We start from the raw sequence: 128317 nt of genomic DNA on the forward strand, positions 1-128317 counted from the left end.
CCTTCCTTCCTTCCTTCCTTCCTTCCTTCCTTCCTTCCTTCCTTCCTTCCTTCCTTCCTTCCTTCCTTCCTTCCTTCCTTCCTTCCTTCCTTCCTTCCTTCCCTCCCTCCCTCCCTCCCTCCCTCCCTCCCTCCCTTCTCACCCCCCACCCCTCCCCAACTTCCACACCTGTATTCTAACTTAGCAAAAGCTTTTACATTAAAGACCAGAAACCAAAATGACATCACACAGAATCTGCAGCTACAATTTTTCTTCCGCTGAAAAGTTGCTTGACCAAATGGGGAGAAAGTGGAAATGCATTAGAAATATGTCCAAGTGGCACATCAAGATTATCCTCCATGAGGATATTAGGACTTCCTCTTTACACTGATGCTGATGTTATTTATGCATCTATATCCCTGCCAAATTTTTGCTAAAGGCATTGCACGACTAAAAAAAAAAAAAAAAAAAAAAAAAAAAGAAAAGAAAGAAAATAAAAAAATAAAAGGAAAAAGAAAGAGAAACCTAGAAGATAAGCCTCTGGGCTGAGAGTTCTCGACTCAGCATGCCTTGCTCTACATAGGATAAAGTGGAATATTAGACATCAGATGAGCTTGTTTTTCCCTATAAGGATGGTTTTTCTCTATGACAAGTCCTCAAATCCCTTACATATTATGAAAACAGAAAAGGTTATTATCTTAATACAAGATACTTAGTGCAAGACAGTGCTTTCTCTCCCCTAATTTAAAACAAGGGACCATAGTACTTTTGAAGCTAGCAAAAAGCTTGTTTTCTTCTTGCAGATTATGCTCCTATTTTGCTTGGCCTTTTTTCCTTTCTTTTAGCCATATTTTTATGTGTATGGCGGGGGGGTTAGGGTGCTTTGTTGTTGTTCTGGGGAGCTGCCGTGCAGGTTTGCGGGCCGGTGTCGGGGGCCGGAGCTCGGCCTCATGCCCAGGCCGCGGAGCGGAGGCCGGGGGGGCTCAGCCCCGGTGCCGGCGGCCCGGCACGGCCGCGCATCTCGGGACAAAGCGGGGCGATGCCGGGGCCGCGGCCGCCCGGGCAGCCCCCGGCACCCTGGGCCCTCTCAAGGGGCTGCTGCGGCCGGTGGGGAAGAGACGGAGGCGCGGGGCCAGCTGCAGATGGAGGCGGGTCGAGGGATAGGTCAAGGTTAGAAAGAGCCTGCTATTGATCTGGCTTTGAACGCGAGACAGGGAGAGCAGAGAGACTAAAGGGGGAGCTGTGAGACAAGACATTAACAGCTTTCAGTGCTAATGATCACAAGTGCCAGACAGGGGAGGAAAGAGAAGACTGAGAAATCACTTTGGAATTTTTTTTTCCCTCTATTGGGATGTATTTTCGGAGGAGGAGGAGGCAGGCTGGGGGTCAACCCCCGAAGCCTTGCCCGCAGCCGGAGAGACGGGAGGGGAGCTGCGGCGGCCCCGCTGCCCCGGGCAGCCGGGGAGTCCGCCTGGTCAATCATTGCCGGCCCTTATCTCCTGCTCTCGGTGCCCACTGGAAGACACTGGTTAATCAACAGATGATGCCCAGTAACTTCCCGATAAGCCGCTCTCCCAAGGGGTGCAGCTTCCTGCAGCTCGCCGAAGAGCGGCGGCGGCCGCCGGCGGCCGGACTTTGCACCCCGCAAGGGCCCGGGGCCGCAGCCCCGCGGCGTGGCCTGGGGACGGGCAGCAGCGCAGCCACACAAAGCCTCTCGGCCCCGCCAGCCGCGAGCAGGGCGGCACCAAAGCGGGGAGAACCGTGCGGGCAGCTCCATCCCCGCTGATCCCCCGGGCCCCTTCCCGCGGGGGCGGAGGTCAGCGAGGGGAGCATCTTCTCCCCTCCCGCTCCCCGCGATGGTGCCGCATCCTTTACCCCGACTCGGACACGGCTGCCCCGCAGGGCAGGAGTGGGGGCTCCCCATCGGGGCCCCGGGGTCGTGGACCTGTCCCTCCCCGCCCAGCGGCGGGGCCCCTGCCATCACCACGGTCCTTTTCCTTTGCAGGACCCCGCAGAACCCTCCAGACACACAGAGGGAACAATCGCAGCAGTTTAAGCGCCGTTAATGGTCTTGGACGTGTTTGTGGAGCGCCGGCAGAGGCGGAGGGCCGGGCGCGGAGGGCAGTGCCAGGCTGGCCCGGTGCCCGCCGGCCGGGGCTGGGGTCCCCGCCGCCCTCGGCACCCGCCGGGCCGGGCTGCGGGGTCTGGCAGCGCCGGAACGCGAGCTGTGAGCGGGCGGGCGGGCGTGGGGAGGGAGAGGCAGATTTGCTGGAGGAGGCGAGAGCGATGCTGTTTAGCCAAATTCTCCTCAAAGCTGATTAAGGGCACCGAGATGAATTCTGGTCCCCTCAAGAGTCTCATGCGATTTAATACGAAAACCACACATTTAACGTGGAAAGTAAATGACACGAGTGCGGCGCGGGTCTCCAAGTGGGCTCCGGGTACAGGCAGGTGGTTCCTTGGTTTTCTGCTCCATCTGCCTCCGAGCCCCCAGGCCTCCCCTCTCCCCGATCCTCTCGCCCTGGCCAGACCTGGTGCTGAAAAGCTGTTTGCACCGAACTGTTTACTTATCGGGGGAGGAGGGAGAGAGAGAGAGAAACAATCTCAGGAGATGGGCCGGGAGAGCGGAGGTAGAGGGGAAAAAGTTGGTTTCCAAGAATCTTCCAAGTTAGAAACGCACGCAGTTGTGGGCATTTACCTGCGTGTGAAATAGAAGGACAAGTGCACTGGGATGCAGCTCCTGGGAGCTCGGCGTCTCTCCGTTCGTAGCTGAGACTTAATTTCTCCAAGGAAAAATAGTCTCTGCCAGGATTTTAAGGGAAGGGGGGTTGGGGGGTGGGAGAAGGTCGGAGCGTGTGTGCGTGTGCGGATCGGGTGTGCGCGCGTGTCCCGCTACCATCGCACTTCGGGTAGGGAGAGAGGAGGGGGAAAAAAAATCCCTTTCCCCAGCCCACACAGATATTTGTGTTGTTGTAAAACTGTTTGAAAGAAATGCAAGGGGGAACGCGCTCGCCGCCGAGGAGCTGCGGCGGCGCCTGGAGGGAAGGAAGAGCAGCCCGCGACCCCTGGGGAGCCTCCGTTCCTGGGCACGGCCGGAGGGAGCAGGACCCATTGCCGAGCCCGGGCGGCGGAGAGCGGCGGCCGCGATGGGCAGCGGCGAGGCGGCGGCGCGGGCGGGCAGCGCGCTCGGGCGGACAGCGCCGCCGCCCCCCGCGCCCCCCGGGACCCCGGCACCCTCCCCAAACCGAGCCGGCCCCGCCGCGGCCGGCGCCGGGCTCGGGGAAGTTTGGCCGCGCGTGAGGATGCGGATTTATTCCTTCGCCCCTCTCTCTGCCTGGCCGGCGGCGCTCGGCGCGCTGAAAGCGGCGCTGCACAAAGCCCCGAGCGGCGGCGAGCCCTGCGTGTGCCGTAGTTGGTGTGTGTGCGGTGTGTGTGCGTGTGCGTGTGCGGTGTGTGCGGTGTGTGCGAGTGGCGTTTCTTGTTCTCTTGCAGGGTACAATGTTAAAAAGCCACCGCTAGTCGCCCCCAGTGCTCCTACTCTCTGGGTCTTTTTGTCTCTAGTGCAGATTAAACGTCACGTCCGCACTTGAACTTGAATTTTATCCCATTGTACAGAGGCAGCCCCAGCCATAGAGAGACAGAGCGCTCCCAGAGAACCAGGACTCCGCCATCTTCACATTGCAATATATAATAGTAATAGCCAGCACCAGCCCAGCTGCACTGGGGGCTTCCTTCCTTCCAGTCCCAGTGCCAGGCGAGGGGGGAAGAGTGCAAAGTGGTGCAGGAGCACTGGCAATCCAAAAGCACCAGGGCAAAGCAGTGCCACTTGAACTGGGAAAGAGGAGACACAGTTTCGGCTACCCCTTTTCAAAAAATTCTCTTTATATATCTACCCAGCAAGGGTCAATCTTTGAGAAACATTTTTTGGCGATTTTTTTTTTTTGAGTGGGGGCTATCCCAATTCTAGTACTTTTCTTCTTTTTTTTTAACTGCAGATTTTTTTTCATTTTGATTTTTTTCTTTTTTTTTCTTTTTGCCTTTTTTTTTTTTTTACCCTCTTGGTGGAAAAGCGCACTTGCCAATTTGCCAAGCACTCTGGAAAGAGGGAAAGAGAAAAGTGTCACTGGCGGTGCATATCCTCCTAAGTTCAAGAAGAGATCTGGAAGTCCAAGTGGCAGAAGCAGTGGAGAAAAGACAGTGTGTGAAAGAGAAAGAGAGCGAGAAAGAGCTTTTCCTGATGATGATGATGATGATGATTTTTAATTGAGAGGGAATCCCAACCAGTGCACCACAGCAGCAACAAAAAGGAGGCGTTTTTTTCCGTTTTTGATTTTTTTGAAAGAAGAACTCGATAAAGAAGAAGAAGAATAAAGAGGGGAAAAAAAAGAGGAGGAGGATCGGCCCCCCAACACATCCCCCCAAACCAGTGCAGCTCTCCAGGCGATGCCAGTGTAAATGCCAGGGCAATGTCCCGTCGCAAGCAGGGAAACCCGCAGCACTTGTCACAAAGAGAGATTATCACACGTAAGTTTGAACTTGGAACCAGACCGAGCCGAAATCGAGAAGCAAAATTAGGGAAGGGGAGGAAGCGGTTGGGGAGGGGGGGTGTGTGTGGGGGGGAAACTCCAGGAGGAACCAAAGCTGGTAAATGACTTCAGAGAGAGGGAGAGGAGAAGGGAATTAAAGAGGGGAGGGGGGTGTGCGGCTGGGGGGGATGGGCTGGGGGTGGAGGGGGGGAGAAGCCCGAAGTTTGCCGTGCGTTTTTGCAGCGGTGCGGAGGTGAGGCGGCCAGGCAGGCGGGAGGGCAGGCGGCGTGGAGCGGGGAAGGCGCTGCCGGCGGGCAGAGCGCGGCGCGGGGCTCTCCCGGGAGCGGCGGCGGGCGCGGGGGGCGGCGGAGCGGGGCGCGCCGCTCCGGGCCGGGCCGGGCCGGGCCACCCCGCCGGGGCTCCGCCGCTCGCCCGCGGCCCCGCTCCTCGCTCCTCGCTCCGGGGGCAGCACGGAGCGGTGGGAAAAGTTGGCCGGGAGCCTCGCCTCGGCGTGACAGCCGCGGAGGGTGGGGGGAGGAGGATCAAGGTGGGCAGCAAGGGAGGGAGACGCGGAAGGGCCGGGGGGACTTAGCGGGAAGCACATGGAGGCGGTGGGCCGGCGGCGGCGGGGCCGAGCCCCCCGGCTCCGGAGCGCGGGGCAGGTAGCCGGCCAGCTGCGCCCTGCCCGCCCCTGGTGCATCGCCGGCGGGGGAAAAGAGCTCTCCGAAGCGCGGGGCAAGGCAGAACCAGCTCGGCCGGGGCTAGAGGCAGGACGGGGGCTGCCGAGGGGCCGGGTGCGGGCGGGAGTGTCTGTCGGTGGCGGGGGGCGCCTGGAAAGCCGAGGCGGGGACCGGGGATGGAGTGCACGAAATGCGGGTCGGGCAGCGGCACCGGCTCGCCTGCGGGGCAGGAGTGGAGGCTGCACTTTGCTGAAGCTCCCATTGTAAGTGAAAATACACACATATACTCCCACCCGCCACCCCCACCCCCCCCAAAAAAAAAAAAAATAGGGAAGGAAAAATAGAGGGGGGGAGGGAAAGAGGCATCCCCCCTCCCCCCAGCACCAGGATCCCCCTCCTCCCTGTTCCCACCCCTAAAGCTCCGGGAGAGGGGCGAGTGCCTGCAGGCAGAGTAGGGGGCAGGTCCCCGAGCGGGAGCCCCACTCCGCCGCTCCCGTCCCCGGGGGCCTGTGAGCGAGGCGGGGGAAATGCGGGGGCGCCTCCGGGGCGTGCGGCCCCCCGCGCTCCGCGCTGCTCCCACGCCTCCGGGGCACGGGGAACGGGCAGGTCAGGGGGGTCCCCGTTTCCCTCCTATAGCATAGGACAAGTTTGGGGGGTGGTAAAAAAACACCCGGCACGCCGTGGCCCCGCAGCCGGCAAGCCCGGCCGGACCCCTGTCCCCCCCCCCGCCCCGCAAGACGAGTCCGCAAGTTGTTGTGCTGCGGGGGGCGGCGGCTCGCACGGAGCCAGCCCGGGGCTGAGCCTGAGCCGCGGCGGATCCGAATATTTATGTTGAGATTTTAAAAAATTTAAATAAATAAATAAAATATTTCCCCGGCTTCTCTCCCCTCCCCTGAAAGCCAAGAATAGGAGCCATCTGCCAGGAGCATTTGGTGCTTGCGAGCTCCTCTCTTTCTTTGTTACCGGTGATAAATTTCTGTTTGTAAGATTTCCTTGGGAATCGAGATATATATGTATATATAATTTTTCCACCTCCATTGGGATTTTCTTTTCATAGCGGAGGGCTGTTGGGGGACGAGTTGAGTTATGAAATATAAATTTCTTTCTCTGTTTCTATTTTTTTCATATATATTATACATATATATGTATATATATACACACACATGTGTATATTATATATACATGCATATATAATATGTGTTTTTTAATGTGCGTCTTTATTTTTTAAAAAGTACCCCTCACCCCACCTCCAGCCCATCAGCTGGTGGAACCTTGATGAAGATGCATCTGGTATTCAGCTTTTTCTGGGGTGGGGGGTTGTTTTTAATTCATTGTTATTTTGGAACCAGACTTGCATCACCATAAAAGGTGGATTCCCCTCTTCCTCAACTCCCTCCCCTTCGTTAATTACATTTTTGATTTTAACCATCCGGTTTGGAAAATGTCTTATCCTTTTTGTTGGTGGCTTATTATCCTCCCCCCCCCCCCCCCCGACCCTTTCTGTTTTTAAATTTTCTTTTTAAAAGAAAAAGTATCAACAGCCACCTAAATCGCCCAGTGTAATTTCTCCCACTTGTTTTCTGTCTCACTTGCGAGGAGATGTGGGGTGTTGAAAGGGGGTGTGCGGAAAATCTGTTTTGTTGCGCACGTCTGAATTTGTTTCAATGGGTGAAACATTTCTTTTCTCGCTGATGTTGCTGCTGGGGAGGGGGGGAAGGGGGGTGGAGAAGAGAGTCAGGTAGGTTTGTTATTCCAATTTGATCTCCTTTTCCGATCGCTTTACTTGAAGGTAAATAATGAGGCAGGAGAGTATTCAAAGGTGCCGAGGAGCTGCGTGTACAATGGGTTTAGCGGGAAGGCTGGGGGAGGAATGGAGAGCAGAGCAGTAAGAGCTTCCCTCCCTCCCCTCTTGTATTTATCTATCTCTCCATCCTGAGGAAGCTGGCGGAGAAATCAGGCTGCATACTGAACAGTGGCAGAAAAAAAATGAAGGTATCCAGGGGAAGGAGGTGGTGGGAGGCGGGGGGCGGGGGGGAGCTGCGTCGGGCTGGGGTTGGGGCTGGGGAGCAGGAGCGCAGGCATTTCAGCGCACAGGTCCAAGCCTCAGCTGCAGGCTTGCAGGAGAGGGGGTCGCAGTCTCTGCACTCCTCGGGAAGTGTCATTCGTGGGGGGAAAAGCAGCCAGGAAGTGTCCTCTCTAAAGGGGAGTTTGGAAAGTAGTGGGCAAACGGAATAGGAAACCAAAGCACTCCCAATAAAATAGAGTCAATCCCGAACCAAGCCCCCAAAGCCAGGATGAATTGATACTGTTTTCAGAAATCTTGCTTTTATGTTGTGTTTAGCTTGGGCTTTTTTTGCCCTGTTTCCCTTTTTGGCATCTGTAAGGGGAGTTACATTTCAGGATGGATTGGAGGTCTCTGCCAGGCAAGGAAAGAGATGGGGAGAGAGATGGGGATAGAGACAGAGAGGGAGAGAAGGGTTTTCTGACACTGTTCAGCTGGAGTTTATTTGGTTTCATCCACTTGGTGTTTGCAGAAACGTTTAGATCCTGAGTGTAAGACAAACAAACTCAAAAAGGAGAGAAAGTGCAATGTAGCTGTGCTCCGGAGTTGCAGCATCTCATTAGCACAGTGGTCTTTAAGACTGCAAAACGAGTGGCCTGCCTGTGTTTGCCAGGCTCACCCAGGCAGCCTTGTAACCGTGCAGGACAAAAGAAAGAGGTGAAACACATGGAGAGAAAAAAAGCAACTCTGGACCTTTCTTCACCGCTGGTGGACAGAGCAAACTTGGTAGCCAAGCTGATTTAAATGGGTGGACAATGCAAAAGAGCTGATTATGTATAGGAGAGGAGGCTGAAGTGTTGAGTTGCTCAGTGCAAAGAAATGTTATTTTGGTTTGGTTCAAATTGCTGATTTTCCAGCTTAAGATCTTCCATTTTTAACCTAAGAAATCTGTTTTCAAACTAGCCCTGCATTTTGCATTTGAAGGAAATGTGAAAGGCAAGAGCATGTGAAAAGCTCGCTGGTAGCAGTTTTGCAGAAGGCGGCAAAGCCAGAACATTTCTGTAGAGCAGCAGCAAAGATTCAGAGGGAAAGGCACAGGAAAATCATACAATTCCAGGCAGAGAACCAGGTTTCTCAAGACAGGTCTTCAGTACCTGGTCAACAGGTTTCCTAGGAAGAGCAATAATTTCCTGTATCACTTTGTTTTGTACGTAGTCATTAAAAATCATAACAAAAACCCTATGATTTTTTGCATGTCAAAGTTTTGCAAATTGCTCCAAGGAGCTTCTCTTAAAATGCATTTAGATTTAGTGCAATTAACATACTTTCCCTGCAGAACAAAACCCACACCAATGTAATCAACTCTAATACAAAGAGAATGTAAGCTGTGACTGAAGAATTAGAGAGGAAATTACTATTATTTTAAGGATGGATGACTTTTTCATAATACCTGCATGGCTGTGCACAGAAAAGCACAGCCTTTTAAAAGACATTACATGTGTTTACTTTAAATAGGAGAGGGGGAAATAAAGGTTGCATGCTGTCGACTTCAGGTTGTTTTTCATTTGAATATATTTGTATTGGACTTACAAGATAAGTTAAAAAAATACTGGCACATTTTCATAGTTTCTCTTTTTTAAAAATGTTTTTAAAAACTGCTGCAGAGTAACTAGGTTGTGGCTGTGGGTTGTTCTGTCCTTTTTGGTTGGTGTGTCCGGTGGCTTAAATAGATGTACAGTGGGTGAGAAACCATTTTGCAGTTTTTTTCTGGTCGGCAGATGCAGAGCATATTTTGTCAGGCTTATTTAAATACCGAGAAATAAAACTCTTCAAGATTTCACAAACTGGCTGCCTTTAATAGAAATGGTGGGAACCCTTGTTTTGCACAAAATGTGTGTTTCTCTGCAGAACAAAGGGTTGTCTTGTGGCATATTTGGCAATAATTGTGACTTAGAAAAGTGTGCGCTCGAAGAAGTAGTACAAATTTTTGATATCATTTATAGACTCTGGTTGACTTCAGCTGCTCTTCCCAGGGCTGAGCTCGCTGCGAGCAAACCTCTGCTTCCAAAATGCCTCGCGCACGATATTAGCTTGTCTCCCACATTTCCTACCTGCATCTCTTTGCTCATTGTGTTGTTTGTTGATGGAAAATACTTTCCAAAATAAACTTCGCCGGCTGCCGGAGCCTGCCGTGTGCCCCGGCCGCCAGTGGCGGGGCTTGGCGACTAGGGGGAGCTCCCAGCCCGTGCGATGGCCGCGCCGGCCCCGCCGCGGGACGCGCGGGATGCGCCGCCGGAGCCCGCACCGCCGCGCCCGGCGCGCTCCGTGCTGCCAAACGCGCTCGGCGTAAAGTTGTAGTATTGATTTTCATGCGAAGATCTACGTAGAGCCAGCCGGGAGAGGCTGACAGCGAGACAAATCTATTTTTAACTAAATCGCGGCTGATTAATGGACTCGGGCGGACAGGAGTTTTTAATTAAAATTAGTTTTTAACGGTGGTTTTTATTGTCAACAGACAATGTTTAAATTCTCAATTTGTTGTTGTCAGATAGTGATAGGGGTAATGATACCTGCACATGAGTGAGCTTCCTGCCTGGTGGGGAGTGGGGGAGACCACGGAGATCCGTATGTTTGTTCCAGTGGATGTGAATGCACAGAGTGAAGAAGCTGGAGTTGTAGGACAAGATGTGTGCAGCAACAAAGCAGACACATATCTACAGAAGTTGGCTTCTATTACATATCAGAAAGCCGCATGTAATTCTGCAGAGAGGATTTGATATGAGACAGTTTAACATACTTTGATCCTCAGGTCCTTAGAACAAACTATCTGTAGTTCCTGCAAATAAAAATAAGCGTTCTTTTTTCCTAGAGAAATAAACACGAAATCATAGCTGTCACATAGAAGTTGCTGTTGGGCAGCTCACAGGCTTCTCCGACGGGCTTGTGCTGCTCTCTGCTGCAATTGGCTTGCGTGTCGTGGATGGGCTTTAGCAGGACATTTTCCTGACCAAATGTATAATTTAGTGGCGTGCACACGGAAAGCTTTGGATATGTGTCTCACTCATCCTGAGAACTCCATCGAGTTACAGCACTATTAACATAAAGAAGCATCTTCTTACTTTTGGGGTGCAGTATGTGCACGGGGGTTATCCTGTGACAGGAAAGTGCGCTTTATTCTAACCTTCAAGAGAAGTAAATTAGGTCAGACAAAGGATCAGGGCTGTCATCAGCTGTACAAAAACCCTTCACTCTTGGGTAGAGAGGACCAGTAATTTATCTGATGATTTCTCTACTTCATTTAATGTTTGAATTGAGCTAGTTGGAAGCATATAGACAGCAGCCAGCTCATTTGACAGACTGGTAAGCTGAAGAGCACAGTGTCTGGGCCGTTGCTGATGCTAGTGTTGCACAGCTATGGGGAAAACCTTCCCTTCTTCCCTCCCAAAACCTCAGGCTTCACTTACTGTGGCTTTCCTTCCATTGCATGATTGTTAACTTTTATCAAGAGAAACAGCTATCCCTCTGTCCTCCTCCCCTTCCTTTCCCCTCCAAATGAACACACATCCATGCTCCCCGTCCTCTCACTCCCTCCTCTGCCTCCCACCCTTCCCACTCCCTCAGGTCAAAGCCTGGTGGAAAAGCCTCCCTGCAGGGACCTGTTACCCAAAAATGTCTCTCAGCCTCCTCACCAGAGCATTTCCTACTCTTTGGTTGCAGTTTGGTTTCTCTAGGGTTGCAGTGCAGTTGTTGGTTGAATTCAGCCTCCCTTCGGTACTGTCCAGAGAAAGCATGTAGAAAAATAAAGAGTGGCTGGGGTTTACCCACATGCTTTAAAGTTGGCAATTTCACTAAAGCACTTGGTGAAGCATCAGCATCGTCTGTAGACAGCTTTATATGTATGTATCTTTTTAATAAGGGAGGGAAAAGGCATCAATAACTGCATGCATTGATAAATGCGTGATTCATTCAGCTGCTTGTACTATAGCACCTTCCTCCTCGGTGTTTATTTACTTTTTTAAAATGTATCTGGGCAGGCTGCACACCATTTCTCGGCACTCAGCTGCAGCCTCAGAGGCTCCTGAACATCAGTTACATTTTCTCGCTCTCTGCCCTCCTTCTCAAAAAGCTGTTGCTTGCTCAGTACTGTAGACCCTTGCTGGAGCTTTAAGTAGCAGCTTATTTCTTTGCTTTTCTTTTTTTTTCTTTCTTTTTTTTTTTTTTCTTAGGATATATAAAAAATGCCTAAAGGAGGCTATTCGAAAACAAATTAAAGTAGAGGGACACACTTCATGCATTGCAGGCACGCGCTAGTAGAAGGGGGTTAGAAGAATATAATCATTTTACTGGCAAAAGTGACACCAGATCGGGGATTTGATTAATGGTGCAGCATTCACAGGGACTTAGTTCTGTATTTTTGACATATGCAAGTCTTTTGTGTAGTTGCCTCAGTGCAAGAAATTCCGTTTTGTTTTTTTCCTGGAGCAGCTGATAATTTGTATGTGTGCTGGATATGCCCAAGGTACTTTCCAAAGACTAAGCACTAGACAGCACAGTACAAAAAAGGAATCCAAAGTTAAGGGAGAGGAAAAAAACATACTGGTTTACTTAACTTTTTTATGACCCCTTTTACTAAGCCACTGGAAGAAGCCATAAATTCGCTGAATGTTATAATGAGTATGCTTCAATGAAAGTAAAAAAAAAAAGGCTTAAGAAAATCATATATGAGCAACAGTGTGCCATAAACAATTGAAAAATGCAGTCTCTTTTGAGTCTAATATTTAAGAAAATAACAGATCTGTTGTGTGTTTAATACATGCTCAGAACTAATTGCTTAATTTTGATCATGCCTTTTAAATCCTTGGGTAAGAATCTCCGCTTCCAGTATTCTTTTCTATGTCATTTGAAAGCCTGTACCCAAATACCGCTCCTTCTCCTTTTGTGGCACCGAGCACTCCTTTCTCTCCTTGGTTGTCGTTTAGTTTTAAATAAAACAAATGTATTCACTGGGGAACAAAGAGTGCTTTTATATCACATCATCACATCCCATTTTATCTGCAGAGATTTACAGCTTCTGCAGTCTATAGAAGAGCCTATACATTTTCTGCTTTCAAAAGCAGTAAATATTTTTTTATGAATGCATAGTTTACTTAAGAGACACACTACTCTCTTCCGTAACACTGTACATAGTTTCTGAAGAAATAACATCTGACAAGTGTTGGAGATTTGTGCAGATTCTTAGATATTCTTGTGTTTTGTCCTGTTTGGGTCCGGCATGGTTATTATGTCATTTTCCTTTTTCTTTTCCCTAAATCCTGATGTGCTGAGTGGCTCTTTGTGGCAATGCTTGGGGTTGTTCTGTCTCAGGTGTGTAGGGTTCAACTGCTGTGAGGCTTAAACTGCTTTTTGAGGGTCTTCTGCAAAAGGCGCCTGAGGTACCAGTGCTGCAGCACAGTCCCTCACCTCGCAGCCCTGGGCGTGTGCTGGAGTGACCGGGTCATTTCGCGCACCCTCTCGGCGCTCTGCCGCGTCCCGCTGCCCGCGCGGTCCCGGCGGGGGCGGCCGCTCCGCGCTGCCCCCGGGCCCGGCACCTGCCGCTCTCCGCCGCCCGCACCTGGCGGCCGGGCACGGCTCGGCGGCGGCTCTGCGGCCGCACCGGGGCCCCGCTCGCACGGCACGGAGGGGCACAGCCTCGCCCGCCGCCGCTCCCGCTGCCTTTGTGCACTTTGCACATGCCGGAGAGTCGCTGGGAAAGCGAGGGGATCACAGCGTGACCCGCTGTGTTTTCGGGGATTCTCCATCAAGTTGTCTCTTTTGGCAAACTCAGCCTCGGACTGACATTTGGGAAAAAAATTAAATACCACAAACAATTGCTTTGCTGTCTTCAGAAAAATTAAAAATTGGTGTCAGATAAGCGGTGCCTGGTACCGCTGAGTGTGATGCTGGTGCAGTATGTAGGCGTAATCTCAACTCTGCACCTTGTGGCTGCGGGGAGCTGCTGGGATGCTCTGGAAGCAGGTTATTGATAAACTTCGACGGCAAAGAGCCGCGTTGCCCGCTTTGAGCAGCGTTAGTCTTTGTGCAGCAAGGATCCTGACACCGATCTCGGTGATAACCCAGCCAGAGAGCGTGTGATTCGAGCTACTTTCCGCTAAGCATGTTGATGTTACAGTAAATGTGACATGTGGGTGTTGATTGAAGGGACATAATTTTCAGGCCTGCTTTGGGCCAACACCCTCAAGAGCAAATCAGTCCTTTGTGCTTGCTCCCCAACTAGGCTGAGCTCTCTGTGCTGTGCCTTCAAGACAGCAGTGACTGTCAGGAGAACAGTGCACTTGACGTGCTGCAGCACATTTCTAGGCTGTATCCTGTACCTGGCTACCAGGAACTGCGTCCCCATGGTGGACTCTGGGCTCCCCCAGCTTGTCCCAGAGAAGGGTGGCCAGGCTATCCTGTGCCTTGTCCCCCAGGTGGGCACAAGGTGGGCAGTGGCTGTGGCAGGGTGCTGGGGCAGGCAGGGCACCCAGCAGCACCTCTGCAGCGAAGGCACTGGCAGCGCTCGCCTTCACCACCCCGTTATTGATTTGTGCAGAAAACAGCCATGGGGAGGAAGTTTCACATTCAACAATTTGGCCCAACACCAAAACATTCCCTCTGCCCCCTTGCCTCATTTTGATACTGTAGAGCAAGAAAAATAAGGAAGAGAATAGGTTGGCAAGTTCCAGATCCTTTCTTACCCTGGTTCTGCAGAGCAATAAAAAGACAAGAAAATAAATGATTGCTGTCTGGACCCAGCCTCACCCAAACTCTGTGAACAAGCATCCAGGGTTCTGTCCTTTAAAGCCTTGGAAATGACTTTTAGCAAAACAGCCGTTTCCACTATTAGTGGGTAAAATTTTGAGACAATTGACAGGCAGAAAGTAGTTAGCATTTGTGTTCACTTTAATACTGGGCATGAGCATTGTTTGCATGGGGCACATATGCTCTAATGATGTCACCACACTGGAGTAGGAGTGCTGGTGGCTTTGTGAGAGTGCCTTTATGGAATTAAGGAGTTTGTCCACTGCATTTTGGTAGACAGCCAGAGACCTTGGAGATGCTGCTTAGAGTCCAGTCAGCAAGTGTAATGCTTTTTTTGAGTAAAGCAAATGATTTCGATTGTCTGGTTGCTTTAATTTCATCGAGCCATCATATAACAACTGTGTCACTCATGTCCCTAAAGACTGTCCATCGCCAACTCACTGTGCTCCCTAGGCAGACAATGCCAAGGCAATCCTCTGTGCAGGAATCTCTGGATGTAGAGAAAATACTGGGCACACCTTAACACGCCTGAAAAACCAGGGCACGAGTCCTTGCTGGAAATAGCTCATTTGGGTTTTTTTTACTTTTCCCATGTAAGCGACATGAGATGTTTTCCCTCCTCCTATTTTGCGTGGCCTAATTTCTTCTTCTTAAAAATATAAATTAATTTAAAATAAATACTTGTGAAGAAACACCCTCCTACCTCCAAACCCATCTACCAACAACAGCAATAAAACCACAGAGTTAAATTCAAATAATGTGAAGCGACTCATTTTAAACCCACAGACACAAGCAGAGTCAGAACTTTAGATTGAGACTGGCCTAAATTGCCCCACTGGTATTAAAGGGCTCCTTAAACAGCCTAAGATCTTGGCTGTTGTATTAACCAGGCATGACCCAATGCGTTATGGGCTGGACTTGCAGGCTTTTTTCTCTTTCCCTTTGTGGGTTTTAAATCTCTCCTGTAATGTTACTTGAATGTAGGTTTTTAATGGCTTAATTGAGTTGTCAATAGGAAGCCTTTTCTTTCTTGTGTTTTTTTTTTATTCTGAGTAAAAAAAATAAATGCAAATTGACATGGATAAAATGCATTTGAAGATCTATTCAGTATTTTGTTTTTCATTCTTTTATGTCTGTTTTCCATGTTGTGAATAAGGGGATGTAATATAGCTTTTGCATTGTTGGGTGAATAGCTGGTCTCATGATTGATGATTTATTAAGCTCAAATCAGAAATAGAGTTGAGTAAAAAAAAAATCTTTTGATAGTTTGAAACCCAATTACTACTGATCACGAGGGCTCGGCGTACCAAGAAAACGAAAAGCTGATTTTTGGTGATGTGACGACTGCCAAAATATGAAGGAATACCAGATGTTATTTTAAAAAAGTGCCATTGCAGAGTCCTTGGAAAGAGAAAGTGAGCGAGTGTAAGCGAATAGGCATATGTGGATTTAACTAATATTCAAATGAAGCGTAGAACTGAAAAGAAAGAATTTGTAACAGTTTAGCTGTTCAAATCTCCTTCATGTTTGCACCGACGCCTGGTCAGGACCCTTATCAATTGCAGCAATTTTGCTACATTTTCTGAAGAGCACAATCTAAATCACAGGAAAAAAAAAATCCTCACATCAAAAAGATAATAAAGTTGAGATCCGTGCTTTTCTTTATATTTGTTACATATATATAAATGCCAAAATTCAGCCTTTGTAATTTAAGACACAGACTTTAATCAAAAGGCTTAACAGGAATGTTAGTGAAACTAGTAACAAGCATTTTTCCTCCGTGCCATCTTTTATTTTTATGACCCTTGGTTCAATTCTTGTTTTTGTGTTGTCTTTTCCAGCTCTTTGTCCCATCTCCCACTTGTGTATCTTCATGCCTGTGTGTGCCTTTCTGTACAGTTTTTTAAAATATTTTGACACACTCTTCCCCCTTAATAGGAATTCTGGCTACAAATTGCGTGCACGTTTCTAAAAGACCCTTTTCACAGTCCTTTTCTTTTGGCTCTAAAATGATGTATATGTAATTGGTAATTAAAGGTGCAAGCTCTCTTCAATATAAACAATATTGCTCAATGTTAGATCATTAAAGGGAACTGCAGCACTAAATAATTACCTTTTGCATCGTGACACACTGTTCGCAGGTATCCGCTCCCTTCCCAGCAGTGCCTTTTCAGCACAGGGTTACAGTCACATTTTCACTAAGGCAAGGAGACATCTTTTCATGATATAAATTGGTGAATTAATTGCTTAGTATTGTCTTCAAACTCCTTTTAAACCTAGATTAAGAGGAAAACGGTAATTAATGATTTTCAGAATGAGTGAGTTGGGAAGCATGAGCCTTCTCGTGCCCACCGCTGGCTCCAGCAGGATGGTCCATGCCTGGGCACTGCTCCGGGGTCCCTGTCCTTTTCTGCCGTCGCTGTCGCTGCTGCTGCCGCTCTCTGCTCTGCTGCTAGAGAGCTCTGGTGCAACTTGCAATACAGCTGGTAGATATGCTGATCAGTTATTTTTTCTGGAAGGCAAAAATGGGAGTGATTATTTTTCTAAACTACCTTTTTTCGAGGCTTAACCATTTTTGTTGCCAGGCAATGCATTTCACCTTCTACCTCTTGCCCCTTTCCTATGTGTTTCTTTTTTTTTTAAAATTTTTTTTAAATTTTTTTTTCCCCCAATTGCTGTAGAGTGGGACAAAAATCCTTTTGTTTTCAGAGTGGAGAAGAGTCCAGGTCTGAATTACAATATCTGTCTATCACAGTTTTACTTTGAGATATTTGTGTTACTTACTTTTCCCAGGAAATCCATGAGGAAACTAATAGAGAACATTTTTCCTCCTATTCTATTAATCCTGATTAGATTAGAGGTCTCAGTCACTGATTTACATACTGTTAGTTCCTCTGTTTTGTTCACCCCAAATCCTATAGTCCTTGCAGAGGAAAACCAGCCTTAGGCAAAAGTCAGTGGAAATTTTGCCTGAGTAAAGTCCAAGGTTTGTATGATTTGGCAGTTACATGGCAGAACAAGAGAAAACAAACAAAAAACCATGTTTTGCCCCAGAAATGGATTGTGATCCACAATTATTTTATAGTGTAAAAATTATCTTCTAAGTACTGATTTAAAACATACTGAGTTTTATTAATTGTGACATGAGAAGTTACATATTTCCTAGAAACTGATTCAAGTCACCCAGAAATTCTTTCCCAGTCTTTGGGGGTAAAGGTAGGAAATTCAACACGTCTGTGGACAAGATTTAAACAAAAAAACTTTTATTAGCCTATGTAGCAATGGCAGGGTTTTTGGCATTGGAAAAATAGAGTGGAATATTTCAGGCTCAGCCAATATTCCAGTATGTTAAATAAGTGCCTCATTCCCTTTCCCACTGTGCACACTTTTGAAACCTTAACTGCTCATGAGACCATACCCTGGTTGTTTTAGTCTTGCAAGTAGTTTTTTGTAATTTCTGCTAATGGGTGGTCATTTAATCTTGCCGGTAACTCTGTAATGGGACAAGGTGGTACTAATTTTGTATGGCACGGGGAGCCCGCTCCTGCTAGTTTGGTGCATAAAAGCTTTCCCCCTCTCCCTGAAAAAAGAAGGAAAGACTTGGGTGCATAAGCTTTGCTGGATGGGGCCTTGGCCAGATGGCTGGGAGACGCGAAGGGAATGAGAAGGTGGGATAAAAAGAGAGGAACTATTTCAGAATGTGACTCGGGGCTCGAACGCTTGCAAAATGGCTCTTTGCTGATATCCTTGCAGCGCTGGCAGCAGTGGGAAGGAGCTGTCAAGAAAGCTATGCCAGGTCAGCCTTTCCATTTTGTTTCAGGCAGGCTTGGTTGCAAAATATATTGAAATCATTCTGGGAGAGCGGAAAAGCTGAAAAATAAAAGAAAGATCTAATCAGGCTTGGCTCCTTTGAGGGGGGTGAGGGGAGGCTGGGCCTCTGGTGATGCATCCTTCAGAGTCTGTGAACACTCAAAGCAATCTCTTTCTCTTTTCCCCTCGTCCCTTTCCTCCCTCTTTCTCCTTGTCCATGCAAAGCAGAGGCTGACCATGTGGAACCGGCACTGGCCGACGAGGACGAGAGCCTGGCAATAGCAGACCCAGGCGGCATCAGCATCGCCGCAGGCGGGACAGACCCCGACTTGTTAACCTGCGGACAGTGTCAGATGAACTTCCCGCTGGGAGACATCTTGGTTTTTATAGAGCACAAGAGAAAACAGTGCAATGGCACTGGTGGTGTCTGCTATGAAAAGAGCATGGATAAGAGCAGCCCTCCCCCCTCCTCACGCGCCGAGCTCAGGAAAGTGTCAGAGCCAGTGGAAATCGGGATCCAAGTCACACCCGATGAAGAAGACCGTCTTCTCACGCCTACAAAAGGAATTTGCCCCAAGCAGGAGAACATTGCAGGTACAGCACGTTTTACACTCAATCAACTTGCCTAGGTAATCTTTTAACTAGAGTCCTCTAGAAAGTGCCATGAAACAGGCTTCAGCAACATGTCTTTATAGGAGCCATCCATCTGGAGGATCCTCACGGCTCTGCAAGGCTGTCCATCCCCTGTTTAATTCTTTGTAGCTGTCTGTGCAGGGCCAACTGCTGGAGAAAGGGGCCTTTCAGGCAGCTGGGAGAGCTAAGGGGCAGTCTGTACATCTGGGAAAAAGCAGAAAGTTTGGGTCAGAAAACACTTCAGGAGCATCCTTAAGCAAATAGCAGTGGCAGAGTATGGATAGGGGACTTTGGTGAGGTTCCCAGTTCAGTCTTGTTCCAGATACCCTTTGTCTCATGCAGATTCACTGGGAAGGGTTGCATCCTGACACTAGGAAAAGTCCTCTTCCCACTGACTGGTAGTGGGAAGAAGATTTTTTTGAGTGCTAAAGCAGGGTTTCATGAAGTCCTTCATTTTCCATTCCCTAGAGTAGATGTCAGCTTCCTGGCCTGCACTGCAGCCTGTGTTGCCTGTTCTGGGTCTCCTTAGATGGCTTAGGTTGGGTGGGTAACAGCCCCACTCTCATGCACACCCCAAAGAGTTCTTCTGAATAAGGATACAAGAGCATAGGCCGGCCTGGGTGAGCAAATTGCAGGCATTTCTTTTTCTAAAACTCTCACATGTGGTGAAGTTAACGCTCATTCAGTGGACCTCCCCCGCTCAGACGTGGGCAGGCAGGTGATGATTATCCACCTAGGTGAGGTGGTATGCAGTGGTTCCTGCAGAGTGCCTGGCATGGGGTTGCTTCCATCAAGCAGGGTGTTTTTCCCCTCTGCAGTGGTGAAAGGATGACTCTCCTCCCTGCTAGTGAGTGGGGGTTTTATGTTACACAGCAGGATCTCCCCTCAAACGGGCCTTTTTTGTTCAAACCAACTGCATCCCATACAGAAGACCAGTGACAATCTGCCTTTGCTGCCAGTATCCTGATTTATCTAGGAATTGTCCTATGGGATTAGATCTGACAGTCCAGGATCCTGCCTGTGGTAGAGATGCTCCCATGAGGGGATCCCCAGCAGACAGGTGAGAGGCTCCTGTCTTTACAACTGAAGCTTAAGAGATTTCTGGCTTTAGTGTTGGAGATGTCTGAGCAAGCCCCCTGCACCTCTGACAGGCTTGGGCATCACATCAGTGAGGGTGTGGGCTTTAGAATACTGTGGGTTTCAGACCTTCTGTCTTTTAGGACAGGGCATACAATGCCCATTGACTACACTGTCTTCTTCTAGAACTATTTTTTTGGGGTGCAGCCACCACCTGACATGGGGCAGCTGTTAGCTCTGGGAGCACTAGCTGTGGAAGGCCAGTGCTGTAGCGTTGGAAGCAAACCTACCGTAAGACCTGACCCCGTCTTTTCCTCATCCCTTTTCAGCTTTCCTCATCCTTTTGCAGTCATGAATACATTTCTTGGTAGAGATGATTACATTGTGGTGTAGCAGATTTGAGGGCTAGGTTTCCTTTCCATTTGGTAGGAGCAGAAGGGAAGTATTCAGGACCTTCCCTAGTCTGCTGAAGGCTTCCTGAGTGCTGCTGAGCACTCCCAAAAGCTGTTGATCTCTGTGCAAGCTGATGGCACTCAGCCCCTTGCAGAGGGTGTGCAGTGCTTGGTAAGGCTGGTTTAGGAAAGCCCTGCTGTAGCTGCAGTCCAGAGCTCATCTCTTACTAATCTCTGCCCAAGTTCAGTCCATAGTACCTCAATGGTTCTCCCAGAACAGAGGGGGCTGTCCCATCCCAGCTTCTAGGGGTCAGCAAAAACATAACCAAAGCTTTTGCCATGCAGAAAATCTGCTGGGGTAGGAGGTCGTGAAAGAGATGTTCACATGTGGAAAAGACATAAAAAAAATTAAAAGCTAATCTGGAGCACCTAATCTCTTTCAGACTAAACTGAATATCAAATGAAAAATATGTAGGAAAGATTTTGAATTGAGAAAAATAAAAGGGTTTATCATTTGATTGGCATTTTCTCAGCAGTGCATGGAGATAGGGACATCCACTAAACAGTGCTGTAATAATACTTTCTCAATTAGGAGCCCAGCTCTGAGATAAAAAGGTGCAGTGTCCTTCCATATTTTTTTTTAATAGCAGCGGATAGTTTTCAATAGTAGGATAAAAGCCTCACATTACAGCCATGGAGGGTAGCCATGAAAAACCCACAGAAGTCATTCACTGGAAAGGCTTTAGTGGGATATACCAAACCCCTTATTTATATTTCAATAGAAAGGCTTTCTGCATTAGCCAAGAAAATCAGAATCTGCATTTAACATTAAAGGTATTTCCCAGTGAGCGGCTGTAGAGCATTGTTGTTAGATTTGTTAAAAAAAGAGACTAAATACGATTTCATAAAAGGGAAACTTAATCTCTAAGGCAGCTTTCTCCTACCCTGCCACCCCCTCCCTTTATTTTTTTATTTTTTTTGTAATAATGCAACAGCCTACAGTATTTTTACTTTATATGTGACGAAAGATATTCTTAGCCTTTCTGTACTGCGACAGGAAGAATGAATTTCTTTATTCCACCAAGAAATATGTAAAATAATCCCTTAGAAGTATGGGGAGATATGTTTGTTCAAAGCATTTAAAATGTTATTTTAATCAAAGGCACAAAACACTCTACATGCTGTGTCAGCTAAAGGAGACCATTACATTTTAACAGCAAATCATGTTCTTTTTCCCCCTCCTAGCCAGCCCCCCCCTTTGAAACTAACTTTTTTTTTATTAAATAAAAAGGCAAAAAAGATTAAAGAATAAAAAAAAAAACTTCAGTGGCTCAAATGTATAAAGTAATTTAATATGGTGGAAGCATTAATTATTTTAGCTTAATTGAATTCTGAGGACTGCAGTAGTTGCATTTTTGTAGACAAGCTCTGTTTATTATTTCTTTGTGTAGATTAACAGTAAAGGAAACATAGATAACTTTCAGTTATTTATTGTAAAATAAATGTGTCAATTCATGTGTAAAGCAAGCTGTTCAAAGATAATTGAGTCTTTATATTTGAAGAGGGAAACCAGAAATCACCCACTCGCCACTCTGGCTCCCTGAAATATGCTGCCACCACTGCTGTCCTCGAAGAGGTTTCAGCTCCTCTCCTTGATCCTGTGTTATTTTTGCAGACCTTCTTATTTGGTCAGAATGATTTCTAAAGCCTTCTGTGGTGTGACAAAGCCACCAGACCTTACAGCTTCCCATGGCTGAATGCTCTGAGGGTATGTCAAGTGCTGAGCTTGGCTCTGCCCCATGTACCTCTCGTAGCTCTGGGTGTGAAGATATTGGGATGCAGAAACCATGCTGAGTATTCATCCTGGCACAGGGTGCTCCTGAGGCCTTTCTTCCTCTCTTTTTTTTTACTTTCTGGGTAGTTCTTCTTGCCCCAGCCACTGAATGCCTCTTGACCACACAACAGACCTTGTGCTGCTTTGAGGGACACGTTGAGGCAGAGCTTAGGAGCCCACGAGAATTTTTATGTATGCAACACAAATCTCTGACAGACATTTCTATATTCCAGTGGAAACAAAGGCAACTTTGTCTCTGCAATCAGCTTTTAAAGATCTTCTGATAATGAAATCTGTCATCTTTCCCTGACTGGTAACTTGCAAATCCAAGTTTTGGAGGTGTTTTCATTTAGTTACCACTGTCCGTAAGATGTGTGGTAGCATGTCAGCTGGCACTGGGAGGACGTGACTTGCTTAGGAGCAGTCTGCCCTGTAAAGGTTTTTTTTTCTGTTTTGCAAATTGGCTGACCTGTTTGAAAATCAGTTCTGCCTCTTGTACAGAGGGTGTGATAGTATCGAAGAGATGTACCAGATTGTTGCACAGCAAAACATAACCAGGCCAATGAGTTGGCAAGCAGTTATCGGTCACTGCTTCTTTTATTTCACTGCTGGCAGGTATTTTGGAAAAAAAATAGACCACTGTTGTATTTTATACCTCTTTTTATCTTTCATATTTATCAGATCTTGGGCATAACCAGGTGACCTGTCCTGGCTGAAGAATGACCTGGGAAGGTGCTCCCACTGTCGTTTCACAGATGGTATCTCATCTCTTCCCCATGGCCCTGTGGTCTGTTTGTTAGAAGGATTCTCTGAAACTACCCAAGTCAAAAAAAATGTACCAGTCAGCTTGATTTTAATGCCGAGTGGTTTCATAGAACCCCACCAAAGAGGAGGGACCCACTGTGGAGCAGGCACCACTTGGACCAGAACTTCTCCAGAATCACTGGCAGGCCTGCACCTTCAGGCCAGCAGACCTTCACAAACACATAACTGCAGCAGCAGAAGAGGTTCACTAAGATGATGAGCTAATTTTTGCAAAAATAGTGCTAGGAAAGAGGAGGGGGTTGATTGGAATTCCTCATTCATCCTGTCCCAGCAACCAGTGCTGGGCTCCATACATTGTACTAGATGTACATCATGAAAAAAGGCTCCCTGTCAGAGGCAGGATTTAACTGCAACCCCTGCTCCATGAATGTTCATTTCAGGCTTTTGAATGGTAAAACTGCCAGTGAGAGAAACTAAATAACTCGCATGTGCTGGAAGCCAGAGATAAACACCACTGCAGGTTGCCATGAAATGGGCTATTTGATATATTTAGAATTGTTATTTTTCTCCAAATTAAGATTAGTTAAATCCATGTGTGTTGTGTGAGTGACTGTTAACTCAATGGCATGGATTATCCTTTTTTCAAATCTTGACAGCTAATTATTATTGCTGCCTACCCTGAGACATTCTCTTACAATGTACCATTATGGACCCGTGCACCCATATTTAACTGCAGGACTCAGACAGCCATCGTGATGCTTTCACACGTGTGGGGAGGGAAAGGAGAGCTGAAACAACCCAAGGACTGACATGGTGACATCAGGCAGGTTGGGAAGAGCTGTCCTGAAGCTGAGCTGGCACAGGGCTTGGTGGCTATCCCCTTCCCAAGGCTGTCATGTCACCAGGTCTGCTACCAGAACCTCTCTGGTGTAATGGGTCTTGCAGGAGTGGCTTTTAAAAGCGAGGCAAGGAGAAAACAGTATGCGAAGAAAAAGAGGCTTCTAGAAGTGCGTGGTGGCAGTGCTTGAGAAACTCAGCTGCAATCCTTTTCATGAGGCTTTTCCAGGCTTGTTTCTTCCCTTGAATCTGCTAGGGTACTCCTGAGTGCAGAGGAGTTACCTGGTCACCTCCTCCTACTCCTTTGCTGCTTCAGCAGGTATTTAGCAACACGTTTTGCTAATTGGTGTTGCTGAACAGAAAGGGGAGGACACATGACACAAGAAAGGTGTCAACTGACAGTGCCCTGAGAGTGGGTTAATGAGCAAGCTTCCAGCCCCTGGGACCTTGTTGAGGTCCTTGCTGGGGGTGTGGAGAGAAAAACAAGCAGGGTGATCTCACCCAGGGCCCTGCTTGCACCTGCTTGGGTGGGGGTGGAGGGCATGCTTGGGGAGCTTGGCTCTCCTCTGGGGACAAGGCACCCTCAGCCCACAGGAGCAGCCTGCAGTGGCAGCTGCCCTCCCCTGGTTTGCTGAGGCTTCACGCTTAAACAAGGGCTGCTGAACTGCTGATGGCTTAAAGTTTTAAGGCTGCTGGAGGAGGTCAGCACGGGGCTCTCCAAGGAACATGACTGTGCCCCTGTGGGAGATGCTAGGAGAGGGCAGTGTGGAGGGTGCCTGTCAGCAGCACCCCCAGGGCTGCAGCAGCGGCTCCAGTGTCTCTCACCAAGGCAGCAGCACAGACCCTGCTAACCCCAGCAAGAGTTAAAGGTGAGAAACCTGCCAGTTACAAAACCCTTCCTTCCCCTTGCCTGAACCGCACCACACCCTGGGGCCCCACTCCAACACCCTCTGCTCAGACCCAGCCCGAGGCCACCAACCACCCTCTCCCTGCTGCCACCTCAGCTTGTCCCAGTTTTGTCCTGCCCAGGGTCTGGCCCTGCCAGGCACCAAGGGTTTCCTGGCATCTGCCAGTAAAGAGTGAAATTAATCACACTGAGTTTTAAAAGCAGATTAAAAAGAAATACTGAGCATATTATGCCCTTGATTCTCCCTGACGATCTTAGCTTTTTGTTTTGTTCTTCTCACCATCTCGTTTTTCAAAGTTATCTTCTGTGCCCTGTATGTGGTTAGCAGGATTCCCTCAAGGAGTGGTGGGGGTCCAGTTTACCCTGCTGTGCCCCTGTTTCACCTGGGATAATTCCCCTAAAACCAGCAGGACCCTGCTGGATTGACTGGGTGGCACGAGTGAGGACCTGCCCCTGAGTGCATGGTGTGCCGTACTAAGAAACAGGAGCTTGCTGCTGTTATTTTTTCCCCTCTCTAATCTCTCCTAGTCATAGTCATCTTCAGTTTTATGAGTGACAATGCTGGGTAAAACCTTTTCGACAGAAGTGCCATTTTGCAGGCTGATGAGAGGGGATTTAAGAAGGTCATTCAGTACACGCAGCTGGTCTTCTTGCTCTGGGGTGAATGCGTGTGAGGAGTCACTCTTTAGGAGCAAAACTTGCTTGTTTGTACCACGTTGGCACTGCTGTTAGCCTCTTTTAATTCAGTGGAAGAACTCTGGACTTACTCAGAGTTAGAACCCACTAAAAATGTCACCCAACAAAGTTGCTTTTTTGCCTTTATTTAAATCCTTTTGTGAAATTACTTGGGTCTTGTGTCCAGAAACCGTATGCATATCTGGTTATTATTAACCATGGAAAGATTGGTAGATTTTCATAGGCGACACTAATGGTGAATGGTGAAAAGGCACTGTTCAGCCAGCCAATACTCATTTTTCTTGACAACATTGTGAGCAACTTTTAAGAGCAAAGTAAAAGTAGTGCCCAACCAGCTTGTGGACTGTTTTGGCATTTGTGTGGATGCAACAAATAGCAATATGCTTGTGCTTGTTGGAGTGTTGACTACAAGAAAAAATTTATATGTGTTTGCAGGGGAATTTTGGATTGTGATGTAGCTAAAGGAAAGCCGGGTGTGCGGAAGTACTATAAAAGAGAAAAGCTGTCTCCAACTATGTTCTTCTCCAATGGTGGATAAATACTTAAAGGCACAGAAGTAGTTCCTTGCTTGAGTAGGAAAGAAGTATTGCTATAGCATGGGGTTGCCTCCCTTCATGTGTTTTCCATGGATTGTTTTTCTTTCTCAGTCAGTGTTTGAACTGTGCTGCCTATACACACAGTGACCAAATCAGCTGTGACATAAAGGTTGAACCTTTCTAGGTTTTTTCTGAGATTGGAACATTTTTCTATCATAACTGGAGAAAAAAAACCCAACCCTGTGAAGTAATCATACTTTTTGTACAAGAAAGGCTTGGATTTCTATGTCATGTCACATAACTTCAAAGGGCATAGATTTGGGGCTGACTTTCAGCACTGGCTTCAGTGGCCGAGTGGGAAGATGGGAGCCTGCAGGGTAAGAAATAGAGGAGAGAGGCCAGGTATAGAAATAAAACCATGTTTCTCAGCAGAAAATCCTAAAAGCCAGGAGAAACTGGGTAACTCTTGTCTTGGGAGACGCGTGTGCTCTCTCCAATGAGAACATCCTTTTCTGCATGGTTTCTTTTCCCCATTCCCTCCCACCCTCTAAATGGTAATTGGTGGGCTGTGCAGTAGAAATGTTATAAAAAAAAAAAAAGAAGAAAAACTGGGTGGGTGGGGTATCTAGGGATTTGGTGTCTAAGCTCAGGAGTTAAGCCGGAAATCCCAGAGATGTAATGAAAACAAAACGGACTTTTCACTCGCGCTGTGGCATTCTGGCAGTGAGAACGCTTTCGTGAGCCAATGTTTTCATTGTAGGTTTTCTCGAGAGAAGTAGTGGAAATGAATCGTTAACCCCTTAACAGGAATGAATGTGGTTGCTGCAGTGAGGAGAGGAGAGCTGTCTTGGCTCCTAGTTGCTGTGTTGCAGAGCTCGGGGGTGTGTGTATGTTTGTGTGTAGTGGGGAAGGTGGGGTAGATACTGCTTGTAAGGAGTTTAATAATGTTAATGGCAGATGTGAAGTGGTTACTTAGTGGTTGTTGTTTTTTTCTCTTTGCATGTATGCCGTTGCAGAAAGATTCAAGTGTGATCAGCACAAACCACTGTTAAGCCCAACAGCTCTTAAACTCTCTCCTTCTTCTGGCATTTGGTAGCATATTTCTTGAGCAAGAAAAGGGGGACACTGCTCACTGGTCCCTCGGCAGAGTCATAAAAACTGCAGATGCGAAAGACCTACCAAGTAGCAGATCCCAGTTTTCTTGGAAAGTGGAAGTACAGGATGTGTGTCTGTGGCAGGCACGCTACGTATATAGCTTTAAATGTCCAGCAGTCTTGGATGGTGTGCAGCCTCACAGGAGTCAGCCTCTTCTTTAAATTAAGGGAGTTTGGAGAGGAAGAGAGCTGGGAGTGATTAATCTAATTTACCTTAACAGCCACTTTTGGTGACAAGATCTTGTATCCTTGTCCTCCATGTTGTGATTAGGCTGCATCTTATTTCACTATTTATTTCGTGTTTTGATCACTGCTGGCACTTACCCTATTTCTCTCTCCATTCTCTCGTTAGGGTAATTTATCTGCATGTATTCTTGCAAGCGGTACAGAGCATCAGCCCCTCTGCTCTAGCTAAAGAACATCTCATCTACTTTTTAGCATCTTGGAAGAGCAATTAAAATCATTACAGACCCTCTTCCAGCTGCCCTAGACCCTCCAGTCCAGCCCTTGCATGCAGGTTGTGGGACTCTCAGTGCTGTGCAGACTTTGGATGTAATTGCATAGCTGCTGCAAAGGGCTGTGTCTCTGCAGCTGACCTTGCTCAGCGCATCTGGCCTCTGAATAGATGTTTGCCTTCTTTCTTCCCACTCTGACAGCTCCCCCCCTCTGCACTCCAGCCCCTCACTCTGCTCCAGCCTGCTCCTTTTCTCTCATGCTGGGAAAGCACGGCGGCAGCAAGGTATTTGTGGCTGAAACTGCCTTGGCAGTGAGGAGAGCTTGAGGAAGGCATCAGTTCTCCTGTACACTTCTGTTTGGAGAGGGGAAAAATAAGAAAGGATGCTGTTGAATAAATGATGGTTCTACATGTTTTTTATACCACACTGCTTTTGTAATGGTCATTTAAACAAGGTGGAGTGGTGGGGGAGGAGAGAACAAGATGAGACTGCAGACAAGGATTAAACAGCTCTCTTCCTCTTTTAAGACATTTATTATTTTCAGAGTCAAACCTGTAGTCAGCTAATGTAACTGTAAAAGTCTCCTTTGAATTATTGCCGAGGTGCTCTGAAGTCTTCTATTAGAGCTGATGTACTTGTGTGCAGACAAAATCCAGATTTGAACTTAGCACCTACTTGTTTTATTTTCCTTATTAAACCAACTTCTGGTTCATTTTTTCCTTTCAAGACCCACTTTTTGTTTCCCGTTTTCTAGACTACCCTATTACTAGCTCATAAAAAGAGTTAGAAACTGAAGGGAAGTTTCCTGAGCAAGAAGGAATTTTTTTTTCTTCTGTTTTTTTTTTTTCTTCCCCCTATGTCTTGGCCTGGAGCCAACCTGTCTTTCAACAAGTAGAGAGCCATTCCAAGTTGAAATTTATAGAGCAGAGTCCAGGTTCAAGGGCTGAAGCCCGCCAACAGCTCCAGTCTCTTTGTTACTGATTAATTCTGCAAGCAGTTCAGCTGGTTTGCTCACTTCTGCCCGCTCTTCACAGCACCGCAGCGCTTCCGAGCCGCCTGCGCTGCTTCGCCCTCCCCTGCTTTTCAGCAGGGCTTTATCCCCTCATTGTATAGCATCCCCCCAAATGTATTTAACCCCGTGCAGTTCAAGCTGCAGTGAGTTGACTTTTTTGGCAAAAATTACAAAACATCCTTTCCCTCTTTCCTCCATTTTTTTTCTTTTTTCTTTTTTTTTTTCCCCTGACAGCTGATTTTAAATGTCTGGAGCTTCCCATTTCACTTCAGCTCATATTAATGATTGCTTCTTGGCATCAGTTGGAACCCAAGTTCCCAGGTTTTAATTAGTTTACTCAAATGCACACAGTGGAGCAAAATCGTTTCTTTCAGCTTTACCTGCAAAGGATGTTTCCTGTCTCAGAGAGGGGGTTTTCCTCGCAGAGGGATTTGAAAGGCAGAAGTTTTCAAGTGGTCTCAATGTGAGGCCCCACAAGAGCAAGTGTGGGAGGTGAGGGGGAGAAAGAGCAGAAAGAGAAAAAAAGAGAGAGAAAAAAACCAAACAAAAAACTAAACCAAAATAGATTTCGGGAAAGTACCTTGAAATGAGGATGGTCCCAATCCTGCAACAAATTGGATGTCGAAGCACAACCTTATTGACGTCAATGGGGGTTTTGCCATTGGCTTGGGCGCAGGCCGGATTCCATCCTTAGCTGCACCGAGCTGTAGGTGCGCCAACAGCCCTCTGCAGTCAGCGGGATTACTGATGTGCAGAAAGTTAAGCATGTCTGTAAGCGTTGGCAGGATTAAGATCTGTGCTGGTATTTTCAGACCAAGTGAAATGCATGTGGGAGTTTTTTAAAGAAGAAAGTGCATGGGAGTTTTAAAAAAGGGAGAATATAGCCGAGCCTGCCATTTTTAAGTGCCTTGGGGAAAAACCTGGGTTGCTATTAAAAATATCGGAGGACTAATGTGTTACTAATTGTGACACAATTAACTTCTTTAAAGTATTTGATTGTGACTCCCAAGAAAATAAAAAGATGGAGATGAACAGCTAGAAATTCAGGCCTGTGTTTCAGTTAGAACATTTCTTTTCTATTAACTAGAAATAAAAGCAAGCCTAGAGGTTCACTTTACCATGCATCTTGGTTACTTTGTTCCTAGAAGTCTACTTTTTAGTGGGTTATTTAAAGAATTAAAAAAACAACAACACGGAAAAGAAGCTCAAACCCAGTAGCTGTCTGAGACCCCTGTATGTGGCTTTACCACACAGCTCTTAAATTCTTGTTTAAACATTTCTCAAGAGCTGTTTCTTGGGAAGTAAAAATGTGTGCTGTTTGTCTCTAGCAGATTAAAAGTTTACCTTTAATGTGACAGCTTCTTAAATCTAGTGTCGGAAACATGCCTCTATTTTATGGTATTATGAAACAGGTCTGGAGCAGAAACAACACATTTAAGTAAGAGAGAAAGAGATAGAATTTGTGGGTTTCTTTCTTTAATAGTTTATAACCAGAAACCTTTTCTCTGTCTGTCTCTGAAACTTTTGTTCATACAAGTGGCCAACACATGTAAACCACACTTTGAAATTTAACAGTTAACCTTAAAAAAATATTAAGTTCAGCAAAATGGCTTCTTATTTTTTAATTTTTTTTTTGGGTAATCTACAGACAGCTCTTTGTAATGATCTGGCAGAGGAATTTAAAGTTGGTTAGGTTTTTTTTCTCCAAAACATTTGTAATTTTAGGAGTAGAAAACTGAAGCACACCCGAGCTCTGAGAAGGCTCTTTCACATCTGCCTCCGCCTGTGTGCTGATTCCCTGGGGTCCCATTTATAACAATCTAACAAGATAGAATCTGCCTTTGAGTATCAGTAAATATGGCTAAAGATCACAAAACTGTACTCATAATTGTTCAAGACTAAAAGGCAGAATATAGTGTTAGATTAATGTTTATGGTACAGGATCTTTTTGCAAGAAGGAAGTTAAAACATTAAGCCCCCCAAACTCCCTGGAAAACCCCTAAACCCCCACTCCAGCTCCCACACTCTGCTGAAGGATGTTATCCTCATTGTGCCAAGTTCATCATTTAAGATGATACATGCTATTTTTGATTTGGAAGCTGATTGAGAATTCCTGGTTGGGTCTGATTCTGATGGGATTCACAAGACGGTTTTCTGTTAGCAGTGCTAGTACAGGAGCAAAAGACATTTTTACTGACCACCAGAAGCACCCATCCCTTCAGGAGGCCTTTGAGAATGCATTGTCTTGGACTGGCCTCAGCCTTGCCATGTCTGCTCTGCGGGTAAGGAAAAGCACCCACAGTCCTCAAATCACTCCATCTGACAGTCAACATTCATTAGAAATAATTCAGCTAGGGGAGGTCAAGGGTGCAGTGGTGGTTGGAGTCCCCTAGCAAAAGCACCTGCTTGTTTTGGAAGGACTGACGAGCTGGATTGATGAAGTTTGTGGGCTGGGGCTTTGAGGCTGCTTGGGCTAGGGTTTTTTCCAGGCAGCCAGCAGCTTGTAACAGGCGTTACTCTGGTGGGGCAATTCACTGGTTGTCCTCACTCCCTCTGCAGGAAGCTTGGGAATAGCTATTGTCTTCACTTTTGGGAGGCTTCCCTGCTATCTGGAAAGGTTTGCTTCTTTGAGAGCTAGTAAGTGGAGAAGACAATACAGATGGATCTGTTTCTCTTTCATTAGTTCTTTTAGGATGCTTGTTTAAACGTGTTTGCTTTACTTTTCAAATGGTAGATGTCAGTGTTTCAAGTATCACTGCTAACAAAAAATTAATTTAAAAACAGATCTTTGAAAATGTCCAGGCCAGGACATTGTTAAAATTCTGGTCTAGAAATGGCTCTGAAAATGTACAAAGAGATGACGTGGGGAAGAGTCAGGGCTGGTCCCTCTCAGAGGCTCCTGCCAGAGCGGGTCCTGGAAGGAGCCAGTGGTGGGGCTGGGTGCTGGCCAGGGTGCCTAGGGAATGTGCTGAGAGAGTGGTTGTGACTTTTGCAGTGAAGACCCCATGATTTGGGGAATGGGGTAAGGGTACAGAGAGAAAACCTGGAAGGGCAGATGTGTGTATATGGACCTTGTTTCTCACTGAGGAGGCTCTTGAGGGTGAGACAGTAACTGGGGTGTGCAGAGATCTGTGCTAGCAGCAATACCCCCCACCATGCCATGGAAGAACCCTGGCACTTCCAGAATCATGCTGAAATACTTCTGCTTCCCACCCTCCTGTCCCTATGCTTCTCCCAGCCCTGGCTGTGTGCTGACAGTGCAGAGCAGAGCCTAAACCCTGTCCCCCTTAACCCTTCTGTAGGACAGGTTGGTGTGGTTTGATGGCTGAAGCACAGGGGACCATCACCCTTTTTTCCCACCCTGCAGCCCCAGCTTTGTTCCTGAGAGGGGAACAAGTCCAGGAATTTTTAGTGCTAGTTGCTGTTGGTTTTAACTCTCCCATGTCTTTGCCAGCACCAGCTTTGAGACGCCCACAGGAGATATGCACTCTCATTTCCCAGGAGGCAGAAAAGATTCTGAATGGGTTTATTTTCCAAAGTGCCCAAGCTGCAGGGACTTGGGGCAGCCTGCAGTGCTCAGCACCCTTCTGGATGAGGCCATAGGCACTAATGTCCAAAATTCCAGTGGGGAGCAGGGAAGGGCAGCAGAACTGTGGCTGGGAGAGCTGCTCTCTGGTTCACAGCCCTACCCATTTGTGTGTGCATGGATATTTTTGCATAGCCCTAATCCCTTTGAGCCTCTGTGCTGTAAGCATGCTACCCCCCTCCCCAAACTTCTTGGCAAAGATTAAACAAAAATGAAATCACAGGCCAGGCACCGGGGAGGGCAGTGGTGTCTCCCATCCCCTCTCACAGCCTGCACTTGCTGGTGAGGATGGATGGAGGATGGGAGGCTCCATGCCACTTTCTGGAACCTCAGCAGCATTGCCACTGTGGGCACAGTGCCAGGAGATGGCCCCTCCCTTATAAATGAAGGATCTAAGAAAATTTACTTGTGAACATGTGATAGGGCCCTTCCCTGTGTGGGCAGGCATGAACCCCAGAGCTGGGGGGCTCAGGTGAGACCTCGTCTGAGTTTGGCTGGGTTGGGACACAGCTTGTGCCTGAACCTCCACTCTGGGTGTTGGTTCCAACTGGAGCTGGCACTCCTCTGTTCTGTATCCCTGCAACTGGGTGCTGAGGAAGAGGAGGAGGCAGGGGGGCAGCTGGGGGTGGGGAGGGGAAAAGAGAAAAGATCTGTGACAAAATCATGCGACACCCACGTAAATATTGTTTGTATGAATTGGGTCCTTCATCTTTTGTTAGCAGCAGCTTGTTAATTAACAGCAGATTAGTGCTGCTTTCTTCTGACACATGAATATATTTTGGGCTAGGAAATACTTGTACTCCATAAAACTGTGTGACTGAACAATTCAGAAAGTACCAGCGGAGCGCCGTAATGGATTCCCTTTTCATCCCCTCCCCCCTTCCTCCTCCTCCTCCTCCTGCTCTAAATGCAAGCAGATTTCTGCAGTCTAGTGCAGAAGAGACATGTTAAACACAGCTAAATAAATCATGTTTACTCTTGGCGTTCTTGGTAGTGAAAAATCTGTTGGCTGTTTTTACTTCCTTATTTCTCAGCATTTGCTTCCTACCTGTTTTTGAGCCTGTGCCCAGAAATAGTAGTTTTGTCAAACGAGTGGATTATGCCAACCAGCAGTTCCCTCTGCCAAGGAAGCTGCTGGATCGCAAAACCCGGTGACTTCTTTCTTGGAGTGACACTAAGATTCCCACTCTTCCTCCCCCCCACTCCCCATTAGAATATATAATAAAAGTATTAAAATCTGGAGAAGGAAAAAATCTAACCAGATCCTGGCAGTTAAGAGCCCAGATTAAGGAAAGTTGAACTTCTGTTCCAGAAGCCCTTCTTTAAGCTGTTTGTGGAGGTGAAAGTGCTGGAGATAGTAATAATAGGAACCAGACATTTTCCCTTTTCTATTATAATTCCAAGATTCCAAGTCCCATTCCCCCCCCATATATGGGAGTGGGTTTTCTTTCAACGGTTTTCTGTGTTTTTTTGTTTTTTTTTTTTTTTTTTTTTTTTTTTTTTTTTTTTTTTTTTTTTTTTTTTTTTTTTTTCCTTCTCTCTACAGAGAGCTTTACAGCTGGGAAGGAGAAGTAACTAAGCCTTTATTTAACAAAATTGGCTCTGCTGTTGCAGGCAAAGGGTGAACTCTGGTTTTTGGTCTGAATTCTGCTCCTGACCCTGCATTCTTGGATGACCCTATAACCTCCTGCTTGAGTGAGGGGTTGAGCTTCCTTTGCAATTTGGGGTAAATGCAAATGTGACAAAGCAATGCACAGTGCAGGTATATATCTATATCTATATCTATCTACCTGTATAAAACAAATATATTATATAGTGTGGCACATTTGCTGTTGTCAACAGAGCTGTGTAGAGTGGAGGGGAGCGTAGCCCAAAAGATAAATAAGTCAATTTTCACAGAATCCTGGGTGTTAAGTGTTCTTTGACCCCAGGTGGCAACTTTTTAGCCTTTCTCATGGCCGTTATCCCAGATGTCAGTGATCCCAGATGTGACTGTAACATGGATTATGAGCCTGGTGGACTCTCCCTGTTTAGTTTTAAAATTAGAAAAAAGATCCTTTTTCCCATCAGAGCTTTGCATGTATTTACTCTTTGATCACATTGGAAGGGCCTTATCCTGTCTCCAGAGAAGCTTTAGTTCTGCTTTCAGTGGTAACAGGGATCTGGCCCGTGCTGAATATTAGCATTTTAATGGCTTACTTAAAACCCTATTGCTGGTACACTCACAGGGCTCCCGGCACGAGGAGAGTCCAGCTCTGGGGTTTTGCAAAGCGATGTTGCAGGCTGCAATGTCTGCTGAAAGAGAGGAGCAGGGATGGCCCATTTGTCATAGATTATTAGTATTGTCAATAATAACATGTCTACAGAAGCCAAATTAATTCCTTCTCCCACTTAGTACTAAGTCCAAGAAATGCCAGATCAGTTTCAGAACAGGGAAAAAAATAAACAGAATCAAAGTTTGTATGTTATGATCCCTCTGAATTTCTGGTGGGAATACTCTGTGATAGAAATGATATTTCCATAGAGGCAGTGGCTGCCAGTTTGCTTAATTACATTAAATAGTGGTATAAACCTCTGCAGAACATAAACCTCTGTTACAGCCAGTCATTAGAATATTGAATCATAAGAAATAATGATACCAGTGCTAACGGGTTACAACAATCTTTATTATATTAGCGATTGAAGTGTTATTTAAAAAATAAGGTTTGTTGTAGCGGTTTAGGTGTGCATGCATATCTTCTCTGATCACCTATTAAGAGACTGAAGACTGGATTTGAATTTATTACAGGCAAATAAAGGGCTTGCTTTGAGGAAGAACTACTAGATCGCTGCTTATGATTTTACAATTTGATTCTACTTGTCCTTAAGGAAGGTTCATAATGCTTACTATGGAAATACCATCTACATCTAGAAAATTAGGGTTAAAAGGATGACTTTGTTGAAACTAATTACAAGCTGGTTCCGTTTTTTAGTTGGTGACATTTTAGAGATTTTGCTCGTAATGCAGGAGGTTATAGAAAGATTTGGTTAGACTGTGATATAAAGCAATAAGCTGTCATTGGAGAATATTGACATTTTCATCAGAAACAAAACAAGCCTACTCAGCTTTATTTTAATGATGTGATAGGTATGAATTTAATATTGCTTCCTTATCCTAACTGTGGATTTTTGAAAGAATTCTCTTGCCTCACCTTGCTTGTACAGTATGTCTGTTTTCTTTATCTCTTTGCTTTTTTTTTTTTTTTTGGATACACTTTCCTAGGTAAGTGTATTCAGCTTCTGTTTCAAGCAGACTTGATAACAAAAAGCCTTTTTGTCTTATGCTTTTACATTATGGAGAAAGATGCTATTCTGTAAAATAATGGGTAAATTGAGAGTTATGGGGAAATCTGGTCCTGAAAATAAATACCTCAAAAAAAAATTCTTTATGTAGAATGGTTCTTGGTTTCTTGTACTTTGCTCTTAGTTTTGTGTCAGAGTGAAAGGATTACAGGGTTCTTATTATACTGCACTTGTGTTTTACCTCTTCTGGTGCAGGGTTCAGTTATCCTGTCTAATTAGTGCTTGTGACTGGCCAAATTCTGTTTGGATCCAAGTCTTTGGGTAAAACTTCATTGTTCTATTTAGCAGAGGGATTGGGCACAAGTTTCCAGCATGCTTCCTCGTGCAAATGAAACGCTGGTTCACTATTTCTTTTTTTTGGCTTACATGATAGTCTGAACTAAGTTCCTGGTTGCTGTCTTATTTATCTGCTTTCTTTCATTATTTAAAAGCTGGTTAATTTCCTAGCCTTTTTTTAATTCAGAGAACATTATTTGCTTAGTTGTGCTGGTGTCCAGTGAATTGAAGACTGAATCTTTAGATCCTCAGTGTTGTTCTTATTTGGTGGATTGTTTTACCATCTCCCGATGATTGCTCTGCTCATTTAATTTGACAGATTCAGTTATCAGACTTGGGTCTACTCGTACACATATATCTGGAGTAGTTTTCATCTGAGAGATCCAAAACTCAATGGGAACCCTCATTTTAAAAATCTCTGCTGCTCCCTCCCTCCCTACCCAGTCACTCACTCTGTTTTGCTTTTTCAAGTTTGCTTGGTGTTAGTGAATTTCTTTTCTAAGTGTGAAAGTGCTCCATGCACAAGGAAAAATTTGAAAATCATGAATGTGCCTGTTAATGCCCCTCCCTTCCCCCACGTATTTTAAAGTTATATTACTTTAAGTCTGGTGTATGCATTCGCACTAGGCAGGTAGACTATTTTTCACATTGAAATTCAGCACTTACAGTGTCTACACTTACATTGCTTTTGGCAAGGTGTGAGCCAAAAAACCAGAAGCTGTGATTCTCCCCCAAAGCTAATTGTTTCTGTATATTAAGTTTGTCCATCTGTGCTGTGCAGGGACATGGCATCACCTGATGGCTCTCCTTTGCATTTCCAGCAGTGAAGCAGTTAACATTGCTGCTGCTTAATATATTGCTGTTACAGAGTCTTTTTAGTTTCCAGGACATTTAACTAAATCAGGTGGATGTCATTAGCCGATTTTCACAGATGGGGAGACTGAGGCACAGAGGGGCAGAGTGACTTCATCTGCTTCTTTTTCCCCACCAAGTTCCCTCCCATTCCAGGAATTGATTTTGCTGCCAAACAGCTGAAGAGCTGCTAAAGCCTCATTTTGCCTAATTCCTCCAAGTTTTTAAAAAATGTTATTATTTTTTATCGTGAGAGATAGGGAAAAAAAAACTGGGGACAAAATTTAAAACTACTAGTAGAAGGCAAACTTCAGAGCGAGGCAGAGATACTTACCCAAGCAGCAGATCCTGCTGTTCTCTTTTCCAGAGGCCCTATTCACCCTGAGGATACATGTTTGCAGTGCAGCATCTGCCAGTGTGTGTGGGACTCAGCTCCGAAAGGCCAAGGCAGAGAAGTCTGCTGGTGTTCATGGCTCCTGCTTATTTGTGGCTCTTCCCTGGCCACTTCAATTCCTTCATTTTAAGCTCTTGACCATTCTCTTGTGGTCAAGCCCTCTGACTATTTGTAGTGGTGTTTCTTGCTCTAGCTGCATATATATATATATATGTATATATATACACATTATTTTGCCCTTTGGAAGCGGCTCTTTCCATCCACTGAGTTACTTTATTAATTTCAGGGCCTGTTAAATTGCTACAGTTGTCTGTTGGGGTAGTTATATGTTTTAATTACATCAGAAATATTTGCTGGTAGATAGAAATATTCATGATATAATCAGGTCTAAAATTTTTAATACCCACAAGGATTTTTACAACCACTGAAAACTCCCCAGGACTTAATTACAAGAGTTGGGGGAAAAAAAAGGGAAAATTGATGAACTGTTTATTTTCTACCCTTCATGCCTTTTGGGGAAAAAAAACCCCAAAAACCAACCAAACCCCAAAAAACACAAGCCTCCATGAATCAGGGTAATTATTATTATTATTTGTTAGTTTATTGTGGTAGCTTCTGGACATTGCAGCTCACCTTTGTGTTAGACACTCGACATTCCCAGAGTGAGAGCTGGCCTCTGCTGGAGAGCAAGTTGGGGGCTGAATAAACCAAACAGGCAGTCAGTGGGAAGTCAGAAGGGAAGCTGAGTTCCAGGAGAGAATATACCATAGCCTGTGTGGCTCATCCCCTGGGGTGTGCAGCCCAGCCTTCTTCTCAGCCCAGTGGTCTGCAAGACCACTCTCCCGAGATGAGGAAACTCCTGGTTTCCTGTGTTATATTTTTAGCACATCTATTGATGTGTCATATTAACTCATGCCTTATGATGTTTTTAGGCCAAATCCTGCCCTGTTTTCCCTTGCTCTTGCACCCAGTTGCTCTCATCACAAAGGGATATGGTCCTCCTGGGGCAAAGGCTTGTGTTGGTGGGGTGGGCAGAGGACACAGCAGGAGGAGATGATGAATACAGCCTTGGGGTAGGCGAGAGTCCCTTTTCTTGTGTGTTTAGTTGGGAGTGAGCCAAGATGTTTCAGTTTTTCTCTTTTCATGTTCATAGCACATACAAGGGGCGAGGAACAAGTTTAGATGAGCATCAGGTGGGAGGAGGGTACAGGTGGTCCTGCAGGAGGCCCTGTGGAGACCTAGCTCAGGGGATGCTGCCACGTGGTAGCTGGTACCTCTGGGGACCACCCACCCTGTCCCTTGAGTGGGGCCACTAGCAAACCCCCCCCTTTTTTCTAAAAGAGGGGGTTTGGCAAAACAGTCCTGCAGGCATAGAGTGGGCTACTTCTGTGAATTCACGTGGTCTCAAGGTAAGTAAAATCCTTCCAGACCTGTTCTTGGTGTCCAAACCTCCAAAACAGTGTACACAAATACATGGATGACATAATGTGGATTTTTACACAGTGAGAGGAATTGCATGCTCTTTAGATATGTTGGGATATTTATTAACCACATGGGGTGTTCCAAACTCAGTTTATTTATCTTTGTAAAGTACTTCCAGATCTTTGCGTGGAAGGCACTAGAGAAATGAAAAGATTATTATTATTATTATTATTATTATTGTTATTATTGTTGTTGTTATTATTATTACAGCATCTAACTACTGACAGGCAACCACAGCTGCATGCTCAATTCTAACCACTTAAATTTAGGGGCTGATTTTTACAATATGGACTCTTAATGCTTTTCCCCATTGCCTCCATATGCAGAAATGTGTGTTCACCTGCCCTGCAGAAGTATCATTATTCTCCAGAAATATGTAAATGGGGTACTTTTAAAGAAAGAATGAAAATATGGAATAAATATTAAGTATTCACATTTGCATGGTAGAATTTAATGGCCATTTAAGAAGCGCTTCAAAGCAACCAACTGTAGGAGCTGGTAGTTGCTCCTCTGTCATTAAAAAAGAAAATGCACTGATTAAAACAAAGCCAAGGAATCTTGTAGACAAAGGATAACATTTTCGGTGTTAGGAGGTCTGACACGAGCTACAAAGAGCCCAGGAAATGGAGATCTGAGTTTCACAGTCGAGCGTTTTAATCAGTTCGGTTGTGCACAGCCGCTGCCGCGTGTGAGTTATGTAATATCACACTTCACCCGCCCACACGCACTCAGAGACAACAGACATCTTCGAAAGGTCTTGGCATTATTCAGAGCAAAGACTCCCAGCAATACCTCGGCATGGTGTTTAACCTTATCTTTACTTGCATTTAGGCTTTTTTTTTTCCTCTCCTTGCTTTCCTTTTTTTTTTTTTTTTTTTTCCTCCCGTTCTTTTCTGTGATACATCAATAGTGAATAATTTTGTATTTCCAAAAATGAAGCAAATATAGGGGGAAAAATCCCATTGGCTACATAATGTGTTTTCATGACAACTTTGAAGGTTCTTATCATGGCCATTTTTTGCATTTTGTAGCATTGTCCTCATGCAGCTACTGTTATTATTATTTTAAGTATAGTTGAAATTTTACATTCTGAAAACAGCAGTTAATTATTAAATGGTACCTAGCCTATGCTTTCTTTAGATTTTTAAATAAGAAATAATTAACCAGAGTTTTTAAAGGTCTGCAGAAAAGGCAAACAGGCCTGTGAAACCCCAGGATCTAATAACAAAAAGGTGAGTTGGTTTTCCAGCACCCTAAAACTTTGAAGATATCCTTACTCTGGCTTTTGAATAACAGAAAGAGCTCAACCACATTTCATTCTGGTATAATATAGCCCTGAAGTTAACTGTTTTTCAAAGAAAAACAACAAAAAAATTAGCTGGCTGCTAATTAGATGTATTTTAACTGCAAAGTCATTTTAGCAGCTAATATTGTTACTATGTGCTTCAGTGTGAATCCTTAGTGAAGCTATTAAACTGTGAGAGCCTGAACTTATCAGACATTTTATAATGTGACTGAATTTTTGTATCCTTGTTCAGAAATCTGTGGGGAGTGGAGAACCTTTCTGGCTCAGACATGGAAAACACATTTTTTACCAACTGATTACCAGGGTGGGCAGCTGAGACCTCCTTGCATCCTCCTTTTCAGTTTTTTCCGTGCTTTCTTTTCCCTGGCAATAATATTTCTTGTTTCTGTTGCACTCCCTTCTCTCCCAGTCAGCAGTCAAGCCCTGCAGTGTGCCCTTTATCCAAGGAAAGGGATTTAACAGCAGGGACTGGTCTTGGTGATTTCAGGATACTTTTGACTCCTGCCTGTTGTGTACAACAAGTTGGCGATTCTCAGTAGCCAGGAGGCTCTCAGCATCAGGCAGGGTCCTGCTTTTGAAAAGCAATAGCCCACAGCAGAGGGTGGCCTTAGCCATCATTTTCCTATTGGTTTCTGACCCATGATTCTTACCTTGCAATTGCTGGGTTGTGTTTCTCAGGGTTTGGGTATTTTCCCCCCGTCTTATTGCACTGGTTGATTTTATTCTCCTTTGCACTCTAAAACAAAGTGACTGATACAATATCCAAACTGATGAAAAAGAAGGTGATTTTCTCCCCCTTTATTTGCTCAGATTTGAATTAGGTTATCTGCCTATCTTGTTTATGAAATTTTGTGCTGTCTTTTCTGCACAGACTGTGACTCCCAAATCTTCCACAGCTCCATTTCCATATTCCTGCGTGCTTGTTCTTTGTTAATCACTTGGCAAGCGCTTATTTGAATATTAAAAATTTCTTTAATCATCAAAGGCAGGAGCACAGCTTCATGAATATTCATATTTTTTCCCTCCTCAGACTGGATTCTAGTTCATTACCCTGCAGTAAAGCCAAACAGTCATCAATCGCGCTCATTACAGCCGCTGGCGTTTTGATTGGCTGCCTGCTGCTGGTAGCCCGCGTCCCCCATCCTCCCGCTCTCCTCCATGAGCTGTCGTGTACCTGCCAACAACAACAACAAAAAAAAATATATCAACAATGCAAGAATAAAATTTCTCTGGTTGAAAAACAACTTTGCAAACTTGTCAAGCAGTCCTCGTCACTTTTTTTTTTTTTGGTTTTACACCAAAAATCAAAAAAAAAAATTAGAAGGGAGAAACTTGAGCTTTAGAAATGAATATTTGTCAAGAGAGTTGACGTAAGTTTCATTTGCATAATGACTTTGTACTTCTGCATTAATAAAATTTGCATATGAAGCCATGTTAATTACTCCTGATCATGCTTTTTGCATTCATGCATAGTAATTTTCTCCGACTTGTGAGAATTAATGTCTTGGCATGGGGGGAGGAAGGGGGGGAGTTGGGGTACTGTCAAATTTCTGTGCCAGTGCCCCTCACTCACACTCTTTCTCCTCCTTGCTCACCACGTCTCGTTCTTGATCTATGACTCATTTATGCATTATCATTCGAAATTCTTGGGAGAAAGAAATGTATCAATTCAAAGGGAATCCTGGTCTGCCAAAATGAAAAAATCCCTGAGCAAAAGACGACAAGAAATCTCTTTCCTGCTCTCCTTCTTCTCTACCTGGTGCAACTCTTGCATTTCCAGCTCGAGCAAAGTTTCAGTCTAAGCATCACAATGAGTGTGGGGAAGCCTCTCTCAAAGTGCTGTGTGTGTGATGGGGGGACAGTTGAAGGCTGGCGTGCAGGTGCGTCTGGCTGAGTGCTGGACTCTGGGTGTGAGTGTGTACAGTTGTGTGTCTGCACACACCAGGGAGTTGTTCTGCTTTCCTGGGGGATGCTGTGTGTATCTGCCCCTCGCAGGGGGCATTGCTCTGCTGGTTGCTGTTGGAAGCATTTGTGCTTGTGTGTATTTGGAAGTGTGTCTCTGTGTGTGTACGTGTGTGTGCTTGTGTATATTTGCTTCCCAACCCTCTTAGTGTCTGCAAAAAGAGACATGGCAGAGAGACAATACTATCAGGTGGGAACAGTCCACAGGAGAGGGTGTGATGCACGTAAGATAACTTGTTTTAGAAAAAGCTTGGAAAAAAAATCTGTTGGAGAGATTAGTCTATCATTTTTGGAAACCTGCTGCAATGGTTCATGTAAAACTCCCCTCAAAACATCTGCAGTATTTTCCCTGAACATGATGGGCACAGGGCAGGGATGATGCTTCAGCCTGCACTCCAAATTTGTAGTCGTACACTGTTTGAACAGATGTTTTTCTTTTTATTGAAAGAGAATTTTTTTAATAATGGAGCTGAGCTTTATTCTCTAACCAGCTATTGATTGGATTTTCTGTCACCAGACAGGCACAGAGAAACACATAGAAAAACTCGGTTTGTGCCCTGTTAAGCAGCTCACACGTCTTCCTGTGCACGTGCCTGTCTGCCTGTACATGGATACACACCCAGGCACCCACACAGCCAAGCACAGCCCCCCTGGGACACACCAGCTACATGTGGCTGCAGTTACATGTGACATGAGATGTAATGCCAGGTCTCTTAATTTAAGATTGCTTCCCCTGGTCTAAGCCATGATGAGGTGGGACATTTTGAATGCTGCTTTGGCTCCTTTGTATTTTGCTCAGGGACTTTTCTGCAGATGTGCAGAGGAGCGTGGTGTTTTACACACACCATATCATATGGCCAGTCATGTCTAGGCTCTGGGAGAGGGGCAACAAAAGGATGCAATTTATGCCTTGATTGTGGCTTTTGTCAGGTTCATCTAGGCTTTTCCATTTTCCATCTGGGGTCATGTCTAATTTACCTTATCAATTTACCTTATTTTCTTCTTTGCAAGTTTAAAAATAGCAGAGAGAAAAAGAAAATTACTCTTAGTGGTGCATTGGAGTCAACATCACCTGTGAGCTACTGCCATGTACAGGTTCTGAGGAAATGCTGAGCCTGTTCAATGTAAGAGAACAAAATCTTCCTTTACCATCAGCAATGCAGATGTTTTATTTACATGGTGACAGTCCCTGTGCGTGTTTCACACTCATGCTATGTGCAAAACTCTCCATGCAGAATGAATGCAGAATATATAATTGAGATCTGCAGTGCAGGTGAGTGATTTCCCAGTGCTGACCCAAGAGGAAAATCGAGCCTCACACATCGTGTCAGGGATGTCCGAGCAACACAATGCTGCATGTGTGTGCCTGCTCTCCCCATCCAGATGGGATATTTGCCTCTAAGATTGCACTGCAGTTCTTGTGGTTTGCTTTCCCTTTACTGCTGATTGTGGCTATGCCCTTTGTGGCAGTCAGGGGCTCGCAGGTGTGTTTTCTCTTTGAAAATGTGATGTGGTTGATTGGATGTAGAATTCCAGAGATCAGCTCCACTGCCTCTTGATGTGTGGGCTGAGCAAAAAACTCTCTGCACCACCTTAAGATTCTATCTTTCTATCTATCTATCTATCTGTCTGTCTGTCTATCTAATCTGTCTATCTCTCTTTTTATCTTTGTTCATTTTGTGTTTGTCCGCCACCTGTAGCAGTTAAGTTGAAGAGCCTCCATCTTCATTTTCATCTTTAAATAGACCCTTTGTGGAATAAAAAATACACCTAGGATCCCACAGAGAGGAGCTGAAGAGATGAAATGGGGATATGTTCCTAGCAAATACAAGCTGGGTATTTTTGAACACAACTGTTATTTTTTCTATAGCTATGAAGAGGTATCATGTACCTAATGCCTCCTTTTCTCCTAGCCTTTTCTTGAGGCCACTGAATATGATTTCTGTCTTCATGATTTTCCACTTGATCTGATTCTGTAGGACTGTCCTGATTATTAACAAAGAAGTAAACCTTGAAGTGGTAGTAAAGGGGAGGAGTAATCACCTGATTTTACTTTGCTTGTAGGGACAGACTTAAGTCTCCTTGTCTAGCAACTGCACAATATTTGTCTCTTAGTGCTGGACTTGGGAGTGCTGGTGGTAATCCCTGATCATCTGCCAGAGTCTCTCTTGGTTCACTCTTCTTCTCCCTTACCAATCTGTTCTTTTGTGATACCAAGTTAGCAATTTTTAGATTTCCTCAAATTTACGTCTGTCCTGGATGACATTAAATCACATAATCATAGAATGGTTTGGGTTGGAACAGATGCCCCTGCCATGGTGAGGGATACTTCAAAGACTCATCCAACCTGGTCTTGAGCACAGTTCTCTGGGTAACTTGTTCCAGACTCTCACCACCCTCACAGATATAGAGGCCCAAGTGACTGCAAGACCTGCACCCTTAGTCATGGTGAAACCACAAACATGTCTCAGTGTAACTTGAGATTTAGCTGCCCTGTAGTTCTACTTTAAATTCCCATTTCAAGCTGATGAATTTCCAATGAGGACAAGTGCCCTGGCAGCTTAACACAGCCTAGCAATTTTTATTATTTTAGGAATATAAGATACAATTGTTAATTAAAATTAGTCATTTTAGGGAATCTGTACTATTCTTTCCTTATTCCACGAAGAAAGCAAACATTATTCATATCTGTTACAGTGGCAGTAGAGTGGTGCCTACACACATAGAATCTGTGTCCAACATCAGTTTCCACATGCACAGCACACTGTCTTTCCAGAAATGCAATGTAGGTAGGAACTGGATAGCAGTTATCATACCTGCTTGTATAGTACTTTCAGAGAGATCAAAGAGTTACAAAAGTCAAACAGAGCTTCCAAAATAAAAAAAAAAAAGTCCTTCCTTGTCCCGCAAGCCACAGAGATGGCTTCTATTTAAAACCAGTCCTCACAAAACAGCACAAATTTTATCCTCGATGCTTGAAGCTCAAGTATTTACACAGGGAATTTAGACTCTTCACTTGTGGTTTTGGCAAAAGCTTCACACAAATGTTTTGCACTGGTGGTCTCTTAGCCATTTAAGATAAACGCCAAAATCAAATGCAGTCCTTGCAGACTGGAGCGCTGGATGCTGTGCCAAGGATGAAGTATCCCCATTTGCCTCACATGTGTAGCTGTCAGATCAACATGCAGGCCTGGTTTCTGAATAGAGACTCTCAAGGTAGAGAGACTCCCTTGGAAAATGTTGCATGTTTAGAGTCAGAAGAAGCATGGATAAATATTATTCCTTGCTGCCACAGTGTAGGTTCCTTCAGGAAATATTTTTTCTAGGGTTGGAGGGAACACAGATAAATATTTCTGCTTGCTGACATGGTATTTGCTTCTATCTGCAAGGTGCACACTCATGTACAGCCAGAGATGGCACCATTTAGAAAGAAAGCATTTGCCAGAAGGTACCCCACAATTAGCACACATATTTCCTGATCTAAATACAGGGGGAAACTGTGGTTTCTGATCTACCACTGTGCGGTAACTGTTGGCAAATGCCAACTTTTTAATGGCGACTACTCCACCGCATTTCTTCATGTAGAAACTGGCCTTGATTAGTAGCTACCCTTTCTTTAATAACTAAGTGGCAGCAATAGTTTGAAATGGAGGGGTTGGGATTCCGAATGGATGGAAAGTGGTGCCGTTCACTCAGCTTCCCTTAAAAGTCTGCTAATTTGTGCCAGCCAAAAACGTGACTCCTACATGATTCTGTGTGTGTGTGTCTGTATTTGTACAGGTGTATGTCGATATTTAAGACTTGTATCTTAGTTTTTCAAAGCCGCAGAATTCAGTTTGGACTATTGCCAGGAGGAGCAAGCATTTCCAGTGGAGCAGGAGAAAACTCTTAAATACAGCTTTTAAATGGCAGGTGATTCCTAGAGGGGTTAAAAATAAATAATAAGGTTGTAGGTTACAATATCATCTTTTAGCTACCAGGAAAAAGGTTGCTCCCTTCCTCGCAGGCTCAGCAGGGAATCAGCCTGCATAATCGGGGCATGCAAAATGCACAACTGGCCACAGCTCAAGCGGGAAGGCAGCACATGGCCGCCAAGGCTTCCTTCTGGGAGCTCGGCTCCTGGCACCTCACTGAAGCCATTTGAGCTCTAAGTCACTGCACTTTGTCCGGGCTGGTGTGTGGAGCCCACTTCAGCAGTGGCTCGGCAGAAAGCCTGCCCAGTTTTGTGTCGGCTCAGTGCATTAACACAGCCATAAAACAATTATCCCCCTTTTGATTTGGTCCCTGAGCAAGCGCTGGTGGCGACGTCCGCCGCCTCTGGCTCTGCTCTGTGCCAGGGCTGGCCATCCCCCACCTTCACCCTGCTCCATGCCCACACAGGCCCTCAGCCTGGGTTCGCAGGTCCTCCAGGTCTCTTCTTATTCTTCCCCCACCCAGCGTGAGCCCGCCGGCCTCAGCCAGACCCAGAGAGGGGTTCAGACCAAGCGTGTTGAGCGTTAGGGAGCCAGCCCCCACTTCGCTTGTTTGATGCCTCCTCTGTCCCTTCAAACTTAGATCCGACTGACAGTTTTTTCTATTGTTTTTTCTCCAGGGCCGTCCAGGCCTGCAAACCTGCCGGGGGCTCCCATAGCTGCCTCCTCCCACCCTCACACATCCGTGATCACGTCACCTCTCCGCGCACTGGCCTCCCTCCCGCCCTGCCTTAGCCTGCCCTGCTGTGGTGCACGTGCAGTCTCAGTTGGCGGGACTCAGACTGAGATTCAGACTGAGACGTCAGGCACATTTGGATGTCATTGTCAGTTGTCAGGTAATAGAAATACTTTTTTTTTTGTTGCTATCTGAAGGTCAGTAGTGCTGCCAAGTGATGTCGTCTTTGCTGTGGGAGAGCTGCCTTTGCTGGGTCTCATGGGGAAGGCAGAGAAAATGGCCTAACCTGCCGTCCCCACCACTTCCCTTCCTCCTTCCCTCTCCACCCTGGAAGAGGGGAGTGGGAAGGGGCATGCGACTCCCTCCATTTCGTCATCCCTCCCCTCCTGCCTGCCCACCCTCAGTTGTCAGCTGCGGCCACTGCTGGGCCGTTTGTGCCATGTTGTGAACAAATGTCTGAGACTCCTTGCAGAATGTGATACCCCAGTATCAAGATTTCATCTCTCTAGGCTGTTTATTTTAAGCTTAATTGGATAGCATTTAACATCTGAAGTATTTTTATTTCCTTCTTTTTGCCCTTCCTCCTCAGTCATTCATATTAAAGGCTCTCCTCCGCATCCATGTGCACGCAGGATGTATGTGCTCCATGCTGTTTTCTCCCTTGCTTTGAGAAAATGCTCCTTGGTAACTCACCATGCATCCCTGGCCTCTTACCCCATCAGTTTTTCTTTTCCTTTATTCCTTTTGGATGCCTGACTTTTATCACCATGAGGAGTGGAAAGTGAAAATGAAGCTAGCCAAAGAGAACACGGACATATTGTCACCAGACCCCATCATTTCAGACCCAGTGATCTCTTTGAAATCAGTGGGTGTTTCTGAGCATGGATCAGTTGCAAGACTCTGTCTATGATGAACTCTGGGCTGGTGAGGTGAAAATGGGGAGGGTTTAAAAGAAAATACAGATGTGGCAAAATCCACAAATGTTTATGGACTCTCACTGTGGTGGGCCAAATCCCACAACCCTCATTCATGATAATGTGCATGTAGTTTTAATAAGGAGTTCCCTAAATGTTGCTGGATAAGTAAAGCATGAGGACCAAAGGATTCAGAGAGCCAGCAATGACTGTCAGGAGTAAAGCCTTTGGGAAATGGCTCCTCATTTCTCCCCTGAAGCTGGCAAAACTTTGTTGTGCTAGCTTTTTCCTTCCACAAGCGCTGGTACCACTTGGCTACAGTATGCTGTATCTCATGAGAATGTTTCTGTACATCTCTCATTGACGTAAAAAAGTGAGATATAAAGTTTTGCAAGAAATTAAAATTTGTATCTTGGAAACTCTGGGTCTTTAAAGATAAAATATTCTCAGGAGGAGGCTGAGAGCACTCTGCAGGGTGCTGTGTAGGTCCTGGGTGAAGCTCAGGGCACACAGAGAAGGCTCCTTGCTGCCTGAAGATGCTCAGCCTGCACCCATCTGCTTGCACTGGTGCACGGGTTCTGGGTTTGTAGCAATGTGCTGTGTGGTGAGGTGCCATCAGTAAATCCAGGGTCTGGTTACATTTTCTATCCAAGCTGCTGCATACAGTATGACAGAAGATGCAGTTTTAATGAAATTCTGCTTCATCAGCCTCGGCAGACTGACCAACCGGCCTGAGACGGATGTTGAGACAGGCTCTTGCAAATGGTGAACGTTGGATCAGAAAGCTTCCCTGCCTTCTCTCCTCCCAGGAACCAGTAAACCAAACTGGAACTGGTCTCATGTTTTGCTGCCTTCTTGTTTTCACTGGTGTAGTATGCACACACGTGCCTTCAGGAGGTGCATAGTTGTAACGCTGCATTGGATACCCCAGTTCCCTCTTGCTTCTGATGCCAGCAGCCAGTGGGAATAGAAGCAAGTACACCTAAAAATAGAAAAGGAAGGAAGGAAGGAATAACTTATTAAAGAATGTGGTGAAGGTGAGGCTTTGTATACTTGGAGTTCTCACTTTGGAGTCGTGTGCTGCGAGCCTTTGGCATTGCCTGTTTGCTGGGAGAGGGATGCCAGCTCTGTGGAGAGGGAGACCTGTTATCAAGGCTTCCTGTAATTACTGCTGCAGTCTGCGACGCTTAGAGAATAGGTTTTATCAAAGTGCATGCTACATGTTTATGACAGTAGTTGGTCAAGGTCTGCTTGAAAGAAACATTTTCTTCCCTTGAAAAAGGAGATTATGTCTACTTAACCCTTTCTTAGCTCCCATAGTATTCACTGTATGTGAGCCTAGGTGAGGGTTGTGGGCTCTTCTGTCGCCCAAAATGTTTTGTGGAAATGATAGAAAAGTGAGTTCTTTGTGTTGATTAATAATCTAGTGACAATCCCTGCATTGTGCCTTTTTTAAAAATATAGACATTTACAACAGTCACTTGCTCCAGCTTTAGAGATCAGCTTGTCTCTCTGACTTGATTAGCCTTTTATTCTGTCAGCCCTGTTCTTGCTTCTGAGGAATTGGTTACTTCTTTGAACAAAAGCCATCAGCAGTTCCCGCCTCCCCTCATCCTTCATCATTTCTTACCTTTCCTGTTTTTCAGCATTTATTTAATTCAGGGCCTGGAGATTTTCCATGCAGTTCTCAAGCAGACTGTGACTCTGATGGCTTGAAGTTGCAGGTACTCCAAAATCTTTACTGGGCACTCACAAACTGGGCCCTCAAGAGTCCCTCACAGCAGTTTGTGCTGGAGAATCCAAATGTCTGGCTGCTGGTGGGATTTGGGGTACACGTGTGACAACTGTATTTGGAAATCTCCGACCTAGATAGGAGTGATTGTCTGGGATGCTGAGCAGTGTTCAATGATGCACAGAGGAAGTCGTGCTGCCTCATCTAGAGTTGTTAGTGATCTTTAGAAAATGTGCTGATAGTTTCAATCACTGTAAATGGTGCTGGGAGGTCTGCTTGGATGTCCACTGTGCTGCTCAGCCAGTGCTGATCGTGGTCCTCTCTGTCTTTGTTCAATTCTTTGTGTTCAAGGCACCCCAGGATGAGAAATTTGCAAGTAAAGGTCCACGGTTTTTCATGTGATTAAAAAAAAAATCTCTACCACTGGTTCAGTCTCTCTCAGTCTATTTATTTATTTATATATTTTGCCCCAGAAGCTTTTGTCAGTTGAATTGTGTTCTCCTGTTCAAATGTTTTTAGTGCCTATTTAATTAGAAGTTGGCATAGAGTAATGAAATTCACAGGGTTATGTAGCTTGGATCTAAAATATAGATGGGCAAAGCATTCATTTTGCTTTACCCCTTGCCAGATTAGGGTGCTTTTTTGAGGCTGCTTTTTATTTCATTTCAATGAATTGCAACTGCTCAGAGTAACTGTAAAACACACACAGTTTTTTTTTTTTGCATAACAGAGACATGCAAATGATTGTTGAGAGACATAATTATGTAAAGAAAAGTATATGTCTGTGTGCATGCACACATACACTGCAATGCTTTTTGTGGGGCTATTTTTTCACAATATGTCTTCATAAGGCTCTTTTTATGATGCTGATTTATTAATATTGTACATTAAGGCTTAAATTGTCAAAGCTGCCTAAGAGATTTGGATGCCCATTTCCCATTAAAGTTAACGAGAAATGAGCATTGAAAATCTCAGCACAGAAGTGCATGGCACTTTACAGTGTGTTCTCCAAAGAAAAAGTCCCTGCCTCGAAGATACTGTGGTGCCAAAGCCCCAGGAAGAGGATCGTAATCAGCATAAGACAAAGGGGGATTGTAATGGCACAGAGAATAATTAATCCCCTGTGCCTACATTCAGATATATACCTGGTCCAAATTCTTTGGACCTGGGCCTACGAGTGAGGGTTTTATATACCCCTGTAAAGTTAATTAAATCTGTCCAATACACATATATTCATCTAAGCAGTGAAACTGCTTCCTTCCCACATGTAGGCTGATGGAAGGAGGTGGAAAGCAATTATGATACTTAGTTGCATGTATAAAAACAGCAAGTGGGCATGGACAGCAGTGATTAATGGACAGGGCTGTGAAATTTAAGGTCTAAAATAGAGGAAGGCATGGGGCCATATCTTGGAAGAGAGGAACAAGCTCCTGCTAATTCAAGGAATCAGCTGTGTTAGTCATTAGGACATTCTGAAAATCACAGTCATCTTGTAAAGTTAATATCAATTTACTTGGCTACTGAAATTCTACTTACTGCTTCATTTAACTAGTCTGGTGTTTTCTTGGCAGAGGTTAAGGTGACAGTAAAGATAAAAGCAGTCCCTGTAACTAAATCATAGGTTTTAAAAGAATACTTTTTCCTCCATCTATTATATCACCATATTCATTTTATGTTGGTTTTATAACTGGAGTCAGCCAATGAGAAGAGCTAGATTAGACCACCCTGCTGTAAAAAGCTTGATGCAATTAATACAGTCTGTCTAGAAAGAAGTATTATTTCAAAAACTTTTATGTTAATGATATGGTATGCACTCGGCACGTTTCTTACTTGAACAAGAAGCAAGCTTTTGTTCACTCCAGCCTGGGTTTTATTAACACAGGAGGATCAAGGGAAAACAAAACAGTAATCAGAGCAGAGAATACAAACTCATCCAGCAAAAACCTTCTTACTCATCATGTCCCAGGACAAGGGCTGATACTCTACTCTTCTTCTTTTTTTGCTGAGTAGAGTTTCAGAAAAAAAAAATAAAAAGGAAAAAAAATGGTGCAAAAAATTGATTTCTCTTCAGCACTGGTGCTTTTTTGAGAGGAGAAAGAGGAATTTGGTATAAGTGTCAGAGGACAGACAAAGATCTATAGTTTCCCTGAGAGCCTTTGTAAATGTATCTTTTCATTTTGCTGCATAAATAAGAGGTTTGCATAAAATACTGGCTAACATTCAGGAGAGATGTCCCTATGAGTCATGTGTATTTATTTATTTTAGTGAAATATTTAATGCATGCTATAGTAGAATTGACTTTGTGGACAGTACTTACAGAGTGCAGGGATGTGTGAGAGATGTACACAGTAAAAAGAGTAATGCATCAGTCTGAGTGCACGCATCCATCTTTACACCTATCTATCAATCTCTGTGTTCATTCACCTATCCAAGTATTAAAATCATATGTGACCTGCTGTCTAGGCAGCTCCCTGTCTCACTAGATATTAAAATCAAATCCAAACTTGAAATAAGTGGATTTAACACAGACCGTTTTTTTGACTGAATAGTGTGTTTGCCAAGAGGCAGCGAAGAGACCTTAAAATTGCAAAGAGGTGACTAAAATGAGGGTGCTGCATGGGGCAGGGTCGCTGGCACTGTGAGCATGGCTGTGGCTTTGTTCTAGACAGATGGCTGATCACTATAAGTTTGTAAGTCCTAATTATGTCAAGTTAAGAACCAGCAGGAGCAATAGTGATATTTAAAGGTTCTTTAAAGCGGATGCTTGCCATTTCCAGACATTCCAGGAAAAAAGAAAAGCCCTTAATTGCAATATTAATGGGTGGAACTGAATCTGGTAGTCTTGGTACAAAAAGGTTCAAGGCAACGTTGCCTGCAGTAAGGACAATGGTTCCAACATTGAGAGAGTTAACTCGATCGCATACCACTACACTGAGCCCGAGAGTCTGAACTCTTCAAACGCTCCAAATGGAGAGCTAAATCAAAGAATCCTGTTTCAAATCCATCCAAGATGTTGCTGTTTTTCTCCTCTGACAGGAGAAGCATTTGGAAGTGCAGTTTCCTTCTTTTTTTATAGCTGTCTTAAAAAGGAGTTTGGATGTTTAGCACAGCTGGTGCTCATTACATTATGCACTATCAATAAAATAGCATGTGTAATTAATTTTTAATGCAGTGCTGTATGCAGCGCTTTAAAGCAGTTACTGTATGGGGAGAGCCGACACCGGTCACTGACATCAGAAATATTGAAATAGAGGGCTAGATTTTGCATTTTTAAAGGGTGTATGTGAGACTGGGGGAAGGGTAATTCCCAGCAAGCAATTCTCTGGCCACAATCAAATTTAAAAATATAGGAACAAGATGGATGAAGGTGATTTTGTAATTTGTTTATTGGAATGAATGAATTTTTGTCCTTTTGGAGTTTGCTGAGTGACAGCTGAATTAGGAGAGGTGACTTCAGAATATAGGTAAGGACCAAGGGGGCACAAAGCAACAGATCTATATTTGTTAAAGCACAAACAGGCTTTGGTGGTATCAGGTGGGAGATGAACTAAAAAAGGGAGCTTGTGGAAATACAAGGGAAGGACAATTCTATTCTATCTCATTGAACAGTTTTTGTGCTTTTCATTGCAGGGCTTTTTCTCGTGCCTTGTGTCTTGTTGTTCCCATTAGTAATAACCCCATTTTTTCCCCCCTTGATTCAGTAAACGTTGGGCATACTGGGAGGGAAGTGTGGAAGGGAGAGAGTAGCTTGGTTATAAAGAGGCACCACTGATGACATGGTTTATGCTGCTCTGACAGAAAACCCAAACAAATTAGGGTCTTCGTTTTGCATGGCAGTACTTTCCACATAAGTGAAGACTGCTTTAATTAGGCACAGTAGGAAAGGCTTGGGCACCATCACGACTCTCAGCATCCATTATGTCCAGAAACACCTTGGTTGACTGAAGGAGGAGCAGACCTCTTTTTGAAGTTGTAGCATGGTGTGTGTCCGTTCTCAGCAAAGGGATGGGAATGGCTTTCATGTTTCTGCAGCAGAGTAACTGCCAGGGATGGTTTGCAGGATGGGACCAGCCTCTTCCCTGCTGCTGCTGTTTTCCCACCCATTTTCAGAGAGTTGAATGCCTCTTGGTGAACACTTCCTAAAAAGAGAAGAAATCAACTGCAGGAAGAGAAGGAAGGAAGCAATCACCTAAAAAGCAACAAAATTAGGGGTAGTGCTTGTCAGGTGCCTTGCCTTTTGGTTGGGCAATGCACCAGCTTCCTAAAAGCTGATTTTTTTTTTTTTTTAATACACGTGCACAAGGCATAAATGTTTGCAATTATTCTTTCTTTCTCTCAGCAAATTGCCATTCATTTGTACATAACATATGCTAAAGAGTTCACTTGTACAGCCTCACCTGGCATATTCAGGATGGAGTTTCCTCCTGCCCCTTCAGCAGCAGCTTTTTGTCATCACTTTTCTTCTCGCTTTCTGTCAGATTTGTGCGGATGTGTTTGTGTGCCTGAGCCAGGAAGTGAATTGGCCTGTTCAGTTTGTGAGAATAGAGATAAACCTCTCGTGCACAAATATAATGCTCAGTGTCAAAGGAAGTAGGGCAAACTATGGTGTATGGTGTAGGTAGTTGTGATGAGAACTGCTTTTCAGTTCACAAGCCAGAGTGGGAAAGGTGGAGAAAACAATGAGGTGTTGTACCTTTTGTAGTGAAATCACTTAATTTTATTTTATTTGTTTTAGAGGAATTTATTCCTGGGGTGGCTCAGGTTTAGGCCAGATAACTGCAAAAAAATTAGCATGTGTCCCTCCAGAGCTAATTCAGAGGGTCCTATGCTTTTTTTTTTTCCCTGAGTGCTTCATAAAAATAGATGAAAGGAAGGTTTCTATGCTCAAATGGGATTCTTTATGTTCAGAATGGGATTTGAGTCAAAGAAGCCATGCTGATGCATCTCGTGTGTGCCCCACTGGGTTCCTGTGTTCTGCATGTTGGTCCTTCTTTCTGCTGAGCAGTAAATAGCTGAGTAACTGTAGCAACATACCTTTTTATGCTGTTTGCCTTCTTTTGGACAGGCTTTTTCCAGGATTTTTGCAGTGCATACAGAAATCTGGTAGGCTAGTGTATGGTACATGCCTTTGGTATCTTTATTCTCCTCTTGTTTTCGTCTTTAATCAAGCCATTTCTCTGGGCCCCTGTTCCAGATAATGTAACTTGCCACAGCACAGGCTGGCAAGCCAGGTTCAATGAGACACTAAAAATTGCATTTGGAAGGAATCAGGCAAAAATCCCACATAGCGAAGGCTTGCATTTTTTATGAATTCAGCTGTATGAGTCAGAGGTCCTGGGACTTCAGGAATGAGGTTAATGCAGGCACTAAGCAAGGAGATGGGGAGACAGTCACTGGAATTGTGCTGTGAAATGGTGCTTTCTAAATTACTGTCTTTGCTGTGAACATAAAGGGCCTCTGGTTAGAGAAGAACTGGTTTGCACAACATACCTGCAGCATCAATTCTTGTTTAAACGTCACCTGGCTATTTGAAGCCAACAGTAAATGTATTATTTTCAGTACATCCCCTTGGCAATGTGAAGAGGAGCATCCCACCCTTCCTGTGTGTCAGGCTGGCTCCTTACATGTCCTGTATTGACCTAGATTACTTCACGTGCGGCACGGATCTAAACCTGATCCTTCCATCTCTTCCATGGCTGCGTGACGAACGTGGAGCTCCCAGGGTGTGCTTTACCATGCCAACAGTCCACTGAGAGATAAGTTAGGGGCTACCTAGGGATGCTTGGCTAAGCATCTTCCTGTGAGGTGTTTTCTGACTTCAGTGGTGTTATACTGTTCTGCCAGTGGTGAACACGGTCTGTGGAATTCCAGGATGTACAGAGATTTGAGGAAGAGTCAGAGTGTTGTTGGAAAATAAATATAATTTAAAACTGCCTATGGTGATGAGAGTAAAACCCAAAAATTCATGGACTCTTGTAACACCTCATTATAGAAGCAGTGCCTTTTGCCTGCATGGGAATTATTTTTTTCAGTTTTGTATCTTCTAACAGAGTTTTAGGTTATTTTTTCCTCTCTTCCGGTTGAATAATAAGCTAGCTTATTATGGCACAGACAGGCTTATAATGTAAAGTATGTCCAAAAATTGGATCTGAGTGTTTATGGACTGATTAATCCAAATCCTTTATAAAAATGTGTGAACTGTCAATTAAACAGGGGGACAGGACCATTGTGGACATACAGTGAGTACAAGACTAGTGAGTAACTTTATCTTCCTGTAAAATCTAATTCAAAAAACGTCAGTCTTCTCTATATTTTTTTTCCTTCAAATGGAACTAATTCCTCCACTGTAAATTTGAGGTAGAATCTTAAAAGCTCCACAGTCTTTTGAAACCAAACACTTCACTATCATTATCAATAGATACACAAAATAGTTGTAAAATGATCCTCTGAGATTGCTGTAAACTCCTTAGTAATTTCCTTCACACTTTCCCTGCCCATTTTCCATGAAGAGTGCTGTGAAAGCTGCATCCATCCTGCTCTTGCCTCAATCATCACTGTCACCATTCATTAGTGCAGTTGAGCACACTCATAAATGTCTGAGCTCTTCCCATATTTAGAGCTCTCTAGCCAGCAAATCTCCCCTTCTGCTCTTCCTTTTTGAGAAAAAACACAGTGGTCAGGGTTTGAGGTGGGCGCTTGAGATATAATTTTAATTCAGTGACCTGGTATCATCCAGAACTGTAAGGAGGAGAAAGAGTGTAGGAGACAGTTCCATCAGTGCTTAAATAATTTGCTATTTGCCCTTTCTGTCTAAGTTTGTCAGGCTGTGTCTTGTGATTATAAACTGAGATTTCTTAAATTTGTATTCTCCTTAATAGGTAAAGATGAGCGAAAGCTGTTTTTCACTTTCTCCTCACTCTTTCTTCGCAGATGTCTTTGCTCTCTGGGACTGGCTGGCACTGCTGGGGAGGTATTTCCCAGGGGATTTCATTGCCCCAGGGTTAGATTTCTCCATCTACACAGCAGCATGGAGCTGTATTGCATATAGCTCCCTCCCAGCAAGTCTCAGTGAGTCACCATCCTGCTTGCTGGCTCTCTGATGGGAACAGGATGCTCTGTCCCAGGCCACACTGTCCATGGAGCTTCTGCCCATCTGCACCTTTCTCTTCCCCTGCTCTGCCCTAGACATTCATATTTCTTTCTTATTTTATATAACATTTCAATTTTTCCATCAGGTAGGTCCTTCATTCATTGCTGTCACTGCCAGTAGTCCCTGAAGTCATAATTACAGCATTTTTTTTTCCTAAAAAACAAGTCCAAAGTGAAATTGTTATTTTTAATTTTTTTTTAAACTTCACATTTTTTAAAATGGAAATGACTGCTGAAAATAAACACAGTTTGCAATGTACAGACTTACTGAGCCAGCATGAATTTCCTTAATAAGCTGGGGTATGTGTGTGTGCGTGCACGTGTGTGTTTTCCCCCCTTAGACCTTGCAATAAGAGTGCTGTCTCTTTAAATCCTAACTCAAACTTTACTGGCGATTTTACAGAGCCTGGTTTCATTTATAGTGGAGCCAGACTTGCTGTGTGAGAGCCGTCCGCATGCTGGAATTAGTCTTAAGCTCGCTTCTGTGGCGTTGCCAAATTCCATGTTTGTGTTTTATTTAGAATTCTTTTCACGGCCAGTCGAATCTGTTCAGGCACACATAGGCAGTGTTGCGCCCCATGGAGAAAATAAGCAAGTTTGCGTTTTCTTTGGCATAGGCCATGGCCACAAAAGACTGCGGTCTAAAGAAACATTTTTTAAAAGCTATTTTAACCCATAACAGATGTATAAAGTAGGCACACACATGCCAGCTTCCTTAGTTTTAATTAAAAAATAATTATGGCTTTAATGGGATGCTAGTGACAAATTTGGATGAATGGTGGGTGACATTATCTCAAGGCTTGCTTCAACTTATAAATTAGTGCATTTCTCTTGGCCAGTGGTACAGATGAAATTAAATGAAGGAGCAGATTAATATTTCTTAAAGTTACATTGAACCAAATGAAAAATCCAATCAAATAAAAAAGCATGGTCCCTTCCTCCCTCTCTTCCTCAGATCTCCATTTGCGTGAGATCACAGAACACAGAGGAAAGGTTATTTTCTCTGGCTGATAATTGCTCTGGCCAACTATAAACTGGACTTAGGTTTTCAAGGTGACTGTCTCTTTCATAATTTTGCATTGGTAGCCACAATGCCAAATTATTGTGATTAATGTCAGCAGGTGCTTCCATTTATAACCACATCTAACCAGCTAACACGGTACCTTCGAGCCAGGAAATCTTAAATATAAACCCAGCCCTACATGTTGCATGTTGCAATGGTTCTCTCTTCATACCTTGGCTAACTGGTGTTGATGCTGGCTGTGATTTCTCACATCTTTAGGCTATTTTCAATTTGGGGCTTTTAAGGCTCACCAGAACTGGGCTAGATGCACAGGCTTGCACAGGTAGCAACAGTTTATATTTATGAAGAAATAAACAAAGGAGTAATAAACATGTAATGAGCTAACCCCAGATGGTATCTCTGCTGTTATTAGTCAGGTGTATGTAGAGTTGAGGAAGGGAGATTGAAGGATCAGCATGAGTGGCTCTGGATACTGAAGGAGAGGTTGGATGGGCTCACTGGAAAAAGTGTCTTCCTCCTTGCCATGCATCCCACCCATGGGCACCCTGAACAGATGCTGAGAACAAAGGCGATAAAGCAGCACAGCTTTTTAAGGCGTGCAGCAGAATCACATTTCCTCCAGACCTGCTTGTCTCACCCTCATGCTCTCCAGCAGCAAAGGCAGCCCAGCGTGGGATGGGGCTTTCTGGATGAGAGCAGATGATCAGCTTTATGATCTACGGCACTAGCAGATGAGGATCATTTTGGTTTTGGATGGCAAAACTCTGTTTCCTGTTCTCCAACATATTCTTTCATGAAACTTCTCATCTGCTTAACATTTAACTCCCATTGTAAAAGACAACACTGGAATGCTGCTGATACATGTAATCTAGATGGTGGGAACTCTTCTTGCTTAGGCAGTGCTAGTTTTCACTAATGAAGATGTTGAAATGTTTCCTTAATAAAAAATAAATGCGACTTTTGGAAAAAAAAAACTGATTAAGGAAAGAGGGAGAGAGTATCAGGTGCTTGGTGGACATCTGTGCATCTTCCCCATGATCAGTCCATTCATCTTGTGACTTGTTTTGCTTCTAATTTCCATGCAAATGTGGCAGGGTCCCTCACCTTGCTCGCTTAAAGCTATCTACCACGTTAGGCTGGTGAAATCCAGCAAGAGGAAGCTGCTCTGCTTGGTTTGAGACAAATCTGCAGAATTTGAGCTCTTCAGGACAATCCATTTGATCCCTCAGGGATGGCAGGGTCTCTTCTTGGTGTGCAGGATGTCCATTGCCTGGAGCTGAACCAATCCAGTCTCTCTAAAGATACAATTCCTAGGCTTTGTTTAACTGTAGAAAAAGAAAGATTTTCCTTTGTCAATCAAATGAGAATTTCTGTGGTAACATTTCCCTGAGCTTGAATTCTTCATGAGTGAAAATGAAGCTCTAGCATTAAAAACATGAGTCATGCAGTGCACATGAGACTAATTTTTGCATTCCTGGAATTTTTGGAAGGGAAACATTACATTCATGATAATCCTTTCAATTATACCTTATTGCTAAAATAATCCATGAGGCATTCTGCAGTAGAGCCCTCTGCTATTTGGTTACAGTGGACGCTTTGAAAAGAGCACCTGAAAGCTTTTAGGCTTCTGTGTGTCAGTATCTTAATTTTCTTTTTATGTTGATGCACACAGGATAGTCTGCCATCGTTTTTATTTACTCCTTTTTTGTTTAATTTTTTTGTTTAATAAATAAGGCTAATTTGATTTGTTCTGATTTGTCTCAAGTATCTAATTGCTGCTGTAGAGAAAGATTAATGTCCAGTTGAAAGGATTCCATATCTATAAATGAGAACTGAAAGCAGATGTTAGTTTGATGAACGTGTGCTGCCCATTCCTTGCCTGCACTGGCTTACAGAGCAAGCTGCTGAGAGACTGCTATCTATCAGAAGAGAGATGTTAGATGCCAAACAGTGTTCAGAGTCACACACCTGTCATGAGCAGAGTGAACAGTTAGCAAATAAAATATCCCTGGTAGGTTTTTCTCTGCTTGTGAAATAGCTATACACAAGACAGTGTTATCCTCAAATTGCCAGAAGTACTTGACAAACTCTGGTTTGGGGGAAGACACTGTGAATTGATGACAGGAAGAACTTTGTCTGTGAGTTTTCACTCAGGGAGTAGTGTTGGTATGTTGTCCAAGGGCTGGTTAGTTCAGTTTCTAGTGCATCATGTGCACAGTGCTGATTCTGAAGTTAACCCAATCCCTAAAAACCACCTGACAAAACCAAAGCTGATGCTGGTGTCTTTGCTGTTGGTGGTCTGGCTGGGTGCTCAGGCATTTCTGGCAAGCCAGGACAAATGCTTTTCAGAGTTTGTTAGCTTGAGCTCATGCAGGTCTGTGGAGAGCAGACAGTAAAGGGAGTAAAAGAATGACCTGGGCACAAGATCAGTTTTTGTATGATCCAGGCAACTTTGACGTGCACTCCACACAGTAAGTGCAACAGCTTTTTAGATAAAAGCAGGTGCAGACGGGATCTTTTTGCATGGGCTCTTCAGTTTAGTAAAGATGCTTTACAACCCTTTCACAAGTGGTGCTCTCTTGTGTTCTCTGGGCTGCTGGAGTTCCCCTTCCCAGCCACTGTGTAACAGCAGGTTAGAGGCCAGTGCACAGAGGAGGAGACATTTTGGCCAAGGGCAGAAAATTCTGATAATGGCAATAGGATTTTCAGTGTTTCTAAAAAGCAGAGAGCACTTTCTTTGTAAAGCCTCTTTTAAAAATATTCCCAGTAGTTTTAAAATGCTCACCAGTGAGCTAGAGAGAAAACTTAACAGATTTAGTCACTTTGATTGTGTGTGTGTGTGTGTGTGTGTGTGTGTGTGTGTGTGTGTGTGTGTGTGAAATAGCTTTTGCATTTTTACTGTTTGTTAAATTGCTATTCAGGTAATGTCTGTGACACGAAAACTATTTCACAGATGGACAGACAAAGATGTAAAGACCAACATAACTCTTCCTTGATGTCAATAAATCAGGCTGACCTGGGATGTGTATATGGCAGGAGAGGGAAAGAGAGAGAGGAGGGGAGATGGAAGATAAAAGGCACAGAGAAAGGATTAGGAGTCATAGAGTAGGACAGGTACTGGCATCCCAGAACTCTGTCTATGTCAGCTTTTGTACTGTAGTCATGTCAAAATTACAGCAAAGAAGAGTACTTCCAGTGTTGCCTCCTGTTCCCCTGGAACCTCAGTGGGGCTCTACATACACCAGCCAGGTGAGAACACAGAAGAGACATTTTTTCAAGCTGTTTTTTTCATTTGGGTTGCAACTATAAAAACAATAATTCCATATATAACTATTTGTGTTGCTGCTGCTGTTGTTGTTGTTGTTGTTGTTGTTGTTTTGTTTTGTTTTGTTTTAAAGACAGTACTGATCTGAGCAATGAGACTTTTTCAGTTAAAGTAACTATACTTTACTGGTATAAAACCTGGCATTCAGATTCTTCTTGATGATTTCCCCTGACCTATGCTGACTGTGCTGTGATGTCAACAATTCCTAGCTGATATAGCTGACAAAATGACTGGAAATCAGAAAGTGGAGCAAAATAAAGTAAATGGCAACTCTCCCTATTAAGACATAATTTCACATTACTAAAAACCAAAATCTGATTTTTGTCTTCTCTTAATTTCTGCACCCTCTTCTTAGCTTTTATTTTCTTATAGGCAGGAAATGGAATTAGTGCAAATATGACTATCTTAAATTAAGCAGCTGGGTTACTCATGTAACTGATATCATTATTGGTCACTGAGTAGTGCATGGCAAACTTCATTTCTTTGGAGAAGAGTCAGGTCTGAAGTTAAGAGAGGGAGCACAGCTGACCATGCAGTCAGCAATATAAGTGGCAATTTCTTTGTATCTGGTCTCCTGTCTCGTTGCTCCTAGATCGTTATGTGGAGTACGAGAAAATATCTTTAAGAAAAGGGAGATATCTTTTATAAAATATCTGCCTTTTCTCAAATATACCTTTTATAACATGGTGGCTTTCCTCATTGCAATGCACTCAGCCTGCAGAATGAGCTGTGAGTGTGTAATTTTTGCAGGACAGGGCTTGTCTGCAGTGTTTTATTGTTCCTGGAAGTGGTCACTTGAGCAAGTACACATGTGCTATGAGTAAGTATTGGTTTTCTCTGGCTGCTTCATAGCAGGTTTTCCTCTGAATGAAGGTGTGCCTGGCCCTGGGCAAATTGTGGAACTCCCTCATCTTGGTAGTGGGAAGGTGCAATAGGGTTGGGAACTTCACGTGGTTCTCACAGCTCAGTGCACACCTCAGGCTTAGCATCAGGAATCTCTCGTTTGCTCTGCATGGACAAATACTCTGTTGGCCTTACACAACTGCAGGCATGGCTGTAAGGTTTAATCATGCATCTAAAATCAAAGGAAAACACCGCACAGGGAGTGTTCCTTGGAAAAAGCAGTTCTAGGAGGCCAACAGCAGGCTCTCTGTACAGGTGGGAGAAAAGAAAACATTCTTGTCTAGGGGTCCCCAGTAATCCCAATGTAAGGACCCTGTATCTGGTTAAAAAAGGAAAATCCAAGTTGAAAAATATTGTGAGATAATTTGAGAATTTACTGTATGCTTTTATTGTTATCCAGTGAAAAGTACTGGTAAGAGAAGAAGATTCTTGCATTTCCTGTCCTTTTTCCTTTGGCTGGGGAAATCTAAATCCAAGCCTTTGTTGAATTTTCCCTGTGATCTTGGAAAAGTTCTTTAATTTCTCCATGGGAAGCCTCCTACTTCAGCAAGGAATTCCAACTCTTCACTCTTGGATGGGAATATTATGAGGATAAAGATGTGGAAGTTTCTGAGGTGGTCAAATACTAAAATAATAAGAAGCTACTGAAGTATATAAAATGAATGCAAATAATATAGGCTAATTTTTGATTAATTGCTTGTCCAAGGTTTTAGTGGATGTGATGTAAATGACTCTGAGGGCCATTGATAGTGATTGATGTTTATCCAACTGTTACTGTGTTTAAAATACTCACAAATACATAAGAGGTACTGCTGTTACTCCTCTCTGTGAAAACAGTGGATGAAATTGTGCTCTCAGGTACAGCAGCTCAAGACCATTGCAAATTAAGCCACTGGAAATCAATGGGGTTGCACATTTGTAACTGAGATCAGAATTTGCCTTGGCCTTGTGAGGTGCTCTGTGTGTTAATTCTTGCATCTGAAACTGGAAGAAATGGCTTTTTTATTACAGCAGTGCTTGAAGAGACCCCAGGAAAGTGAGATGTGTATATTAGAGGCTGCCAACAGCTAGTGGCAGTTTCGGCCTAATAAACTGGAAGTAAATAACTTGGTGATTAGCTGGAATTGGCAGGCCTTAAACACAGCACTGACTGGGTACTTGGTTTTCCCTGTTCACACCTTAATACTATATAACAGCATGGATGGATGCCTGGAAGATATATGGCCCTCAGAAGAACTTGTTCTGAATCTACCTTGACACTTCTACTTGTAAATGATCTTAATGATAACAACAACAGCAACAAGTACTTAGCTGAAGCTTCTCATTCCAAGGAGCCCAGAGCACTTCTAATTTGAAGAGTGAGCAAACAATAAACAATGAAATCCAAGACATTATAGCAGGGCTAGCTTTGTAGTTCAAGGGCTGAACTAGGAAGAAGGTGGAAATGGTTTTCTTGCTGCTGCCCCCACCACACCATCTCTGTGAACTGTGGCTGCAGTGCGGATGCGTGAGGCTTAAACTCAGGCAAACAGTTTTGTGGATAAAGCAAGCAGAGCAAGAACCTAAACAGGATAATTGTGAATAGGCTTGTATGTTCAGAGAAATTGAACCCATGGAGATCCACTCTAAGAAGAAATATGATCAAATAGTGAGGGAATAAATGAAGTCTTTCAGGGCAGGACATAGATGAAGTCCCTGGAAGTTACCCAGAGAATCAGTTGCTATTGATTCAGTAAGCATTAGGTCAGGATTGCTTGCTCCCTGACTGCTGTTAAGTTGTATTTCAGGAGACAACAGGGCATTTTAGCAAGGGCAGTAAGAGAAAGTCTGGCACAGTCCATGCATTTGTGCAATTACCATGCTCTTTTCTCACTTCTCTCACATCTTTTGTACCATAAGCAGCAAGAGAAGATTCTGATGCAGTTGTCATTTGCCACCTTTCTGAATCCTACTTTAAGTTCTAATTCATAGGCTTGCTTTAACATTTTGTTTCTCCACTGGATTACTTTACTTTTTTCTTTGTGGTCCTGAGATTCCTGCGGCAACGAGGAATTCCCCTCCCCTATGCAATAAAATGACCAGGCTGGGTTAGCATTGTGTTCCCAAAGAGAAAGGATAAAAAACACTCAAACCGTGCCAGGTTCCCTCACAGAACTAATACTTCACAGTATTGTGTCATTCCTGCAGCCTCTTCTTTTCAGTTACCCATCCCTCTTAGTCATTTCATTAGTCATTATTTTTGGAAAAGGGTGTAGCAATCTGGTTTGATTGGAAAGCACCAGGGTAAAGTGTCCAGTTTTGTTACTTATAGTGGTCATCATGTTGACATGTAGATTTCTAATGGTTTGGGCTGTGTATGGGTCAGAAAGTGTAGTGCTTCTTGATTGCTCTGCTCTCTGCAATATAGAATTTTGGTGGTTTAGAAGTGGAGCAATAATCCTTAAAAATGCTGCAACTTGCCTGAGATTGTGTAGCATAGTTCTTCTTTGTGGTTTCTCCTAATCAGCCCTCACAGGTGCATATGAACATTTTACAGGCAGGAAAAAAACAAAGAGCTTGGGCACAAACTTGGTTAATAAGTTCCCAGCCTCTAGAAATCTGGTCTGGTCACGTTGCTGCATGAACAAAAGGTATAAAATGAATTTACTGTTGAAAGTGGTTTGCTTTGGGTTTGGATTAGGCCCATAATCCAGGTCAGCAGTCATCAAATTATCTTTCAGAAGGTAAGAATATTTTGGCCCAAGGTAGTCAGAATTGAAATGCATGACAGACGTACATCTACAATTCTGGCTTAAGCGTGGAGATACTGGAGCATTTTGGATCAAATCGTGGGTTTTAACTTTTACTGTAATTGTGAACATGTGAAATAAAAAGAAAAAAAAAGGGGGGACCTGAAAGATTTAAATGCAATTAATTTGATTTTGTTGAGATTAAGTATTTAATACCTGAAGCCTGCTAAGAAGGCAAACCAGGGCTGGCTCTAGAGTGTGACTCTCCAGGTTTTGAAGAAGCCAAGAATCCATAATGGCTGCTTTATGTGAGTTTTCTTCATTTCTTCAACCTCCTGGGCGAAAGTCAGGTCGGTGTGAAGGTAGGTGTGCTCAGTATTTTGCAAGCAGACGTGAGCTTGCTCTGCCCATGCTTCAAGCCAACTGGAGCCCAGCCAAGCTCCAGCGGAAGCTGTACAGCTGCCTGAGCGAGGATGTGGAGCCCCAGCCCCGTTTCTCTGCAGGGCTGGTTAGCTCGGCTTTGGGGTTGTACTAACCACAGCTACAGGTCCTCTGCACTGGTGCTGGCTTGTGCCTGGCCACGCTGGAGTGCAGGCAGGGTGAGCTTTGTCAGCCTGCCAGGTACCACGCAGACATACCCTTCCTCACCCTAGGTAGCAGTTTCTCAGGCACTTAATTTTCGTTGGAGTCAGCATGAGCAAACGTTAGTCATCCTGAGCAGTGGCTGCCAAAGGAGGTCCTTTGTGTAACGCATGGATTTAGCAATGTAGGCACTGACTTTGCATTACTAATGTTTGGTCTGCTTTCTCCCAGGCCTTTCCACTTTCTTGGTCACTGTCAACCCCCTTTCCTGCTGGCTGCTCCAGCTCTGTAATTGCATGTGACTGCAGTGATACAGTTGTCAGCCCTGAAGAAGTCTCTAGATTTTATTACTACCCTCCCTCAGGCAATGCAGTTTACCACCAGCCCTGAGAGGCTGGTTTGGAGTCTCTTGAAGTTGTTGAGATCTCGATAGTGCTTTATGGTGATATTGCCCTCTCTCCTCACCTTGAAGAAGGGAGTGGTGATTTAGCCAGAAGCGAACAAGTGACTTCAGCAAGCTGGTGCTTCTTCCCTAGGGAGTATAATGAAAGTTTCACCCTACAGGGTACAAACTATGCTTTGCCGAGTGAAAACAAAGTGTAAAAGAGAAATTGGTGTTGGCTCATGTTTCCAAGTTGTCTGAGCTTTGACTGGTCTCTGTAATTCAAGGAATTGTAGATGTATATTTTATGTTTCCTATCTGATATTAATTCATTAATATTCCTGCCTTGGCTTCTTGCTGTGGAAACCTGAACTTCATAGTGATTTAAAAGCCTGAAATTGCCCAGAAAAAATTAATCTTCTTTCATTTTTCATGTACTAGCACTAGAGTTCTGAAAAACCCCCAACATGATCTACTTATGAAACTGTGGTCTGTTAAACCCACCAGAAACTTCATGGTGACTTCTGTAGCTTTTTCATAAGGATTTGCATCCTAAGAGTTGAAAAAGAGCAAATGTTCACTTTGCAAAATTAGTAAAGTCCGCGGACTTTTTCTACTGGAATGAAACCCAAATGTGGAGATTTCTGAGAAATTAAGCTTTCTTCTCTGTTTGTTAGTCAAACACACAGTATTTTATATCTGATGACTTCTCAGTAATTACCAATAATATTTCAGCATTTTTCTCTCACATGATTTGTAGTCTGACAAGAGGAGTTGAGCATGGGGCTCAGGACCACTTACCAACTCTCTCTCACTCAGTCTTTCTGAAAAAACTCCACTGAAACTCAGCTCCTAACACAGGTCATATTAGCTGTCAAGAATCTTTGGTAAAAATGTTCTGAGTAGCTCTAGTTCATTGTCTTCTAGCTTGTTTTAACTTTAACCATGTCAGATCTGTAAGATAGGATCTGTGGTGCTCTGTGAGAAGTGGCCTTTACATGTTGACTAAATTGCTTGGCTGGTACAGCCATCATCAAAGAGCTTTTTTATGTGATAGACATAAGAAAAGCCTTCCAATTGTCTCATCCATGTCCTGAGTATCCCTGCTAGATTACAAATAGGATATGAAAGTCCAGACATGGGTCACTCAGCCCTGGGGTGTTATGGATGCCCTCTTGGATCTGTATGGAAAGTGGTGGAAACATACCTTGTAGGGTGGATGTGCTTCACAGTTGGAGGGAGGTAACCTAGTTTGTCAGCTATCACAAAACACTCATTTCATTTCTATTGCTACAGTTTTTCTAGAGCTGTTCAAGCCCTGCAGGGTCCAGTTCACAAGGTTGTATGTGAACTGAACCCTGCTCTCAGGTTGTGGAATGGTGGGTGGAGAAGCGAACCTTTCAAGATTGCTTAGAGGGATGAATCTGAGAAATTCACACCTTCAGAACTCCTCTTCATCTTCCTCTACTCATATGAGCATTGAGCCCTTTTGTACTCTTTACTCAGGACTTTGAAGTGATCCTGGTAATACTTTCCCTCTACTTGTGTTTCTGTCTTTCTTTGCTGAGTCACTCAGCTGTACAGTGCTTTCCTTAGGGGCCCTGGGTGCTGCCACTAATTAACTCCTGCATTGCTATAATGTACATTCAGGATCTGCCCCATGCTGTAGGTTACCTTGCTGGTGATTTGATCTTCTCTTGGTAATTCACATGTGGAATCTGTCTCTCTACCAAAATTCACGAGAAATGTGGCTTCTATTTGTAGAAAATACAGTAGGATACACTTCTGCTCAAGCTACTGAGAATATTCACTATTGTAATACTGTGACTCATTAGGGTTAACTGCAGCAGGATCCACATGCGAGGAAACCCCAGCCTAAAATCCAGTAGGCAAAATCATATTAATGTTGCATACCCTTGATGTGGCACATGCAAGGACTCAGTAGCATTTTTAATTCACATCTGTGCCCCTATCAGTGTCCCCTTCTTTAACATTCATAACAATTACCAACTTCATGTCAGTGTTTTGGCTGTTTTCTGTTCTTGCTTACATCCAGTTGATTACTGGGAGTTAAATTCTCGTAATGGCAAGACATCTCAAAGATGAGATAATAAAATAACAGGATTTTGTGTATACTTCCAATTACCTTAATGAGTTTATATATTTTCACTTGGGCTGTAGAAATGTTTTAATGTGGCTCCTCAACTTGGCACAAAGTAATTCCCTTTCTTGCTACTTCCTGTAGTTATCCTAAGAAGAAATAATCCAAGCCTGTAGAGTGTTTTACCTGCATGGTCCAGCTCACTTTTCTCACAGTGACAGTATAATTTCTCTGTTTAAGAGCAGTACAGAACATGTGGCTTTGAACATGTGGATTTTGGTGAAAGACAAAGAGACCCCCTCTCCCTTGATGCTAGAAATAGCAATGGCACTGAGCAGTCAAAATATTTCAGTCTCTCATTCTAACTGTGTTTGAGAGTTCCTGTGTTTCATGTCCTGTTATCGTTGCAGCAATGAATCCCCCATTCTTGATAGCTTTTTTTGATTCCTTTTGCAAAGATGAGAGTGAAGAAGTAAGGGGGAGCTCTTCCACAACAAATATCGCTGCATGCTCTGGGATCTTTTGGAAAGAAACCTTTTTATATTTTTAAAATTTATATTCCAACAGTCCTTATTATTAAGATATTCATTCTTATAAAGAGATGTTAAATAATTAAGTCTGTGGAAGGGGCAACATCAACAAATGCTGGAATATATTTAAATAATGAAGAACATCTTTAATTTGTACATGTAAAATAATTGTGGGCCGATGGCAGGTTAAGCATTCATATTTATTAAAATGTACTTGCCTCTGCTTTAGAGGAAGGAGATTGTCATTTCATATACTCTCCTTCAGCCTGAGACACTTCAAGACTTCCTTCTCTTCAGTCAAAAAGAATCAATTATGCATTGCGGTTACTTTCCCCAAAATACTTTGATTGCCTCATTTTGTTTTAGCTGAGAGCACTCAAGTCATTCCTCTTTTTACAGGAGGGAAGAGGGGTGTGGAAATTACCCAGTCTGTAACCAAATAACCTGGCCTTTAGTGAGGATTTCTAGTGATTCAGAATATTGACAGCAATCAGGAGTCTCAGGCTGTTGAAACTTCCCCTCTAATTGAACTGGGAAAGGTAAACCAGTTTCAGTGCTCCGCACGCTGTAATTGCAATAATTTAATTTAGCTATTTAACCTGTAATTCAGTGGTATTTATTAAAGAGCATAGGAGAAAATGAGGCCATTAGGAGCCAGAGATGAATACATTGAAATGAAAATGAACACTTCTAACTGCTAGTTGACCTTCGTTTTGTAGCAGTTTTTATTAGGCTGGTCACGGTAATTACTGGGACGTGAATCATGAAGAAAAGTGAATAATTCTGTAATGAACATTTTTATTCATTATCTCACATTTTCAGGAATCAGAAAAGTATCATGTAAAAGTATCTCCAATGTTCTCCTTTTGTTTGTTTTTCGACAAATAATGGTTTGTGGACAATAGCCCGGTGCAAAGCATCACTCCAGAGTGAGGATTTGAATCAGGCTGAATTGATGGTCCTGCAGCGTTCCAAGTGCAGCGTGCATGACTGCAGAACATGCTCAGGAAGACTGAGAGGTTTGTAAATCAAGCAGAAATCATATTAGTAAACATAGGACATGATGGGCTCCCCTGTTAACATTTAGGAGGGCACATTTTGCATCAAAAACTAAGGTATTGAAACTTCCCAATGATTTGTGCTGGGCTCTCTGGGCTTGAGTTCTTTTACCCTGGCTGCTGCCAAGGACCCCTTTTAGGAAGTGTTCTTTCTGGCCATCAGCAACCTGTTTTGGGGAGCACAGTCAGATTCTTGGAGGCTTCCAACTGGATTTTGTAAGACAGGAGTGAGGCACCTCCCAACACCACTGTGTGAGCAACAAAGCATCCTCCATTTGTCTTCTGCTTTAGCCCATTCCAGCATTTCCAACACCAGACTAGCTCTGGAGCACCATGTTCCCTTCCCAGGGTTTGCCTCAGAGGACAAAGGCTGGAGGGAGAGCAGGAGTGGGTGGCTCTGCCTCTTTCACGGCTACTCTAGGACGGGCATTTTGGTGGGGAGGAGCCCTGGTGCTGCCTGGCACAGGTGCCTGTGTGCCATCTCACACGGGCTGCCACGCCTCCTGCCACCACAGCCCTGCTGGCCGTGTTGTTTCATTAAATCTGTTCTTTGCTGCAACAAAATGTTTGGAGTTAGTGCCTCAGCAAGGAAGAGAATGGACAGTGCTTTGGCAGCTGTGCTGTGGTTGGTACTGTCTGCTCTTGAACACTCATGTAGTGTTGTTTTTACCCCTCTTGTTTTGTTACTAGTTTTATTAAACATCAGCCTCTATAGGGGCCTGGCCTCCTTCACTCCCGTAGTTCACAAGATCTGGAGAGAGTTTTAATTTGGTTTTCTGTTTTTATTTATTTTTTTAATAATTAAAAAAAAAATCTACAATTATCTAAATTATAAAACTAGATCTCTCTAGTTTTGTAAAACTGCCCAATGCAGTGCGATGTGAGTTCAGAGAGACCAGTGTGGTGAGCAGGGTTACTACCCAAAACCCTGCATCTTATTTACACTATTCACAGCCACAGTAATTCTAACATGGAGGAAGAGGGTGAATTTATTTATTGTAATTATTTACCCTGAAGAGGTTGTTAATAGTTCCAGGTTTGAAGCTCTTTGTGCTGAAGATGATTTCTGCTAAACATTCTTTTCTCTACTTAACAGTGGCCAATAAACCTACACTAAGAAGCAGTGATTAAAAACTCCATCTGCACTAACCTCTTAATTTTCCAGAGTGTATGTTTTCTTACTTGAAACTCTGTTTTTCAGCCTGACTTTTAAAAGGAAGATAGGATTTAAAGTGTCCCTGTGATGCACATTCCCAAGATAGTTTTCCTAATTTCTTCTGCTGTCTTCACTTTAAGGCAGTTCTCAGTCCCTCTGGCAAATCTCTCACTGGGAATGACATTGACTTGAGGTTTGGTATTCAAATGGCTGAGGCTGTATTGTGTGGGTTTAAGGTGGTAAAAAAACAATGGGAGTTGTAAGTGGTAAGATGTTAATACTTTCAATATTCACCTGGGGTCAGAAATTAAATGTAACTTAAGACCCGAGGTTGGAACCCGAATGTGCTTGCTTATGGAGAGGTACCAAGCACCTGGGCTCAAGAAAAGGAATATGATGTTTTCCAGCTGACTGATTTTCCTGACATATCCCCTTATCTGCAAGCTACCTTTCATTGTTCAGTCTAGAATCCCAAACTGGTAAAGATACCACTGTTAGCAATAATTTTCTCTACCTGATACTGATTTAAGCTCTATGTCACCAGAGAATCTAGCTTCTCTACTTACTGAGGATTGAAAAGCACTCACTCCCTTGGAATTTGGCAGTGTGATCTTAGGGTGGCTTGCCAAGTCTTTTGTGGGGGGTTTAGTTACCTATGACTAGTTTTCTTTAGAGTACTGCCTCATTCTTTTGGGCCTCTGTGGATAAATGGAGATGTACAGACGCATGTCTGACCACCCCCATTCAGTGATCAGCCAGAAAACTTAATCTTAGGTCAATGTAATAGAGTTAAGTTTTATTACTAATAGTTTTCAATTGTGGTGGCTAGTTGGCAATTAAGGATGATATGTGAATGTTAACTCAGTATTATCAGGATAGTCCAGGATTTGAGATGGCTTAATAAAGCTCAGAGTTTAAAAACAATTAGCAGAATCTGGGCTGCATTTCTTTTAAGGGTGTTTGCCTTGTTTACTCAAATGACTAGAGCTGAATGTCCTTAGTAGAGACAATCTCTTTGCAAGGCAAGAGTTAAAAATCCTTATTGTATTTTTCTACATCTATATCAATGATGCTGTAGTGGTGAGAGTTACAGACATATGTGTACAAACGGATATACATTCCACGTATTCCTTTTATATTCAATATGTATTTAATACACACACATCTATCTGCATGTATATGTGGGCCAGCAATAAACAATTTTACCAATACATTTTTCTTTTGAAACAAATGCCAGCCAGTGATAATGGTATACTTTTTCTAGCATAGGATCTTTTCAAGCCATATACTTTGCCACTGGGGATTGTACTATGAGATAATTGACCCACGTGAGTTATGTGTCCTGAGTCTAAAGCAAGGGCACACGTGGTGGCATCAAAATCAATTATCTCACAATACATTCCCCAGTGGAAAGGACTACTGCAGTTAGAATAGACCCATGAAAAAGATTTAGGTATTTTAAAATGTTTTCAGTGACTTAATTCTTATAAATAATGTTCTTGCGTTATGCAAAAAAAAAACCAAAAAACCAATAACAGTGGTGGATTAAACTGTGCTAAGTGTACCTACTGATTAGCACTGCTCATTGAGGATGAGATCTCATTGGGGTATCACTGATGGAGTATCACAGTGGCTGAATAAACTGGGCTGCCTCCATTGCTGCTATGCAGGTGACTGTCAAGTAGATGCATCTTCATTTCCTCTGTGGTTGTCATCCTCTTGCATGTGTCAGGGAGCAGCAGAAGTAGTGAACTGAGCTGCCAAGCTCTGAGGACAAAATTCTACCTCCGCCAATCCTTGCAAACCCTTGCCAGGGTAAAACTATTTGGAGAGAGCAGAGGTATTTAACTCAGGGATGGGCTCTCCAGTCAGAGCCCGATCACCCAAATGATCATAGCTAAATTATCATGTACTGGAACTTTGAAACTCTTCAATTGCCCTGTTGCTTGGTTACAGGATCATTAGTCATCTATTCTGGTAGCAGGGTGAGAGGTGGGGGAACTGGAGGGAAGGGGGGAGAATATTACATGTGCTGTTGAAAATGCAATGAGCACATTCGATCATATCTAATTCCCATTTATATTACTGTGGACATCCCTACTGCCCAGCTGCCCTCTCAAAGACTCAGAGCTGTGGGATTTTTTGATGCATGAATGAAGACTGGGAAGAGGGCCAGCATGCTGTTCATAGGCTTCTTCATCATTTATTACCTTCTAGTTTTAATTGTTTTCCTGCTTCTCCTGAGATATTTAACTAGGAGGAATTGTACTATGCAATGCAGACACGCGAGGTGGCAACTGAAGATTGCCTGTTAGCTCAGTGCATCATACAGTAGATGGATCTTAATAAAATGGGGAAGACTATTTACATGAATAGAAAAGGTCCATTTGCAAACCCTTTATTACTGAAGTATACAAGTTTGACTCCTGTTTGTCCATTATAGAAGTGTGGATTATATAATAATCACCACATATCTGCACTGTCTATCCTTCTAATAATGAAAATCAGATCTTTCCATATACCATGCTGTTGCATCCTATTGTGTTGGCAGGGTTACATTTATCTCTAGTAAAAGGCTCTGGTAGTTTTACAGTACGGCAAAAATTTGTTCTGCTTAGTTTCTGACTAGTAGTCCAGTGGTAGAAAAATTAAACAGAAGCTCCCATAAGAGAGCTTGATAATAGGAGGTAAAACAAAGGGGAAGTTGGCAAAGGAGGGATGGATAATTAATAGGAAAGATATGAATGTTCTGTGTGTTTCACAGAGTTAGATTTGAAGGAAAAAATGCTGATCTCTTGTTCCCTGTATCTTCAGTGGAGCTCCACAGTGTTTTTCTTTGGGCAGCTTTCCCATGTCACCCTTGCCACCATTTGCCTTCCCTCATCAGCGCCTGGTGACTTTGTCACAGGCAGTACCACAAGCTACCTTGTGCTGTCCTCATGCTCTTCCCAGTCCTGCCCTGTCCTGCTGGAACTGTGCGTGCCATGGCCATGGCCTTTGCTCAGCACAGAGCTGAGGGGTGCTGAGGAGCTCAGTCTGCCAAAGCCAAGCACAAACACAACGGTGTACCCAGGAGAGGGAGACCTGGCAGTGCAGAGCTGTGTGGAATATGGCTCCAGCCCCCACCAGTTGTTGCTTTGTGTTTTCAGAGAGCCCCACTCTGTGCAGGGGATATGACAAAGTGCTCCCTGTCTCTGAGGAAGGTCAGAGCCCTGGGCTGAAGCAGGAGTGACCACTTTGATTGAGGTCCTCTTTGATTTGAGGAGTAAAAAGATACAAGTCCTTTTCCATGCTTTGAGGGTTAGAGAATTAGGGGTGGTTTCATGCCTCTGTTCCATTTTAGTCGTCAGTAAGGCAAAGGTTTTGCATTACTCCAATTTCTTTTTTTTTAAAAAACATATGAATACTGTTGAGAACAACTGTGTGTGCATTGAGGCTTCGAAGAATTGAAGGCTACTATTTGTAGGGGATCTTAGGTGAAGAAAGTGGCTTTAGAAACTGATATCCTTGGATTGACACCCCAAAAATTATTTTATTATTTCTCCCAACACTTCGACTACCTTGAGTGTTTATCTCACCTCTTGGGGGAGTCAATTTTGTCTTCATGAAAGTTCATGTTATTCACTCTAGCAGTCAGGACTTTGTTTGCCTCATACCTAGAATTCCCTGTTAGTTAATTGGGAGAGTATTTGTTGACTTAGACAGGTCTGCTGAGCAGAGTCCATGTTACCAGGTTCAGTAGACAAAGCATATACACCAGATTTATCCATTCCTCATCCATCTTGACAAAGGGATAAATATTGACTCAAATGTTCAATCTTGTTTCCCTCCCATCCCCCTTCCTAGCAAAACCCGAAGTACATGTTTAATGGATAGAACCAATTGACCAAGCTTAGATAAAAATACCTCGTGCTTATAGTTATGAAATGGCATCAATTAGCCTGAGTAACAGGTCATCTTGCCTGAGACAGCACACATCATTAGGCCTAAATAGATGATAATATGTAATTTATAAATATATATAGTATGTTTTTCCTAATGAGTTATGAAAAAACCTTTTACCATCATATATTTTTAATTATGTAATGAATGTTACAGTATGTGAATCAGCTTGATTTAAAAATACAAAAGAGTTGAAGTACCCTAATAATAAATCTGTAGGTGTGTGTTGGAAAGGAGATGAATTTCGCGTGACTGATGAGATATTAACAGTTTTGACCTGATCTCTCAGTGACTGATATTGATAACACTCATTTCTAGAGCACACTGAGGCTCCCATACAGCACAGCCTCTGTTGAGGTTGGAGGGGGTGTATGCAACTCATGCTGAGTCCAGTGTTTCTAAATGAGGTGCTTGGATCAACCCAATTCATTTTTGTGAATCACAACTGCAAATTTAGAAAGCAGAAAATGCTTGTTTCATAATGCTGCCTGACTTTGGCAATGGGACATTATCATTGTGTACTCTGAAGTGCTCCTCCTCGTCTGAGATGTCAGTGTCTTGGGGCTCCTTGCAAGGGTTTGCTGGCCTCAGAGTTAGGAAGAGTTTTCCTGGTAATTAGCCTATACTGTCAGTAGCCCAATTAAATCTCATTACTTCTTCTTATACCCAAGTGGGATCCTCAAACAATTCCTTGCTAGCCTCACTATCTGTCCCCTGTGAGACTCTCCTGTGTGATTATCTGGAGTCTCCAACCAAATTCTGGTTATAAGTCAGCCTGATTGCTGTCTGCTTTGTGCGTGTCCAGGGCCCTTCTTCCTGCTTTGCATCCCATATCCCTCAACTGCATTTTTCTGTAAATCTAGTGTGCCATGATGTTTTGATTAGAAAATAACTTCTGTGTAGGGTCAAACATTTTCCTTAGTGATAAAGGCAAAACAGTCCAGGCTGAATACTGTCAATCAACCCTTCTGTCACCCAGCTCTGTCTTCTGGTCTCAGGGGTAGAGGAGGGAAGGCTCTTCATCCAGGAACCTTGACACAGAACTGTGGAAAATAATCTTACTTCTCAGTTGAGTACATGGGCCAAATTCAGTCCTTAGTTTCACCGTCCCAAGGTATTCTTGAAGTCAGAATGTGATTCACGACAAGACTAAATGGGAAACTATTTTTTCCACAGAACAAGGACCCAAGATGGCCTATGATTTTGTTCACCTTGCTAATTGGAGAGTGTTGTTAAATTGGAGGTAATTCAGAGAAGAACAACAAAAATGATTAAAATGTTGACAGGATTTTTTCAAAAGGAAAGATGAAAAAAACTAAAAATATATGAGCAAATTAAATAAAGAGCAGGTAGAGGAATTATGATTGAAGTGTCAAGGAACATTGGTGATGATTCAGTAGTGTGACAGCCCTTCCAGGCCCCATTTTCAGAAGGTTTGGAGTGAGGTTTCAAAGTCTGGGAAGCCAAAGACACTTCAGTATCAGCCTGATGCTACACATAGGTGTATTTTCAGAATGAGAGCTATAGCCATGAATAATAGGTAAAAGAATTATGTGTGAAATGAGTATTAGAAAAAAAATCCAGACCATGACTCATTTTCAGGTCATAGAGTGTTCTTCAGCGGTGGAAAACTGCCAAATTTCAGCAAAGTTACTTACAAAACCATCTCTTAGCATTTGGTGAATATGTTTCCTTTGTTTAAGCCTCAACAAAGCTAGGAATGGACAAGAAACTCTTTAGTCAATCAGAAATCAAGAGCAAACAAATTAAGGGAGGAATGGTCTGGAAAGGAGTTACCATATCTAACTTATGCCCACTCCTGAAGTTTTCCATTTGCTGTTAGTTGCAATTCAGTCTCCTGTGGGATCAGTAAGAAAGAATAAAGTGAGTATTGTATAAAATCAGACAGTGTGGTTTTTCTGTCCATATCTCTAGAGAGTATCTTGCGATGGTCTGCTGCTGTGACCCACTCAGGTTGCACTTGACAGTGCAAGTGTCCCTGTTTAATATCCCATGAATCAGGCAGCAGACCAAAAACTGATGTAGTTTTTTGTTCACAACAAATAGAGATGTGTAACTCATTGCTGCAGGTTCCCTTATGAGCTAAAAATTATGAACAGGATAGAGTATGATTGATCAATTGTACTCTAAATCATTGATTGTCAGGAGGTCTGGACGGGGTGTAGTTGTGGGTCTGGCCTGGACACCTCCTCCCACTAGTTTAGCTAAAGGGGTCTTCCAGGCAGATAATCCAGAATACTTCAGGGAATAGATTATTTAAACTGATTGCCACTCCAGTTTAGCTGATCTGTTTTAGCATACCTATATAAATGTACAGTGAGAAATTTCCTGATACAGCCAGTTTTAAGCTGACAGAAATAGCGGCTACACTGGGGTTTGCACTGGTTAAACTGAGTCCTTTTGATTAAACTGGTGCCAAATTCTGTGTGGACAAATCCTCATATTGTAACAAACCCACACATCCTCCCTTTCCTCTGACAATCATATCAGGCTGGTGAGTCCTATGGACCCAATCTAATAGAAATGGAATTTTTACCATGCAAATCTTATTACCTAAAGTGCCAATGAAACTAATGGGATTTTGGATAGTAAAAAATACTCTGTATGTGATACATAGTCTGGAATATAAATTCATGGGGTGGGGGGGAGGAATATAAGGAAAAGGAGCTGTTATTACGTGTAGTCCTTTGTGACTTTGGAAGACCTATTCCTCCCAACACCTCTCAGCTCCCACTTGATTTCAGTGGGACCAAAATGGTGTTTAATATTCTGCTGAAAATACTGAGCTCCTTACAGAATTTGGTTTTGAAATTACACAACTAAGTGCCTTGTTTGCTTTAGAACTCATATAAGAGAGAGGAACAGAGATAAAAAAATATCCCAAACACTCCACTCCAAGGACAGACATATAGAGGAATACATATTTTTCCATTTTTACTGTGGAGGTTGACTGAAAGCATAAAGAACACTTGGACATATTTTGACAATCCCTTGATTAAAAAAAAAAGTTAAAAAAAAGCTGAATCTATTTAGATAACACTTTCATTTAAGCCCTCTCCCCAATACACACACACATATATATATGCTAGTGTCCTCAGGCTTCCAACCTGTGTGGCAGCTCTCAGCCTGAGGACAGTGTCAACAGACAGATCTAAAGTTAATAACTGAAGTGTTGCAAACACTACGTTCTTTAAAACTGTTTCCTGCAGTTCCTGTGTTGTAATAACACAGCACATCTTGAGAAGGGTTCAACACCCCTTGTCATTACTTGGGCATAATTCCTACTGATTTTTCTGGGTACTCAGTTTATGTGTACATTCAAGCCTAAAATATTTTGAAGTAAAATCTTTTTAATAAACTACAGTGTTGCACTATTTTGATAGTGATGGTGATTACTCAGTGTCGCCGAGCTTAATCCCAGTTGGCAGCTAAGCGCCACACAGCCTCTTGCTCACGCCTTTCCAGTGGGATGGGAGAGGGAATTGGGAGGGTAAAAGTAAGAAAACTTGTGGGTTGAAATAAGAACAGTTTAATAATTGAAATTAAATAAAAGAATAATGAAAAATTGTAATCAAAAGGCAAATAACAAAAACAGAGAGAAGTAAAACTGAAGAAAAATAAGTGACGCGAATATAACCCCACCGCTTACTATGAAGAGAATGATACCCAGACTATAGAAAAACAGCAGCCCCCAGCCAGCTTTCCCCATAATTTATATACTGAACATGAGGGCATATGGCATGGAATATCCCTTTGGTCAGCGGGGTTCAGCAGTCCTGGCTGTTTCCTCTTCCAGCTTTTTGTGCAGACCCAGCCCATTCACTGGCAGGGCAGCACAAGAAGAAGAAAAGTCCTTTGGGTAAGTAACAACTAAAACATCAGTGTGTTATCCACATAATTCTCATTCTAAATCCAAAACACAGCTCTGTACTGGGTTCTAGGAAGAAAAATATCTCTATCCCAAATGAAACCAGGACACTTGTTTTCCTGCCACTTTGGAAGCAAGGACGCAATAAATGATACCTTTATTTTTGCATTTATTTTAATGAAATAGGCAGAAAAGGCACTTCAGAAAAGTGTAGGAAAGAGGAGGAGGTCAGATATAAACAACTGCAATGTGATGTACGTTTTTGTGGCGTTGATAGTTATTATTCCCAAAGAAAATAATGCCCTTTTTTATTTGCTTTTAACATTTCGCCCTTGGCATCTGTTCCATCCATTGTGGACTAACCTACACTCTGTTCTCTGACAATGGGTTAAAGCAAGCACTTACTGAAAAGCATTCTCTACTTAATTACTTTTCCTTCTTCTGGAAGCTATTTTTTTATAGTCACATGTTAATTGTGTATTAGTAGGCCTTTCTGATTAGTTGAAAACATAATGAAACCTTTGTAAACAACAGGGAGAAAGAGGGAAAGAGGGAGGGAGGGAGTGGGAACGGGGGAGAAAGGGACCCGGAGAAAGAGAGGTGTGAAGTGGGGGCTGGATCAGTGGGGAGGAGGTCAGCCAGTTTTGAAAAGCAGAAATTATGCAAGTGGAAATTTCTGGTTTTTTTGAATGACAACTTCCCTCGCCCAAATTAATCAACTTACTTAACGAGAAATGAGATGCATGGAGATGCAAATTGCTGTTGATCTCCAAAAGCAGGGTGGCAAAGGCAGCAAGTTGGAATGGTGTGGAGGGGGGTTGAGCCGCAGCTGTCCACTAACAAGTCAGTCCTATTTGTAAAGGGCACGGAGCTGAATAACGGTTTTGTTATTGGCTTTTTCTCTTGCTCAGCCGTAGGTAGAAATGCTGCATTTGTTTCCTGGTACTATTGCAGTGAGATAGATGCCCTCCTTTTTCATCTCTTCTGCCTGTTTGGTTTTCACAGTGGAGCCCTGTGTTCTCCATACACCCCAGCCTCTCCATGATGAAGCAAAAAATTGGGGCACACAAGGAACAAGGCTCAGGTTCAGGGTCTCAAACGTGCAAGGTAATCTTATGAATTATTAAGGTATCTGGACACCCCTCAGAAGGGCAGGAAAAATTTTAAAAAAGAAAAAAAAGAAAGCACGTAAACAGTACTTAGGACCCAATTCAGTGATGCTCAGAGCCCAGCCTGTGCAGATCAGATTCGGTGAATCAGCTGAATCTTCTCGGAGATGATTTTTCTTTCCCTGGAAAGCTGCTCCTTAAACACAATTCACATTGGTTGTTTTTAAAATGACTATCCTCTGTTTGCAGCGCTGGATTTTGAACGGGCAGAGCCTCCCCCTCTCCGGTCCTCCGCCCCCACCCCCTTCTGTTGCTGCTTTAAAGAGCTGTGCTTATAGGGATTTTGCAGCTCTCCGTGTGTTATTAGAAAACGTGTGGCTGGGACGGTTAAAATGGGAGTGCTACTGTATGCAAGAGCAATGTTCACTGTAAGCAATCCAAGGAAATCCTGCCAAGGCAGTATATGAACAGCAGCCAAACAAAACACAGGCGTCTTTCCAGTGAAAACCAGCACACTTCTGCAAATAGAGGAAAAATTGACTTTCTGATTTGGAGTGTTTCTACAACTAAGAAGAATTACTACAGTGATTGTTCTAAAAATATTTTTAAGCAGCACATTCTCCAAGGGGTTGGGATGCTTAGCATTGTTTAATTATGCTTCTCTTAGGTGAGCAATCTGGATTAGATTTATAGAAATAAAATAGAAAGTTTTTAGGATGTTCTTTCTAGCCAAGATTGGCATTATTTTTCTGCAGTGTTATAGGGACATAAAACATCACCTATTTAAGGAGCAAAAGTTGTATTTTTATCCTTGCTCTTCAAGACGTATGATTGGAGATTAATCTTTTGCAACTTCATAGTCATAGATTGCAATTTAACTGCTTTATCTAGAGCAACCCTCAAGATCCCTACCTCTGTAATTAATGGGTTTTATTTTTCATCTGAGTATTTTATACCTTCCTCCTTCCCTTGTCTCCCCCCGTGTGCCCTCTCCCCATTTAGGCTTTTAAAGCTTCTGTTCAACTTCTTTGTTCACTCGGGCTGGATTTTCCTTAGCAGGACTTCTGAGTCCTGTAGGAACCCTTTCGTGTAGATGTGTCAGCAAACATTCTGGAATTCAGAAATTTCCATAATGATGGAAATTGAAAGAAATTCCAAAAATTTGTGTATTTTCAAGATTAAATATATTATTAAAAATTGTTTTCTAGTCACAACAAAAGAATTCTTAAAAGTGGAGTTTAAGAATGCAGTTTATCTAAAGGGAGAAAAGAGATAGGATAGACCTAGGGCGAACTGCTATTGTCCTTTTTTATTTCCAAAATCAACATAATATCAGCAGAAGAAAAAGCAACAGAATTGTCAAGGATTAATTTCAGTTTATGTATTTCTTATATTTCAACTGGTTTTCCTTTTAACTAAAGATACATAAGATACTTTACTATCTGTGTCTCCATTTATTCCTCTAAAATATTTACAGTTGAGTTCTTTAGGCTTGTAGCTGCTGTGAAATCAGTTATCTTCTTTTAACTACAGCACCACAACCAGATTTATCTCTACACTGAAGACAGTGTCTTGAGACTAAAAATCCCAGTGTGGAAGAAGACTTGCTTCCAGAGCCCATTGAAGCCAGTGGAAAGATTCATATTTACTTTGGTAGGCTTTGCATTGGGATATTAAACATTCATTTCATCTTCTTCTTCTTTTTTTTTTTTAATTCTCAGAGTGACAGATGTCACTTTAAACAAATCTTAAAGTCACCCTAATTTACTAAATTAACTTGGGCTGTCTGTACCATTCAGACAAAACTTCCAGTGAGGTGAAACTGTTGCATAGACTTCTCCCATGGTAAGATCATGGGTTTGAAGGTCTAGTTTAAGTAGCTAAAGAAGGATGGACCTCTGCCCTGTCCAGAGCCAGCCTTCTCATTTGTGCATAATGCTTTGTGCATAGCCAATCTAATAGAGACAATATAATATATTTATACATATATAAACACACATATATGCATACATGCACACATTTATACATGTCTATGCATATAAAAATAAAGGAAAGTTCGAAGATGTAATAATTTCTGCCTTGACTATGAAGGATAATATCCTCTGTGTTCAAATTAGGACAGGGAAGTTGTGGTATATGTTGTGTCAAGGCACAGAGTGCAGTTCTGTGTCTTTGAATGTTGATGCATAGCAGTGAAACCAGGTGAGATCTGGCCCCAGGTGCTGGCTGCTGCATGCATTGTTGAACAATTTTTAAAGGATGCAGATTGGGTGGTTGGAGGAGGAAAAAGAATGTCGTTTTCTAAATACATTTTTTTCAGTGAAATATGTTTTAGGCTTAATAAAATTATTAAAAAATTATCGACTTAAGCTTCATACATTCCTCTAATAACAGCTCTGTATAATCTAGGTCTGACCTGGCTCTCACTGAGGAGCAGTACTGGTTGTCATGCAGCCCCAGTTATGCCAAACACAGGGAATATTTTGTTGAGACCATGCAACTCATTTCACTGGTGGTTGTACATACATGCTGAATTAAGGATCCTTCACAGAATTATTTAGAAGGGAAAGCTTGGGTGCTGAAGAGGTGCTCCAAGGACCGCGTCTGCTTTCCCTGTCTGCACATTGAGAGCCTACATGGCTTGAAAAACTGCTCCACAGAAGTCCTTTCCTTCATTCCTTTCAATGTAAATCCAGTTTTAAATCATTTTCCATTCAAGGTTCAAATTCTGTGGTCACCAGACAAGGGGCATCAAAGGTAAATTTGCAGGTAATTTGGGTAGTGGCCCGTATTGAAGGTATGTGGCTTCTAAAATCCAATTAGAGATGTAGTTTGTTGCAGGCAAAAATTATTGATACACAAGGAAGGTTTTATTCAGAGACATCTGTAGGTTGGCAGCTGTGCCAGCCATGTCTGTTCTTCTAAGTAACGGAAGCCGCACAGCCGGGAATAGCAACGTTTTAGTGACAAGTGTTGAGATTATTGGTTGAATTGCACTATGAAAATATTTTCATTATTTTTATTATTACTGTTCTGCAAGCGGGTTTGAGGTACGTGCCTGCCTATGTCTGCATGCGTGAGCAGATGAGCTGGAGAGGGAGGGCTGTTATTTTTATTTTTTTTTCAATCACACCTCCTTAGCATTTTGTACATATCAGCATTCTAGCCGAGCGATTTGCTAATTGCACTGGAAGACCCACTTTAAATTCAGGAATACTGAAACTTTGAAACTGTAACATTTTGACTGGCGAGAATGACCAGTCTTCTTTTCTCTTTCACAGTGAGCTAGTTGAAGGAAGCTGGCATTGTCGCAGAGTGAAAGCTCTGCAGAAGTGCCGCAGGTTTTTCATATGGAAATGTGAAATAATGGGGTGATTAAATAGAGCTGTATATTAAAGTACATCTGACATTAGAATTAGCATAATGTGCTCTAGCCCTAGGCTGAGTACTTTATTTGCCATCTGCGTCGGACCAAAATCCCCTGGGGAAGCGCTAAAATATTCTGAATAAACTCAGCCCGAGTTCTTATTGAGAGTAAAATACCATTTGTGGCACGTCGTATTGATTCGTCTTAATTGCGGTGCAGAAAAGAACATTCAGTTGCTGATGACTTTTGTACTCTGTGACAAGTCGGCTGGAGTTATTCTAACACTGCAGTTGGTTAACCTGAACAGACTGTCGTGCTCAAAGAAGGAGAAAACCTTATCTTCAGTAGCATAAACTATAGTATCATTTCCTGGCTTTACTCCTTTCTATCTTGATGGAACTTCCTTTTTTTATTTTTTTAAAAATTATTATTATTATTATTATTCCCTGAAAACAGCAGCCAAAGAACTGGAGGGAAAACGGAGCTTCATTGAATCAATCCAATTCACATTCTTACCTAGTTATTCTCCGCAGTCTCCCTCCCTACACTTCCACCCCCATATCTTTTTAAAAAAAAATCCAGGAACATCTGACCAGCTTTCATCTAAGGGAGTGAAAATCAGTGGAACTTGTCCTTGAGGATCCATCTCCAGAACCATTAGTTCAAGAGATTTATTATGTATATTCTGTAAAAAGCTGTGGCTTCTCCTGTGCATAAGCCCACAGTCTTAGCTGGCTGTAATGGTTTGATTTTTGTCAACTCTCTGCTCAAATAGGTTGCTGAATACCTTTGAAAAAGTGCTTATAACATGCATAAAAGATAAATATTTCATCTGAAGGAAAATACTTTGATGCTCCATGCAATTCTCTAACATTCATAAGGTCCAGTTTTTACCCTATAATTGCCTATCATTATACACAATTTACATATTCAAACATTCTCTACAAACCTTAGTCTAGCATGTTTTTATTACAAATTCAGATCAAGGGAATAACCTTTAACTTCAGAGACAAATGAGACAAATTTACAAGTGCATGTCTGCTGTTTTCTTGTGTTTTATAAATCCCTGCAGACCTGAACACTTTTGCTATAACGCCACTCAGAACAATATACATATATTACTACTTGTTTGTAGTGCTTCGGTAATGAGTCCCCTTTGTATTAGATAACCTATATAATTCAGCATCTAGGCCCTCCATAACGTCAATTATCTCCTCATAGCTAAATGTACATTCCATTAAAACAAGATTTACAGCCTTTACAATACTTCTTAGGCTTCAATGTGGAGATTTTGTGGATTTAAAGAAGCAGAGATGGGAGTTAGCATTTGTTAAAGAAGCAATGAATTAAAACAAAAATGCTATTTTATTTAGTAACTATGAATAGATACCTAATGCCCTTAAGAAATACTTGTAGTAAAACAGACAGAAGTACTCCTGGGGAAAAAAATCCCACGAAAATTTGTTTTCACCCTTTGGCTTTTTTTATCGTTTTCTAATTTACTCTTTGTTTTTCCATTATATGACATGGACAATTTCCTTCATGTACCCTCCATTTAGTTCCTATTCAGATTACTGAGAATTCTTGACTGTAAGATGAGAAAATGGCACCTTAGAAGTCTGTGGGAAAAAAAAAATGCCAGCACTTGCCAGTTTTCAAACAAAACTGCTTACAGGAAACCGATTTAAAGGGAAGCTGCTGGCATATTTCATATGTTGTAGAAAAGACTGACATTATTTCAAATGCATTTGAATACCTTATGCAAAGGAAAGGCCTAAAAGTGTCCTTGAGCAGTACAAGGGTTTTTCATGAGTGCTGTAGATGGGATCCTATATATTAAACCACCAGCCACGTGTAGTCCTATGGTCTTTTAATCTCACGAGTGGGTACAGTGCCCCTCGTATCATCATCTCCATTTTAGCTGATAGTTTTCACTATTTTATGCTGCATGTTTGTAAAACATCTGTTCAGTCTGCTAGTTGATGTTTTAGGTTCAAAGAAACTATCTAAAAGACACAAAGCTGTTTAGATGCTAAAGGTGGAGTTAGTTGAAACTGTTGTATCACAAAGGGCTAATTTAAAAGTTAACTCATTCACTATTGATCTTTTAATATTGATTTTCCTGTTTGCTTCTTACTTTTCACACTTCTCCCTTCCTCTGCTTTATAAATTGCCTTTGCATTTTAGATTTAACACCAATTAGGAGAAGGTGTTCAGAGATGACAAACATGTTTTTTATCTTCCATTTAAATTGTGCTTCTGGGTAAAAATCCCTGTGTCACAAGTTCCAACTTCTGCAACCCATTTTTCTTTCCTTTTCTGCACTAAGTAAAAGCATTTCTTATACTTCTGTAGGCTGAACTTAACTTCCAGTAAGCCAGAAGCTCTTTTAAGGAATGAGAAATTGGACATCCAGAAGGAAGTTGCCCAAAATGCCTATTGACATTTTATACCTAAAAATATAATATTACCATTTTGTAATGCACTAGAAATTAAACTGAGCTGTACATTTGGTTCATTTATGTGAATCTGGCAGTACAGATCTGAGGTATGATTAAGTCTCACAGAAAATGGGACCATTGAACGCAAGCTGCTTCAGCCAAAGGTCACCCATGTCCATTAAGAAGCAGGAAGCATCTGTTTGTGTTATGCATGGCTGTAGTCTGCCTGCAGCCTCCTCCTTTTTTATAACTATAAATGCCAGAAAGGACATATAATATGCTTCTGGGGAAAGTTCAATGAAAAAAACCAAATGAATTGCAACTTGGTATATTTATGTAAGTCCAGTTAAGATCCTTGTTAGTGACAAGCTGGTAAGGCTTATCTGGAAAAATTTGAAAAAGTCTGCATTGGTGATCATCACAACTACTTTGAATTCATAGCAGGGTAATTCAAATCAGAGTTTGGCAAGGTGTATCAGCTTGATATCGCTAAGACTTTCAAGGATTCATGATCTTTGTTCTTGGAGTTCTGAAAGATTGGCTGTAGATAGCATCACAGTCTGACTTTTCAGCTCTGTATTGGTAACTAATTCATTTGGTTTTCCCCTCATTTAATAAAACAGTTAATTTGGCAAAATAGATATTTATTATTACAAGAGTGACAAAGAGATTATTTGCAGTTCTGCCTAATAGGAAAAAAACGACTGTTGTAATTGCTTCAGAAAATAAAATAGTTTCCCAAAAGTGGGGCAGCACTTAATCCACCAAAACTAGAGTTTGACAGTTGGCTTTAGCACAGGAAGAATTAATAGTACATTGGTAACAGTAGTGTAATATTAATATTTTTTAATATTTGTGTCAACCAGTACTACTGTAGATATTTTCCAACAGGTAGAAAATGCTCTCAAGAATATTCATATCACTAATCAAAATCAGTGCAGAGAACGGTAGGGTCTTGTGAGGTGTGTAGGTTCTCTTGGCATAAAGCTTCTTGCATAATCTCTGTTGAGAGCTTGCAGTCTCACTAGTCAAGGTAGAAAGAGGATGGGGAAAGCTGTAAAATATACAGGCAGTGTGTGGGAGAAGAATATTACATGAAGTCGTGATTTTTCTTCTGTTGAAGATGGCACTGGAGGAGATAGGCTATCAAGAGGCAAGGTAGGAAAAGAGAACAGGGCCTTGTATGGGAGGAAATGGGATTCTGTAAGGATCCTGAGAAGTAACACCTCACGATTACTTATTTCTTCAGACACCCCTGATTTTCCATCCACCTCTTAAAAACATTTCATTTTTGTTTCCTTGTCACATTCTTTCCTTTCACTGACCTCATCCTGAGATTCCCCATTTCCAGATGATGACAGGCCCTGTGGCCCCTCATGCTTGGGCTTTTACACCTAAATCTTCATCTACTCTTGACTGAGATGCACTTCAGGTTGGCTGAGATTTACAGGAGACCAGGGCTGTTTATCTGAGCGTAGAATTGGAGGTGCGTGGGTTGTGAGACTGCAGGCGACTTGTTAAGTCATAAAATACCAACTTTAGCTCCCAATTGACACTAACTTTATGAACTGTTGGTGATAGTCCCTGTAACCCTCAGCAGGATGTGCTGCAAGACTCTCTTGAGCCCTTTCTTTAGATGAGGCAGTATAGGGATGGATGAACTGTGTTAACTCTGGGGATGGAATTGTGCTTGTTTTTCATCTTCAGTTCTTGCTGCCATCAAAACAGAATTAATGTTAAGAGAGGTGGAAAGAGGTATGGGACCTTTGTGTCTGTTATTTAAAGCTAGTGACTGGCATTGGACTGGCAGTGGTGATTCACACCCAGACTTGGACCCTACTTTACATTTCTGTCTTAATTTTTATTGAGACTGTCAGTCCTTCTGAAATGGCAGTAGCAGCACTTTCAAACAGCTCAGTGAATGTAAGCAGGGAGTGTAAAATTCTCAGTATTGTGTGTGCTTAGATAGTGTTTAGCCTATTATAAACATAGGTGAGTAAAAGTTCTTGCTACCTTGGAAAATTTAAAGTTATAATATGGCTTACAAAACCCCTTCAGAATAAAAACATATATTACAGATATTTTTGCAGACCCAATCAAGCACCAAGCATGAACTGATATAGGTCACATAGCAGATCAACACTGCAGACACCTGAGAAAGCATTTGGCCCTTGTCTGGATGATCTGTCAAACTTATGATGATATATTTTTTTCACCATGCGACATTAAATCTTTCCAGTATTTAATACCCTTCTTTTTAATGTCAGCTGGTCTTATAAGGAGACTTGTTAAAATTGTGTTCTCAATTATGGCATTTTAATTTAATAATAATTCAATTAAAGGTGTGTTTTTTATGGAGCATCCATGCTATTTTTATTGGTATTATTAGAGTAACCATCATAATAACAAGGAGTAATTATTTAAATGTTCATTAAAAATCAAGTGATGGAGAAGAGAGTAATATTGGAGGAAAGATTGTAGGAACCTGATACATGTCTGTTCCTGAGTGCTACAATAAAAGGTGCCCTTTCTTTAAAGCTTGCAAGTTTCTACTTTTCCTGAACTTCTAAAGGTACAGTAAACCAGCATTAAAATTCCTTAATGTTTTTATTGCTGCTGTTGCAACTTTGTAAAATGGAACCAGAAACTTTATCTGGAAAGCGCTGCTAGAGGTAAGGAATGGCAGTGGTTATATGGACCTGACTGCAGGTCCTCACCACAGTCCTGGCAGGGCTTATGGGTGGGTGATTAAAATGAGGGGGAGTTCATTCCCTGTTACCACTAATGGAATTATTCAGGCATGCTAACGGGAGGATTCATAAGGCACTGGATGTCACTGTAGCTCAGCAGAAAATAATGAATTCTCAACAGTTCTTATCTCACACTGATTATTGTTTGATGGTATCCAGAATAACTAAGGATATTTTGAGGGAAATTTTTATCTCCAGGGTAAAGGCGCTCAGCATTCAGGGTACGTATAAAGTTATGTACCAACTGGGCAAGGAAGATCTGCATATCACTAAACGATACAAGTCAGACTGCAAGGGACAGATAAGTCAGGGATTCAGCAGACTGGTGCAGTGGGGGGGATGTCTACAGACCCTGTCTAGTCTTGTTCTGACCTGTGTTTTCTCACTGTCTCCTGTAAGGGCAGAATTTGGGAGGCAGGGTCTGAATTCAGCTTTGTTTAGAGCTGTTCATGAAAGAGAAAAAGGCTCATTATTGCACTGACATTTTGAATGGAACATAATCTGTCATGCACTAATCGAGAGAACACATTTTAATATTTCTGGAAAAGACCATCTCTTTGTCATAATATGCAGAAAAGGCAACAGTGTTCAATAAGTTCAAAGTTTACAATGACCTGCTTTGGGAGAAGATACTAGAGAGATTTTTAATCTCCCAGGTAAAAATAAAGCAAGATCTAATTGTTGGGAGTTGTACTCAGCAATTCAAATTGGAAAGGCAACATTTTTTTCATACTAAAAATAGTCAACATGGTCACTGACTACTCCAATACAAAGTGAATTCTCCTTCAACATTTCCAAATCAAACTGGGAGAAGGGGATGCTAAAAGACATAAAGTGGTTCAGCTGCAAATCCTTGGGTTGGATAATAACTGTGAGGTGCAGATTAACTTGTTTCCTGTGTTTTGCATGTACATCTGGGTAGGACAATATATTAAGATCTTAAATTGCAGGAAGAAAGATTTAGATTAGGCACTTGGGGAATCTTAATGATGGTAAAGGAGAGAAGGAATGAGGTAGACTTAAAAAAGATTGTAGGCTTTCCATTTGGTGGCCTTTGAAGCAGGATATTGGAGCAGCTGGCATAGATATGAATAGATTCATAGATATGGACGTGTGGTGACAGGACAAAGAGGAAACTAGAAGGAAGTGGGTTTAGATCAGATATTAGGAAAAAAATCTTTACTATGAGGTTAGTGAGGCACAGGAACAGGTTACCCAGAGAAGTTACAAATGTCCCATCCCTGGAAGTGTTCAAGGCTGGGCTGGATGGAAGTCTGAGCAACCTGATCTAGTGAAAGGTGTCCCTGCCCATGACAGAAGGGCTGGAACTCGATGAACTTTGAGGTCCCTTCCAATCCAAACCATTCTATGACTCTATTATCCTTTGGGTCAGGAATTGGATGAGGTCAAACCTTAGGATTTATTCCAGTCCTCTCATTCTTTAATTTCACAATCCTTCCTAGCCTTTAAATGGTATTTCTGAATACCTGAAATACCATTTCAGTAGGTCTTAGTAGGCTTCAGCCCTACAAACTTCTATCATGTCTAAACTGGCAGTATTTGTTTGGCTTTACTGTAACCTGGAAGCTACAATTGATTGCTCAGAAGTTGTGACCTGGATGTCTCATCTCTGTACATACACCCTGTCTACAAACTATTGTAAAACTAGAGAATTATACTTCAGCTCTCAGCCCTGAAATTCAAGCCTAGTTACAGATTGTAGAATTGAAACCATGTGCAATTCACTGAACAGTATTAATGAAGTCTTGGCTTGTGTTTGACTCTAAGCACATGAATAATTTCAACACTATCCAACAGAGCACTTCAGCCTATGCTTAAGTTTCACTGATGTTGATTACTCACATGCTCAAAGTGAAGCACATGCTAAAGTGATAAAGACTGCATATGGCAAATACTATATAGGTAGTTGTCATGAAGTGGGTATTTAGACAGACTTCAGTGCAGGTGGCAAGGGATTAAGATAGCTATATATCAAAAATAGCTTTATAACAAAGACTTTTATAGTGTAGGTGCCTTATTAAATATAAGGATCATTCTTGAGCAATACATGGCTGTTTCTGGGCATGTTTAAAATATTTAGCAAGTTTTTGAACATAAAAATTTTCAGAGTGGATCTTCAAAGACTTTTTGACATTGTTCTGTTCTTAAAAGTGAGCATCTACACTGCTCAGGGCAACTTTTAGGCAAGATAACCATGAAGTGATAATATGGTAACTAGCTTTTTTTTTTTTTTTCTATTTTTTTAAAAGAGGGAGTCTGGGGAAAGTCTTTGAGGGCTGTGAAAATACATATATATATAGGTATGCATATATGAACATTCATGAATCAGTCAGAGATTAGTAGCCAGGTAGCCTACAGTCAATTTTGCTGTTTTGCTGAGGTCTCCTGAAGAGGAGCCCTGAGGAACATAAAACAAACAAGGGAGAGAAGACCTATGGCTGCTAGCATATAAATGTTAGATCACTAGTAGCACTAATTTTGTCTTTTTGAAAGAAAACTAAAAAGGTGGGGACTTACTTTTCTCTCTTGAATTTAATGGAGGTGAAGTTTTGGAGAGCAAAACAAATCAAAATATCTTAGTTGTATGTAACATGTAATAGCAAGCATCCAGCCAGCTGCCATTTTGAGGGTAATTTTTTTAATCAGCCATTTCAGTTTTAGGTTGGCCTTGATCCTCAGCCTGCTCAGGAATTTTCCTTCTTACGTATGTGCCTTTTCTGAAGTAAACATGTTGCTGTTGTTGTCGCCTAATACACAGCTGCTTTCTGCCTCCTGTCAGTTCTTGAGCTAAGCAAAGAGAATGCATGCACATACACAGACACTCAGTCACTTTATTTTTTTAAAGAAAAAAAAAAACCCACAACAAAAAAAAGTGCATGCTGTGACTTTAAAAATGAAAGAATTGAACAGCTGTGGGTAATAAATCGATTAATTAGAGTGGATAAAGTGAAGGTGAAGGGTGCAGAGCACTCTTTAATTTGAAGATATATGACCTTGTAAGATGCTGCACTTCATTTGTTATTAGATCACACTTCGTAAGGGGCTTTATTAAAATCTATTCTAGGGTGAGCTGAGGTAAAACATATTGTTTAAAAAAGCTTTTGACAGAATATGTTATATACTTTAGTCTGCTTCAGTGATTTCTGTCACTTTTTATACTACACATGTTGCTGTGCAAGAAATGTTAAAGGTCCAGACATTTTCATAATATTTCTGTAAGAAACAGAAATTTAAATATTTGAAGTAATAATGGGAGCATTTACTGTTGCTTTGGCTGCAAAGCTGACATAAAACTTCCTAACTGCCTCAGTGCTGAGTAGATTTTTAAGGGATAATGTATGAGTTCATTTCCATGTTTGTATGTGGCTTTCATTAATGTCAATAGCAGTTACGGGGCACTTTTTTCCAAGCCAAGGGCATTTCCCAAACTTGGTTGTTTTTCCAATAGTGATTGTTAGAAATTAATCAAAGCAACTGTGTCTGGCCCATACAGACACAGAGTGTGGGGCCAGGGCATGAGTGCCACATCAGCCAAGCAGAAATATCTACTGGATTGTGTACATTTTTTATTGTCTGTGAAGAGACAGCTTCAGTTTCTTCTTCAAATCAGGGTTTGAAGCTGCTATCCACAGCAATAGCCCTACTAAATCAATAAGTGCATGAAGATTTGCACCACATTTATCACCTACCTTTGTAAATAAGTCTCAATCTGATACATGATTTTTCCTTTATGCTGTTATGGATGCATATTGGTTGATAAGATTAAATAAACTGACAGGCTGATATGTAGGCAGATAATCTTCTAGCCTCCTTGTCTAAGGTTTTGTAGGTTTTGTTAGCAGCAGTCATTCCTGCAACAGCCAGAAGAGGGGAATTAAATCAGCTTCTCTTGATGTGCCCAAGTTTAAATATTTGTTTTTTGGTTTTTGGGTTTTTTTGGTCTGCTATGAGTCATTCCTCTTTACAAGGTAGTTTCAATAATGTGGTTCTGTTCACTTTGCAAATGCTTTAATTTTCAAGCTCATGCAACAGGCTTTTGGGAATGGCAGTGCCCCTTCTAGAAAGGCTCTGTTAGTTCAGCTTTGGATTTGAGCTCCTGTGGAGGGGCTGAATCAGTCATTGCTTGGGTCCTGGCTCCGTCATAGGTTAGGCAGAAGCTTGTTTCAAGTATTGAGCTTTCAGGATGTTTAGTGCCTTTAGGTTCAGTGGGGTCATTGCTAGACAAAATGTGTGCTATCATAAACAAACAAGCAAGCAAGAAATTAATTTTTGATGTTCCAAAATGGTCAGGTTTTTTTTCAGGAAACCTCCAACTCATTTGAAAACAAACAACAAAACAAATCCTGGATCATGATTTTCAAGTTGACACATATTTATTAATTTATCAGCATCTTGCAGAGGCTTTGAAAAAAGGAGCGGGGGCAAGGAGGGAAATGCTTTTTGCAGATACCACATAGTTTACATTGTGCCCAGGACCGGAATTTTCTAGCTAGCAAAATTATGACTGTGATGCAGACTTGTCCACACCTGTCCTTTATGTAAAGCTGAATCAAGGTTAAAGGAATGCTTTCCACCTTTATGCAGCTGTTCCAAAGGCTAGAAAAGCAAACAGAACAGTGTTTTTGGCTCTGGTGAGCATTTCTGCATTGGAGGGCAGGCTCAGGCTCAGAAATTCTTGGGACGTGGTTCAAGCATGGCCCGACATTTGTTACTGTTAATTGCAACTGTGCTGTCGGCTTTGATTACCGGATGTTTCATTTGAGTGGCTTCTTGGTGTTTTGGCAAAAAGAACGTCAAAGTGGTTTATGCAAGGGTATGTTTTCCAAGCTCCTGTTGACTTGAATAGGACTTTTGTGGCTAAATAGCTACATAATATTTTAAAAATGGAAGTGCTGGCATGACTTAAGCATGTATAAATTAAATTCAGCAAAAACTCAGGGGACTGCTGCATGAAGTATATAAAATGAGAGAGTGAAAATGACACTGAAGGTCCTTACAGGTGCCTTGTAAAACTTACCACACCGCATTTTTCTTGGTTTTTGTCCGTAGTCATAAATCCCTTGAAACAAATTCCTTTTTGTGGAATAAACACATGAAAGGATTTGGATCCTTACACGTCATAAAAGAAGGTTTTATTTGCAAATTAGAGGATGTAAACCTATATAGCACAAATGCGTATGTGTGATATTTGTCATACATGTTAAGTGAATAAGTGCGGTGAGTAAATGTGCTGTTCAACAATTTATATCAGTCAATACGTTGCAATTAAATCCTTCTTTCAGAAATGCCAAGGAGGAAGTGTGTTAACAAAATAAAGTGAATGCCAACTGTATTTAAATGTTCTCTGCTGTATTATTTTTTAAGTGTTCTTTCTGTTTTTTCTTTTATAGGTAAAGATGAGCCTTCAAGCTATATTTGCACAACATGCAAGCAGCCTTTTAATAGCGCTTGGTTCTTGCTTCAGCATGCCCAGAACACACATGGATTCCGCATCTACCTGGAAACAAGCCCTTCAAACAGTTCCCTTACTCCACGCATCACCATCCCTCCTCCTCTGGGACCGGAGACTGTTGCACAGTCCCCGCTGATGAATTTTCTTGGAGACAACAACCCCTTCAACCTTTTGCGCATGACAGGACCCATCTTGCGTGAACACCCTGGCTTTGGTGAGGGTCGGCTCCCAAACACGCCTCCGCTGTTCAGCCCACCGCCTCGTCATCATCTGGATCCACATCGCCTTAGTGCCGAAGAAATGGGGTTAGTTGCCCAGCATCCCAGTGCCTTTGACAGAGTTATGCGTTTAAACCCCATGGCAATTGAGTCCCCAGCGATGGATTTCTCCAGAAGGCTTCGAGAGCTGGCAGGAAACAGTTCCACCCCTCCGCCAGTCTCACCCAGTCGCACCAACCCTATGCATCGTCTGTTGAATCCTTTCCAGCCGAGTCCTAAATCACCTTTTTTGAGCACCCCGCCACTGCCCCCCATGCCCCCCAGCAGCACTACGCCTCCCCAGCCTCAGGCCAAGAGCAAGTCCTGTGAATTTTGTGGCAAAACATTCAAGTTCCAGAGTAACCTTATTGTGCACCGGCGCAGTCACACAGGAGAAAAACCCTACAAGTGTCAGCTCTGTGACCATGCTTGCTCCCAGGCCAGCAAGCTAAAACGCCACATGAAAACGCATATGCATAAAGCTGGCTCCATGACAGGCAGGTCAGATGATGGACTGTCCACCACTAGTTCCCCTGAGCCAGGCACAAGTGAGCTCACTGGAGAGGGACTGAAATCCAGTGAGGCAGATTTCAGGAATGAGAGCGATCCTTCCCTGGGCCATGACAACGAAGAAGAGGAGGAGGAGGAAGAGGAGGAAGAGGAGCTTGAAAATGAGAGCCGGCCAGAGTCGAGCTTTAGTATGGACTCAGAGCTGAGTCGTAACCGAGAAAATGGCTCCAAGTCGCTGCCAGATGAGAAATCTCTTGTCCTGGGAAAAGTCATTGAGAATGTAAGTCTAGGTGCCATTCAGCAATATAATGACATGTTAGCTGAGAAACAGAAGAGGAGTAGCTTCATGAAAAGGTCCTCTGACCAGCGAGACTTGTGTCCTCGAGACCTCTGTCAGAGAGATCCAGGTGACGAAGACTCAGTGGTAGGAGAGCTGGACCGCACTGAGGAAGGTACGGTCAATGGAAGAAACTTTGGCCCGGGTGAACCCTTCCCAAACTTGTTCCCCCGCAAGCCAACACCTATCACGAGCCCCAGTTTAAACAATTCCTCTAAAAGAATAAAGGTAGAGAAAGATTTGGACTTGCCACCAGCAACGATAATACCTTCTGAAAACGTTTACTCCCAGTGGCTGGTAGGGTATGCAGCATCGCGGCACTTCATGAAGGATCCGTTCCTCGGATTCACAGACTCCCGACAATCCCCCTTCGCGACCTCTTCCGAGCACTCATCGGAGAACGGGAGCCTGCGTTTCTCCACTCCGCCGGGGGACATGCTGGACGGGGGGCTCTCAGGGCGCAGCGGCACGGCCAGCGGAGGCAGCACCCCCCACATCAGTGGACCCGGCCCCGGGCGACCCAGTTCGAAGGAAGGACGCAGGAGCGATACATGTGAGTACTGTGGCAAGGTCTTTAAGAACTGCAGCAATTTGACGGTACACCGTCGGAGCCACACTGGAGAGCGGCCTTACAAATGCGAGCTCTGCAACTATGCATGTGCCCAGAGCAGTAAGCTGACGCGCCATATGAAAACGCATGGCCAGATAGGGAAGGAGGTCTACCGCTGCGACATTTGCCAGATGCCCTTCAGTGTTTACAGCACCCTGGAGAAACACATGAAAAAGTGGCATGGAGAACATTTGCTGACAAATGACGTCAAAATTGAGCAGGCAGAAAGAAGCTAAGGCCCCCCCCCCCCCCAGTCTCCCACCCCGCCCCCACCTCCGCTAGGTTAAATTTCAGGGGTCTAGGTAACATTTTATTTGTACAGTTTAACTATTGCCAACTGAGAAAAGATGACCTAACTTGCCTCCGTAAACATAACTTAGCATAACTATGGTAAGGTGCCAGACTTTGGCACTTAAATATAACCTGTGTCTACAAAGTTCTATTAAACCCGAGGGTTGATTAAGGCAGTAAAAATTGTGGAGCCTTTTAACTGTGCAATAATTTCTGTATTTATTGGGTTTTTGTAATTTTTTGGCATGTGCAGGTACTTTTTTTATTCTTTCTGTTTAAATTTCTTTTAAAATTTTGTTGGGTATCCCTTTTTAATTTTACCCAGTCGTAGCCTGAGATTACTTGCATTGTAGGAGAGAAACATATCTTTTAAAATTATAATTTTTGGGCCGCTGCTTTGTTGAAATTTAAGCTAAGTGTGTGTAATTTCTTGTGAGGAAGCCAGCATTTGAACTGAAATCTCTCTTTTTTCTTTTTTCCCTTTCTTTCTTTCTTTCTTTCTTTCTTTCTTTCTTTCTTTCTTTCTTTCTTTCTTTCTTTCTTTCTTTCTTTCTTTCTTTCTTTTCTTTCTTTCTTTCTTTCTTTCTTTCTTTCTTTCTTTCTTTCTTTCTTTCTTTCTTTCTTTCTTTCTTTCTTTCTTTCTTTCTTTCTTTCTTTCCTTCCTTCCTTCCTTCCTTCCTTCCTTCCTTCCTTCCTTCCTTCCTTCCTTCCTTCCTTCCTTCCTTCCTTCCTTCCTTCCTTCCTTCCTTCCTTCCTTCCTTCCTTCCTTCCTTCCTTCCTTCCTTCCTTCCTTCCTTCCTTCCTTCCTTCCTTCCTTCCTTCCTTCCTTCCTTCCTTCCTTCCTTCCTTCCTTCCTTCCTTCCTTCCTTCCTTCCTTCCTTCCTTCCTTCCTTCCTTCCTTCCTTCCTTCCTTCCTTCCTTCCTTCCTTCCTTCCTTCCTTCCTTCCTTCCTTCCTTCCTTCCTTCCTTCCTTCCTTCCTTCCTTCCTTCCTTCCTTCCTTCCTTCCTTCCTTCCTTCCTTCCTTCCTTCCTTCCTTCCTTCCTTCCTTCCTTCCTTCCTTCCTTCCTTCCCTCTTCTTAAATGACCTTGAAGATTAGGAAAAACAAAATTGTACAGCGGATAACAATCTTTAAAATTAGCACTTTCTTTTGAAATTGGATCAAATACATAGCACTGACAATGTCGCTGAAGATAGAGGCCTTTTCTAGATGGATTTCAGCACTAAAGTTATGGCAACAAGAAAGACATAGATGCAGAAGGCTGCTACACTCAAACCCCAGAAACATTCTTAATTGTGCATTACTACAGGATAGTTTCTTCTTGTTAAAAGCTATGGCAACATAATGATGCCAGTTTGTCACTTTCTGGAGTGTTTTTCCCTCCCTCTTCCCCTCCTGTGACTCTTCCCAGAGACAATAAAAGTACATCTTGAGCATTTTAATATTATTTTCAAACCTCAGAGGAGCCAAATGCCATATTTTTTTTTTTCTTTTAAAACCACAAAATCATAAATTTGAATTTAGGACATCTACTTTAGTCCATATGTGCTGTAGTTGATTACTAAAAGATAGGAAAGTGTGAATTTCTCAATGAAAAGCCTCAGCTCAGGCATTTGGTTTATGAATAGGAATATTAGAACTATCTTAGATGCTGTACAGTGATGTTATTATAAAGAAGGGAAAAAATAAATTCACGTTGATTTACCTGTCTTGGCAAGATTCTGCTCCTACTGAAGTCAGTAAGATTTTTTCCAACCTAATTAGGAACAGAATGAAATTGTATTCAGATAAAAGCATTACAACAGAGAAAAATTAAAGCAAAGAAATATGCACCTGCTCTACTTTCAAATTCCAAATTTTTAAAAGCCTTTTTCAACTAATATTAGCAAACAGTAGACAATTATGGTTAGACATTTTAATTATGTTGACCCGCACTTTAAATCTTTTGTTTGTGGTTATGAGAAAAATGGCTTCTCAACAAGAAATTACATCATATTCTACTTGGCCCAAAGGTGGGTTAAACTGTAATGGAACAGCTGAGATTAAGTGTCAGTGTTGCTAAGCATGGCATTCACAATACTGGCACTATAAAGAAAAATAAATAAAAATAATTTATTGGACAGTTTTTCTACTGCCATTCAATTTGACGTGAGTGCCTTGAAAACTGATCTTCCTATTTGAGTCTCTTGAGACAAATGCAAAATGTTTTTGTGAAATGGAAAGACTTTTAAAAAAAAAAGTAAAACAAGAAAAGTACATTCTTTAGAAAAAAAAAAGAGCCACATTTACTTAAAAAAAAAAAAATTACTGGTTGAAGATAGTGGACATGAAAATGCCATAAGACCCAATCAAATGAAGATGTATACCCAGCACAACTTCGGACATACATTAGCTGAATTATTCTCAGCCTTTTTTTTTTTTCAGGACAACGCTGCTTAGGAAATGGAATGGAAATGATTTACTGCTGAATTAAAACTCAAATGACACAAATTATAAGTTGCTATCATTGAATGAGAAAAAACAATTCAGGAACAACGGCTAATTTTTTTTTTAAAAGTTAAATTTAGTGCACTCTGTCTTAAAATACGTTTACAGTATTGAATACATACAAGGGTAAAAAAGAAATTGTGTGTATGTGTGTTTGAGCAATCTTTTTTTTTTTCAAAGTTTGCTTAATAGGTTATTAAAAAAATGCCATAATGGCCATGTGTATATTGTTTTCTTTTGGTGACGGGGTTTTAGTATATATTATATATATTAAAATTTCTTGATTACTGTAAAAGTGGACCAGTATTTGTAATAATGGAGAATGCCTGGGCATTTTACAAAACCAGAAAGAAAAAAAAAAAATTCTTTTTTCCTTGAAAATGTTGCAGTAAAATTTAAATGGTGGGTCTATAAATTTGTTCTTGTCACTGTAACTGTAAAGTCTTGAGTTTTAGTAAATTTTTTTCTGCCTTGGGTGTTGAATTTTTATTTCAAAAATGTATAGAATCTTGTATTCGGGGATTAAAAGGTGATTGCTACACCATGTAGAAAAAGTATGTAGAAAAAAGTGCTTAATATTGTTATTGCTTTGCAGAAAAAAAAATCACGTTTCTGACCTGTACCTATTTTTCTCTTTTTTTCTCACCTTTCCCCCTTTCCTTCCCCTTCTGGAATGGATATTGATATTGGTTGATTCATATGATGTAGGCACTTGCTGTATTTTTACTGAAGCTTGTAATTTTTTAACTGTACGCTTGTCCTTTTAAAGGGATTTAATGTACCTTTTTGTTAGTGAATTTGGAAATAAAAATAAAAACAAACAAACAGGCTGCCATAATATATTTTTTTAATTTGGCAGGATAAAATATTGCAAAAATAAAAAAAAATTTGTATGTGAAGTCCTTATTGTACAGGAAAAAAGGGGGTTGTTAGACGACCTTTGAGTAAAAGAAACAAAACAAAATAATTAAGTGCTTTTTTATTTTACTTTTTTTTTTCTTGTTGTTGTTCACAAATAATTTTAGTTGTATATATATTTTTTTGTCAGAAATGGCCTACAAAAAAGTGCTGTTCCCACAGGGCTCTAAATAACTTCAAAGTTGCCTGGACCCCTTGCATCAAGGTTTTACCAGGTATGGTTGAACCAGGCTGGATGGATATTGCCTATTTGTATGAAAAGAAATTCCGTTCCTGGAAAGGTGTCTGGGGTGACATCCCACAGCTTCCCTGCAGATTTGAGAGAGAGAGAGGAGATTTCTTCCCCTCCTTCCAAACAAGAAGATGTCCAATACATCTTCTGTCTCCTGGCCAACCCCCACTCATTGCTCCTCACACCCTGCCACTGCCCTCTGGAAGAAAGTCTTTTTATAGCAAAAAGTGAGAGCTGCTGCATCACTTTGACATAAAATGGTGAAAAGGCCTGCTGTTGGTACAGCTGTAATCGGGTTGAAGTAAAATTAGTCCAGGCACAGCCCTCCTCTTCCCTGTCAGAACAGGATCGACTCCGTGTACAGGTCTTGCCAGTCCATGTTATTAGCTGCTTTGCTGCTGTTCACTTCTAAATGTACATTCCATAAATTTCTGAATGTTTGAGGGACTGGGATGAAATCCTGTACCTTTTGATGTCTCTCTTATTTGCAGTTATTTCTCTCTCTCTCTCTCTCTCTCTCTCTCTCACTCTCTCCCTTTTGGGTCGAGGGGAAGACGTGGCAGAAGAGGCACTAATGCTTTAGTGAAGGGGAGGAGAAAATGATCACCGCTCTTGCAGAAAATGACGGTAAAACTTCAAACAAGAAAAAAAAATATATTGCCATGCCAAATTATTCTGCTTTCATCGTTACAGAATCACTGGAGCAATTGGAGAGGCATGGGTGTGACAGTAGGGAGAATTTGGTCCACCTTATCAGATAGATATATGCCTTCCTGGCTTGAATGTCGCACCCTTAAGTCTTCTGGACAAATTCTGTATCTCAATTAAACTGATATAAATCAGGAATTATTCATCACTCTTATTCTTGGATTATTCCAGCATAACTGAGGTTGGAATGTGGTCCCTTAAAGGCACATTTTCACTTTTTGGTGAAAATTCAGATCTCTGGCTTTTGTACAAATCCAGTCAATCCACAGAACTCAGAAGAATCTCTTAGATTTCCCTCAGTGCAGCAAAGATCAGAAGTTAACTGCACATTTTCAGTCCATAATAATTCATTGATTTAAGAAAGAATTTCACTTTTCATTTTATTATAAATTGTTTAGGAGTTTCAGTCTCACTGTCGTTTTTAATTATCCAGGATAGCTAACACCAGCAGTTGTCTAATTTTGCGACTTAGATCACTGAAACTAACAATAAGTCACCCAAAAGCACAAGGGTTGTGTTTCTGCAGACTGTAGTGATACTGAAATGGCCCTCCTTTTCTTCTTGCTTAGAAGAGCCGTAGTTTACTAGGCCATAAGCACAATATAACATGGACATAGCTAGAATGCTGCCATAGTTCTTTTCACACTTTTAGTTTTAAGGTTGAATTTATTACTTTCCTTGTGTCTAGTCTTGCTGCCATTGAAGTCCAGAACAAAACTCCAGTTGACTCCCTGGCAACAGGACAGGTGCAGAAACCTGATTTTGGAAAGTAAAATAGAAATTTTTAAGGAAAGGGTCAAAAAAATCAGCATTTCATCCCAGTCCTATGTAAAAGACAGTCCAAGGTTTTGTTTATCACAGGCAAACTCATTTTTATGGTGCTCTTTGTATTTTAGAACTGCAAAGCAAAGTAACATTGATTTAAGTTGTTTGCATTTGTACCGGCAAGGCAAAATATTTTTATTACCTTTTTCTATTACTTATTGTATGAGCTTTTGTTGTTTACTTGGAGGTTTTGTCTTTTACTACAAGTTTGGAACTATTTATTATTGCTTGGTATTTGTGCTCTGTTTAAAAAACGAGAGCACTTTTTTTTTTATTATGGATAAAATGTTGAGATGGCTGGAGGTCATTTCAATATGGCTTAGTGAAATATTTATTGTTCCTTTTATTCTCTGTACAAGATTTTTGGCCTCTTTTTTTTCCCCTTATTGTCACAATGTTGAGTTCAGCATGTGTCTACCATTTCATTTGTACGCTCGTTCAAAACAACGTTTGTTCCAGTTTCAAGTTATAAAAATAAATTGGACATTTGACTTGATCTCCAAATCTTGTCTTTCCTGCTTTTTTGAGATGGAGGGGTGGGAAGGGGAAAAAGAAAGGAGCAAGGGGTTGAAGCCTCAGTACAGATGATAGAGCTCCTGCCATATTTTCTGACAGCTCTCATGGGAGTCCATCAGGAGAGAAATCTTGTTTGAGAAGGATATGTGAGATCTTGAATGATGCTAAGCAGATGCTCAAGTCCTGCTTACATCCCTTGGACTTAAATAGAATGCAAGGTATTTCCTGAACAGGGGTCTTAAGAGAAAGTGGTAGAATAATGCTTGAAATAGACAGATTTCTCATGCAAAATTGTGTTATGTTTGGGGCCATTACCTCAGTTTTCTGAAGGTGCTGAGAAGTGCTTTGCTCGTGTTTTTTCCCTTCTCTCCCTATAAATGTAACCGTATGGTGTATGCACTCAGGTTTGTTACCATGTTCTGCTTTTTGGATGCCAATGCAAATAGGGAGAACACTTACAAATTCAACCAGGACCTGAATTTGGGCCACAGACTGTATTATGTGAGAAGTACCAAAATGTAACTGCAGCTAAACATCTGCTCCTCCTTCTCAGCTAGGGACAAAGACATGAACATTCAAAGGCAGAATTTTGCACAATTTGCATTTTGAGGATAGAGCTGACAGCTACAGGCAGTTCACTGTCCTGATGTTCTTTATCAAGCCAACCTGTTAGCTAATGCATGGAAATCTTAAATAAGAGAATTGTTATTCAAACCATTATTGGAAAGCAGAGGAAAGATTTGGAGTGTTGGAGACCAGATTCTGGTTTCCTGGAGGCCTTGGTCCAACAAACCATGTAGCAGGCTTTTGATTCAAAGCAGGCAGGTAATTGAAATTCATTTCAAAAGAACTGCTCCTGGACTTTAAAGTATTTGGCTCAACTCAGAAGTCAGGAGGGGAAGCTAAGTGGTGTGTGCTACAGAAGAGCTCCTACAGATGGTCCTTTCCTGATCTCAGGCTCCCTGAATCTACAGTCTAAATTTAGGTATGTGTGTAAGCGCTTTGCTGGATCAAGACTTCAGAGTGATATAAAAGTTACAGGCTTTGAAAAGTTGCACTCATGAAAAAACAGTGAAAATGAAATCAGAGCCCGACGCTGACAATTATATTGGGCAATAGTTCACGCTATAATTTCCCAAATGCCATGTTCATTTTGGATGCCTTCTGAAGTGAGCTGTGAGGGCTGTTACATTTTACTTCTAAGTTTTGTACAGTTTGCATTTGAATGGGGTGTTTTTGACACCCCATAAACATGACTTCACTCCAGCTTTACACCGCCATGTCATTTTGCCGGCTGTAAAGACGCTGCAGGCCTTGCAGATGTTGATGTGGTGCTTGAAGATTTAGCAGCAGCAGCCACTGTTGTGCATGGCAGCTTGTGGCTGGGAGGGTTTGGAGATACAAGGGGTCTCTGTCTACTGCCTCTGCTAGGGAAAGTGATATATGCCTGGCAAGGAGAATCCTGGACCTCCTGGAAGTTGTAATGCCTTAACTCATCACCACTGGATATGCTAGAACTTGTCTGTCAGAGCCATGATTACCCACATACATTGGCATGAGGGGAAAAAAGGTAGAATTAGGCCCTTTTGACAGAGAAAATGTGAAAAATCACACAAATAAAGCTGCAAACAACTAAATCTAAATGAGTCTCTTTGTGACATCCTTGGATTGGTTACTCCTGTTTCCCACATGTTTGTGTAATCCAAGAACTCCATTATAATTGGTAAAGGAAGAGGGCTTAGAAAAATCTTTGTGAAATACAAACGAAACCAATGTATTCAAACTTTGGTATGAAAGGAGAGGTAATTAAACTCAGCATTGTAATTATAATGAAAAATTATTATAAAGGAAATTCGATTTCTCAAGGTCCTTATTCTTCACACTGGTTGTACACCATATTACCTCTTTTACTCATTTTACACTTACGTTTACTCCTGATTATCAGGAGTATTCCATGGACTTGAATCTGGTTTAGTGGTTTTATGTACATAAAACTTACATAAATGATAGGAACATACAACAGAACAGTGGTGGTCATTGAACTCCAAGACAATAACTGAGATTTTTCCATTGGAAAGTAGAATCCAAGAGTTACATTTAGCCTACCAAAGGACAGAAAGATGCCATGTGATCTGTACGCCCAATTAAAACAGCTTGAAAACCAAGCACCCAAAATGAAAGGCTTGTGAACAGACCAATAATTACACACAGAAATCATTCAGGAAATAATTCTGAATAATGAATATATTTGAGAAAATTGTGATCTATTTGCAGACAACTTGTAAGCAAAAAAGAAGCAGCATTTGCCTAATAGTTGATTTGCTCTGAATTATTCTCCTAGCTCAGCTAAACACTGACCTTTAGCTACTCAATGACAACATGCATTTCATTGTCTAGCAGATGACACACCATTCTCTGAGATCACACATGTGAGAGATGCAAAAGACCAGTTCACTCCATTTGTCAATGCTTTACCAATGCAAGACTATTTCTTTCAGTACATTTCCTAAACAAGCTGTTATGTAGAACAGAATCAAATGTAATTGTACACTGGAAAAAAAAAAAAGGCTGATAGGAAAAGATTCTTCATCCAGTCTTGTCACTGTCCATTTCCCCATGGCTTTAACAACAGGTACTAAATTTACTGAGAGTGGACACACATTTCAGGGCTTTGTTGGACTGCAGTTTGATGGTGAGACTAGTTAAAAAACTTGTTCTGATTCTTCTACTTCCCAAACTAATGAGGAGACCATTGCATTATGTAGATAAGGTATTGATTAATAGATAACTTCCTCTGCACAAAAGTTAGACACGGGTTTCCTTCTATGTGTATCTTTTAAATTATTCCTTATTCTGTCAGGATATTGGTGGCAAACTTCTGGTGCAAGTGAAGATCACTTTTATACTTTCAGATAGGGCTGGAAGTGCCTGTGTTGATTATGGTAGAAATCATAGGTATCATCAGAGAACATAAAAGCTAATGAGAATGTGCAAGAAAACAAGGATGACTTAATTGCTCCTGAAAACTGACTAGGAATTACAGTAATGCAAAAAAAAAAAAAATTGCTCTTCAAAAATGTTTTAAACTTAAAGAATAAATATCCAATGAACAACATGTTAGATGCGTGTAAGTGTGCAAAACCAATGTATACATCTCTCTGTGCCCAACTTAGATATTTGTGTACCTGTAGAAAGCTAGAGTATAATAGTCGTTTCATCTGAATTTCTCCTAATTAACAGAAAAGTGTAACTGAGCTTATTTTAGTCCACTACATTATGTTCTTAAGATTGCCAGTCACTTTAGTGACTGATTTAAAATAGATATTACAATGATAAATGAAGACCTCTTGCTTCCCTGCTAGAAATCACAATTGGAGTGCCCATTGCATGTGGACAATGTCTATATAACATTCTGTGAGACACTATTAAAATAGCTAAAATGCTGTTTTTCACTAGAAACCAATAGATCATAAAGCAAATTCAATGACTAGCTAAGATAATTTGGTGCATGCTAAATTTCCACAGTAGCAAAATACCACTAGGAGGTATGTTGATAATTCTTTCCCCCACTGAATTTATTAATTCATATGTGAAATTCATATAAAACTACATAAAACTGCATGTGAGACTTCACTCACCATGTTAAATAGGTCTTCCCAACAGGGTGATATGTAGAGAGACAAAGTGAAACTAAAGTAAATTAGGAAAGCCAAGGAGACATGAAGCACAGAACAAAGAACTGAGGACAAACTCTCATTTAACTCTCTGTGGTGCAATGCTGACAAGAATTGTTGGAGTGAAAAAAGAGGCCAAAGGAGTAGTCTTCAGATAATATATTTCCAATGTGAACCAGAACCAAAACCAAGGAAAATTGGTATTGATAGCAATAGTAGTTTCTGTTGGGGATGTGGCTGAAGCAATCTAATCAGAATCCAGACACTTATTACAGAATACTTTGAATTCTTAGCAATGATGTAACATAAAGCAGCTTCACAGGGAAAAGCACCATTCCAGCAAAATACTCCCAAATGACTGACAGAATGAAATGACACAATTACAGAATTAGAAGGGGAGAGGTAAGGAGATGTTAAGAGATATAAACAAGGGAGAAAATAATGTTTCTCATGGTAATCATGTTCAGATGAAAGGAATGTGTTGGAGGATCATTGATGAATAGGACTGTTAGACATTTCAAAATACCTAAGTGAAATGGGATTTTAAATAACATTTTGAGGTAACTTGAGTTCTAAGACCCACTGATTTTTAACAACCTTTGTATTTTCAAATGAATATTGAAAAAAAGGCAGTGGTCCAAAGCTATTTTAGAAAATAATTCTTGTCATAGGTATTATTCTGTTCATGTTCAAATGGCTTATATTATTGTTTTTAATGTCTGAACATTTTAGATGAATTGAAATGCCAGATCTATCCTGTTTCAGTTTGTGGCTTAACCTCATCTTTACTAAAGAAAGACATAAATCCTAACTCCCCATGCTTCTGGTGGAGAAACCCATCACTGTACCCAACAGATAATGCAAATTCAGGGTAAGCAGCATGTGGTCAAGACAGTGTTTTAACCATTTCAATGGATATGAAAGGCTGCAGAATTATCTTCAGATCAATAGGGCTTGTAAGTGTTGCAATAGTCCTATGAAACTCTTGGAATGACATCCTGGTGGATACCACTCTCTGCCTAAAGGAGGTTGAAATTTAGATGTGCAATTTGGTTTATTGCAAAGACTTGAAGTATGAAACCTTAGCTATTTAAGATGCCCAATCTACAAGTGACAAAAAACATGAACTTTCTTGTTGAGGGAAACACATTTTTAGTCCAAAATTCATGTCTCTGCCTGAAAAAATGTTCTCTGATGGAGATGTTGCTATGTATGCACTAGTTTTGAAGTTTGATATGTGAAACATTTGCAGTTTACTCCTCTGCCATAGTTTATTCTTTCTATAAAAGAATGGCAGTATAGCTCTCATAGGTGTTCCTAGTGCAAAGTCAGGTTGATTAACCACTTCTCTGCTGGCAGGTCAAGCTGATCAGATAAAAATAATTTCAATTGGCACAACTTGTTCTGCAATATATGTGTGATGATGGCTGTAGAATGTCTTGCCCATGCATCACACAGAGATACTCCACAGCAGATGTATGCAGAACAGTGGTAATGACCAGTGGAGATGGGGCTATGTCTGTGAAGATGGATTATCTTCCCAGATGTGGATTTAAAAAACTGATTTTCCCCCCTTTTTAGTAGTAAGTTAAAGAAATGAATTTTCTAATTCTGCTTTGTGGGGGAGCAAACTAAAGTGGGATATGTGCTGATGTAAATCAGCATTGCTTTGTTGTGCCAAGGCTATCCAACTCAGGTTGAGTTGAAATTATTTTAATATTGGATACATTTTTTAAAAAGAGTACCATGTTCTTCAGACGTTTTAAAGCAAGAGGTGTTTTAAACCAAATTACCTGATTGCTTTGTGATACTGAGTGTCAGTTCCCAATAAATAAGTCATTCCTCAAAAAAGTGAGTAGTGGAAAGCAGTAACTCTTGGCAAATTAAGTCTACTGTCATGTCAGTAGGAACTTCTGTGAGATATGTGAATGATCAGCCAGCAGAATGAAGTAACTTTTTTGTCATTTCAGTCTGATGTAATCTCTCAAGCAATTTTTCCCAGAAGTATATACTTGTCTTGATATGCAAAAACCCTGGCCAGAGAGTTCACATGATTTTCCATACTCAGACTGCTTCTTTTGTTAGCTGTTATTCCAATGTGATTTCATGTTACCACTTTAACCTGGTGATGAATGATTCCTCAATGTAAAATCAGTATATTTCTCTTCACCATGCTGTTTTCCCACAGATGAGGTTTCAGTCCTTCTTTCTCTGTCTGGGCAAGACTGGACATTGATTTCTCCCTAAACTGCTAATGTGAAGTAATTTGTACAGGTAATTGTGCCTCAAGTGAAATTTCTGGATCTGTGAAACACTTCTGGCCCAGGGGTCTGGTGATCTGCTTCTGCAGTTGTCCCACATAATAGCTGCTTAAGTGAAATAGGAGCTTAAAGAAAGATGAATTCAGATCTTCTGAGCATAAAGGACACCAGAAATACCTGCATACCTACAAGTAAAGTGTTGTTCAGCTTGCCTCTGTATCTGCCAGCCAAATATCATATCTCAGTTTGCTTGTATTACTACACACTCCCAATTTTCTTTTCAAGGAACCTTTTCTGTTCAGGAAGCGAAAGACACATGCAGCTTGAGGGCAACAAAGTCATCTTGGAGGAGACATTCTCAAAATAGAGCAGGTTTAAGGGGTCAGTACTAGGGCCAGTTCTGTGCAAATAAATTTAATTTCATGACATCCTTAGGTGATAGACTGAAGATATTTTATTATATTTGCAGACCAAACCAGGTTGTGAAGGATCTGTGTTGAAGGCTGGTGGTGGTATTCAAAGTGATCTTAATATTGGACTAATTTACTAAACAGCCACTGGTCAGATAAAAAAATAAAAGGGTATGAAGAACCATAAGTGACAGGGAGACAGCAATATGCTCTTGCAAAAAGACAGATACCACTATAGCATTTATCAATCAGAGTAGCCTGTAAATTGTGTGATGTGCACTCTGCCCAGCATTGGTGAGGACTTTGGACATCCAGCTATGGGTTCAGCTCATAAGAAATTAAAAAGATGCAGTTCAGTTTGAAGGCTGACCTAAAGAGAGCAAAGGAAACCATGTATGCTTGATGAGGAAATATTGGAATAATTAGTATCATTTGTCCAAATATGAGCAGAAGCAGCCAAAGTAAGGAGGAAGATAACTCTTCTCAAGTAGGAAAAAGAACTTTGTAAAGGTGTTCTCCCCTCTGTGGGGAATCATAGGATTCCACAGTATCTGGAAGAAGAAACAAATCCACTACACCTTCACAAGGAATTTCACCTTATGTCACTCTCAGAGTCCTTAGCAAATCTTTCCTCACAAATTAGTGACCATGGCTCCCTTGAATGGCATCTTAAAAGAGCAAGGGGTTTTGGGTTTTTTGATGTTTACTAACCAGAGAAGTTCAATGGCAATCTTGCCTTCACCCAGGTTTCATCAAACATAAAAAAAGACCTGCAGACCAGATTCAGACCTGGTGTAAGCTAAAGCAACATAACCTTTGAAAGAATTCTCCTTTCTTTCAGCAGACCTGATTTTAGCCCCTAAATTGACTCCGAGAAAATTAGGCAAATTAGCCTAATTAAAAGAACGGTTCAAGCAATCAAGATACTGGTTTTTACTATATTGATCTATTTTAAAATATCAGCATAGGACAGTTAAAAGGGGCAATTAATGTGTTTCTCTGGAAAGGTGTGAAAGGTACTTGTCAGGTTTCACTAGGTGTATTTATTCTTTCCTTTCAAATTGTCTCTGCTTTGAGCAGACCACTCTTCTGGGTTAATGCTGATAGAAGACAGCAGCACTGCTGTAAGCACCCTATACAGCAAATGTAGCCTATCAGTGAAAGATGGGGAATCCTAAAAATGAATCACTTTATAGCTGATGCCTCTGAAATGCCTCATATGCTTATAACTGTCCCAGAAGAACAGTGCTGGGGCTTGTTACCTCTGCTTTTGGGAGACCTAATATCTTTGGGCAGCATGTATAAACAGTAAGAGAAAAACCTATTATAATTGTTTTACAAATGGGGATCTGAATCACAGAAAAAGTAATTTATTTGTTGAAGATCATACAAAAAAAAATCCATGAAGTAACCAGAAATTTTGTGCAGGTCTTCCAAGTTCAGCTCTGGTGGGCTTTGATCTTATTCCTTAATCCTAAGGGACATTCTTTGGGAGACATGTTTTTATGGCATGGTTTTTATGTCTCAAGATCTAAGAAATTAGGTTTTTTCCACCAAAGAAGCTTCATCCAGAGATTGCCTAAATCAGTGAAAAATGTCCTGTTGGTTTCAGTGGGCCAGCTAAAAACTTCAGGAAGCAAGGCCCTTCTCCACTTTCGGTGTGAGCAGAGCGTGACTGCATTAGACCACATGGGATCAGCCTGACCTTGGCCAAACAAGGCACCCGCCCATAACCAGGAGAAGCTGACCTGCTGTGGAGGGGGAGAAGGAGATGGGGGGAGTTTTCTAACTGGACACACTGCAGTGGAAGGGATGGGGCTAGCAATAAAAGAAGGGAGAAGAGGCAATGGACAAAGAGTAGAGTCTTTGTGTACTTCCCAGTGAAACCTGTGCTGTGGCTTGTGTGTGTTTCTGTCTGTTCCTCTGGAGCAACGCTGTGATCACAGCCATACACTTTGCAAATAGCCAACAAATGTGAGCAGCCATAGGTCTGTGAGTTGTGACCTTTGATGGTGGAATAGATTTCCCTTGTGATGCTGAGATTCTTTGACAGCTGAGCCTGACTCTGAGTTTACATGTTTTGTCAGGCCAGCATCTCTCAGGGTTTGTGGTTAGGGTGGCCTTGGTGACAGATACTGTTTTCAGTTCAAGAAGTGAAAGAGATGCTGGGTTACAGCAGTAATTCTTTGGATATTTCTCCAGCTGTAAATCTGCACATTTCTGAGAATGACATTTTCTTCTTGGTAGCTTTTAATGCTATATGGATTTTTAAGAAGTATAATTTATGTCAGTGCCATTTAATGATGCACCTTTAACCAAAGATAAAACACTACCCACGTTGCTTCTGATTTAGCCTTTTTGGCCTGGTTGCTGCAGATCATTTTAGCAAGGGAAAGGTTGTCTGCAGTATGAATCCCCCAACCAGTGAAACTACTTTGTCTTAATTACCTCAGGACGAGAAAGTGCCCCTGAAGCAATCATCTTTGTTTGTTAACACACCCTATCTGCTGCGCTACTTCCCATAAATAAAACATGACCAAGATTACAATGTCATGTTCCCGTGGACTCTAGACCCTGGTAACTGCTCAAGTAGAATGCACAAAAACATCCCACAGCAACCCTGTGCATATCGGAGGGCATAGCAAAAGGATGTTTCTCATTCCTAAGCAACCACATGCATACCGGCTTCTAATATTAAACACGATGTTTGCTCGAATGCTAACAGGATGCATAAGACGTATTCTTTCTCGCGTTTGTCGCGGGAGAACAGCAGATCTCAGACCAGATCTGTAGGTGGCAAAAATCGGCAGAAGCGCCGAGATCCATCCCAGGTGTTTAACCCCTTGCAGATTGCCTAATTGGAGCCCATACCTACCATGTTAGCAATTACCCTGGAGCTGGTGGCAGAGGGTTGTAGGTGATGTTGAAGAAGATTTAAGGATTTGCAAGTGTTTTGTCTTGGTTTTCTCTTGTTTTTCATTGTAAGGGTTTGTCCATTAGTGCTCTGCCACTGTTGGTGCTCCCCCCAGGCAGGGTAGCACTTGACTACTTAGGCTCGGGTAAATGAATACTATAAACAAATAGATTGGCCTCTAAAGTATCTGTGAAGGGGTACCAACTGTTAAATACTTGTGAAATACGTCCCAGGCTCTGATTCTTAGAGGCAAAATTGGAGGGTAGGGTCGCTCCTGCCCTGAATAGTGTCTTAATCTGTGGTTGATCTCGCTAAAATTAAGGGGCACTGTGGAATTAAAGATGGTTTAATGGAGGTTAAGATAAGGGCAGTGAGAAATCACCTCTTCCAAGAGAGATTAAGAGGAGAGTGGAGCTACCCAAGTAGCTCAGAGGAAGGCAGATCTTGCAGCTATCCCCCAAGGGGCTTTCACTTTTGGTGCAGTGGCAGCCTGGGCCGGTGTGATAAGACAGTAGGGAAGAAGGGTTGGTCGGAGATCTGGCATCTCCTGCCCGTTCTGCTGGGCTGCTTCAGCATGATGGGGCTTCATAGGAGTCGAGAGAACCTCTTCTGGTTTTCTCTTTGTACAGAAAATTTGTATTAAAGAAATACTGTTACACCTGCATTGCATTTCTACACATACATCAGGCCCAAATAAGTTAATTTCAATGTACTCTCAAATCTCTCCTGCCTTCGTTTTCTGAAAGAAATGTTTTCCATTTTGCTTCCCTCTGTCACTAAATCTGCCCCCCTTGAACCATTAACACGGATACAAAACTGCCTTCCACTGGTCCTCAGATCAGATACAAGGACCATTGGTGGTATTTGCTTTTTCAAGTGGTTCATTGTGGTTCTTATTCAGAGAAGGTTTAGAGGGAAGATGCAACATATGGAAAGAATAATTAAGACATGATCTCTGAAGACCATGACAAGATATTTTAGGTTCTTAAAACCATTTTAGTTTATATGGATGGAGAAATGATGATGGCTGGAGAAGGTTAGAAGTGATTTTTCACCCTACGTGAAGGTAAGCCAAAGCACTCCTTGATTCATCTCTTTATAAAGTTTTACATGCCTTAAAAGGAAGGCTTTGCGAGAGTGCAGAAAGGAAACCTCAGGATTCCTGAATACATAGAATCCATCTTTGGTCTAGTAGGTTGCTGAGGGACAAAGGGCTGAGGACTGGAAGACAACAGAAATGTTGTACATGCTCCCTTGATCTTAGATACTTCACATGCTCCTGTATTTGGACACTGCTGGAGAAAAAAAAGGTGCAGACCTTTGTTCTGATCCCACACATTGCTGCTATGGTCATACTTGGGGCTGACAGTCAAATGTGGAAGGCTAGTGTATGTACTTGGCAGCTTGCTAAAATTTTCTGAAACAGTCTCTAATGGCCTTCCTAGCAGGGGTCATGCTAAATGTTTGTAACTGTGATGCTGTAGTTCTTCATTCAGAATATCTCTATGCCTTAGCCCATATTATATATATATATATATATATAAATTAAAAAAAAATCTCTGTGCCCACTCATCTCTCAACGTCTTTGCTCAGAAAATTGGTTGTGCCAACTGCCCTGGTATCCTTTGTAAGAGAGACAAGTATCTCCTGCAAGGGGAACCAACAGCTCTTTTTTATACAGGACACTAAACAGACATCAGAACGAGCTCACTGCTGTCTGACAGGCTGTTGCATGGATTATCAAAGGCAACTGCCTGCCAGTGCCTTGACCTACTGTACGCTTTGGTCAGGCCATGTATTTCATTCATTTGTGAATTCAGAGGTGCTTTTTGAAGGCAAAAACTCTTTTCTTGGCTAGTTGCTATAAACGCAGGACTCCAAGTCTCTGTAGAATACTTCAGTTCTTTTAATGATTTGTGCCCTGTCACTTACAGAGTTCTGTCTTTTTCCCAGCACTGCAATAAAATGTTATTTCCCTCTCTTGTGCTTTCTTTCTACTACCATACTTTCAAGTTTTGTTTTGTTTGTTCAGTGTTGTCTTGATAAATTCCATATTGTTTTTCCTGGTTTTCTCTCTCATCTTTGTCTCTATATCTTTGTTCTGATTTACAAAAACCTGCTTTATTTCTTGAGCTTAAATCTCTATATCTGCTTTCTTATCTCTTGCAGTTGCCTTGTTTCCTCAGATACATCCCTGGCTTTTATCTGGCATCTCACAGCCTCTCTTGGCAACTTTCTGCAAAGTGTCTTCTTTCTTCATTTGTAGCACCATTGTTCACACTGGTTTTACTTTGAGATTTGCTGGCTTTCATTACCATTAGTCAGAATGGCACACTGGAAGTTATGTAAGCAATTTTTTTTTTAATTTAAAATTAATCAGGTTAAAAAAAAAGGAGTGAAAACCAAAAGGGTGGCCAAAGCAATAGAATAATCTCCAATCCAAGTTTGCTGCTAGAAGACAAGAAATATAGGGGGAAAAAACACGCAAACCCAAACAATACAGCAAATCTCCATATTGCATGAAATCAGCGTGGCTCTGAGTCTCCACCGCTGAGGGTTTGGCCCTGGCTCTTAACACATTCATCTTGCTCAGAGACCTATCATCTGAGAATATTTCAGTCGTTTTGCAGCTGGGAGCGAAACCTGTCGGGGCAGATCGGAGTGTCCGTGCAGAGGAGCGCGGTGCCGCGATCCCGCCTGTGCCCAGGTGCGCGGGTGCGGCTCCCGGCCGCTCCCGCTCCCACGGGCAGCGCTGCCGGCAGCTGCTGCCAGATCCTGCTGGTAGACAGAGCTGGCTGCCCCGAGGAAAGGGCAGGAGAGGGGCCTCGGTGCTGCCGGGGCTGTCTCTGAGCCTCCCAGGGCTGCTCCCGGGCTGACTCGCCGTCATCACCTACTGCTGTCCCAGGGCTGCGCCTGCGGCACGATCAGAGCCGTAATTTGTTGATGAAAGGATCTCTTAATGTGGAAAGTCTGAGTTACTGACCTCTGAGTCCTGTTAATTAAAGTTTGGTAATCCTGGAGGGAGGAGAACCTGGAAAAATCACACTTTGTCCTACTTAAATGTTGGTTGCAGGAGGCCACTGCTGTTACATGCTGGCACTAAGGGAGACTCCAAACTGAACAGTGGAGTCAGCAGACAGAAATTTGCCTTGTAAATCGGAATTGTCAGTTTTTGTGACAATGAACACAAATGTATTTTTTTAACCAAATGTATGTGTCATAACAGGGTGACCTCAGTGAATGTGCTTTAATTAAGTCCTTTTGTTGCTTTTTACCCTTTTCCCGCAAGCAATTTCAAGTTTTTGAAAACAGCCAAACAAAGTCTGTTGTGATTATTATGTATCTGACAGAACTGTGAATGACCCACAACTATAAAAACGTAATATAGCAGCTCCTGTCTTTGGCCTTTAGGCAGAACTAGCCATAGCCATTACTGGGGTAATGAGAACTTCTCAGTGTGATGTGATGCAGTTATCCCCTTGGGCGAAGCTGCCTGTGAGCTGCTCAGCTGCTTGGAACCTGCAGCTGAAATCAGGAGAGCCAAGCTGATGCATATCAGATTCGGATTTGGCCCAAAGACATCTGCTTTTGTCTTGGGAAAGGGATAGTCTGTAACTGTGCCATTCGAGTTGGAAAACTGACCTAAAGGCATATAGCAGAGGAGATTGTGGGAGCTGCAGGTGGGATGGAGATATGGAAGCCCTTCAAACGAGTTTGAAGAACTTCAGAAAGCCCGGGTGATGTGGAGGATGCAAAATAGGGGATAGGCCAAAAGAAGCAAGGAGAGAACAAGGAATGCATGGGAATGAAATCCAGGCCAGGGAAATGAGGGGAATGCAACTAGAAAGAGCAGGGCTTTGTAGGAGGTGAGGGTCAGCAAAATAGTTAGGGAGGTTTCACTGCTGGGCACCTGAGCAGGAAGTGGGAAAAGAGAGAAAGGTTTGGAAACTGGAAGTACTCATTTAATTTCAGATAATAAGACATGAGACCCTTATTGGGAGGATCCAGCAAGCCAGGAAATGATGTGATCTGAGACACAGGGCTATGACTGGGTCTGGTGAAGTGTGTCTGAGTTTACAGTGCAGAAGCAGAAGGAGAAAGGAGTTTGACTGAACAGGCAATTATTCTGCTTTTGCAGACCTATGAAGAATTTTCTATACTCAAAAGAGGACTACAGAGGCATAGAACATTGAAAATAACTAAGTGGATGATCTCATTTCATTATTTTTAAATCCATATACCATTGATAATTAATTTGTCTGTAACCATATTGATTTTCTGTCTCATGCTTTATTGTCAGTGTTTTGTTTGCAATATATAACTGGTAAAGTTACAATTAACCCATATTGCCCTATCCAAACACATCTTGGCATGTTTAGAAGCACAACACAAATATCATGGCTTGAACTGGTGCTTGCAATGTACAATAAAGTGCTCATGTCTGTACAAAAAACATTTACGATGAAGTGCTTTCATGGATGAAGGTCAAGTTAGAACTGAGCCTGGTTTAGGGAATATAGGGTAGAGATATATACTCATGAAATTATTCCTGTTTCATTCATATCTAGAAAAAAGGTCTGTGCAAAATAGTCTTCTGTAGATTTTTACCTAACTGGTTAGTGTTTATAAGGGAATACTTATGCTCAAGCCAAATCAGGTACTTTACATTTTTTGAAACAACTTCCCCTCTGATAACATTAAAAACCTTGATATACACGTCCTAAACATGTGATTCTCCCAGCTATTCTTGATGGTCTGATATTTATTTATTGTCTTAAATGTAAGATTTCTTGCTTCTAGAACAATTAACTTTGTTTTGAATCTTCAGAATAACGAATATGTGTATTTACACACACACTTCATTTTCTTTGACTTATTTTTCAGTTGCACACTGCGAACCTCAGCCACCAGGTACAGCAGTTCCTTTGGGCAATTTGCAACAGCATCACTGAAATGCCAAACCTGAACAAGCAGCAATGCCCTCCTGTGTGCCTTGGCTTCTGCACTGTCAGTTCTGCATGTCAGAATGCCTTTGCTTTGACATTGAAATTCACAAGGTCATCCAGAGACAGTCTAAGAGAAGCCCCCCCAACCATGATGAGAGTATTCACAGACCCCTTGTCTTCTCAGCTGCTCAATCTCCTGTAACTGAGATACCCAGACCTCCCAAAATGTTTAATCCACCTGCAATTTCCTTTACTGCCCAAAACTGTCCTTCCCAGCTGCCAACAGCTCTCACTACATCCTGGACAAGCTGAGTGAACATCCTCTTTCCTCTCATGATCTATGCCAGCAATCATGGCCATGCAGTGTTGTCACATCTTGCAACTGCTTCTCCTGAATTTTGCATAATATTATGGTCAGTAAGTCCTTAAATTAATTTTTATTTGTGTGTGGTTATTGTTGGTGTGATTTGTGTTCATGCTGGCATGAGGACCCTGGCATAAGAGCTGGACATCTGGGAGGATGAGTAGGCTCCTAGCTCTGAATTCCCAGCCTATAAACACATAGGAGTTTGGTCATAGTCAGCAGAGCTCTCTCCGGAAGTTAAATAGTGTCAATATTTATTGCAGAGGTTGGTTTGGGTGCCAAATAAAAGCTATGGCACCTTTTGTTGTCATTGTTCATAGTGCAAGGATCATTAGACTTAGTAATTTCTAATCAGAAATGGGACCAAGCCATGACTCCCGTCTTGAATTCTTTAGGGAACACTCGGGATTTATTCACTGAATTTTCTAGAAAGCTACATAAATGACATTCTGGTGGTGGACACTGATCATTTTGCTCCTCTGGCTCCAGAGAGCACTCTTCCATTTGGATAAAGCTCGTCTGGGAGGGAAACAAAGCCTTCGGGAAGCTCTCCATCAGTTAAAACAAAAGCCTAGGAAGCTAAGGACTATCACAAGCCTCACAGTCTTCCACTCCAAATGTGAGACATGCTTTGTGACCTTGCTTTATCCAGTATGCAGAAACATGTGCAGACAAAACCAGAAAAAAACCAACAATCCCTAGGAAAACAAGAGGCCTGGCGCCACATACTCCTCCTCCATGGGGAGATGATGAGAGAACAAAGAACATGTGATGGATGTGAGACACATCCCATATTGAGATGTCCTCAGATACTCAGATGAGCAAGTATCTAAGTTGCAACAAGACAGAAGGACACCTGAATTTCTGCAGCAGATTTTAATAGAAAGTGAAGACTTTGGGGTGAGTGATTCAGTGCCATGGTGCTCTTCTTGCAGTGAATGTTCATGGAGTTCATGAAATTTAGTGGTTAGTATAGACATGTTTTCTTCTGGACATTTCATGGCATTCCTGACTTTATTAAAATCATGTGTTGTACTGCTCTTTTTTTTTTAATTTATTTTTTTTATTTTATTCTTCCTTGTATGTAGAATGTCCTAGTTTGACTGCTGGTCTGGTGGCTATTTTCCAGGAAAACTGTTTTGTAACAGCTGGCGCACGTTCCTTGACTTTAGCTCATAGACTATCAGAGTTGAAAGTCTGCCTGTAATCATGTAATGGAGACAGGACATGTTTTTAACTTACATAGTGAGGCTGAAGCTGTGACAGCAAATATCACTTTTCTTACCGAGGAGGCTATAGAGAAGCAGAGGGAAAAAATAATTGTGACCAAAGGAAGAAATTCTTCAGTTCTGCTTCCATACTGAGTAACTGGAAGTCTGTAGGTGCATATTGTGGGTACCTGCTGTGTTTGCTTGCCTGTGGAAGATAATTTTCACACAGAAGGTTTAATAATAAGCAATTCCAATATTTCCCAAAATCAGGAGCAGTTTTAAGTGGGGAAAACAAATTTCTTAGTTACTTTTTAGAAGTGGAGCTTTGAAGACTATACTTCTGGAAATTAAACTTGAGAAAACGAACAGCCATGGTTTAATAATAGTCTCATGTAAATTATGCATGGAGAATTGAAATGATAAAGGAATTTAGGAATTTGCTGTCCATAACCATCAGACATATTAGATTCAATCTTCAACCATAGTTATATTGTAGAGACAGTTGAATGTGATGCTTTTTACAAGGTCTGATCAAGGAATCATAAAAGGTGATTTTTCAAGGTGTACAGGAAAGAGTAGTTCATTGGACAAGAGAAGTGTGTGAGTTATTCAGGGGAAAACAATTAACATATTCCTTTGTCCCTCTGACTGTTGTCTCACTTGGTGAGGATTTGTGTAATGGGAAGCCATGATGGGCTTATTGGCTGTCAGAGTCTTTCTGTCTTTTTCTCTTCCTCAGCTGGTCCTTCTCACATTATTTATACTGGTTTAAAAGGACAGGACAAAATTTCAGGGCATTTGCAGTGGCTCCTATACCTGCCTTTCTGAAGTTGAACTGACAGGGCAAATTCTGGCCTCAAAAGGCTGAGCTGGCTCTTGTTACCCTCCCATTTCAAGCTGTCCTTGCTGACTGGAGCTGAGAATCAGAGGCTTACCTCACCCGTGGCAATTTGTCGCTCTGCAGGCATAACATATATATCCAAATATGTTCACCTTGTTTGCTTGTTCTGGGGTCCTCAGCCCCTCAGCATTTTCTCTTGCCTTTCATCCTTCCTTGCAGAAGGCAGCTTTCTGGGTGCCATCTCTTACCAGATACCTGCTGAAATGAAACATGCTGTTCTAGCACAGATCCAGGCTGCCTAGGGTACAGATTCAATCTGGGAAGCAGGCTCCAAGGCACATAATTAAAAAGGAAGTAGAAAATTATTTAAACATGAGTCTTAGCAGGGGAAAGCTGTAATCTGAATATGTGTTTTCACTCACTGCAAATATTTAGTGGCTGTAGATACACAGAATGAATCCAATGGCTTGGCTTCCTCTTGTAGGTGGGTGTATTGATATGGGGTTTGTGCTGCACACTGATTTGACACGTAGGAGGACATAACCCTGCTGAGCTGCAAAAAATGGAACATCATAAACAGTGGGACAGTTGTCTGCCTTCTTGACGTCAGCATATTTGGGTTCATTATCAGCTGGACTTATGTCAGATTTAATACTTTGTTAGCTGTGGTTGAGTGGAGTGTGGTTGGCTGAGGACACTGGCACATCATTCATTTCTGCCCACAGTACAGCACAGAGACAGGCTATGTGATTGTTCCTATGCTCAGTGGAAGTTGGTCTCAATGGAAAAGTTATTTCAAAATATTGGCATTTTCTGTAGCAAAAAATAAGAAATGAAGTGTTAAATTTTGGGTCACAGTGTACAAAAACACTACGGGAAAAACAGCATGCATTGTTCCTGCTGATGAAAACCCAATAAACAACAAAACAAAGGCCCATGGATCTCCTAGAGACAAATGTGAAGGCCCTTTTAAGAGAAAAGAAGCAATAAGTCTGCACAGCCCTAACAGGTAACACGGAAGGTGACAAGTAACATGTCCCTTCAGAACTTTAGACAATGTCTTCTCTTTTACAGCTGTTGTAATTTCATTTGAAGGACATTAGCAGCTTCATCTTTACTGCACTCTTGGGAAGAAAGGACAAGAGACAGCACCTAGAAGTTACACTTCCCTGAAAGGATGTGTTAAGTGTTATCTGGTAAGCTCGAAAAGGTGAACTAAAAGCGAACCGATGTCCTTGGTGTTTGATGTTCAAGCACAAAATGAGAGAGCCAAAGTGGTGCATAGTTCAGTTTTAGTCCTTCTTACACGTATAGTTAGTGTTGTCTATCTTAGGAACTTCTTGAAAGAACAGATTTTAAAGAAATTTTATATATATATATATATAAAAGATACATAAACCTATCACATAAGCAGCCTACCAAAAACACAATATCCCCTCTTGGGAAGCCACCTTTTCTAGTGTGATTCTTACTGTACTTAAACCAGCAACATTAAATGTGGTTAGCAGAACTTTCTTATACACTTAAAATTCTCATCAATTATATAATTTAACACTGTTTCACACCAACAAAAAGTCCTTTCTTTGATAGCTTTTGTGAGCTTCCAGTTTGCTTGGAGAATTAACTTGTTTTCTTCTAGGTTTAAGAGAGTTACTTTCTCATGCCAGTATTGTACAAAGCCTTGTGTTTACCTTGCAGGCATCTTGATGTTGGTGCCAATGCAATTTATTCTTGTGATGATAAGAGGCTGGCTTCTACTTGGTTCTTCTGTTAGCAGGGTGTTTTGAAAGTCTGTTCTGATGTTTACTGGATGTTTTTCTGCTATGCTCCTTTCCACATCCTGCAGATTGAGTCTCAGTACCACCTTCATGTTAATGTCCTGAGTTTGTAATAAGTGTGTATCTGTGATTTTTGCGAATAATATACCCAGCCACTGCTGTGTGACATGATTGAAGCTTTATCTGTTCCACACACGGATCTTCCTCACAAATATATTATTTCTCATGAGGTTGCATTTGATCCCAACAGGGGCTCCTGATGGTAGTTTGAGATGTTTCTGGTTCATCACCTACTGCATGCATTGGAATCAGGACGTCTCAATTTTTGTCTTACCTCTCCTTTCATTGTTGGCCCTAATAAAGCTCTAACAACACAGGGACTATTGGCATGCATCTGTATATCAACCTAGTAAGATCATTTTTGTGAGAGATCCTCTGTTTTTCTCCTTGTTTAACTTTTCTGTAATAGGCTGGAAATATTTTCCTTTCTCTATTTGACCAGCTTTCACATTTCCTGGTAAATTGCTCAAACTCTTTGCTAACAAACTGGTGCCTATTGTCTGAAATTGCACAGTGTGGGATAACATTCGTGATGAAATGCTTTACTGCTTTGTTTGTGATGGTCACTGTGGTAGTGTCTGACAGCTTGTCTTGGTGCCAGGAGGAGGGTTTTATATAAACAGTTTAGCATGAGTATATCCCTTGTTTTGACCAGATCACTTTTTCTCAAGATGCTTCTCTCTGCAGTGCCCTGGCCAGACTCCAACTCAGGGAATAATTTTCTCTCTATAAAAATCCCTCTCAAAGTTACAGTCATGTCCTAAAGACTCTTGAATTTAACTTGTCAGGTTAAGGAAATGTCAGCTTAAGATAATGAGGAGAAAGTCTGAGATGTTTATTCCCTTTTTCATTTTTTTCTAAATTTTGAGGAAATTGAACTTCAGCTTTTATTAACTGCAGAACATTTTCAAATGGTGAATAAATTTCTCCTATTTTTTTGACACGTCTTCTGTTTCAGGCAGCTGCTGGGGTGTGTATATCACAAATCAATCTATACTTCTATCATGAAAAAGATGTTATGCTATTGAACTCTTACATCATTCTGTAAATCACATTTTCCTGTGTGGTAGATTATCAATTTAAAACAGTTTTGTTGATTTGTTTAATAAGCATTTTGTTCAAAAGTTATTTTTTTTGAAAAAAAGTATTGACCAAAGAAAGAAAATTCTCACTTTTAATTTTCTTTTTAAATTTCTATTTTCACTGACTGAACTGAGGTTTTACTTCCTTGCAAATCCTTTCCAAATAAGATTGTATCACTTTTCTTATTGCATAAGTAAAATTGCCCAACGATCTCCAATATTTGAGCAAAAGGTTTGCAAAATTCCTGCAATGAAGAAGGCAGGTGTGATTTATGAGAAAAATTTGGCTTGTACTTAAGCAAAGGTGCCTGTTTATCATGACTGTATGGAACCCCAAGACACTGGAAAAAAAAGTCCCAAACAAATGGGACTGCCACTTTGGCAGTTTCACAAGACCAAAAATTGTAGTAGGAAATTTAAGTGTGTATTGTGCTGCATGGAACAAAATAGTTAAAGGTTGACATGTTATTTTTTGGAACGAGAAAAATGGAATTACTGACAAGTCCCTTTGAGATCCTTTGGGATGGAAGATGGCACATAGTGGCAGGATGCACAGTATTTGCTGTATTATTATAATCTTTCTAATTGTTCAGAGAAATAAAATGTACTTTGCTTGCCATCCTGTCCCTCAAATTTCCATCCCCTCTTAGAATATGCATTTGAACAGTATAAAATGATGTTTTGGCAAGCCCTGTTGAAGATAATTACACAGACACTTTATTTAGGTCAAAGCAACTGGGACTACAGTTTCTTCTTCCAAGTTCCTAGAGATTGTTATTTTTGCGGAGGGGTCATCTGCATAACTTAGAAATGAAGAGGCCCTTGCATTGTATATGAGGCATAATTTTGTTTTTTCCCCGTTTCCCTTTGATCTGCACAGAATGAGGAAAACCTCCTCCAGTCTGAATTTCAGAATTACACAAATTCCGAGTTTGGAGAATCACAGTGTGCTGGGAAGAAAGGGAGAGCTGCTTAATCCTCTGTAATGCTCTCTGGATGAAAGGAAGGAAATATCTTAATAGCATGTTGCAACACCCAGAGCGTGGTGTACGCGGGCGCACGCGGGTGTAGGAGAACACCCTCGTGGCCCGTGGCTGGGGCAGGCACAGAGAGCCCAGCTGACACAAAAAGCTCTGGCAGGTTGTGTTAACCATTGCTTCTCCTGGAAAACAACTTCCATGGGCTTTAGTTTGTAACACCCACGCAGTACTCGGGTGGTTAGTGCTCTTCTTCTGGGGAAACATTTTGTAAACCGCATGTCTTTTCTCTAAACAGAGGAAGAGAACCTAATTTTGGGGTTCTCCAGATTTACAAGGTAAATTTAGACATTTGTAAAAGCCAGTGCCAGGCTATGTACTAAAAGCTGCAATTATTGATGCATCCTAAGTAGACCATGGGGCTTGTTTTAAAATAAAATTGCCAGTAAGCTCTGTGTGATGTGTGAGCACAGAAAAAACTATGGCAATTCACCTATCATACAGTTCAGGGATGTTCTAGCAAAGATTAATTTGTCTCACCCCTTTTTTCAGGAGAGTAATGGGATGTCATATATGTTGATAGTTTCTAAAGAATTTAACTATGATCTCTTAATATTTTTCCACTAGTTGTATATCTGATGTGTCTCATATGAAATTATTAAATAATAGGACATCATGGGCACAACTCCTTTAGTCACAGTAGATAATTTCCCTATGTTTTAATATAGGCTTTATAGAATGTCTATATCCTTATTCACATCTACAAAAGAATAACCATATATTTTATGTGCTTATAATATATGTGATTATTATATCTGTACTTTTAAAAAGTAATGCCTTTATATGTTGGTTTAGATTGTTTATTTATAAATATAATAAAGAATCTGAAAAGCTGTTATTGTCTTGAAAGTGGAAAGTGGAAAACAGGTTGTTTGTTTATTTTTTTTTTAATAACATCATAGAACTGCAAAAATCCTTCTGTAAAACTGCAGCTGTGTGGTGCTCTTTGGCTGATAGCCTGTGCAGTGGAGGGATGGCATCAGACTCCTGCCATTACTTACTAAATGATTCCTTCCTTGGCTTAGTGATTGAAGAATATTCTCTGTTATCCTAGATATTATTTATATAGAATATCTTAATTTTTGGAAAAGAATGCAGGCATTCTTTAATCAGAATCAGAAGAAATTTAGCATATAATTAAATAAGGATATATGGAGTTGTTTTTTTGAAAACATATGTGCCCCAGGGATGTTCAGTTCCATAACATTTTATTTTATTTTATTTATTCTTCAGAATTGTTTTTCATTCTTATATTTCCTACCTTATGATAGGTGTAGGAGCAGAGGGCTCATCAAAGACCAAAAGGAAAAGAAGAAAAGGAAAAAAAAACTTTGCTAAGATGATGGAAGTTTGTACAGTCCTTTATTTACTCAGTCAGAGGACTGTATGGCAGTCCTCTGAAGTGGAATCATTTAATTAGGAGATGGTACAAGTATTCAACCGAAGTGCTACAGCTAAATTCTGTAATTGCCACATGGAGCATCAACTGTGTCTTCTTGTATGCTGTCTGCTCCTATAAGATTGCACCAGTATGATCTATTGTGCCATCAATATTGCTTCCCAATTTCAGTGGGAACTCCAGTGAGATTGTGCAACATAGTCACTCTTGAATAATTTGGAGTTAAGTAGGATAAAATAGGATCAATTATTAAAAAATTACGAAGAGTGTTATCTAACAAAATTGACTTCTGATAGTTATATTCTGATAGGTACATTTAGTAGCTTTGATTGAAGTATCCCATGATCCAGAGAGACTTTGTTTTCAGATGGCAAATGAAATTCAGTGGTGGTAACTGCAAAATAGTTACAGAAAGGGAAGAATTCTCCTTAAAATCCTTTTCTGCTCATGTCTATGTGTATCTATGGACAGGATGGTATAGCTGCGCAGAGATGTTTAAATAATTTCAAAGGTCAGTTCAAGAAAGAAAACGGAAAATTAGGAATATTTAGGTAAAGAATAGTGGGAACAATAAGCTTTGTTATGTTCTTATTCAGGTTCATGGCATATCTGCATCTTAAATACTGAATGCAATTATGGAGAAATGTGGTGTGTTTTACCAGATGCAGGAATACCTTTCATACACTGTGGACTGGAAAGAATTGGACTTTTTAGCTTGGAAAGGAACTTTTGAGGCTATATAATTAATATTGCAGAGAATGTCATTAGGAAAGGATTAGACTCTGATTTTCACAATTCAGTGAAATTACTAGGTTTAAAACAACAAAGCCTTTTTTTTTTGTGCACTACATAATCAAAATGGAGAATAGGATGTGGTGGAAGTGAAAAACAAAAATGAGTTAAAAAAAAGAATTAGACATATTAATGAAATTCTGGTGGTGGCTGCTAAATCATATGTTTCAGAAATAAACTCTGCTTTGTGGGACCATTAGAACTGATTGAGGGAGGCTTGGCAGGTAAACTGGGGACAAGGCCCAGCCTGGAGCTGCATCTCTGCTGCTTCCCCAAATATCATCACTGGGCACAGGCTGGGCAGATTGCTGTCTGATCCAGGGTGGGTTTTATGTTCTTATGTGTCCAGAGCTCAAAAAACTTGCTTACATTTATTTTATATTTTTAATAGCCTTTTTTAACTACTTTTAGACCTTTTGTATGGTGCTCTTCCCACCCTCTTAGTCCAGTCAAACAAATCAGGGAGACAGTCTCTGTGCTAATGGGCTTGAATATAAAAAGAAGCTGTGGGAGAGACCACAGGAGTCTGGAGCAGTGACTTGCTGTTGCTCACACAAGCACGGAGAGCTAGTGAGGAACAACTTTATCTATCTATGGTGAGTTCTTGACCTTGTTAAAACCACTGGCATAACTATCCTTGGCTTCCAAAAAGTTAGCTCTTCACCCTTTGTAATGAAAATTCTGTAGACATTAGTTATTGTATTCTGAATTATGATATATATTAGAATAGGCTAGTCCAGGCTAGAAAAATAATTAAAGAATGCTCTTTCCAATTAATGGAAGCCTATTTACCTTGCCTTCAGAAACTCTGAACTGCTTCCTTCACTGTGTGTGATACTTATCACAAGCTGCCTTGGTGATTATCCAGTAAGAGGCTGCAATTCTCAGCTCACAGAGAGCTCTGAGAACCCAGGAGAGGCAACAGACAGCCCTTAAGAGACAGAGTGCATCTAGCAAACACAGTTTTAAAATTAGTTCATCCTTTTTTTTTCACGTGTATATGAATTCCAGCCCTGCGTGTTAGTGCTCTAAGTCTCACTCTGTCTAAATTTTCCTCCTGCATAAGTTAACTTCAGCATGGAAAACCCCTGGGGAATATAGCAGTGCCTGTGAAAGGGGGACCTGGATATTCTTGATTATGAGATGTGTATCTCAAATAGAGTAGGAATGATTTTAATCCAGATTATGACATTTGTATTCTTTTCAAGTTAGTCTGCATAAGGAAAACTTATTAACATCTCAAATCTATGGTAGAAAAATTATTTTCCATACTGAGATAAAAATCTTCAAGTTCATTTTAAATGTTACATATTTGTTTTTTTTCAGTTTGTTTATTCTTTATGAGATTTTTGTTGTCCCAGTGCATTTCATGAATAATAATCTTCAGTCTTCAAAAGAACAATAGCACTTGGATTTTCTTCCACATTAACTGGACTACATTTTTTGAACACATGCTAGAGATTTAGAGCCACATCCTTGTGAAAACTGAATCAAAGGAGCTTTGCTGATTTACACAGTCTGAAGATTTTTCTCTGTGTTCTAGGGTTTGCTGCTAGCCCTAGATTTCATGCTACAAGAAACCATGAGAGTTTCTATCATCACTGTATAACTGGCTCTGTACTTCCAAAAGCTGGGAGAAGGAGAAATACAAATGATCTGGAGAATATTAGTATTAGAAATTTGTTTAAATTTAGTAGTACAAAGTGCAAAGTACTTCCCTTAGGAAACAGTAACAAGAATTTCCGCAAGAAAAAAGGAGTCTCATTTAAACAGAAGATATATGCCTGCATCTCAACCATTGCAAACTAATACACAGAGATGTGTCTAAGCCATTGGCAATGACATGGCTGTAAAAAAGGCAAATGAAATCCCAGGTAAGACATACCTAGTAGAAATAGCAAATTATCAATGATACTACACATGGCATAAAAAGAATCTCTGGAATAGGGTGTACACTGCAATTGTTCATTCTTATTGACTAAAGATTAATTTAAGTGAGGGAAAATGTATGCATGAATCCACTGGGAAGAAGGCAGAGAAGTAATCTGTCTCAGAAAAAGAGATGGGAAGATATCAGTAAGAGAAGCCAGTGAACTGCCTCTGCCCTCCTGCCTGAAAGCTTTATTTCTATCTTCAAAAGCAAAAATGGGAAGAAATACCCCAGACCACCATTTGATGGTTAAACAATGGCAGAGAATTTAATGGAGACCCTAAAAACAATCACTTCCTATGTACTTTGAGATTTCACAGCTTGGTTTCTCACAGATGAATTTTAATATATCCGTCAGTCTTCTTTAGATAGGAAAAGTAGGCTACAGTATGCAACACTGAAACTATTTCCTATCCGGTCTCCATATGGATACCGTCAGAGTTAACTGCTTCACATAAAAATATTCTTAGTGGGAGCATAACAGCATCCGCGTGAGGATCCAGCAGGGGATTAATTCTTCCTAACTGTAGGTGCCCTAAGGTGTTTCACATAGAATCCTACTCGTATCCAGAGGGCAATCAGATCTTAGGTGGGTTGGAACACCCTGGGGAGATGTCTCTCTTGACTAGGTGGTAAGATTTGGCACCTGAGTTTGGTGTCTCAGACAGTGTCTCTGTAACCTCTCATAGATGAATCCTTGCCCTTCATGCAGAATTACTGGTGTGCTGCAAATTCTCATCTAAATCTGAATTGACTTCTAGACAAAGATGAAGGCAGCATTAAAGAACAAAATCAATGGTTGCCTTGTCACTGATTTGAAGGCAGGAGAATTGAATTTAAATTACATTTCTGCTCAGAATATGGCTTCTTAAAATGTGTATTTTGCCATGAATCCCTTCCTCTCAGGGCAAGAAAATGATAGTTAACTAATTTGGAGTTTCTTTACTGGTCGCTTCTACATGATTAATTCAAGCCTCTGAGGAAGAATTACTTCCAGGTTCACTTTTCTACCAGTTGGAATCTCTCCTGTCAGGATTATGAAGCTGTCTCCCACACTATTCAAAAATTTCTTTGATGTAACCTGTATCTCGCTCTAGCTGCACAGTAAATATCTGGGAAATTATATTCTCTAGTGGGGAGGGTATCCTGTGGTTACAAGTATCTTGAGAGTTGGTCCAAGAATTATTATTCTTCCTTTCCTCCAGTCTTGGTGATCTATAGCATTTACCTCCTGTAGATTCCCCTTTGATTTTCATTCCTTTTGTCTTTGTCCAAAAACTTCACTACCCTATTCTCCATTTTCATATTGTCATCTGCTGGCATTGGAGATGTTTTTCACATACAAAACCATCCCTCCTCTGTTCTCTTCCCGTTGCATCTCTTCTATATAAATTGAACCTGTCTGTACTGATATTCTGGTTATGAGAATCATTTTACAAGGTTTCACTTGCTCTCATATATTCCATTATTTAGTGATACTTCTAGTTCTTCTTGCTTGTTTCCCATACAGAATTTCCATTCACATAGAGCTACTTTATGACTTTAGTACTCTTACTATTCATCCCTGATTTCAGATCCTCAACTTATGTCTTTGTGTGTTAAAAGCACACACTTGATTCTTTGCATTAAGTAAAAGCTTCTCCGTTCAGAGTATTTTAAAGCCCACATAACAAGCCAATTTTGTACCTGAGAAGTTGTCGCTCTGTGTTTTATTGGAGACCGTCTAAACAAAGCAGCCATCTCTCACCACAGAAGATAGCCAAATGCTTTTTGATTCTAAAATCTTTTTTCTCTGTACTGCAGCAGGATACAGTGATCAGTGTTTCATAGCTGTCTTTGCTTTTCTTTGCCAATGCTTTATATTGGAAGGTTCTGTGAAAAAAAAAAATCACCTGGGTTGATTTCACCTTTGTTTCTTTCCCTGTTTCTTTTCCTTGATCTCTGAGGAGGTCTTTCATCTTCCCTAAACAAAAATTATAGCTGTTTCTTAAGTCAGAGATTGCTTATCAGAAAAAAACCCCTTCCTTCTAAAGAAATAAATAAATAGAACAAAACAAGATGAATATGAAACAAATATTTCACATTGCTGTAGTTATCAATATGTCTGTGCTCTGCAGTATCACTGTGGAAATACTGTGGTATTACTGTGGAAACAGTGATGTGGGTTACTAAAAGAAAGATGATCTACTGTCAAATGGCTGCCAAAAAAGAAAGAGGGGTCAATTTCTTTATGAACCTTCCTATTAAAAAGAACAGCAGAAGACTGAAATCCCAGTCTGATTTATGCTGCTGCAGATTTTGAAACCAGATCTCAAACCATCATAACAAAATTGCAGCACAAACACTTTGGGAAACATTGTAAGGGTGTGCAGGAGCACTGAAGGGATAAACAGAAATATTATTTGTATTTTAACAGATAAATGTCATTTAGCTGTTTTCCTGTTTTAACAAGGAATTTGAATGATGATTCCTGAGTTTCTCTGAGGTTGGTTCACTTAGCAGCACTCTTTGATATTTGTGAAATGCCAGCTTTCTATGAATATAGGAGTTTGGCAAAGAACGAGAGAACTATTCATTAAAATTCAAAAGTACATAAATGACAAATAAGGAAGTAATTTAGAGGATGTATTTGGCATGTGGGGTGTGGAAACCAACCAAGTAGCCTACTGAAACTTTGACTATATTTGAAGTTATGTATTTAACTCATCCTTCTGATCCCAGGCTAGCTGGAGTCTGCAGAGGAAGCGCTTTCAGGCCTGTGAGAGGCACCAGGTGTGCTTTGTACTGAGGTCAAGTGTTGGCTTGACATGGTAAGGCCAGGGTAAAGGCTGCCTGTGCTCCATGGGCTTCATGGAAAGTGACAGCACCGACACAACCAAAGGACAAATAGGGTAAATACAGTGATGTACCCAAGAGCTCAATTTTTTTTATTGTCACACGAGGCCAGAATGGTTGTTGTCCAACTGATGGCAATTTTTCTCAAGAAAGGACAAAGACAACACACTGTATCTTTCCACATGGATTAGAAGAGCTTGCTTTGTCTCTGCAGTGTGTAGAGCCTTTGGATACCATCTTGAGCAGGGCGACTCGAGGAGAGGTTTTGCCTTACCTGGGCTAAAAGCCTGGGATGCTGAATATTCGCTGCTGTTTGTACTTGAAATAGATGAAACCTATACTGGGATCACCTGTGCATGCCAACTGCACTGTCAGCACATAGAAACAGAGTGATTTTCACTCCAGCTAATGTTGTCTATGATACAAAACACATCTCAGAGACGTCAAAGCCTCCTTTGCACGAGCGATTTTCTTTGCATGCCACAATGATTGTGCAGACTGCATTACAGATCTGTGTTGCTGCCTGGAGTTTGCAAACATGCCTTAGCTCCCTTTTCACAGGGAGTTGCTTGCATGGGAAAAAGCTAATGAGTTCA

General features: G+C 41.9%; 1 protein-coding gene across 9 annotated transcripts; it reads left to right on the plus strand.

Moving 5' to 3' along the window:
- Nucleotides 1-3049: 3049 nt before the first annotated feature.
- On the plus strand, nucleotides 3050-95091 carry BCL11B (BCL11 transcription factor B). Of its 9 annotated transcripts, none has more exons than XM_064423435.1 (5): nucleotides 5109-5448; nucleotides 7123-7177; nucleotides 18021-18389; nucleotides 45885-46100; nucleotides 92435-95091. In XM_064423435.1, the coding sequence occupies exons 1-5, from the start codon at nucleotides 5362-5364 to the stop codon at nucleotides 94444-94446; spliced, it is 2739 nt and encodes a 912-aa protein (XP_064279505.1). In that variant the 5' UTR covers nucleotides 5109-5361; the 3' UTR covers nucleotides 94447-95091. The 9 variants fall into 9 exon arrangements, with proteins under 9 accessions (XP_064279498.1, XP_064279499.1, XP_064279503.1 ...); XM_064423426.1 differs by having other exon boundaries at nucleotides 5347-5448; nucleotides 18024-18389; nucleotides 92435-95090; XM_064423428.1 differs by lacking the exons at nucleotides 5109-5448; nucleotides 7123-7177 and adding an exon at nucleotides 3050-4503 and having other exon boundaries at nucleotides 92435-95090.
- Nucleotides 95092-128317: the final 33226 nt, after the last annotated feature.

The sequence above is a fragment of the Passer domesticus genome, chromosome 6 (assembly GCF_036417665.1).
Source record: "Passer domesticus isolate bPasDom1 chromosome 6, bPasDom1.hap1, whole genome shotgun sequence".
NCBI classification, from domain to species: domain Eukaryota; kingdom Metazoa; phylum Chordata; class Aves; order Passeriformes; family Passeridae; genus Passer; species Passer domesticus.

What these genes read in the sequence shown, in the direction of transcription:
- BCL11B (XM_064423435.1), top strand. Translation starts at nt 5,362, where the DNA reads ATGGAGTGCACGAAATGCGGGTCGGGCAGCGGCACCGGCTCGCCTGCG. An exon ending in ACTTTGCTGAAGCTCCCATT is followed by an intron (nt 5,449 to 7,122) that starts GTAAGTGAAAAT and finishes CTCCATCCTGAG; the next exon opens with GAAGCTGGCGGAGAAATCAG. An exon ending in ATGTCATTGTCAGTTGTCAG is followed by an intron (nt 46,101 to 92,434) that starts GTAATAGAAATA and finishes TTTCTTTTATAG; the next exon opens with GTAAAGATGAGCCTTCAAGC.